Raw genomic sequence first — 144,179 nt, 5'->3', positions numbered from 1 at the left:
CAAAATGACAAATACAGACGCTAACGTATCAATATTAACTCTAAATGTAAATGGACTAAACTCTTCAATAAAAAGATGCAGAGTTGCAGGCTGGATTAAAAAACAAAACCCAATCTTTTGCTACCTCCAGGAAACACATTTAACTACAAAAGATAAAAATAGACTGAAAGCAAAAGGATGGAAAACAATCCTAGAAGCAAATCGACCAAAAAAAGAAGGCAGGAACAGTGATACTTATATCAGATAAAACAGATTTCAAACTCAAAAAGATAAAAGAGACCCCAACAGTCACTACATTATGATCAAGGGGACAATACATCCAGAAGACATAACACTCATTAACATATATTCACCAAATGAAGGAGCACCAAAATATATCAGACTACTATTATCATCTCTAAAAACAGATATCAGAGAAAATATGTATGTAGTAAGAGACTTCAACACAATGGATAGATCAACAAGACAAAAAATAAGTAAGGACACTAAAGCTCTAAATAAGGATCTAGACCTCATAGGCTTAGCAGACATCTTTAGAACACTGCACCCAAAAAAAATCTGAGTACACATTTTTCTCAAGTGCACACAGATCATTCTTTAGGATCGATCACATACTAGGACACAAGATCAACATCAACAGAAACAATAAGATTGAAATCATGCTAACCATATTCTCTTACCATGAAGGCATCAAACTAGAAATAAGCCATAAAAAGAGGCAAGGAACCCTCCCACCTCATGGAAATTATAACCCACACTACTGGAAGACCACTGGATTAATGAGGAAATCAAAGAAGAAATTTAAAAATACTTTGAGTTGAACAACAAGGAGGACACCAATTTCCTAAATGTATGGGATGCAGCAAAAGCAGTAATAAAAGGAAAATATATACCAATACAGGCTCATATCAAGAAACAAGAAAGAACTCAAAGAAACAACCTTATCTCACATCTCAAAGAAATAGAAAAAGAACAACAAAAAACCCCTAAAACCAGTAGAAGAAAGGAAATAATAAAAATCAAAGCAGAAATAAATGAAATTGAAACTAAAAAAAATCCAAAAGATCAATGAAACCAAAAGTTGGTTCTTCAAAAAAATAAATAAAATAGACAAACCCCTAGCCAGGCTCACAAAGGAAAAATGGGAGAAAGCACAAATAAATAGAATCACAAACAAAAGAGGAAAAATCACAACAGACACAGCAGAAATCAAAAGAATAATTAGAAACTACTATGAACAGTTATATGAAAACAAGTTCAACAATCTAGAAGAAATGGAAAAATTCATACAATTTTACAATCACCCAAAGCTAGATAAAGAAGAAATAGAACACCTAAACAGCCCAATTACAAGTAGTGAAATTGAAATGGCAATCACAACCCTCCCCAAAAACAAAAGCCCAGGACCAGATAGATTTACAAATGAATTGTACCAAACATTCAGAAATGAACTAGTGCCTATCCTTCACAAACTCTTTCAAAAAATTGAGAAGGAAGGGATAATACCAAACACATTCTATGAAGCCAACATTACACTAATACCAAAAATGAACAAGGACAACACACAAAAAGAAAACTACAGGCCAATCTCTCTAATGAACACTGATGCAAAAATCCTCCATAAAATTTTAACTAACAGAATCCACAAATAAGATAATTCACCACAACCAAGTAGGATTTATTCCTGGGACACAAAGATAGTTCAACATCTGAAAATCAATCAATGTAATCCAACACATCAACAAAAAGAAATATAAAAACCATATGGTAATATCAATAGATGCTGAGAAAGCTTTTGACAAAGTACAACACCCATTTGTGATAAAGGCCTTTGAAACTCTTGGGATACAAGGAACATACCTCAACATCATAAAGGCCATATGTGACAAGCCCATAACCAAAATCATTCTGAATGGTGAAAAGCTGAAAGCATTTCCATTAAGATCTAGAACAAGACAAGAGGTCCACTCTCACCACTACTACTTTTTTTTTTTTTTTTTTTTTTTTTTTAAATAGAGGCATGTTTTATTTATTTATTTTATTTGTTTGTTTTGTTTATACATGCACTGGGTACAGTCAGAAGCACGGGAGGGTGAGAGAATTCACCAGAGCCAGAGCAGGGAGCAGAGCAGGCAGAAGGACCGAAGTACACTGCTGAGGGGAGCAGCGGGCGGCAGGAGAGGTCTGCGCGCCATGTGGGACCCTCCTCCGGTGGCCGGAGAGCAGCCGGGGATCGAACCGGCGCCGCAGAGGCCGTGGGCAGCTTCACAACCCAGCGCTCAACCGCTGCGCCACCGGGGAGGCCCTCACCACTACTTTTCAATATAATACTGGAAGTCCTAGCCAGGGCAATAAGACAAGAGAAAGGCATACAAGGAATCCAAATAGGGAAGACAGCCATAAAACTATCACTATTTGCAAATGATACGATAATATACATAGAGAACCCCAAAGACTCCACAGAAAAACTAATCAAACTAATCAGTTTAGTAAAGTAGCAGGATACAAAATCAACACACAAAAATCAGTAGCCTTCCTATACACATACAATAAATCTGAAGAAGAAGAAATCAAGAAAACCATCCCTTTTATTATTGAAACAAAAAAAATCAAATACTTGAGAATAAACCTAAAAAAAGAGGTAAAGGACCTATACAAAGAAAACTATAAAACACTGTTAAAAGAAATAGAAGAAGACAAAAAAAAGACTTTTTTCCCTGCTCATGGATTGCAAGAATTAACACTATCAAAATGGCCATCCTACCAAAAGCAATTTACAGATTCAATGCTATTCCAATTAAAATTTCAATGTCATTCTTCAAAGAAATAAAACAAATATTGATGAAATTCATATGGAGCCACCAAAAATCCCGAATAGCCAAAACCCTCCTGAAAAAAAAAAGAAGGGAATGGAGGCATTACGCTCCCAGATTTCAAACTATACTACAAAGCCATAATAATCAAAACTGCATGGTATTGGAACAAGGACAGACACATGGACCAATGGAACCAAATAAAAAACCCAGAAATAAACCCATAGATTTATGGTCAACTAATCTTTGACAAAGGAGCAAAGAACATGCACTGGATCAAAGAAAGTTTGTTCAATAAATGGTGCTGGGAAAACTGGGTTGCTACATGCAAAAGAATGAAGCTTGACCACTACCTCACACCATACACAAAAATCAACTCAAAATGGATTAAAGAACTAGACATAAGACCTGAAACCATAAAATATATAGAAGGAAATATAGGCAAAACACATGACATGCACCTCAAAGACATCTTTACAGCACAGCACCCAAAGCAGTGATAGTGAAGGCAAAGATAAACAGCTGGGACTACATCAAATTAAAGAGCTTCTGCACAGCAAAAGAGACAATAACCAAAACAAAGAGACACCCCATGGATTGGGAGAAAAATTTTGCACACAACACTAATGATAAAGGACTGATCACAAAAATCTACAAAGAGCTGACAAGACTCAACAAAAACAAAGAAAATAATCCAGTCAAAAAATGGGCAGAAGAGCTAGAAAGGAACTTCTCCAAAGAGGAAATGCAAATGGCCAACAGGCATATGAAAAACCATTCATCACTTATAATCAAAGGGATATCAAAAGGGAAATGCAAATCAAAACTATAATGAAATACCATCTTACACCAGTGAGAATGGCACATACTAAAAAAACTAGCAACAACAAATGTTGGCAAGGATGTGGAGAAAAAGGAACTCTTCTGCACTGCTGGTGGGAGTGCAAACTGGTCCAACCACTATGGAAAGTTGTATGGAGATTCCTCATTCTGCTAAAGATGGAGCTTCCATTTCATCCAGCAATTCCACTCCTAGGTATTTACCCATAGGACACAGAAACATTATTCAAAAGGGCACCTGCACCCCTATGTTTACAGCATCACTATTTACAATAGGTAAGCTGTGGAAACAACCCAAATGCCCCCAAATAGATGACTGGATCAAGAAGATGTGGTACATATACATAATGGAATATTACTCAGCAATCACAAAAGATAAACTCATGTAATTTGCAGCAACATGGATAGCGCTAGAAGGGCTCATGCTCAGTGAAATAAGCTAGAAAGAAAAAGAAAAATACCAGATGGTCTCATTCATAGCAGGAATTTAGAAAAACTAAATAAGGGACCAGGAAAAAGACTAATTATAATAAAGTAAAAATCAAAATCAACAAGCAGCTATAAACCAGAGATACACTAGGGGACAGGCCGGGGAGGGAGTAGGATCAAAACAAGGGTGGTGGGAATTGTATGGGGACTATAACCAAAATGAAAATGCATACATTGTGCAAAAATGAAAAATGATGTAAAAAATATATAAAATAAAAAAATTATTAATAAAAAAATTTCAAAAAGCAAAAAAAAAAAAAATTAGCAACATATACCAACCTTCATATACAAGTTATCTCTTGAAATTCCTCAATTAGAACCTTCTTTAGTTACTTTAAAAGCATTTAATTAATTCCATAATTAGTTTCCAAATTCCAATAATTAGTTCTGATGGGAAATTCAGTGGATACAAATGCATATCTTACAATTCATCTTCCACCGGTTACCTCTGCTTGGTCCACACACAGCCTAGAAAACCACCTAAGAGTCAGCCAAGTAGAGTGTGATTCTGGGGGTAGAACAAGAGAACTTCCTTCTGTCCTCCCTAAATATCATTAGATCCCCGAAGCCTTAAATACCATCAGATTTATCTAGTAATAACTGAGCATCTACCATGAGCCAAGCACTGTGTTAGGCACTGGGGATACAACAATAAATAAGAGGGACCATTTTCTCACCTACACTAGGTTCCATCTAGCAAGTGAGACAATAGTTAAACTGGAGGTAAAATTCCATTTTCCCTTCAAGAAAGGGCTTGTTGCCCAGCTCTCTGGAATGTGGTTAGCTGACAGCCTCCTTGAGGAAAGCAACAGGCTCCTTATTGGTGGCCCCTTCTTCCCTGGAAGCACCAGTGGTTCCTTTACACAGGAATAATATCTATTCCATGTGGGGGTTTGCTTCTCCTGCTCACACAGCCCCACCGGCACCCCTCTCCAGGGATGACTGCATGGAAGGGTATGATGGGGACCGGCCCAGCACTGGGAGAGTGGGAGAGTTGGGGAGCGGGGAGAGCTTTCTGAAAGAAGTGACATCTCAAATGGTCTGAAGGATGGCTAGAAAGAGTGTTTTATACTCCAAGAATTAGAAATCACTCAGTGTGAGGGAAATGGCTAGTTCTGTGAGGTAAGGAGAGCAAGGTAAGCAAAGGCCACATAACTGGGCTTTGTAAGTGATCTTAGGTCTGTGTACTTAGTCCTCCAGGGATTTTGAATAGATGGCGCCATGATCAGCATTTCACTAATAAAAATTAATTCCTTTGGCTTAAAGGAATGGCCAGGATACAACTATTCCTGAGGAAAATTACCACAGTGAAGCTTCGCTCATAGGTGTTTGCCCCCATAGTTTGAAGAGATGTATCTAGTCCTACCCTGAGAATGTTTCACTGGGGAGATGGGGGCACTAGGAAGGTCTCAGGAAGCCCTCTCTGCAACGTATGATAAGGACAACCCAAAACCTTTTCTCAATCTGCCTGTAAAGTGCTGTGCAAAGGCAGTTTCCAGTCCTACTTTCTCCCATTCAGAGGAGCAACGCTAAATTCCTTCTGGAGCTGTCTTTGACCACAGCCTTCAGGACAAGACATGTTTTCAGCCCAAAGAGGAATAGAAAATGTTACAACCATCAACAGCCCTGGATTATTCCCCAGAGGCCCACTGGAGGGGAGGGGACAGCTGGGGTCCTAATCTCACAGAGCAGCTGTGAGATATGACCAGTGCCTGCAGGGAGAGATGTCAGCACCCACTCTAGGAAAAGCTCCACCCTCACAGGAAATTGTTATCTCACCTCCCTGGGGGAACAAAGAGGAAGCTGTGTTTGGTGCTGACATTAAAAAAAAAAAAAAGTCGCCTTAAGGCCACAATTGGTATATTTTCTTTGGTATATCCAGAGCTGCTGCTGTTGTTTGTAATGGAACCAACATTCAAATATTAAAAGAGCTCAGGTAACAATCCAGAATCTCAGGTTCTGTTGTCCAACCTGGGGGCCTGACTTCAATTTGCCCTCCCTCCTGCAGGCACCACAGAGCAGCGGCCAGCCCTGACCCCGGGACAAGCCTGCTGTGATCCACACTGTCCCCACCACAGGGGACTTTCTCCTCAACACAAAGCCAAGTGTTTTTCTAACGCAAAAGCGGGAAAAATGAGTGCTGAGAGGGTCAGGACATCCAGACAAACAGAAGGACTGTCCAGTGTTTGTGCCGACACCAGTCAGCTTCACTCATTTCATCTACACACCTGAGTTGTGACCCTGATTTTAGTGTCCCCAGGGCCTCTGTCCCCAGTTCATCTGTTTTGCCTGCGGTCGCCCCCCTCATCCTCTTGACTGTCTCCAGGCCTTGCTTCTATCCTAGTGGCCAGAGAAACCTGAGGGAGATGGTTCCTGGGAGCCTGCGGAACTCCAGAATTGTGGGGAGAAGTCTCAGACAGAAGTGTGGGGGACCTATGCCAGGAAGAGGGATCCTTGGCAGAGTGGTTCTGATCATGAAGAGGATTTAGTTTCAGATTCTCCTCCCTCCCCTTCCCTGACCGATGGACACACCTGCACACCCAGTCTAGACAATGCCTCACTGTTAAAGGTACCACCAAGAAATTGAAAAAGAACCTGCCCACAGATTACTCTTCCTTCTTGTTCAAAATCACGGGGTCTTTACAAAGAAGCCCTCTTACTGTGGCTGAGCGGTTAAATGGAAGATGAAGCAGAGGGTTTTGAACTTCTAAGACTACTGAATGTTCCACCAACGCAAGGCTGGTATACCAAAGTCAGGCCATGACACAGGGATTATTCAGAATCACTTTTTAAAACCAATGGTAATTGACGCAAGGAGCCTGGCGGTGAAGCTCCTGGCGGGAAAGTAGCAAAGCACTCACCTCTCCAAAGAGAAGCAGACAAGTGGGGGAGAGGTGAGAGCCCTGGGTGAGTTTCCTTTGCTGATTCTCCAGGCCAGAGTACAGCACAGGGGCCAGGACAGGGTGTGGAGGCGGCACAATCTCCCCAGTCAGGGGGAACCTTTTAGGACTGATGGGATTTGTAATTGGCAGCACAACTTAGTATGTGAAACTGTGGTATTGGCAACAGTGTTTTTTTGTTTATTTCATTTTGTCATTACTTTTTAATTCAGAAGGGACACCCTCTACTGCCTGCACCCAGGACAGCACATCCACAGTCTGCCCCACCCCTTGACATGTCTTTGCTCCTGCTCTGTCCCTCCTTTGCCTTTAAGCTCAAAGACAAGGGTAGGGCCACATAGCATGAGCCTATTACACCAGCCTCTCTAACCAGCATGTCTTATCTGATTGAAACCTCCCAAAACCCCTGTGAGGTTGTGTAATCACGCTCACTTTTCAGAGGACGAATCCAGGCTTAGGAAGGTCAGGTGACTTTCTCAAAAACACAACTAGGAAGTGGCAAAGGACAGATAAATCCAGGTCCTCCACACGCCGGTTCTTGGGAGGCACTGACCTGCACACCCACCTAGTTCTTTCTGGTCATGCTCCCAGTCTCACCCACTTCCAGCCTGACATCTATAGTTTCTGTTTCCATCTTGGCTTGGCCATGGACAGAATACTGAGGTACTTCTTCCTGGATTTCCAGTTTTCTTTTATTCTCAACCATGGTTGGGATTCTCCCTCTCTCCAGGTTGTCACTGGATTTCCCCTGGAAGATTCCCCCCATTCTAACCTAGCCAGGAGGAGGTCCTCATATTTTGGTGGATATGCCCCCTCTTCTATGAGTAGGATTTGAACATGAAAGACACGTGTGTGTGTGTGTGTGTGTGTGTGTGTGTGTGAATCTCTGTGTTCATGTTGTGAACATATTGTAAATGTCTTGGGAATTCCCCCATCTTTGCCCAAGCAGGCAGGAGAGCAAAGCTATCTGCTTAATTTTTGAACCTGGCTCAAGGAATCGTGCAGGAATCTACTGCCAGCAGGTGAGCTGGCCTTTCAACCCTCACTGATGACCGAAGAGCCAGATAAAGAAGATTTAAACAATGGGCACCCAGCCTTCACGGCTCCACAGTACATTCTTTAGAAATCAGGGAGGTGATTAAACCCCAGCATTTGCCCTCCTCTACACATAGATAATATCAAGATAGGTCAAGATAACTTAGGAAATCTTCAATCTAAGTTTATAGAAAACCAGAAGCCCCCACCCCCATCAAGAATAAATGCAATTTTAAATCAATGATTCACTGTTCCTGTCTATTTAAACTAAACTCAAACTTGTGATTGTTGAAACAGCACAGAATAAAATGTGAGATTGCTTCCTGGGTTCAAATCCTCACTTTGATTAGCTAACAAACTTTCAGTTTCTGAGATTTTTATTTCAGTCAGCAATATGGGGGTCTGGAGGTGTGGAGCAGCCTGGAGGTATGGGGGAAGTCCTGCTGGGACAGAGTAAGCAGGTAGAGATACAGGAGAAACCTAGGAGTGGCAGGCCCTGTTGACTGCCCTGCTCACTTCATAATCATTTCTTTCATATAGATTTTCTGCCTACATGCCCATTCCTGGAGCGTAGCTTCACCTTCCCTGCCTGATAGTCTTCAAAAACAATTCCTTGGTTTTGCTTCTTCAGCATTCCATTAATATCAATCCAGCAATTCCCCTCATTAGCATGATGATAAAGCGACACTTTTCTCTGGGCCTCTACTAGGTCCTCTTTCCCTTGTCTCTCAGGACCAGGAGCTTGCAACCCACATCTGGCCACCACACTGGGAGAACAGCTTCTAGAGCACCAGGGGGTGCCACTGGTTTAATGTAAAAGAAGGAACTGAGACAAAGGTATATTTAAATGAACAATGTCATTGAAGGGTAAGTGCTGTAGAATGATGTTAGACAGATTTTCTTTTAATAAGTAATGCATATTTGTTGAAGAAAATTTAGAAAATCTACTTGTGCGAAAAAATTTCACTGCAAAAACAGGGAACTACTGATAATCTCTTATTGAATATTTTTTAATCTGTTTCTCATTAGTATGAATACGTATGTGTGTTTTTATAACAAGCATGGGAAATACATGCAGCTTTAGAACCCGTTTTGCTAAGGAATTGATTATTATGGCTTTGGTACAGTTCAATAATTTTCTATAAATACAAGTTTCTGTATATTATGCTAACTTTCTGTAATTTAATGCATCACTTACCAAACAAGTGACTACTTGTGGGCCAGAAGCAAGAAGAATTAATTTTTTAAATGACTTTTCTGACATAAGGTTGACCTATTATGTACTGGATGTTATGAGTACATGGTCTCATTGAATCCTTTTGTAAGTTGATTTCATCAGTCTCATTGTTATAGATAAGGAAACATGAGCTAAGAAAGGTTAACTAACCCTCCTAAGGTCACACTGCAAGAAATCAACAGAGCCGCTCAGGTCTCTGACATCAACATCAAACTTCCAAATCACCGATCTGTCAATGAAATAGAACTTGGCTTGCTACACGCAGGAGAAGTGTGGGGCAATACTAATTGTGATGCAGCCACCACTCCCATGGGGTCTACCACCAGCATCCAGTGTCACTGTCTCCAGTGGAGGCCCACACGGAATCTTGGTCGCTAACGTTGAGCCTTCCTTTAAGCATCCCGGGGAAACTGAGGTAGTTGATCAGGCTCAGTCAGAGGCAAACCCATCTTTGTCCTCTAGGTACAGAGCAAAGTAGGCAGATGTTATCATCAACTTGGGCTCTGCTGCCTGGAACTGACTAGCGCCTACACCAGCCCTAGAATGGGCTCCAGGGAACCCTGGGGAGGCACACTCAGTGTCTATTAAATTCAACTGTTCCTTCTGTTTCTTGTAAACCTTCAGGATAAAACAGGCAAATTTCCCTGTGGTCACCTACGGGCATTGGATGACTGCATTCTGAGAGAGCAGATCAAACAATTGCTCCATATTATGAATCTTCTCTGCAGGGAATGAGACACAAGAATGTGTGCGCCTACTTGCAGATGATGGTATTGCTGGAAGGGCTGGAGCTTTAGGATCTCTGTGACTCTGCCTTTTGCCTGCAGTGCTCTGAGTTATTTGCTAGAACATCAGTTATTCACTTCTGTCAGTGCTCCAGTCATAACTCTAAACTATTTTAACATCTTTGAAAAGAATTAATTAACTCTTCTGTTGATACTTCTAAAGCACTTTAATGCAGGTCTGGTTTTTACTCAGCCTTTAAAAGAACTTCCATGGCAGTCACTTAACAGATAACAGACTTTTCAGCAAAGGCCCAGTGCTTTACAGCATTTGAAAGAAATCATGTTTGATGGACACTTGTGCAATTAAGAAATATAATTACTCAATGATAAAAGTGTTCAGTTGATAAAAAAAATCCTTTAAAAATGAAAGGTGTGTCTTATAATTGATTTTTTTCCTTAGAAAAGAATGTCATGGCCAGTTTCTTTGATTGTAAGGGAAGTTTGAAGTATAGGTCAGTGCTCAGGGCCAAGAAAATCACAAATTATTTTAAAATCTCCAGAGTGAAATTCATAATTTCCCCTGGTGGCACATGTCCTATGTCTGACAGACAATTTCATTTTAAAAGTTATTCTTGAGGAAAATGAATATAAGAAAGTGAAAATCAAAATCAACAAAAAACTATGAACCAGAGACACTTTTTGGGGGTGGGGGGCGGGAGGGGAAGGATTGGGGTCAGAATGGGGCGTTTGCAATTGTATGGGGGAATATAAAAATAAAATTTAATATTTAAAAAAAAAAAAAAATAAAATAAAATAAAAAAAAAAAAAAAAAAAAAAAAAATGTGAATAAAGTGTGTCATAGAAAAAAAAAAAAAAAAAAAAAATAAAAGTTATTCTTGGGTTAACCTTAAATCAGATGTATCAAGAGTCACTGAGCCCCTGTTGAGTGCCAGGATAATTTGGCAAGTATTATTTTAAAAGACTCCTCCAAACCAATTCCATGCAGCAGGTGGTAATAAAGTAGTAAAATGGCTCTATTTTCCAGATGATAAAATTTGGGAAAATCAGTTGGCAGGGCTAGGGTCCCACAACTGCGAACAGTGGTCAGAAACTGAATTTGAATCCACAGGCTTTGCTCATGGGCTGTTGTGAAAGGTACGTGCACACCTGTGCTTCCCTCATCCTTGTTTCTAGGACATGTTCTAGACCTGTTTAGAACCCTTGATTTGGAACATGGACACTTGTATTTTTTTCTGCTTTCCAGATCACCTTCAGGTAGGAAGGGTTGAGAAGCCTGCTTAAATCTATAAATTCATTTCCTTTGGCCTCTCCACACAAATCTCATTTCCTGCCAACCATCTTCATTTTGCCTTTGCTCCTCTGGGACTCATCCCTCATAATTAACGTGGAGCCCTGTAAGAAACTGCCAGCTCCAGGAGACAGAATGATAGAACTTGTGGCCTGTTTCCTTGCTATTAAACCTCCTCGATATTTTTTCACTCATTGAAGGTTTAGATAAAACATTCAAAAGTGAAGAGAGGTCTGTAGGTGTAGGTGTGAAGGCAAAACACATCAGGGGTGTAACTGAAACTGCTTCAAATCCTTGGGATGGGCTTTTGCTAAGTTGTTTACTTTCTCAGGCCCTCTAGATAGACAGAGTAGAATAGAATAGCTCCAATAGTGATCTCTTGTTGCTTCTGGGATATTGTGTGTGGCTTTCCCATTAAGCTGCTCCTTCTTCCTCCCACCCTGTTCAACCAGGGTGCCACACTCAAAGGAAACAGAAATCAGTTGTAACATAGGTTGGAAAGCAATGTGTCCGTATGGAGGGATCTTCAAAGGTGACAGCTGGGGCTTACAAACAGCAGTGCACACATGACTGAGCCACGGACTGCGGAGAGACCGCCTGAATTCAAGTCCTGCCTCTCTGCCTTCTAGGTGTCCTTGGGGATGTTATTGAGATCATCTCTATGCCTCATTGTCTTCACCTGTAAAAGGAAGGCACGTATGGGACCTATCTCGCAGAATTAGAAACTACTAGAGGTAGAACAGTCTAGATAGGATGAATCTGTTTTGAGGTTGGCTGCTCTATTTCTTAGAAATCTATTTTGACCCTGAGTAGGCGAAAGCTTGCAGAATTTAGATGCAGGGTCTGTGTCTGTGCCCTTTCTCCTTCCTACCATCCTGATCTCCCCTCCTGCCTCTGCCCTAACATCCTGTTCCAATGGTCTTGAACTTCTGGAGGTTCTGCTTCTCCCACAACTAAGGCTAGAGGCTGAGGATTAATGCATCACTACAATGTAAAGAACAATACTGGGACATATTCTAGAAAGTGTTTGCCCTGGTAGTTAGTATTCCAGCACATAAAACAGAGTAAAACATTCTTAAAACCCTTATGGCAGAGAAATCCCCAAAGCCCCACACCTGGTATCGTCTGCTCCTGTCTCTCATCTCTTTCTCCCAAACACTGCCCTCATCAGTGCCCTCTGCCTGCCCCTCAGGCATCTTCATAGACATGAGGTCTTTCATAGGCAATGTGGTGACCTCCTTCTTTTCTTATTTCTTCAAGTCAGCATTCCCAACCTTTATTCCTGTCAGTCTAGCTGATGCTCTCAAGGACCTGGGAAAATGAAAGGCTACAAGATATCTCTCTCTCCTCTCCCTATGTCTCTCTGTCTCTGTCTCTCTGTCTCTCTGTCTCTCTCTTTCTCTTTCTCTCTCATATACACACACACATAGTACATATGTGATGCTTGGCACCTAGTGGGTACTCAATAACTAAGGGTTTCCTGCTTACTTTAGAATCAATTACAGAACCATAAAGGCAAAGTGACCCATTCTGGATGTTTATGGAAAGTCTGATGCTACCAATTCCTTCTTATTCACCGTGTTCTATTTCCCTAGTATAGTGGTTCTCATTCTCCCGGCCATGTTAATATACCTGCTTGATGACTTGGGTTCTGCAAACTAACAGCATAATCTGATCCACAGACTTGGGGCAGATCAGAGGATCTAGAGCCGTGTTGTTCAACGTGAGCTGATTTCAACTTTAATTAATTAAAATTGAAAATCCAATTCCTCAGTTACACTAGCTGTATTTCAAGATGAGTGGCTATAGATTGGGCGGTATAGCTGCGGAGCATTTCCAACACAACAAGGAGCTGTACCAGACAGCACCTGTCTCTAGACCAGAGCAGAACCTGGGTACCCACTGAACCTCCTTTCAGTCCTTCCTGAGCCTCTAGGCCTCGCTTATAGGAGAAGCCGAGTCCCTGGGGGCTCAAAATCATTGGAACAGGATGTTAGGGCAGAGGCAGGGGTGGAGGTCAGGATGGGAGTAAGGAGAAAGGGACATACACAGGCCCTGCCTCTAAGTTCTGCATGCTCTCATCTGCTTCAGCGCACAGGAGCACCCAAGAAACAAGCAGCAGCCTCCACAAGGATTCATTCTACCTGAACTTGTCCACTAGTCGACCAGTCCTCGATTAGTAACTAAACCACTTGGAAAGGAACTTTGAGCTTAGTTCTTGCGTTTACAGCTGACATGGAAATTGGGAACAATGATGAGGACATCTCAAAGAGAAAAATCTCTGAAATAAGCTATCAACGTTAGTGCAAAATAAGTTTTCTGCCCTGAATTCTCTGGTTGGTGCTTGGATTCTTGTGTAGACAGTCTGAGAATGTGTTCCCCAGACTTGCTTGTGATCTCTTCACACTACGAAGTGAGAGCCCCGGAGGTGGGAAAGGCGGTGACAGCACAGAAGATGGGCTGACACCGTAAGCTGTAAGGCGGGCAGGTGCTGAGGCTGCTGAAGGGGCTCCTGGTTGTCTGCTGGTTCATTAGAGGGTTTCGAGGTGGCGGAAACTCTGCTTCTCAAAGACATTCTTTCTTTGCCAGGGCCCCCTGCCTGTGGGCCTTCCTATGCTATTGCCTCTCAAAGTTTCGCATGCAGAGATGCTGAGAGGGGATTTCCAGCTTTTTTTTTACAAGGTGTTTTTAATTAGATTTCTTTTCAGGGAGGCTCTGAGCTCTCGCTCAGTGGGTATAGGTGACATATCGGGGTACTTCTAAGTCAGGGTAGCAGGCTGAGGAAGGGTGAGGGGGTCGTAGTGCCAGGACCTCCAAGCAGGACTGTGAGGTTGTCCGTACAAGGCAGGCAGCAGCCTCGTGGGTACCTGAGCAGCTGAGGAGACTTGTGAAGACCCCTGCTCAGTCTGTCTCCTCTTTACTGCTTTTTTCTTTTTTTTTTTCTTTTTTCTTTTTTCCCTTTTCTTCTACTGCTCCCCAAGACTACACACAGAGACACATCCTCTTGCTTAAATAGTAAAGCACCTAAAGAAGGTGAGCCTATCTTTAGGAAAAAGGATTTGAAAAATGTGAACACAAATTGGGTTCAAAATCAAATATTTGTTTAGACTTCAAATTCCTGCTGTCATCGAAGTTCAGGCCTTTCCTCTGAGATTTTGTGAGGCAACTTAGCAGAAATGTTTATATGGAAATGCCTCCTGAAGCATCCTGGGTTTTCCTCCCTACCTTGAACATTCTATAGCTCCCTGCAACAGCCAGCACTCAGAATAGTCATGGAAGCAAGGAAGCAATCTTTTGGCCAAAGATTATAGAATTAGGAGTGGGATTGCAGAGTGACTGCTGTATTTTAGCTTTCCATTTTTTTTTTCTTTTACAAGTAAGAAAATGACCCTGAAAAGTCATTTCCCCAGGATCCCATAGTTTTTAACATTAGCAGTGAGAAGCAAGTCTCTGGCTTCCCAGCCTATGTCTTGGTCTCTCAAGCTCTTTCCCTGGTAAAAGGTGACTTCATGAAGTAGTTAGAGCCCAAAGTTAAAGTTAGAAGATTTGAGTTAAAAATCCTTGACCTGCATCTTACTGGCAGTGAGATCTTGGGCAAATCACACAGCTTCTTTGAACCTTAGTTTCTTTGTCAAATATGAGCCTCTTGGGTTTATTGTGTGCATTAAGTGAAATAATGTATGGGCAATCTATAAAGCATTGAAGGTGCTTAATAAACATTGATGACCTCTTTGTCTTGAATGCTACCCCTGGGACTAAGCCTTTCTGGTTTGGAAGAGGAGATATATGAAATTAAATGATAAAGCTAAAAATTTTTAATTGTTTTTTGCAAATCTAAATGAAAAGAAACCACACTCCTTATATCATTTTTGTAATTAAAACAATCCAGGTGTCAGGTTCCCATAGTAAAAAAAAAAAAAAAAAAAGGCTATAAAATTAGCTGTACTCATCAAGGAAAACAAAGTACAGAAGGGATTTATAATTAATATGTTCTCCATTTTACTTGTGATAGCGTCATAGCTAGTTTAATGCATTTAAAATATGAATTCAAACCAATATTTAAAATACAGGGTATTGATTCTATTTCCTCTTGCCTCATGACAAAAGGGATTTCATGCTGTCATATACACATTCAAGCAGAAAGCCATTTTGCTTTTTCCATTTGTTTTCATTACTTTTTTTCTATATTTGTTCTTTGACACTGTTTGTATTGAAGCCAGGGTTTGCCTTCTTTTCACTTTATCTCTCCATGGCAACAGATAGATTGCAATGCCACACACAAAAATGCAGAATTACAACCTCCCTGCCAGATCAAGCAGAAAGAACTGTATACAGTGTAACCAGTAATGGAAACTTGGGATAGTTAATGAATAAGCCAAATCTTTCTTTCTTTTTCAGATAGAATATAAGTCACAATCCTTTATTATCTTCTTTTTTCTCCCTCAGAAAGATCCCAAGTAGGCACTCAATAAATATTTGTAGAATGAATGACTGCTTGACTATTCCAAGTGCTTGCCATTCATCTGATTCATATATTTGAGAAATTATAATGATATTTATTGTAGTTTATTCTATCTACCACCTCCTGTACCAAATGCTTTACATGCATGAGTTCATTCCATTTTCACCCAGCCCTGTGAGGTGGTCATTATCACCTCCTGTTTGTAGATGAAAATCCCTAGACTCAGAGAGGTTAAATGACCTGCTCCTAGCTAAAAAGTAGAGATATTGAGATTTTCTCCTTTAAAATCTGTCTGATGCTTGGATTTTCAACTTCTCTGCTGGCATGCTAATCCATAATTTTGCTGAGAGATCAATATCAATTCTATAGATCTATTATTTCCATGAGCTACTGCCCCCAGATCTATTTTAAAAGGGGGCACCTTTGTTCATCTCTAATGTGTTCCTCATGCTTTCTCAGTTTTCTGATAGTAGCTCTCCATTAAACCCCAGTCTCCTTCTGTGTCTAGAATTTGTTCAAATTAGAAGGCAGAACTCATCTGAAAATAGCCACATGCCCTCTTTCCAGGATCAACTGAGAGTTCTTTGTGGAAGATGATTCTACAACATGATGACTAGTCATTTTCCTTAGGAGTACTTACACGGTATTGACATAAGCACATGCTTTAGGCTCATTGGGTTGAATCTTTCGTATCTTTAATCAGAGTCTCAGTTTTCCTTTTCTGTATAATGGGTATTAGTACTATGTACAAACCTCCTAATATTCTTAAATGCTCAACAAATGATACCTCTCTCGCTTGTTTCCTCTTAAGACAGAAAATAAGAAATTAGATTCATCCTTCAGTTTTAACACGTATCACCTAAATCAAAGGCTTCACTTCATCACACGTTCTAAGTAGACACTCTTCCTAGAAATCTCAGTCACTTCACACTATTTGTTCCTTTGATAGAAGTTACCTGAAACTTGGTTTTTTGGTTTGTTTGTTTTTTGTTTGTTTGTTTGCATTATATCTCTCTTTTCCTGGACCAATCTCCATGAGAAGAAAAAACAAAATCTGCTTTATTCATCATATAGTACAGTGCATAGTGTTTGCCCAATATATACTTGTCAAATGAATTTTTTAAATGAATGAATGAGTAAATATTCTTGCCTCTCTATCAGTTTCTTTTCAGAATCAGCATAGTACAACCTGGTGCCATATTTGATTTTCCTTCACTACTTATTCCAAAGCCCTATTGATTTTTTTCTGTGCAATCTCATTCAGACCTGCTCTCTGTTTTCCAGTTAGGTAGGCTCTAGCTAGTCAAGACTCATTATGTCACCCCTAAATTATTGCAGCAGCCTCTTGAACACTGTCCTTTAAGGTCTCTATCGAAAATGGAAGTAAAGAGGCCAAAGCAATTAGTGGAGAGGGGCATTTTCTCATCATCAGTATAACTGGGTAAGATGTCAATTAAAAATATAGTGGTATGCTTGATGTGGTATATAATGATGCACACCTGAAATTTATATAATATTGTTGCTTCAATAAAAAAATAAGAAAAAGTTAAAATTATAATTTGGAACAATAGTAAATATAATATTATAAAATTAAAAATGTCATACAAAAATTAAACAAGAAAAAAACTATCATACTCAATTCTCCCACAAAAGCATTTGGGACTCTTGTTTAAAATTTAATGCAACTTTGTACTTTTTCAAGAAAAGGTTCCAAATACCTCACTGTCCCTGAACTAACCCATTTTCACATTCATCCCAAGATCAGAACTAAGTTACCAAATTTATACATCTTTAACATAGGGCATACTCTTCTCCCTGTAAAATTCCTTAGTACAGCCTTTCCAAATGAAATTTCTTCTCTACTCTTTAAAACTTACCCTTTCCTTATAAATCCCTAGTTTGAAATTTACTTCCACTATTAGAGACCTAGTTTCTGTCTCAATTCTATTATTAACTAGTTTTGGATCATGGATAAATTACCCAAATTTCGATCACTTTAGGCAATTACTTATATAGAAATATGCCCCCAAAGGGTTGGCTATCTGGAGCTTTATGGGCTATCTGGGACTTCATTAAATGCGGGTATCCTTTTTGCTTGGTATTCAGGTGGTTTTATACCAAAGGCACCAAAGTAAGTAGGTGAATGAGGACCATGTCTTTTATAAAATGGAGAAGTGAGCCACTTCTTAGACAGTTCAAATTTAATTTCAAAATCATGTTTAATAATAATGTTGAAAGCTTAATAATAGTACAAACAATGAAGAGCTGATAGATTCCCTTCAAATACACATACTTAAATACCCCTTAAAAAATCTTCCACTAGAAATACAAATGCTCCAGGATGAAGGTTTCATGTCATTTGCATTTAAATTTCCATTTGGGCATCCTGTGACGTACAGATGCTTGAGCAAGTTGATGAACATTTGGATTCAAGTATGTTCAATCACTTACTACCTGTGTGATCTTGAACATGTTACTCACCTATGTTTGACTAAATGGAAACTATAATGGTACCTCGCTCATAAAAATAGTGTGAAGAGTAAATGAGCAAAGCTTGGAACAGTGTCTGGGACACATACATTAAGTATTTTGTAAATACTAGCTACTACTACTATAACTAGAAGGGTAGCTTAGAAAGAGTTTGAGAAGCCAGTCATATCCGTATGGTGGAGGAGGAACCTGCATACAGGTGGAAATATAACCTGTGGGCCATGATGCATCTAAGGAAATCCTTTCATTCGACAAATATCCATTAATCACCTTCTAGTTCTGTGTTAACTATTAAAGAACAGGTAAGTCAATGTTCTTGCCCTCCAGGAGCTAAAAGCTTGGAAGAGGAAGTTAAGTCAATGCAAGCTATTATGTAACAAAGGGAAAACTGACTGGTGGATAATATTTGCTACAGGGAGTCAGAAAAGTGGAGGTCAATAGGACTGAGGCCTAAATTTTGACTGTCCTCTCAAGCAGGATTTAATTTGCTTAGCTTCCCTGAGTGAAGGGGAGCTTTCATAATTTTTCCATGGCCAGATCATCAGGGAAAGAAGAAAATCAAATAGAAAACACTAGGTTGGTGGGAAAGAGGAAACAAGCTCAATTATCCAACACTTAATCTTCATGAGAAAGGGATAGTGGTCCGAACTAATAAGATGACAGTTGATAGCAATAAATGCAAAATCCTGTGTCCATGTCCAATATGTCAACTGTACAAGCTCAGATGTAGATGAAAATCCAAGAGGGAACTGAGGGACCAACTGATTGATTATGAGCTCAATATGAGTAAGCATTTTCCAGCTTGGGCTGAAATTCCTAACCCAACCTAGGAACCAATAATAATCTCCGTTCAATGTGAGATATTTTTGGTTGTCCTCAAAGTGACCTTTGAAAAGACTACTAGGGCATTGATTTTGTTTTAAATTTTAATATACAATTCTTGAAGACAAAAAATGTTAAATCTAGTTCTTAAGCTAAGTTAAAACTACAAAAGCTATCATTTAATTCTAGCAAATCATTTCATTGATTAAACAGGCTTTGAACAATGATTGACCCTAATTATAAACTTAAAAACCTAAAGCAGTGAAATTGTGTTTATAAGTTTAACATATTTTGTAATATTTTTTAAGTCCCTTTAATATTTGATTCCGTGGAAGACAAAACTTCTCAAGACTTCAGTAATTATAATAAAAATTATAAATTACATTTATAAATATAATGACTCAAATTCTCTTAGATGTTCCAATACTGTATATACTCAAATATAGTATGAGATTTTCACTTAAAATCTTGTCTGAGTCATGTCCAAAATGACACATTTTAATTTGGAAAAATAAGATCCCCTCAAAAAATCTTTCTCAAATATAACAAAATAGTAAATATGTGCCAATAACTTGATATCACAATTAGTACCTTGGTTTTGATCTTTCCAAGGGATGGGCATAATCCTTAACTCCTTTTTTTAATAATTAATTTTATTTTTTTTACATCTTGTTCATTTTTAAACAATATTTGTTTCCCCTCCATCCCTTCAGGTGTAGTCCCCATAGAGTTTCCTTAACTAATGCACCTGTGCACCATCACCTCAGTCCCCTGTGCTCCTCCCTCGCTCCCTCTGATCCCGCTTCCTCCTCCTTCCCTGCAGTATGTCTCTGATTTATAATTGTCCATTTTTGCTTTGTTGTGTTTTATACTGTTTTTTTTTTTTTTAAGATTTATTTATTTATTTATACAAGCACTGGGTACAGTCAGAAGCACGGGAGGGTGAGAGAATTCACCAGAGCCAGAGCAGGGAGCAGAGCAGGCAGACTGAAGTACACTGCTGAGGGGAGCAGCGGGCGGCAGGAGAGGTCTGCGCGCCATGTGGGACCCTCCTCTGGTGGCCGGGGAGCAGCCGGGGATCGAACCGGCGCTGCAAAGGCTGCGGGCAGCTTCGCAACCCAGCGCTCAACCGCTGCGCCACCGGGGAGGCCCTATACTGTTATTTTTTTACACTGATGTCTTATTTGGTTCCCCTATATTCCTGCTATAAGTGAAACCATCCGATATATTTTTTTTTTCTTTCTGGCTTATTTCACTAAGTGTAATTCCTTCTAGCTCCATCCAAGTTGCTGCAAATGGCATGGTTTTATCTTTTTTGATTGCTGAATAATATTCCATTGTGTATGTATATATATATTCACCATCTTCTCGATCCAGTCATCTATTTGGGGGCATTTGAGTTAACTCTTTTATTACACTGCACAATTTTGGGGATTACCTTCTTGTGTAATGTGAGGAATGAGGAATGGCCTTCTCAGCATGAGATTACAAAATGTTTAGAGATTTCAGTGAGGGCAATTGGTCATCTGCATTTTCTTCCTTGGAAAGCCTTATGGAATGATTTCAACCCAACTAGTTTTTATGGAAATAACATTGTAGCTTCAAAATGTTTATGAAATAGGTGAAGGGGGACAAAGAAAGACAAGTAACCTATTTCCCTGGACTCAAGCTTTATATGTTATCTAGTTTTTATTCTTCTCAAAGAGTCTGCCATTCCTGCCCAAATTAACCATTTAACTTTGGTTCATAGGAAGAATGTGTTATCTTCATCTAACTCTAAAAGTCATTGTTCTTAACGGAACATTCCATTCTTTTTAAAGTATTTGTGATTGCTTTAGAATCACACAACTAGTGATAAGATATATAATTTGAGTCAGGCTCTCTCTGGGTTTTGCCTTACCGTTCATTTCAACTTGCAAGGCTATTCTGCAAATAGTTCAAATTCACCATATTCAGTGCCGAGTAGACAATGTTAGGTGTCTTCTGTCCACAGCTGCCCCAAGAGAGTTAAAAGATCCTGACAGTGCAGTGAACACTTTCCAAGGATAGCTGTCTGGACAGCAATATCGACTGGGAGCCAACATTTATGTGGAGGGATAGGAGGATTTAGGAAGACATGATGACTAATTTCAAATGTGTGAATGACTAGCCCATAAAGGAGTAAACTTTTAAAATTTTACTTCCAGCACCCTGGATAGATGTAACAGAGTAGCAAACTCAGTTCAGCCATAAGAAAGAACTAACAACTGGGTTTCTCACAAGGGATAGATTCCCTTAAGAGATAGCCTCTAGTCACTGAATATATCCAAGTGATCCTAGGTACCCATCTGTCAAGGATGTACTAGAAGAGACTTTAACAATAGCCACAAAGTTGACTTAAATGATTTATAAGTGCTCTTCCCCCTTTAAGAGTCTCTGATTACAGAAGACAGAATTCTCAAAGATAGGCAGCTCATAGAAGACACCGAAATGTCAAAAACTTAATGGTATATTATACTGCCCACTTACTGGCGCCTGGCCATGTCAAACCTTCTTTTTTTCCTGGAACAGAAAGCCCTTTGAATTTTATGGAGAGATTAGTGTTAGAGATATATCAGGAAAGCGGTAGAGGAGAAGGAAGAGAAGCAGTTGCAGCAACAACAAATTAGAACTAAAACAGAAATCAAAAGAAAGAGAAATCCTGAGCAGAGAAACCAAACAGCAATAAGAATTTAACCTAGGGATAAATTAATGATTTATAGTTTATCAAGTCTGAATTAAAGTCATTGAAACACTTCAGTATTAATCATTTTATTGTATTTTCTTAATAATACTTAATATTTTTCAAACAGTTGCTCAGTGACAGGAGATACACATTTCTTGTGTTCTTTGCTGCTCCACACCAACGATAGGCTCAGCATGACACAGGAATGATAGGAGATCCCAAGGAACATTGCAGAAAACTGTCTGCCTACCACTCTCCAGCTCATGCAGCTAACCTTTCAGAGTCTCTGCTCAGATCCTTTGCTTTGACATTCCCCTTTTCCATCTTACCAGCTATGGACAGCTTAACTTCTTAAACCTCAGTATTCCTGGAGTTGAATGTGAATAAATGATATATCCACTATTTCATAGGAAGAGTTGTGAAGATGGAATGAGTAAATACCTGTAAAATTATTTCCACAGTACCTCACACACAGTCCGTGCTCAAGAAATGGAAGCCCTTCCTCTCTCACAGGGAGAAGCCCTTCTGAAAAGGGCCAGATAGTAAATATTTTAGGCTTTGTGGTCCAAAGGGTTGTGTAACTACTTAACTGCCCAATGACTTTTCTTAAATTTGAATTCATAAAATTTTCACAGATCACACAATATTCTTATATCTTTTTCAACTATGTAAAAATACCAAAACCATTCTATGCTGTACATATATCTTAATTTTGAAAACATGGGTAAAAAATGGGTATCTATGAATTATTCAGAAACTAAGTTATATATGAACATTTACTCAAAGCCTGCTTCTGAACAAATTCTTTTTTTAAAAGATTTTATTTGTTTATTTTTGCATAGAAGAACTGGGGTGCAGGTCAGAGATATGGGGGGCAAAGAGGGGTGAGAGGATTCACCAGAGACAGAATGGAGAGCAGAACAGGCAGATTGACTGAAATACACTGCTGAGGGGAGCAGCAGGTGAGACAAGAGAAGTCTGCTGTACCATGTGGGTTGGCTTCCTGGCTGGGGATAGAACTCAGGCCATCTCAGTGGGCCTTTGCAATGGTAGCACTGAGACTTAATGCCTGGGCCACCAGGGAGGCCCTGAAGGAATTCTTAAAGTTACTTCTCTATACATAGAAAAGTTTGGTCTGTGCCCCTCATGCCATCTGGGCCCATCATTTCTAGAGTCTAATTAATTCAAGTATATCGGCATTGGCATCTAAAATGACAATCAGACTTTACTCCTTCATTTCTTTAAGTTTCTCTGAAACTCCCCTTATCTGCCTTAAATCATATCTTCTAAAAGGAACTCAATTGTCATAGAACTGCTCCCCAAGAGTTTCATCAACCAATGAAGAAAGAATCATAGGACAAGAAATGGGCATCACACCCAGACCTTATCACAAACTATCATGCTGCCCAGTCATTCTCCTAAGGGCCTCTTCATTTTCCTAAAAATGATTTACTTTTCCCTAAGAGGTCTACATCACCCCCCTACTTTTTCCCCATTAAAATGGTGTTCAACCCTGAATTCTAAACCACCATGGGGAGTTAATCACTTTTCTCCAAATGACTCACATGTAACCACGATGTATACATGTTAATAAATGCCTGCTTATTTTCCTCTTGTTAATTTGTTTTGTATTACAAGGGTCTCAGTTTACAACTCAGAATGGTAGGAGAACTGTTTATCCTCCCCTTACAGTATTCTTTTAAAAGATTCTTTGATACTATACTATACTTACTCTTGTATGTGACACATACAAGAGTAAGTAATGACCACACCAGGCACCGCTCTGGAGGCATGTCCTCCCACCCCTACCCTGTCTGTTCCGTGTGGGAAGTAGAAGCTCCCTGTTGGAGGAAGACACACGGTCACACTGATCAGCCTAGAAATGTCCTCTGTGCTTATCCCTTCCATTTGCTTCTCCAGCTGGACTTGTAGTTTCTGTCTTTGTCCTTTCACCCTGGTAGTGATAAAGGCTCCCCACTATTATTGCTCTGGGTTTTTGCACTATATCTTGTCACATTCCCTAAAGGGTTGAAATCAACCTTATTAAATTCCCCTCACTACCCGCCTTCAGTGTGCCATTTCCTGCTGAGTCACTGGCTGATAATTACATTGCTCCTCACATCCTGGCTCCACTGTACCCTCACCTGCTTACATGCCCCTTCTCCCTCCCCAGGCCTCTCTCACAAGAGGGTCCTCATTCATAGCTGCATCCTGGACTTCTCATGTCCCCTTCAGATCTCTTCCCTTGGGATCAGGAATTCCAGTGGATGAGACCTCTAATGGCTTCATGGAAACAATCTCTTGTCACTGCCCCAATGCACGCCCTGTCCAGACTGCCATGACACCCCAGATATTCCACGGGCATCTTCTCCTTTCCTTTTCAGGATATTTTGTCCACTTTCATTTTTAAGACCAAAATCCATCATTTTCCAACTGTCAAGTCCTGAAGTTGAGGAAAAATCCCCAGTCCCCACTACTATGTCCAACTCCAGGCAGTTCAGTCTTGCCATCTGTACTCCTGGTTCCTCCTTTTAAACTCCAGGTTATTAGATCTCTTCTTATCAATGTCTCTACCGAAGTCTGGCCCAGATCCTAGGGGGTGGGAGTAGGAAGAAGAAGAGGGTGACAGGATAATACCAACCAAACATGCTGGAGTGTGATAACCAAATGCTCCTGACTCACATACAAGGAATGTCACATGTGCTGACTTTTTCCAAATATACTGAGGTCAGAGGTGTCTGCTCTAAGTGATTGGTGATCACTTCCATTTACTGGGATCACATAAGAACCCTTGTGCACCTCTGGCCCCTGGACAATGGCGACGATGCCTGGATCTCTTTCCATGTAGGTGCTGTTATTATCATTAGTCCTTCTAAAATGTGCTGCCTCTGTCCAGTGCTGATTCTCTTTTTTTTTGTTTGGCACTGGACATTTCTCTGATGGGCTGCTTTCATGTCCCATACAGGGAAATTCTCTACCAATCACAAGTTCTACCATAGAAACTATTGCCTATTGCTGTTTAATGAACCACTCCAAAACTTTATAGTTTAAATCAACCATGATTTATCATATCTCATCATTTTGAGAGTGATTGAATGGCTCTACTGTGTCTTACCTAGACTAATTTAAGTGTCTGAATTAAGTAGGTGCTTTGACTGGGCACTAGCTTAATGCAGAGATCTGGGAAGACTGGAAATCTCTTTGCCACATGGTCTTCTTTTCATATGTCTTCATGACAGGGTGGTCTCAGAAATCTCATGTCACTTCTGCCACATTCCGTTAGTCAAAGCAACTCAGAATCAAGCCAGATTCCAGAGGAGAAGAAATAGCTCTGCCTCCATTGGGAGGCATGGCCAAGTCACGTTGCAAGAAAATGTACAAGATAGAAGGGGCTGTACCATTGTTGAAAGCAATCTGCCAGAAAGAAGGGGAAAGAAAGTAAATGTCTCTCTAGTTTTCACAAGAAACCTTTAGCTGGGGCCTCCCAAGTGGCGCAAGGCATTAAGACGCAGCACTATGAAGCTATCCGCAGCCACTGCAGCACGAGTTCGATCCCTGGCCAGGGAGGTGACCCATATGGTATAGCAGACCTCTCCTGCCTTACCTGCTGCTCCCCTTAGCAGTGTATTTCAGTCCATTTGCCTATTCTGTACCCCACTGTCTCTGGTGAATCCTCTCATTCCCCGTGCCTCTGGCCTGCACCCCAGCTCTTGTATTCATAAATAAATCTTAAAAAAAAAAAGAAACCTTTAGCTAATGAAAAAAGATACTATTAATTTCTCAATCAGATTACTCTCCCAAATTATAATTTTATCATAACTTATGCATGCAAGGGTATATAGTATATAATAATAAAATAATCATAATAAAAATTAAACCCAGTCAGTTTAAGAACTATAAAATTTCCAATACTTTGGAAGTTCCCTAAATGCTTTCTCACATTAAGTTTCCTGCTCTTGAAAAAAGGAACCCTCTTACTCTCTTGGTAGGAATGTGGACTAGTCAAGTTGCTATAAAAAACAATACAAAAATTTCTCAAAATATTGAAAATAGATCTATCATATGATGCAGCAATTCCACTCCTATGTATCTGCAAAAGACTGCAAAAACACTAATTTGAAGGGCTATATGGACTCCTGTGCTCATTCCGTAGTCAAATGTGGAAACAACCTAAATTCCCAAAGATAGATGAGTGGATTAGACCCATGAGTTCTATTTGTGCTGAGTTCTCTTTCTTGGGAAATATCCCTTTCCCCAAACTAGAGACTGTCATGTAAATAGATTCCTGGTAGCTCATCCATTTCCAAACATGCCCTGAAAAATCTGAATCCTAGTTTTTTGAAAAGACCCTTGATTTTTCAAGCTATGCTTCAAACAAGCCACTAATGGAGTTAGTGACTCAAATCAGCCAATAAATGGGAAGGCTTTGCAGCTCCACAGTGGTGACAATAAAGGCGCACAGTCTGCACAGTGCTGGGAAGATAGAGTGAAAGATTGGATTCGGTTTCACTTTTGCAGACACGCTAGAAGACCACCTCTCTCACCCTTCAGTCTCAGTTATTTTTTCTACTCTCTCATTCCCCCCCCACACCCTCATGCTCTCTCATCTCTTCCCATTAATACGGTCCTGTTTACAGGAAGTGCTTCCTCCCACCTGCTTTGGCTTCTTCCTTCGGTAGCTGTCTTAGTCTAATTCACTATATTACATAAGTTATACATGCTTTAAATTTTAAAAAATTTAAAGTGTGAGGTAAACGAATGGATTTGAACATAACAGAACATGCAGAGGTGATTAATGTGGATTCAGAGCTTACCTGTAAAATACTACCCCTTGTGAGTTTTAGTATAGTATCAAAGAAGAATATTCACAATTACCAAAAAAAGGTTAAGAAAAAACATTGCTTTTCCAGTTATATGTCCATGTGAGACCAGATTGTCTTCATCTGCTTCAATCAACACAACATGGTAACAGTTTGAATGCAAAGCAAATATAATCATCCCTATACTTACACATTAAAGAGGTTTGTGAAAATATGAAAACAATTCCATTTATCTCAGATTTTTTTAATTTAGAAAATATAGTCAATTAAAATTATTTTACTTATGTTAACACGAATGGGTTTATTGTATTTCTAAAAATGAACTAATAAATACCTTTTTGGAGCCCTTACTAAATCTTAGGTTTTTGGTGCCAAGATCAAAAGATTGAGAACGACTGATCTAGGATAACTCAACTACTTGTGAGTCTTTTTCTTTGATCACAACTTACTGGCAGAAAGTTAACATCTTTAAAGTCTAAATCCAATGTCTTTAAAATATAAAACAGTGATTTTTTTTTTTAATCTGTGTGTCTGTCTCACCCTTGCCCACACCGAGGCTCCTGGGTAGTGTTAGTGGTGGCTCTTGTGACATGATTGAAGAACTGTATATTTCACTTCTCAGCGAGACTTAGAGTTACTTGAAAATGTGGAGGTTTTGCCTTTTCAGGTCTTTCATTGGATGTTGAGTAGGATTGTCCCCTGTGCTTATTATCCTAGAAGGCAACTGTTTAGCTTTTTATGCTTTCTGACTTAAAAGCAAGTATCTATCCTTGACAGAATGTTGCCCTTGGAATCATGGAGTAGAAACATTGAAATGGTCTCTAGTGTGCAATCTGGTGAAAAGTTGATAATAGTCAAAACTGACTTTGGTATTTTTTCCTTCTCTACAGACATATGTAACACCCTGAGGAATCCCAGGGGATTTTGATTTCTCCTTACAGAACAATTTCCCACATAAGTTATGCTTCCTTCAGTGTGCCTTGATGCCGCAGGATAAGTGACGTATTCCATTGAGTCCTCGTCACTCAGCGATAGTCTGTATCAAAATGGCATTCCCTGTTCTATGTGACACTTGAATGTCTGCCTGATTTCTGATGTGAACTTGATCTTTGCTGCAGTTTGTGGAATGTCTCCCTTATCTATGAAACCCTTTGACCTCCAGTGACTTCATTTACTGCTCTAGTGAACAATACAGGATTTTCCCTCCAGCACCTAATTTGTAAAATGGTGACATTTATTTTTCCTGAAGGTATTTTTAAAGTCTTTGCATTTTTTTAATGAACTGCAGGTATTTATTTCAACATAGTGATTTCCTTTTATTTCTTTTTTTAATTAAGCATCTTAATAGAATTTTTTCCTTACTTTTCCTCTCCCTCTAGATTCTGAATTCAATCATGTTGTCACTATTATGTAACAGTTCACTCACAGCTACTTTCTGTAGCTATTCTTGATCACCACTCAGGACAAAATACAATATAGTTCTTTTCTTGTGGATTTAAAAGCTAAATTTTTAAATAAATAATTTCTGCAATCTCAAATTCCTTATTTTCTGTATCTAATCCTGATTCAAGAACTGCTACAATTTGTACAAATCCTCCTTTAGGTCTAAGTCACTGGCTATCAACATTTGTTCTAATTTTAATGGATTTCCTCCTTATTGTAAATTGTTGGCTCAGACTCATCATTCGTTTCAATACATATGTTGACCACACACCAGCGAAAGTAATATGGGGAGGCAATCATGAAAGACAATATAAAAGACTAGATACACCGTGGTCTCTGACCTTCCAGGAGTCAACCTGATAAGGGAGACAGGCTGACATGAGCAACACTGATTGGCACTAACAACATGTTGTAGGAACACAAGGGAGGGCAGTGGGAGCTCCTGTTGCCATAGCTGCATTATTGACTGTGCCTTAAGATTCCCTGAGCTATACCAGTCTTGGCATCTAGGAGCTTAGGTAAAAAGTTCAAGGGCTTTTGTGTATATGTACCACATCTTCTTTATCCAGTCATCTGTCAGTGGGCACTTAGGCACTTAGGTAGTTTCCATAGTTTAGCTATTGTAAACAGTGCTGCAATGAACAAAGGGGTGCATGTGTCTTTTTGAATTACTGTTGTTATGTTCTTCAGATACCTAGCAGTATTGGGTTGTTGGAAGTCATGATGTATTTTTCTGTTTTTCAAGCAAAAATGCATCATGACTTTTCTGGAAACCTAATAGAATTGTTGCATTGTATGGTAGATCCATTTTTAATTTTTTGAGGCATCTCCATGCAATTTCCCATAAAGGATGCACCAATTTATATTTTCACCAACGGTGTTTAAGGGTTCCTTTTCTCCATAATCCTGCCAACACTTGTTATTTCTGGTCTTTTTTATATGGACCATTCTCATGGGTATGAGATGATATCTCATTATGGTTTTGATTTTCATTTCCCTAGTAAAAAGTGATGATGAGCGTTTTTTTTTTTTTTTTCAGTATATCTGTTGGCTATCTCAGCAGTGATTTCAAATAGAATTTGTAGCAAGTAACAATAGAAGGAATCTCTAACCTAATAATTGTTATCTTCCAAAAATGACATCAAATATCATAGTTAATGATAAACTAAACAAGTTTCTCCTCAACATGAGGAACAAGATTAGAATGCTCACTGTGACTCTGGTATTCAATAATATTCTGGAAGTCCTAGAGATTGCAACAAGATAATAAGATATCAAGGAATTAGCAGAAAAAATAATGTCATCCATAGATAATATAATTGCATAATATAGAAAATGCAAGAACATCTAAAAGCTGTTTGCTCAAGTCTATACCATGTTGGAAGGATGAAAACTAATATATAGAAATCAATAGGATCTTCCTGCATAACAGCAGTAACCAAGTAGAAAATGAAAACTTTTAAAATAATAATCACCACCATCAAAGCTCAATCTGCCTCTGGTCTGCTTATTCATCTTGTTTGTATTTCCATGTGATGGGAATGAATTAGTTGCAGATTTCTAAGTTTTATAAGGGTTAGTTAGGATAGTGTATATTTTGCTCATTGCTGTAACTCTAATTCCTGGCTCAATTAATATTTTTGACCAACAAGCCTATTAGCGTGTCCAGCTGTCTTCATTTTTCCAAGACTAAGAAACTTTCTAGGACATGGAACTTTCAGTACTAGAACTGGGACAGTCCTGAGCAAAACCAGGACAGTTGGTCACCCTCCCCAACAATAAAGCTAAATGGAAGACAGTGTTCGAGTACCTGGGGGTAACCAAGGAATAAGCTGTTGCTTTCAGGGTTAAAGAAGAAAGAGAATGTGTTTTCACTGAGTATGTTTCACTAAGTTATTAACCAAATCAGGCTAAGCAAATGGAACAGTGCCTTTCCATAATAAAAATTATACAACAATATTTTAGAATCTATGACAACATTAAAACCACCAAGATTTTGTAGAACTTAAAAATATCAAATTCTTCCCTCACCTTGCCAACACAATCTAACAGCATCCCAAAGTGAAAAGCCATAAAAGATATGTCTTCATTAGATTGTAAGTAACAGCTATGTCTTTTCTCCCAAAGTAATCTGAAAAAAATCAAAAGGCCCTGTTGCTCTGAAAAGGAAATAAGAGTGAAAGAATACTCATCTGATAGCACAACGACTTCTTGTGAAAAATAAAAGTAATGAATGTGCATTATATTCAGCACTTGACAATTATTTTTCTAAAATACCCTGCATAGCCACACTGATTTTCTACTTCAAATTAATATTCATTACATTAAAAAGGTAGGGAAAGGAAACAGTACGATAGATTTTTCAGTAAGTAAATAATATAATTTTCAACAAAAGTCTTGTCATTTGCCATGATTTACCTATCCAAAAATAAACACAATCCCTTCAGCATTCCACCATAACTCATCACTGCCAACTGAACTCTTAGTCTCATGGGTGGTCACTGGCAACAGAAGGAAAATGGTGGAAACATAAAGAAGGGTGGGGTTTGCTGTCTTATTGGTGGGTGGAATTGGAGAGTGGGCTCGAAACATCAAAGAGCCAATATAGCTTCTAGGTTTGAGGAGTGAGCTATGAATGACAGTATTTTCTGAAATGGATAGTAAAGGAGGAGCAGGATGCTTCCTTGCTGCAAGGAGGGTGAGTGTATGTGTGTGTGAATTGCCCCCTAATTGCCCCCTAAGTGATTTTCCAACTGAGGCAAACAGACTCTGGGTTAGTCCTCATGATCCCAACTTCCTTGCACTCACACCTGTGTGATCACCTCCCCTGGAGTGTTGATGGGCCTTGTGACTTGTCTCTAACCAATGGAAAATGGCAAATGTGACAGATGTGCATAAATGTATGTACATAATCATATTGTATAGTCTTGGACCCCATTTTGCTAGGGGGCTCTCTACCTTACTGGCTTTGGAAAAGCAAACTGTCATGCTGGGCAAATTGGCAAACCACTAAAGGCAGCTCAGCGCTCAGTGAAATGACCTGATATAGTTAAATACTGCCAACAACTCTGTGAACTTGAAAATAGACCCTTCCCCACTAGAGCCTAAGATAAGGCAGAAGCCCCTGCCCAGACCCAGATTATGACCTTTTGACACTGACATAGCTAAGCTCTACTAAGAGACGCATGATCCCCTGAAGCTATGCGATGACAACACTGTGTTGTTTTATGTCATACATTTGTGGTAGTATTATTAAGCAGAAATAATGAATATGCCAATTCTCTTAAAACTTTTCTTAAGTAAAAGTATTATCATAAAAAAAAAGAAGAAAAGGGCCTCCCCTTGTGGCGCCGGCAGTTGAGCGCAGCGCTGTGAAGCTGTCAGCAGCCTCTGCAACGCCAGTTCGATCCCAGCTGGCCGGTGAGGGTCCCACATGGCGCAGCAGACCTCTCCTGTCTCACCCACTGCTTCCTTCAGCACTGTATTTCCATCCAGCTGCCTAGTCTGTTCCCCACCAGTCTCTGGTGAATCCTCGCACCCTCTTGCGCATCTGGCCTGTACCCCGGTTCTTGTATAAACAAATAAATCTTAAAAAAAAGTATTATAACAAGATTCAAATTTCTCACATATATAAATCCTTATTTCTGTTTTGAAAGGTTGCTTCTTATAAATGTACATTTATAAATGTGCAAGTCCATGTACTCTGTCCAATAACATACATATGGAAGTCTCCAATAACATACATACCTGCCAGTGTAATACTTTTAGAAGTATAAGTTACAAGGAAGTATGGATAGGTGAAGCTATTTCCCCACAGATCCTACAGCTAACTGGTGACAAGTCCAGGAGCAAATTGTACCACACTGAAATGTGATTTCAGCATTCATCTAATATATGCCCCTAAGGAAAGTCTTGACAATCTTCCATTTTTAAAGTGTATACTATCAAAACCTCTCGAGAACTCCCAAAAGGCAAATTTTTTTTCCATCTAGAAAGTATACTGCCATGTGTAAACTTCAGCATTATAAAACTTACCGGAGCTGAATAAAATGACTTTTCTTTGTATTTGAGTCCTTATTTCACCCTAAACGATTTAATGATAAAGGAGAAAATGTTTCCAGCTTTTAGATTTCTTTCAGGTTTTTATTAAATATGTATCATGCTATCAGAGCAGATGCTGAAAAAGAAGGAAAACATGGTATCTGGTCTCACCAAACTGCTAGTGTGAAGTAGCATAGACGGATTCACCTTGGCTGGACAAAAGGCTGTCTTAGAATTTCTCATTTAGTTCTGATAAGCAAGCACTGAGGATAATGCAAACACAGCACCTGGCACAGAGTAAATGCACCCATTGCTGTTATTAGACAGGAAAAGGAAGGGACTCAGGGATAGAGTATATCAAACTTTAAGGAATGAAGTAAAACATACAGTAACCCTATCACTGCAATTCCCTATAATTTTAGCTGCATCAGTTTGTCATCCTATTTGATAAAGATCCTAATGAAAAGAAAAGAAACTGTTCAACATCACCCTGAGGGTAACTGGAAATGCTGTATCAAAATGAACAATTGTCTGACCAGAGAAAGGCATAGAAAGTTACACCAATGTAAACATATATTTTTGGACTTAGGCAAAATGTTAATAGGTGAACTTCAGTGCTGAGCAAGCAAAACTTATTACTCTTTAATTCTTTTTGGCAGACATTCATTGAGCGCTTACTATAGAGCAGGCACAGTGCTAGCCACCGGGAAGGTAAAACTGAGTAAGATAGCACCTCAGACTTCAATATAAATAAATTATAATAGAGTCCCACAACGGGAAAATGTGCAAGACCACACAGAGGAATAAATGATTAACTCTACCGTAGGCATTAGAGAAAGCTTCTTAGAGTAAAGGTATGAGGTTTCTTTATGAGGAAAATGTTCTAAAAGTGATTGCAGAGATGGTTGCAAAACCCTGTGAATAAAGCAAAACCGTTGGATTGTGCACTTTAAATGGGTGAACTATTTGGTGTGTGAATTATATGTCCATGAAACTGTTAGGGATAAAAATGGCAGGAATAGGTATGGGATTATTGAGTACAAATGGCCCTAATTCTTCATACCTCTCCATATCTTTGTCCTTTATCATGTGATTCTCCCCTTCTCACTAGAGAGATAGAGCTGTTTCACCACCCATCAAATCTGGGTTGACCTTATGACATGAACTGTCTAATAAAACGCAGAGAAATGAGTTGGTGCCAATTCTGAGCATGGACTCAAGAAGCCCTGCATGTTTTCATTTGATCCTCTGCCATTGCCGTGAGAACATGCCTGGATTAGTTTGACAGAGGATGAAAGACATGTGGTGCAGAGCAGATTCTCCCCAGTCATCCCATCTGAGGTCATCCTAGATTAGCCAAAAGCCAGCCATCCCACAAAGGAGCCAAGTCATGACTGGGAAAACCACCCCGTCTAAACCAGTGCTGTCAACTTTTAAACTTACAAGATTTTTTAAGTCGCTATGTTTGGGGATGATATACAGGATTTGTGTGTGTGTGGAAATAGGTAAACCCACATAGTGGGATAACACAGCATTCCAGGTCATCTCATGAAGGAAGAGGATAGGGAGCCTAGTGAGTGAAATTTAGAGTTTTCTGGTTACCTCTTAGAAGGAGTGGAAAGAGTAGAATGTTCACATGTGTGTAAAAATATTAAAATGCTGGTAAAAATAGTACAAGGTGGTTAGAAATTCCACAGTGACATTTTAAATATAGTCACTGTACATTTGCTGTCTTAGTGATTGCCTTGAAAATTTTACCTTAAGTTTTGTAAAACTTTTGTGAATGTTTGTTAGCAAATATCATCACATCTGTGGTATTCTTTTTAAATATGTATAGCCTCAATCTATTCTTGAGAAACTCACAGAGTAATCCAAATTGTGGAACATTCTAGTAAAAAGTTGGCCAGTACCCTGAAAAATGTCAAAGTCTTGAAAGACAAGATGTCAAGGAACTTCCCAGGTTGGAGAAAATACGAGACATAGCAATTACATGAAAAGAGGAATCCTTGGATTCTAGAACCAAAAAAAGGACATTTGTCGGCATGATTGGCAAATTTTGAATAAAATCTATAGATTAGTTAATAGTAAAAAATACTCTATCAGTTTTAATTTTCAGGTTTCAATCACTATACTTTGTAAATGCTCAACATTTGGGGAAGCTGAGTGAAGGATTATTTGGGAATTCTGTACAATTTTGCAACTTTTTTGTAAGTCTAAAAATGTTTCAAGATAAAAAGTCTTTTAAATAAAAAAGGCCCAGGAGAATATGATCACATTGACAATTTTGTAAGAAAGAGGATAGAGCATATAGAAACCTGTTAACAGTTATTTTCCACAATTAATCTGACATGCCAGACACCTTTGTAGTACTGGAAATATGGTCAAGTAAATCAAGAATACAGAAAAATCCCTAGTCTCTTTTTTATAAATTGACAAAAATATATAGAAGGATTTCAACTGGTGCTAAATACTATGTGGAAAATAAAACAGGGTAGGGGGTAGATATGGGGGTAGAAAAGGGTAGGGTAGATTAGTGGCATGGAAACCCTCTTCGAGAACTGACTGACCCAAGATGGCAACTTTGTGAAGATATGGAATGGATATTTGGGGTAGGGAAAAGCAAAACAAAGATTCTGGGGCAGAAAAAATATGAAGTGTGTTAAGCGAAAGGTTAGACTAACACAGATGAAGTGTAACCAAATCAGACTGGAGAAGTAGGCTTCATCCAGAACAGGGAGGACTGGGCAGCAAGTTTGTTTTATCTCATGTATAAGAAGCCATTGGGTGTTTTAGGAGGCATTGGGCATGATACAATGGCCATTCTTAAATGTGTCTTTAATTTTCTGTGGAGAAAAACCTGCAGAAGGACAGGAGTGGAGGTGGAAAAGGGAGAAGCAATAGTAGAAGCTCAGAGAATGGATGGTGGCTTGACTAGGAGGCCAGTGAAGGAGCAAAGCAGTGAGTGATTCTGGATGTGCTTTGTTGGAGGTGGAGCTCACTAAATTTTGCAGATGGGTTGGGTCTGGGAGGTGAAAGGAAGCAAGGAATCCAGGGAATTCCAAGTTTTCTTATGAAACATGGGTGGCTTTTGTGCCAATTATCAGGGGAAAGTGATGGAGGAACAGTTTTCTGGGGGGAAATAATCAAGAATTTTGTTCTGAAGAACAGACATACAGACCAATGGAATCGAATAGAAAATCCAGAAATAAACCCACAGATTTATGGTCAACTAATCTTTGACAAAGGAGCAAAGACTATGCATTGGAGCAAAGAAAGTTTGTTCAATAAATGGCGCTGGGAAAACTGGGTCGCTACATGCAAAAGAATGAAGCTTGACCACTACCTCACACCATACACAAAAATCAACTCAAAATGGATTAAAGAACTAGACATAAGACCTGAAACCATAAAATACATGGAAGGAAATATAGGCGAAACACTACGTGATATTCACATCAAAGACATCTTTACAGACACATCACCCAAAGCAGTGATAGTGAAGGCAAAGATAAACAGATGGGCTACATAAAATTAAAGAGCTTCTGCACAGCAAAAGAGACAATAACAATAACAAAGAGAAACCCCACCAACTGGGAGAACATTTTTGCACACAACACTCATGATAAAGGACTGATCACAAAAATCTGCAAAGAGCTGATGAGACTCAACAACAACAAAGAAAATAATCCAGTCAAAAAATGGGCAGAAGAGCTAAAAAGAAACTTCTCTGAAGAGGAAATGCAAATGGCCAACAGGCATATGAAAAAATGTTCAACATCACTTGTAATCAGGGAAATGCAAATCAAAACTACCATGAGATACCATCTTACACCAGTGAGAATGGCACATATTAAAAAAACTAGCAACAACAAATGTTGGCGAGGGTGTGGAGAAAAAGGAACTCTTCTGCACTGTTGGTGGGAGTGCAAACTGGTCCAACCACTATGGAGAGCTGTGTGGAGATTTCTGGACCTACTAAACATAGAGCTTCCATATGATCCAGCAATTCCACTCCTAGGTATTTACCCAAAGGACACAGAAACATCCATTCCGAAGAGCACCTGCACCCCTATGTTTATAGCAGCACTGTTTACAATAGCTAAGCTTTGGAAACAACCCAAATGCCCAAAAATAGATGACTGGATCAAGAAGATGTGGTACATATATACCATGGAATATTACTCAGCATTCAAAAAAGATAAACACATGCAGTTTGCAGCAACATGGATGGCGCTGGAAGGGATCATGCTCAGTGAAATAAGCCAGAAAGAAAAAGAAAAATACCGGATGGTCTCACTCATAGCAGGAATCTAGAAAACTTAAATAAGGGACCAGGAAAATGAATAACTATAAGAAAGTGAAAATCAAAATCAACAAAAAACTATGAACCAGAGACACTCTATGGGGGGTAGGGGGTGGGAGGGGAGGGATTGGGGTCAAAATAAGGGGGTTGCAATTGTATGGGGAATATAAAAATAAAATTTATTATAAAAAAAAGAATTTTGTTCTGTACATAGTAAGTGAGACATTTATAAGAACTTTGTTATTTGAGGATTTTGCCATAGTTGTTTTGTGGGTGTATACATGTGTCTCTCTCTATATATAATATGTTAGGAGCTTTATTTTGAAAAATAAAATAAAGTGTGCTTAGGGACATTCAAAATCTGTTAGGCCAACCTGGATTTTCAATTATTCAAATAAAGACAAGGGTCCTATCTCACCTGAAGAAGTTACTGAGGTGAGACTAATATATAACACCCATAGCTCCTTCCTAAAAATAAGAATTTAGAGTGTTCGTAAAGAAATAATGTATTAAATTTGGTACTGGGTGTGAACAACTATGGGCATCCACAGGTGAACCTTTCACAATTGCCATCACCCGTATAAATACATTTCTCAAGAGAAAAACCAATGAAACCGTGCAAACTTCCTTCAGGTTTGAAAAAGGGAACTCTGGCCAAATATGCATGTAGGGAGGGGTAGTAGGGTAATTTCTTTCCTTTTTTTTTTTTTTAAAGGAACATTGCATAGGAAACTGGAAGGTAACAACTGGAGCGGCCAGCGTGTAGTGGTCAAGGGCACAGAGGGTGGAACCCTAGTACCCATGTTCCCATCTCACCTCCATTACCACGTACTGGCTGTGTGACTTGGTTCAAGTTCCTAACCTCTGGGCCTCAATTGTGCCATCTGCAAAACAGAGCTAACTGTATGTGGTAAGTCTTGTAATGTGTGCTCCCTCCTCTCCCCCAGATTCCCCTTCTCAGCTTATGGAGATGTTACAGGCCCTCAGCAGTCAACCCTAGATGGGAGTTGCCTTGCTGAGGAAATTGTCTCTCCCGAGGTCATGCCTCTTTCTAGGGGCTGCTCACATTCAGTGACTGGTCAGTAGAGGGTATAAGGGCCTGAACCCCTGAGCCCAAAGCAGAGCTGCTAGAAGGACCTTTTCAATTCCAGAGCTGAACACCAGGTTAACTGAGCCACCACTTAATTTCAAACTCAACATCTCACTTTGGCCAACCCTTTTTCTTCTCGTCCTTTCCTCAGGCACTGATCCCAAGACTGTCCCTAAGAAACACCCAACCTGAAACATACAAGACTTTCCTCTTAGGGTGACCCTAAGAATAAAGAAGCCACGTACAAGAGTGTGTGCACACAGTAAGTGGGATATAAATATTGGCTGCTATTACGGAAGGATTCTCTTATATGAAGTTAACTCTTACAGTAGTCTTTGCCCCTTAGTCATGAAAGGCCTGTAGTAGTGGTGTGGGTTAATTTTCCATATGTTATGTTACATACAAATAAAGGTAACTGGCTTGTTTTAGGTGATAAGTGAAAGAAATATATTTCTGAACGTACTTGTTGCTGTTGGTATGCCCTCATTCTAGATTGCCAGGGTGTTTTCTCTGTGTTTGCAAACTGACTAGACACCTTCTCTATTTGTATATTGGTTTTTTTTTTTAACTGAGAAAAGAAGGTGAATCATATTTTATTTGGCTGGGGTTACATCCATGTGTTGATGAAGTCTTATTCTTGACAGCATCTGGGCTCTTCTAAGATTAGAGGAAACAAATGCCAGAGTTTAGTTTACTGATCAGACAGGAACAGTTCTGGTAACCAGAGGAATGGGATATTAAACTCCTTTTCTTGCTGCATTTTTTTCTGGTTCTAAAGTAATTGATCCTTATGTGGATCCACATAAGGATCATAAGGATCACATGGACTAAAATATTGAACTTTTTCCCAAAAAACTGAAGGTTTTAAAACCAAGAATAACAAAGACACTTCCATACTTGAAAACAATGAAGATAAAACCATATCAGATGAAACTTGTAAAACAAATGACAAAAAGAAATTCAGGTTATGTATTAAAACAGAATTTAACAGATCTAGAGGAAGAATTGGCAAGCAAGCTAAAAATGTAGAAGCCAAAGTTTGTTTTACCTACAATTCTTCAAGGAGCATTCATTGTATAATTTGGTTAAAGCCATGCATACAACATACACAATAGGTAACTATGTTCTTCTTCTTACAATTGGAAGGCAAGAAAGTTGTGATTTTTATTCCCCCCATGTTTGTCTGATATTATTCCCTTATACTGAACCTTCACACTAAGAACAAAGGAGGTTGCCCTCCCTGCCCTGTCTGGTAGGACTTCTGTACTATTTGCTTTTTATCTACCCTGGTTCATTTGAAGGTCTTTGACCCTAATCTACTATCCATGGCAGTTGGGGCACACATCTTCACTCCAGTGGGCACCTCGTTTTTCAGCCACAAGTTGAATAGATTGGGAGTGGCTGGCATGAAGCTTGAGTTTATCATCAGTGTCCACATACCTCACTTTCTTGGCATCATCACCGGCTTCCAGAGAAGACAAGCCATGATCTCGCCTATTTTATCCTGGTAGTTCACAGCCTGTCTCTATCCACACATTATCTGTCTTCTGGGGATCATCAAAATGGCCTTTATAGACCACAGAATGCCACTGACTGAATAGTTTGTGCAGTTATTTCTCCAACTCTCACATTTCTGCCCTGGATTTCTGCAAGGAGTTCAGGGTCTCCTCACCAAACTCCCTCTTCAGGGTAGTGCTAATCTTCTCTTCTCTTCTGGAGCCACTCTTCCTCCTGGGATGGCCCATTCTCCACAGTCCTTCCTTTTGATGACTACAAACCGCAGGATGTTTTTCCCGACACAGCATGGGTAACTTTATTTCCCTTGCTATCCTCTTCCATCTGGTTATGGTGGGATCTGCAGCATGATACAGTTGCATTTTTATTTTAAGTCAAGTGATTTTGATATCAAAATGCGAAATGCTGGGCTTGAGAACATCCAGCCAACAAACACCAACAAAATTAACACAACAACTAGAGGACTTTCTTTCTTAGGAGCCTATTTGCCTTTCTAGGAGGAGTTCATTTACTAGGTCCAGGACTGCTGTTCAGGAGAGGCAGAATGAATGTGTTGGGGGCCCAGAAGATAAACTTCCTTACTTGGAATGCTCAGAAGTAGAGCAAGAGTGACTGCAAAGGCAAAAAGAGCTCACTTTGTGCACTGAACATGGTCCTGATGAGAGGTTTATGAGATGTGATGTGTGTGGTGTGAGCAATGCTGTCAAATCTTGGCTTCCTCATTGACTCACTGAATGGCTTGAGCAAGTTGCTTAATCTTCCCTTCAAAGGAGTATTACTGGCTACAGCATGCCAGGGGCTATGTCAGGCACAGATGATTGTGCTGGGAGCTGGGCCTCAAGGGTTCTGCTCTTAGAGGATGAGGGTTGGGGAGGAAGCACATAGATTTAAAAAAAAAAATAGAACTAACACTAGAAGAGCATGAGAATTGGACAAAATCAGTTTTGAATCCCAGCTTCTCCTCCTTCTTCTGGGCCTTCTCAGGTAAAGTTACTTAAATTCATTTCAGTTTCCTTATGTGTGAAATGGAAACAGTAATAGCTACCTGCAGGGTTGTGTGACAGTTAAGTGCGATGTTACATATAGAGCTGTTTACAAAATGTCTGGTTCCACTGTACACACTCAAAAGTATTCATTAGAATACTTATCACAACCTTTTTGACCCTGCACCTTGAAAAACTGCATGGATAGAACACGATGGTTGAAATGGTTATGGGAATTGAAGACCTCACCTATGGGGTCAAAGTTAAACAATATACAATTTCTCCATCTGGGAAAATTCAGTCTCAGAAGTAATAGCATCTAGTTCTAAAATGATAAATAATGAGGTAAGAGGCACAAGCTAAGTCATTATATCAAATAAAACAAACCCTATGGACAGATATCAACACTTGAAACAGATAGTTTTAGAACAAATGGAATCCTCTATAATCTTATCAAGACTCAAAGGATATTTAACATTTCCCAGTTTGTTCGATGCTATACCAGTCCCATGAGACAGACATGTAAAGAATAAATGATTTGATGGCCAAATATGTTTGGATAATTCTACATATTCCATCACCCCCTTAGAAATTCACATTTTTAAAAGACTCGGTGAATTCCAGTAAAATGAAATAAATCACCCCTAAATGTTTTAATTCTGTGTCACCCAGTAATTTCTAACTACCTGACCAGAGAATGCTTCTTTTATGCAAAACCTGGCATTATTTTAGGAACACATTCCTCAGGTTTAGAAAGGTTTCAAAATGCCTGTATGTGTTTGGGGGTAGATCTCTAACCATTTGAAGTTATCACTATCACCATTTCTATGGAAGGCAGGTACGAAATACCCACCCATCACCCCATAAGCACTCTAAACTCAATGAGCCAAGCTTCAGGCTTAAAGAAATACCTCTAGCTACAAGGAACAGAATAAGTAGGAAAGGACTAAGAGTGGAGAAACTTGAGACCTGGTCATCATTAGCCATCATCATTATCATTGTTTGGGATTCACTGTGCGCAGGGCACACACATAAAGACCATCAATAAGGGGCACGTTTCCCATTCTGTAACTCTTGTCTTCTTAAGCCTGCATATTTTTAGTCATCAAATTTCTGTTCCTCTGAGCTCCTGGAAATGGGAAAAATATGAAAATGTAAACATTTGGGGAAGAAGATGCATGTTATTCCCTCGTTAGTATTTTAATTATCATAATCTAACTCACAAGAAACAAATGAATCAGAAGTCTCAAGACTGGATCTAGCTTCCCCCTTCCAGTAGCTTTGCATCTAATACTTGGTTTCTCTGGCTCTTGGTTCCAAACTATAAAAGGCATCAGTTGCCTCTGTTAGCTTCAAAAGTCCTTCTGGCTTTGTCATTTTATGATTCAAAATCTATGAAAATCTCATTATTCGAAGGCCAATGTCAATGCTTGCTATGAATCAAAAAGACCAGATGTTCAAATATAAACAACCAGATGCTCAAAGGACAACACACACTTGAGGACAGCAAGGGAATAGGGGGGCTGCTGTGTCAAGTACAATGAAGATATACAGTGCGCCCAAGAATTCAAGGAACACCTGGAAAAGGACTTCAAAACCACTAATGAGCAGTTGTTTAGTTTTTAGCATCATCAAAGGGAAGAAGACAGTTAAGTCAGACCATTTGATGATCCTGGTATAAAAGGTAGCCTAAGGGAAGGAAATAAAATACCATTGTCGAGACCAAAAGAACTATTTGCTGGAAAGCCGTTGGGGACATTCTTTCCTAAATTGTCTTCTGAGGCAGAAAAACAAGCAGAGCTAGACATTGAGAATGTTCTGATCCCCATCCATGAGAAAGACCTAAAGGACCTGTGAGTACAGGGAACAAATCCTTGGCCTGGCAGAGAGTGCCTCTGTGATTCCCATTTTATCAAGAATATTATGGAAGGCAGAGCGATGAACACAGGGCCAAAGCTGTGCAAGACCCCCAAACTATGCTATAGCCTTTGTCAGGGAAGCAGAAATTAGTGGTGTTCAGCAAATTGAAAAATCATGAATTTATCCATTTTTTCCTAATGATGTTCAGACTCAAAGTTCTGAAAAAAAAAACTGAAAGGAAAGAGGAGAAAAGGTTTGCTCCTTTCCTTAGATGTTAATACTGGTGATAAATAAAATAACTACCATTTACTAATTGTTTCCTGTGTACAGTCTATGGTATACTAGGTGGGACTGCTTAATTTTGAACCTTGGTTCAAAACTTCTTAGCTGGTTGATATGGCAAAGTTTTTTAACCTCAGTTTTTTTTTGCCAAGGAATAATAATGTGGTCAGTATGAGATAATTAGTTAGAATAATACCTGGTCATAGTAGGAGCTCAACAAATATTGGCTATACAAAAATTAATATCAAGAAGTTTATATTTAGGGCCTCCCTTGGTGGTGCAGCGGTTGAGTGCTGGGCTGCAAAGATGCCCGCAGCCTCTGCAGCACCGGTTCGATCCTCGGCCTCCGGCGACGGTCCCACATGGCGCACAGACCTCTGCTGCTGCCCACTGCTCCCCTCAGCAGTGTACTTAATCAGTCTGCCTGTTCTGTTCCCCGCTCTGGCTCTGGTGAATTCTCTCACCCTCCTGCGCTTCTGACTGTACCCAGTGCTTGTATAAATAAATAAATAAATCTTTTTAAAAAGGGGGGGGGGCAAAGTAATCTCACCAAAATATCTTTAAAAAAAAAAGAGTTTATATTTATTACTCTAATTCTCAGTCAATACTATGAGTTAAGCACATAAACTAATAGTATTGCCAATTAACAGACTGGAGACATTGCAGTTCATAAAAGTGAAATAACTTACCCTGGTCACACAGCTAGTTACTAATATGTATTTCAGAATTGAAAAGACTTGACAATAATAAACTTGTATTTTATTAATACTCTAAATGCATGTTGGATTTGATTTTATAAGGCAAAATGACACCACTGTGTTTTAACTATAAAAAGTTTGAGTTTATTATGATGGATCTATTATGTTCACTCTGCATAAGAGGAAGAGGTAAGAGAGATACAATGAAACATTAGCAATATAGTATGTAGAACACAGTTGTAAAAAATGCCTTGAATAATGGGCCAGTTCTGACTAGAAAGATAACCCAGAAATACATCCTGCATTAAAAGAGGGGGTCTGGGGCCTGCCCATGGCACAGCGGGTTGAGCTTCAGCACTGTGAAGCTGTCCACAGCCTCTGCAGCGCCAATTCAATTCCCGGCCAGCCAGGGAGAAACCCACATGGCACGGCAGACCTCTCCTGTCTCACTCGCTGCTCCCCTCAGCGGTGTATTTTGGTTGTCTGCCTGTTCTGCTCCCCACTCTGTCTCTGGTGAATCCTCTCACCCTCCTGCACCTCTGGTCTGTACCCTAGCTCTTGTATAAAAATAAATAAATCTTTAAAAAATGAGGGGGTCTGAAGAGAAGGGAGAGTCAAAAATCACCCATTTTAATACTAAAAAGTCCAACAGGTGGTTAACAGGCAGAAATAGGAAAGTCAACAAGGGAGTTGACAATGGGGAGTTCATTTTAGGGGTGTTTTTAAAATGTGCCCTTCCACAGGTGGACAGAACCTGGGATTAGTACTTTGGTAACTGGAGATTCGGCAAGGAATATCCTTGTGCCTCCATTTTCTCTTCTATAAAATGATTAGCTGATCTATAATTAATCCTTTGGATTCCTTGCAGCTTTCTAGAAGCAGCATATATATGAAATAGAGGAAACAGAAGGAAGATTTCAGGGATTAAAAAGTCAATGAATGATCAAGATACTTGGTCATTTGTCTGGTTTGGAAGTTAAAGAGAAAAAAAATGGGACAATGATTGATTTTTTTTTTTTTAGGATTACAGAAAACTGTGCCTTTTAAGAAATTACTTAGGCAAAATAATTATGTAGAATGGAGGCCACCTACAAATTAACCTAAGAAATCTAAAGTACAATGTGTAACAATGCAAGTCAAATAGCCTTTATTTATAGGACAGACACACTTCAGTTTTGTAGTATGATATGAAGGTGTTAGGGAAGTCCAGCTGCCCGAAATGTGGCTTCCTGACCCTCTTAAAATTCTGCCTGGATTTACACTATTAAAATAAACCCCTTTGAATATACTTTGTATTGTAAAATGTGCATTTATTTCATATTCAGCTGTTGTCATGCTTTCTGGTAAATTAGTGCAGCAGGCTGACAACTAGCTAAGGATAGTCAACTGAGGAGACAAAGATTGGAAGGGAGAGAAGGAGGGATCTCTTTGGTATGTATGGCATTGCTCAAGCCAGTACAGCAGCATATGGGTGCCTGCTAGGCTCCAGATACTCAGCTGGGTTCTAGAGACAAAAAAGGTAAGCAAATTGTGGTCCATTGTCTCCAGATGCTTATAGTCCGGAGAACACACTGCATGAAGAGCATGGGGCTGGGGTGTTTTAAATATTACCTCAATTAAAAATAATTTTTTTTTTAAAAGTAAAACCAGGGACTCAGAAAGGGAAGATGGAGGGACAGAGAAGATTCTCTTCCATCTCAATCGAAGGATTGGACATTAAAGAAAGGCTTTTTCCTGTAGCCAGTGAATTCTCCTAAGGAAGTACTAAAATTTGAGTTGGTACGTTTGACACTCTGTAGGCTGTGGAATGACAGATAATTCAAACCTCCTTTAATTCAATGATTTTTTTGATCTTTTGAAATTTAAATTAGTAAGATTTGACTGTATGAGAAATAACATCGCTGACTATGAAATACAAGTCCATTGCCCATTTTTCTTATACCCCCACCTTTTCCAGATGGTATTTCAGGATTGCTGAAGCTGGTGGCAGAAAAGGCAGCAGGAATTGGAGAAAAAGAGGAACTAGAAGGATAACTGACAAATTCTTTAAACAGCAGGCCAGAGGGGTATCATGTTTTCACAGGTGGCTTTCAACACATACTCCAACTTCCAGTAATGGAGAGAATACTCCATTGGGACTTAAAAGACTTGGGGGAATCAGTTCTGACCCTGGTATTTATTAGCTAACTAGCCATGGGAAATCATAATAATATTCACCTATATTATGGAAAACTTACTATATGTTAGCCACTGCTACAGGTTTTACTTGCAGAAATATTTCTCACAACACCCACTAATGTAGATTCTATATCATTTTCCTATTTTACAGGTAAGGAATCTCAAACACTCAAGTTCAAGTTCATATAATCTGTCACTTGTCAAAGCAGAGATTTGAATACCGGCAATATTCATGTTTAACTAACAGTTAACTGATACTCCAGTTACCAAAGTTGGCTAGGCCTCACTCGTCTCACTTAAAAATGCAAATGTGAGACCAGACACTATGCAGATATTTTTACAGCTTTAAAATATTATTTTTATGACATTAGTTATATGAATTGCTATACTTAATATACTTAGAGTTAATCTGTGCCTCTGAGTAGTCTGGCTTAGAGAAATGAGCGCTAATGAGAACTTTCTGAAATATGGTCTCATATTCTAACTTCAGTCAAGTTAGACCGTATTATTCACTGGTCTATCAAGAATGTTTCTCCTCAATCTCCGTCTATTGAAATTCTACCCATCCTTTAAAGGCCAGCTGGAATGCCATCTCCTCCAAGTAACCATTCTCCATCTTGGGAAATTTAGAATGGAAATGTATTAAACTGTTGAGGGTTGGGATTTGGGAGAAAAATCTGTGCTGTGAAAGGAAAAGATGTTTAAGAAGAAATAGAAAGTAGGAGAGATGCCCTTCCTGATGAGGAATGGTCACAGAACCTCAGTAATGGCGCTGATCTGCACCAGCAAAGTCTTCCCTGTGAGGGGCCATAGTGAAGCCACCTGAGTTTTATCCAGTGGTTCCTGGTGAGTAGATGTGAGATGAAGATGAATGGAGATATATGAAATGTCTAGCAGTGTCTAAAAAATCAATGACCATAGTATTTTCCAATCTCTGGGAACCTGTCGTAGGAACCTGATCATCTCCTGCATGGTGAGGAAGGCTGCCATCCTGCCCAGGAAGGGGTAGGACAAATAGGCAAGAAGAGACTCAGTGGGGAAAAGAGAACTCAGGAGCAGACATATGGCAACACAAAGAAAAACATGAGCCAGAGATAGAAAAGATAAGAGAGAAAAAAGCAGAGAAAAAGAAATGAAAGCAAAAGGACACAGAAGGAAAAGAAAGAGGATTAGAACTTGGAAATTTTTTTTTCCCCATTTCTTTTGCAAGATATGACCCAGAGGAGAAGTCCCAGAGGTAACCGAGTATAGCACTCAAACCTGGAGTGCCAGGCACTTGCCACTGTGCTTCATATGGGGTGCTGACCCCTGTCCCCAGTAACCCTGTCCATTGGCTTATCATGCTTTCTACCACTAGGTAGCCCAGAGGGTTGGAGGAAGGGAGAAGCCAGGAGATTGCTCCCGTTCTCTGCTTCGCAGGCATCTCCAGAAGTAGTCAGGCACTCACTGAGGAGCCCTTCACAGTTCTGGCAGCCTCCTTTCTATCCCTCCAGCTCTAAGGGATAAGATGCATCCAGGAGTCGCTACTCTCGGGATGGCCTTGCCTTCCCTTGGTCCTACTTCCAGTTCTTTCAATACCTTTGTAAAGTATTCACTGCATGAAACTATCACAATTGAATTATCTTGGCAAGAAAACTTTACTTTCACTTGGATTCATCCTCGGAGGTTCAAAAACAACTTTGCCAGTAGAACTGAAAGAAAGAAATCCCAGTCGTCCCAAGAGTCAGGACAGGTCTGGGCTCACTTCTCCAGTGCTTGATTGGGGAGCGACAAATTCACAGTACGTCACAGAGCTGAGAGAGACTCAGTCTAGGAACTATCCGTAAAATGACTAGGTTCCTGTCTATTTATGTCTGTTCCTTCATGATTAACTATATTCACTTTGATCATCCTGAGCCTTTAAGCAATATCTCAGTTATATTCCTCCAAGGTTATTAAATGTTCACTAAAATGTTCACTATGAGTATAGAGGGCACAGAGTTAGGCGTGGTGGCCATGGGGTAAGCCACAAACATACAGGAGAAATGGAGGGCATTCTCAGTTTTCAGAAGTGTTTGCTTTTTGCAAGATGAAATATGTGTATGGTCTTTCAGGAGATCCCCTTGATGGGGATTCCCTTGAGTTTTTCCAGTCCTAGGAGAACTGTGGACACTGAGAAACTATTTTATTACAACTTCCATCTCTCCTAACCCCAGAGCTTTGTTAAAACCAGGCTCCTGTTCCTAGGGAATCCATAGACCAATTGGGGCACAAAGTAAGCACAGAATTGACCCTCAAGTCAGACTGATGCCCACAGAAGAGAATTCTGCAGGAGTTTCAGAGAGACTGTGCAGAGATCATAGGAGATGATAATTAAGCCAAGTCTATGAGGTTGTGACAGGTGGAAGGAACAAAGGGACTTTCTCGTTTTCTGGCAACGATTACAGCAGAATCAAAATGACTTGTGAATGGACAGAGGCTGCTGAGGTGTCCTCTTTAACAGGCGTGGGAGGGCTGATGGGTGAAGACTGGAGAGATGGAAAGGTGGTGGCCCAGCTTTGGGGTACTCTAAGACATTGGGACTGGAGGCCATGGGGTGTCGTCTAAGGATCTTGATCATCCTGTGGCAAGGTCACTTCTAAAGGTGGCAACTTTGAGTGCCCTGCAGTGGGTGGATTAGAGGGGGAGCAGCAGGAGGCAGGGGGAGGAACTGCGAGTTGGGGAGTGGCGGTAGGGTGGGGGCTGGTTTACACAGGAAGCCTTATTGACCATCTCTGACCGGGGCGTATTAAATGAACAGATGAGCTGCTTCTCTATCCATTCAGGGGCAAGTTTTCTCCGTCGGGGGAGAGGAGGGGATGTGGGGGCGGGGCGGGGGCTCGAAGAGGTGCCCCCTCTGCAGCTGGGCGGTAGGAAGGAAGTCTCCAACCTCAGAAGTTTCCAATTTCCCCTTGCCAAGGTCGGACAACTACAGGTGGACAACAGCGAGCCCCGAGGCGTCGTGGGGTTCCACGGCAGCCCGGGGCAGCCGCCGCGGCTCGTCCCCCCTCCAGGCCCGGGCGCCGCCGCGGGCCGTGCCGGGCCGGGCGCTCCCGAAGCTGCGCGGCGGAGGCTCGAGGAGGCCTGGCGGGCGGCGGCGAGAGGCTGTGCCCCAGTTTGTGTCCAATCAGGGAGTGCGGGCTGTGCCCGGAGCCGGGCAGCAACGCGTAAACAAACCCACGGCAACTCCTCCGCCCCCTCGGCGCGCTCGCCCCGAGCCCGCCGCCGCCGCCGGCTCGGCTCTCGCGCCCGCCCGCCCGGCCGGCCCAGCCCCCAGCCCCGCGCCGCCCGCACCCCCCGCTGCCCTGCCCCGCCCCGCCCCCGCCCGCGCGGGCTCCCTCACCTACCGCCCCACGCGCGCGCGCTCGCGCACCACGCGCCCCGCGCGGCCCGCCCGGATCGTGGCCTCCCGAGAGCAAGGTAAGGGCGGTGCGCCGGGACCGGCGGCTCCCCCGCCCGGCGCGGCCCGAGGAAGTTTCTGGCGTCTCCGTTTTCCGCCGGGCCGGGGGCGGGCGCGCGGGCGGCGGGGAGCTCCGGGCGCCGGGCGAGCGCGCGGGCGGGGGCGCGGGGGGCGCCGGCGCCCCGGGGCCCCAAGTTGCCCCAGCTGACATGGTGCGGGGGGCGGGCGGCGCGCGGAGGGGGCGGGCGGCGCGGCGGGGCCGGCGCGGGGAGGGCCCCGAGGAACTTTCTCCTTCCCAGAGGGGCTCCCGCCAGCCCCGGCCGCGGCCCCGCCGCGGGAGCGGCCGGCCCCGGGGCCGCAGGGAGCCCGTGAAATGTGTTTGAAGAAGCTGACGCAGTTGGTGACGCTCGCGGCTTCCTGACGGGCACCGGCCGCGCAGCGCCTTCTCCGCGGCGGGGCCGGCCGGGTCGGCGCGCGGGCCCTGCCCCCGCCCGGGAGCCGCGCGCGGGCGCCTGTGGGGGCCGCGGGCTCGGGGCGCGAGCCTCTGGTCCCGGCCGGGAGACCGGCCCCGGCCGCGCGCGCCGCCCGCGTCTGGAGGAGCGCGGGCTATTATATAAGATGTCACGGCGAGCGGGGAGCGGCGGCCGCGAGGCGCGTCGGCGGGGGCGCGGGCGAGGGCGCGGCGGCCTTCCGCGCGGGCGGGAGGGGCGGGCGCCGGGCCGCGCGGACCCACCTGTGCGCCCTCCGCGCCCCCTGTGGGCGCCGCCCGCGCGCGCGCCGGGGGCCGGGGGTGCCGGAGGCGGGCCGTGGTGCCCGCCGGGCCGCGGCCGGAACGTGCCATTTGCTCCCCGCCGCCTCGCCTGGGTCTCCACGCCCCTGACTCCGGGCGTTTGTACTTTGAAACATTTGTTTGATATGAAGGAAACTGCGTGTGCGGCCGTCAGGGTACGTCCGGCCGTGTGGCGGGGAGCTCCGGGGCGGGGAGTGAATCATCGCCCCGCGGATCCGGCGCCGATGATTCATGCGGGGTCCACGCGCGCCGCGTGCTCCGGGGCCGCCGGCCCGGGCCGAGCCTTCTGCGGCGAGGACGCCTGGAGGAGGAGGAGGGAGTGCAAAGGGGCGAGGGTTTGTTCCTCTCCCCTCCACAATTTTGGGGGTGTCGGGGTGTCGAGTTCTCCAGATTTCCCGAGACTTGTGTCGCGTCGTTGAGAGGGTGAGGAGCGTCCACCTGGCTGCATGCGGGAGTCGATGGGGAAACGCTGATTCGCTGCCGGGCTCGGGCCTGTCTCATTCACAATTTGGATGGTGTGAAGTGAACTATCGGGCTCTGAAGGGATCCTTCTAGTAATTGCCTCTACTTAAGTACAGCTAAAGTAATTAGTAAAAACTTAGTAAGTGGGTTTTTTTTTTTTTTAATAAGTGAGTCCTAAGTAGGGAGTCCTGCTTATTAAAGACTTAGGTTTGGTTTTTTTAAAAAAATCCTAAAAGGAACCTGGTTTGCCATTAAGACAGAACTTTTCCCCACTGTCGCCACCCTTCGAGGCTTGCTTGACTCATTCCTACCCCCACACCACACTGGTGGGACCAGGAATGAAGCTTTATCATCACTTAGGAGTCACCTCAGGCATCTACCCAGCAAGGCCTTCTTGATGGCATTAAGGAGCTTTCCACCACTCCCTCCAGGAACTACTCCTTAGTCATGTTTTATTTTCTTAGTACTTAATGACTATCTTGAAATGATTTTGTTTCAGGAGTCTGAAAGTTGTGTCTCCTAAGCTATTCTTTGGCAGGTGGTTTTCCCTGTTTTGTTTACCTCTATAACTCTAGCACTGGAGCAGTGTCTGGCATATATTGGCACTCAGTGTCTATTGACTAGTGAATCAATTCCTTTTCTCTGATTTCTCGGTAGGACTGTCTTCGAAAGTGGTAATGCCCTGCCTTTTGTAAGCAAGGCTCTAAAATGGTACAGTTCTAATTCTCTTTCTCTTTTTTTCTTCGAATTTTCTTTTGATTGATTTATTTCCACTTCCGTGCTGTTAACTTACAGCACAAGATGGATTTGAAGATCATATCGGGAGACAATGAGCATGTAGAAATATAAGGGATGTGGACCCTTCTCGATGGAAAGTATGTTGCTATGTAAGTCAGTGAATCATTAAAAAAATCTTAAAAATAAAAAAATTGAAAAAAGTATGTTGAAGTAGAATCAGCAAAGTCAAAATTTCATGACACTGTATGTTTCCACATATCTTAGGTATGATATTTCTATATTTCTTCCTCCCCACTGCCTGTATACCAACCTCAAATTTAATTGCAGTTTGTAAAGGTCCATAGTATGTAGCACTTAATATGAAGTATGGATTTAACTAAATGAATTCAAGATTTACTTCTTTACAGAGGCCTTAACTTTGATTTGTTGTTAATGGTCATAACTCCACAGAAGAGTAGATAGGAGTTATTTAAAATTATATTTTCATCTTCTTAAATGAATGGCAAAGAATTAAAACTATAGTAAATCAATGATATAATGAAATATATATTTGAATGCAGTATTTTAATACTATCTCCTAGAGGAAAAGTTTTAATAAACTTTTTTATTGTTGTAAATAGTAAACTTTGGAGGCACATTAGCTGGGTTTAGTCTTGTAGCAATGTTTATAGAATTTACGCATCCAGAGTCACTGTTCATGAAGAATGGGCATCCAGCAGATCTCTTTCCATAACAGTAGTGTGACCCCTTTCAGAAACATAATCTCAAGAGTGAGCTCAGAGTTGATAGAATTTTAAAGCTAAAAGGGGCCTTCAAATTCCTTGGTACAGTTCACTGCTTATTATTAATTCCTTTACTGAGGAAACTAAGGCACAGAGAGATGATTTGCCCAAGATACAGGGCAGGGATTAGAACCAGGAGTCCTGGCTTTTTTGAGGAACGTCCGCAAATTAGCCATAGCTCCTGTGGTAGGGAGAGAAGTGGTTCCATTATAGTCAATTGTCTGTCTCTTGCTTTTTGAACTCTCAGAAAGTAAAATGATGTCATTCGACTTTGTACCCTTCCACATACCTTGGATATCTAAGGCCTCAACAAATAGTTGTTGAATGTGGCTGGAGAAATGTATTTTAAGTTGAAAATATATTTAAGAATTGAAAAAGCAGGAAAACATCTCTTTTCCAGATTGAAGAAGTTTTTTTGACAAGAGTTAGAATGTTGTCAGTAGTTAACGTTAGAAATTTCCTGATAAACTACTGTTTGATTTTCATGCCTCGAAATTTTCACTCCTGCCTCCAAAATGTCAGGTAAAATGGCTCATAACTTATTAGTGTGTGCTTGTTTAGTATGCATAATTATTCACTGGAGAAACAGTAGGAGACAGGAGTTAGGACATCTGGTAGGTCTTGCCTTTGCCACAATGTCCAATTAGAAAAGCCTAGAGTTTACAGCCAGACAGAATTTTGATTGAAGTTCAGCTCTGCCTCTAACAAGCAGGTTTTTCTGTAGCAAGTTACTTAGCATTTTTTTTTGAGCATTCTTTCAGCTCTGGGATGGGGGTAAGATCACCTGCCCCTCAGGGCTGTTCTGAGATGGGGCTGATGTATGTAACATTCTTGTTGAACTTTAGGCACTTGAGACAGGTGCACTGTGACTTCTGATGGCACTACATTCCAATGAATCCATCATAAATTGAAAGTATCTTAAGTCAAGAATGCACTTAACACCTACCGAACATCACAGCTTAGCTTTAACCGACCTTAAATGTGCTCAGAACTTGAGTTTCATTTCAAAAGAAATTGCTCAGCACAAGCAGGACATGTGGTCATTTTATCGAGATGATAGGATATAAAAACACAAAGCACAATATCCGAAAGTGCTGGCAACACACTTCCTTGAGAGCATCCTTCTTACCCTGATGATTGCCTGGCTGGCTGGGGAACTGTAGCTCAGCCGCTGTCCAGCATCCTACGAGGGAGTCTGACCATGTATCATTAGTCCAGGAAGAGATCAAAATTCAGACTTCCAAGGAACTTTCCATGGATGCCTGTGGCACTTGTACCATCGTGTAGTTGAAAAATCTTAAACCATCTTCAGTTTCCTTGAAGGACTGTAAATGGTAATGGCTATAATATGATGTGACTTAGTGACCGTGGAAGCTGCTTAATTTCTCAAAGCTTCAGTTTTCTCAATTGGAGAAATGATGGGTAGGGAGGGAGGAAGGGAATTAATTGATCTCTAAGATCTCGATCAACTGTATAGTTCAAGAAACTCATCAAGAACACACAATTCTGCAACTTTAGGTTTTTTTTTTTAATTCAGTTTTAGTTTAAATAAAATGATCCATATAAACTTTGCCTAACAAGAGCATTTGTAAAAATGTCCATATCTAGGCCTTCCTCAGAATTTGGCATAATTAACTTTGATAATCATAAGTGTATTTACATTATTTCATATATTATGTGATGGATACAAAGTTATCTTGAACATTTGACCCTCTTATTCAGCTTACTAAATATCAGGTAGTAAAAGGAGCATATTTTTCTTTGAGATACTTAAGAATCATGCAGGGCACATAGGAGAGAAAACCAAAGGTAATATTACATGGAAGAACTGTTACAGACACAAAGAAAGTACTTTGTGATTTCAGAGAAGGAAATACTTTTTCTAGACAGAAAAATTTAGGAAATCTTAATTAAGGAGCAAGACCTTCAAGAATTGGTAGAACTTCAGCTGGTAGAGATGTGGGGACCAGCCTGTACTTATTCTTGAAGGAAGGGATATCTGAACATATCTGGGAATGGAGCGGAATGTGGTTAAGCTGGGGGTGAGGAACCTGGAGGTAGGATAGTGGGACAGAAAGCTGCATGGCAGAATTGGGACCATTTTAAACATTGGGCTAAAGAGCCTGTCTCATAGGCAGCAGCTCACCATCAGAGGCATTTCTAAATGAGGAAATGGTGTGATTATGGCTTTTCTCTAAGAACGTTAATCACAGTAGAGGAGCCACAGGTAGCCCCAGTTAGGAAGCTCCTAAAATAAAGTGTCTGTGACTTTCAGTGGTTTACTAATAATTTTTTGACTTGATGATGCTGCAAAAGCAATATGTGTTCAGCAGAAACCAGCACGGTGTTTTCCTGTGATGCTGGGCAGTAGCAGTGAACTGCTCTCGCAGTCAGCCATGCAATCATGAGGGTAAACAATTGATACGCCACAGTGTGCTATGTGGTCAGCATTTTCAGCTTAGATACTTTCTGCTTACAGTGTGTTTATCAGAAGGAAACCCCATTGTAAGTAGAGGAAGATGTGTATTCGTCTCCAGAAAAGAAGCCATGAGAACCTAAATTAAGGTGGGGGCAGGCCTGTTGTGTGCAACAATGGAGAAGTAAAAGCAACAGTTCTTGCTCTTGTTGGCTAATCAGATGTGGGAAGTGAGGGTGAAGATGGAAGCTAAGTGACTGGGTGGTGATAGCAGAAATTGAAATAGGAAGGGCACCTAAAAAGGCACCTGCAAGTAAGGAGTGTGCAATCATAAATATTTTTCTAATTAATGAAAGTTATTTTAAGTGTGGGATTGGGATTTTGTGTGTGTGTGCCTCATCTAAATGAGTGAATGGGAGCTATTAGAAATAGAGAAAGATTCGGAAGCATTCTTGTAAAGGGGATAATGGAGCTGTGAGAAGTACTCATAGTGTGAGTAAAGAGTAAAAGGCTAGGGCAGAGCCTTGGAAAATCCAATATTTATGGGCTTGGAGGGAGGCAGAAAGGCTTGGTGAAATGTTGAGAAGAAGCAGAAGGAGAATGAAGGAAATAGAGGGCAAAGAAAGGTGAAGAAGAATTTGGAGGTGACTGAAAGGGTAGAGAGACTGAGTTTAAAGACTGGGAAAGATCATTAGATTTGTCAATGAGACCATTGTCAGTCGCCTTGGAGGGTCAGGGTCATTTGGACACTGGGGACAAAAGTCAACCACGCCCTGAGGGTTCCTGAATGAGAAGGGCATGTAGAGAGGAAGTGTAAGTTCTGGTTGGACTGTGAAAACCCAGAGAACAATAGCTTGTGGCAATGAGAGCCTGTGCAACTGTCGTAAACACAAAACCATGTGTTGTGAGTAGTGTCTGTCAGTGGGGAGAAGGGACTGAAGCTCAGGCATGGGGGGTAGAGGGTAATGACTGTGCCAGACTCTCCTCGGGTAGGAAGGATGGGAGAAAGTTAGGGTGCCAGTACACAAGATTGCCCAGGACAGCCTCAGTTCACACCTGTACCCCACATTAACTGTGGGATACCATTTAGACAAAGATCATAAATATTTGTACATAGAATGCCTATTCTTAAGTCTAAAAGAAAGTCCCATCTTAAATAGTAAATGATTTGCTCATAACACAGGTAGTTTATTCATGGAAAAACAGAGGTGACATGGAGGAGAAAAGAGGTTCAATGAAGGCAAAAAGAAAGAGACTTCGGGAGGAAAGTTGGAAGCTGGGCAGGAGGGTGGCTGCTTTTGAAGTGGATTATTTCTCTTCTATTGGGAGAAGAAAACAGGGACAGCAGGTTGATTTGCTCAAAGTAAGTTGGGAGTGAGAGGTACAGTAGGGAGGTGGTGGAGTGTGGGAATGGCTGAAACTGACTGTAGATCTCAGCATGGTAGGGAGCCAAAGGTGATGAGGCCTGGCGAGTTGTTGAAAAGCCTTTCTTGGCTTTTCTCTTTGTGGTAGAATTAATGTATTCATGACTTTCTCCAGCAATGCTCAGAAAACTGGAAGTAAAGATGGTATGAGCATCACTGAATCTGCCTACTCTATATGAGTCCTCCGTTGAGTAGAAAGGCAAGTGAAACCAGAAGGTTGATGAGCTGGGAGAATGATCCCGAGATCTGAGATTGTGTCGTGCAATGGCTGATTGAGTAAGATTGAAGGAAAAGGAGAAATGGAGATATTGAGGGGTGGTTCTGGGGCGGCGGGAGGGGGATGAGGAGCTTTCAGCATATCTTATCTTTATGGAGGGATTAATTATGGGCGATGATGTAAATTCCAAGTATGACTGAGTTTGAAGATGGTAAAGTGACACAAGCATGGATAGAAGGTCTATAGGATCTATGAAGCCAAGGTGTTAAAATGATTATATGTCAATATCTTTTAAAATTCTGGAATACATTTAATAAAGCCTTTCTGAGATTTTAGTTCATGGAGTTGGAACTTACCTTAAGGATAGATAATTTATTTTTTCATTTAAAAGAAGAAAAAGCTTAAGTCTTTCAAAAACTTTCTAGAAAGAGCTTGACTTGCCCCCTATCACTGATATGTGTGGTAGAACTGCCTTTGGGAAGATCCACAATCCCCAAATCACTGTTCAGTGTTGCTTCATAGGACAGAAGTGCCCACTGAGTAAAATGTTAGAAAACCTTAGAAAGCTTCCTTACCATATAGCTTGCTCACAGCTTTTAGGAGACCAGTGTTTGTGGGCCCAGAAATCCACTCAGGAGAGCTTTGGAATCTAATCCATGTGCTCTGCCTTCTACCTGAAAAGCAGATGACAAAAGCACCTCTTCTTCCCCACTACAGGAAAGTGTCAGGTGATAGTGTGGTTTTCCTCAGTTTTTCCTAGGGAGCAAGACTAGATGAAGCCAGAAATGGCTTTGTCCACTCCCTACACCCTAGTCTAGACTTTGCAACAACCTACTGGATATAATGTTGAAGCTGAAGAGCAGAATTACTCAGGCTTTTGCCTTTCACTGTCTCGAAAGAGGCTAAATCTCTCATACTTAATAACTTTGAAAGAAAAGCACCATTCATTTGAGAGCTGATTACCCAGGGCTGACTCATTACCGAAAAAAAAAAAAAAGTTCCACCTCTGATGGGAAGAATATGGTATAAGGGGAGAAGCTAGTAGTGAATATAGAATTTCCTTCCTTTGGAGACCCTTATGAGTGGAAAAGAGGTGTTCAGTCCCCTTGAACATAAGGCTGTTGGCCACTTATAACTTTCTTGCTTGCATTTGAGTAAAACTAAATTCTGAAGCAGCAGATTCATCATTATGTTAATTGAAATGAATGAAATGACTAAGGATGCTTGCCAACAGGTCCTTCCTTCACCCGTTTCACAGTCATAGTTAGAGTATCCTTTCTGCGTAGGGAACAGAGGAAAATCACAGATGTCATAGCAAAGACTGCCAACTTTGATAACCTGCTTTTGTGTTCAGAACTTTAGAAAAGTAGAAAGTTCTTTCTCCTCATAAAATGTTGATTAAATATATGGCACTTGGAATTAATCCTGATTTCATCACTGTTAGTGATCTTACTCATTATTAAGTGCCCTACTTTTCTGTAGCGTGGGAAAAAATAATACCTATTCTATTTCCCAGGTATACTTGTAAAAAGCTCTTTACAAATAATGCTATCAAATAAATATAAGGCATCATTATTGTCATAGGAGATGCCAAAGTACTGAAGTATAAGAACTTTTAAAAAAAAGTGTTTTGAATAAACCAACAAAGATGACTATTGAAATTTGGTGGGACTGCGGGACTCTGTTTTAAATACTCAAAATACTAAAACATGATAACATTCTCCCTTTATCCATGTCAGCAAGTAGAATAGTTCTGGCCAAATGAGATTAAGCAATGTGTTTTATGACAAATGAAATTCCTGCCTTTTCATGTTTCTCTTCTAATTATTACAAGGTATTTTACTGTAGAATATATCATGTAAAGGACTTTTGAAACAAATGTACAGTTTAATGAATTATTAAAAAGTGAAATATGTCTACCTCCCAGTTCAAGAAATATAACAATTTAATTTTTCCCCCATAGAAATTTTATTGTCTTCTATTAGATGCTTGGGGTTTTTGTATTTGGGGGAAGCGGGGGGTGAGGGAGGGAAATTCTGAGTAACAGGTCCAAAATAATGCTCCTCTTGAATGGAATTAGATCAAAAAAATAATATCAGTGTTTTTACTCTGTAGCTATTTCTATAACTATGAATTAAGTGTTTTAGGACAAGTCCTGGATTTACAGCCTTAAAGATCAAACTCTTCAGGCTAAGCATCTTCAGATTTGAGTCCTGTAGATAGGAGTGGATTTCCACCAACTCTGAATGTCAGGAAAGTCTTCATGCTTAATTATTTTTTAAATATTCTAATCATCCCTCCTTTGCCTTCTTTAGAAGCAAAAACAGCTAAGACTTTAAAGTTGAAAATGACTTTGTGCAGTAGTCAAGTACATGGCGGAAGGTTATCAAGGCAAATATAGTTCAACTCAGGCTGCAGTGGGCTAGACTTTAAGTGGCAAGGAGGAGTCAGTGAAACAGAAAACCTTAAGTTTTTCTTAGTTATACTTTAATGTATTAAGCTGTAACATCTGTTAAAACTAAAGTCAGTAAATCAAAAGTCTTATAGTATACAGAAAGGGATTCTCTTGAATACTTTTTTTATGATTAAAGGAGAAAATGATGACAAACATTAAGATAATTGAGGAAATAATGTTAGCTCACCAGGTGTGTGTAAAAACAAAGCAGCAATGAGTAGGAAAAATTGACAAAGTAAGACTCATCTTTTGGGGAAGTTTCTATGGCTGTAAGATTTAGTTATTTGGAGGACTGAACGTGTGCCTATTCTCAGTCCCTCCTGCAGCGCCACTTTTGTAATGGCGAACATGAGAAGAGGCTGCAGCAGATGGAAGACACCACACATTTTTGGAGGATGAAAAGGAGACAGACCTGTGATAACTGACAGTACAGTGAAGAAAGTCGATATTTAAGTGCTCTTAGAGGAGGTCGGGAATGGATACTGGGAAGAAACAGCCAATTCCCCCTCATTATCCCAAATAGACTCTTTGGGATTAGAGGCTTTGGAGTGGGGCAAGGGATAAAATTAAAGGATTGAGTGAAAGTCTGTAAAAGGAAATAGACCCTTACTTCACTTCCTCCACCCTATGTAGCAATACGAAATCTTTGCCAGAGATTGGACATTTTTCCTTTGGAGAAACTAGTGAGTCTGCATTTAAGACTATCAGGCAAAAAAGAGGGTGAAAGTGACATGCTCAGCTGAAAACAAAAGGATTTAATGAAAGTGTGCATACCAAACCTAGGAGTCCTTACGCTCTTATGATTCCTGCACCTACATCCTAGGCTAGCCAGGTACTTACCAACATGACAGGATGTTGAAGGACTCTTCTCTGCATAAAGTGAGCAGCCTTAGAGAAGACAATTGGTACTTGAGGTCCCACAGTGAAAAAGCTGACGTACTACCCATTCTTCCTACAGTGAACTCACTAGTCAACTTACTCTCTAAATTCTATGAACATGGAATTTAAATCAGCATTGTAGTGCCTCATTCTTAAATACAAATAGACAAAGGAATATGATACGTTCAAAGAAGCCTTCACAAAAAACCAGCACAGACTAAAAAAAAAAAAAACAAACAGAGAAAACAGACATGCTAGGAGAAAATGAAAATAATCAAAACTAAACTATCTGAAATTAATATGTAAAGAGATGAGAAGATACAATATCCATAAAAAAAGAATAGGGCCTATAAAAAAGTGATAAGCAGATAAGATGGCAAGATCAAACTCACTGGAATAATTGGAAGATAAAGTAAAAATAAAAGCAAAGGGGTGGGAAAATGGAGGACGGAAATGCCAGTTCAGCAGGCATTCTATCATATGAAGGAGAATTCCAGAAAGAAACTACCCACAGAGAAAAGTAAGGAGGGGAAATTAGCAAAGAAATAAATAAGACATAGTCCCAGAACTGGAGAACATACATTTGTAGATTAAAGGGTTCACCAAACTGTCAGGGAATTAATTAAAAAAAAAACCCACACAGTCAATGTATAAGACACATCAAAATGCTAAGGAAAATGGAAATATCCTCAACTCTGCAGGGTCAAATGCATAAAAAAGATTGGGAATTGGAATGGCACCAGAGTTTTTAACAGCAGTACTGAAAACAAAATGGACAATGGATTAATCCCTTCAGAATTCTGAGAGAAATTATTTTCAGTCTAAATTTTAAATACGGACTGTCAAGTGGGGTGTAGAATAGATATTTGCTGGATATTAAGGTCTCAAACTATTTTCTACGCATTATTTTACAGGAAACTACTGGGTGGCATGTTTTACCAAAAGGTTGACATAAAGTAAGAGTATTTATGGGATTCTGGAAACAGAGAGTCAAACCCAGGAGAAATGCAGATTCTATGAGAGCAGTTTCAAGATGGCAGTGTGCCGCAGCCTGGAGAGATGTGATCCAGATTGGAGTCAGAGGAGGAGCTGCTCCAGGAGGGAGTTTCCAAATGAAAACAAAAACAAAACTGGTAGATAATTTGTCACGTTGGGCCAAGTGTAAAATATTCTCCAGCAGGACTTTCCAATTCCTATAGAGCATTTGGGATGAATTAAGAAAATCCTAGTAAATGACAAAAAGGGCATCTGTAAACTCCAGAAAAATAAATAGTTGTACAAAAAGGATACCTGGGAATGAAACCAGCTCAGCACTAATAATATTTGCCTAGGTCAAAATAATGTAAATCACTAACATACGAGAGTATTCACATAAGCTGTTATAGTAGAGATTCTGCAGGACTGACTTAAAGAACAAAGAAATTTATCTTAACCATGAGTGACGGTTTAAGGATGAGCACTTTAGTGGCTTCATATCTCTGCCCCATGCAGCTAGCTATTCGGGAACACAGATTTCTTCTGTCTTGTTACTCTACCGTTCTCTAAAGCATGGACATGATCTGTGTGTTTAAATCGTGGTGGTAACACATCTCTGCTCCCAGAATGGGTAAGGGCAATGAGAGGCAAAGGTTTAAAGCCCAGCCTGTAAGTGATACACATTACTTTCTCTCATAGCCCAGTGGCAAAATTTTAATCATATGGCTTTATCTGCGGACAGTATTCAAAAATACTTAACAACTGGCAGCCCAACCACTGGTCACTCAGAACATGGATCTACAGAGTGGGGATGCTGTGGAAGGCGGGTCCCTGCTGGATCACATCTTAACTGTTGGTCTGGACTATGGAGACTGGGAGAAGGGGAGTGTCCCAAGAAGGGATTGAGAGAAGCTCACGTAGCCACCATTTACTAGTCTGTGAGGAAGTATTTTAATAACGATTAGCATTAAAACATATAGCCTTAGGGCCTCCCCGGTTGCGAAGCTGCCCACAGCCTCTGCAGCGCAGGTTCGATCCCCGGCTGCTCCCCGGCCACCAGAGGAGGGTCCCACATGGCGCGCAGACCTCTCCTGCCGCCCGCTGCTCCCCGCAGCAGTGTACTTCAGTCCTTCTGCCTGCTCTGCTCCCTGCTCTGGCTCTGGTGAATTCTCTCACCCTCCCGCGCTTCTGACTGTACCCACTGCTTGTATAAATAAATAAATAAATCTTTAAAAAAACAAACAAACATATAGCCTTAGTGTTAAACCCTGACTGATGTATAACTGTAAGAGAGGGTGGAAAAAATGGTGACATAACTGTATTAGAAAGCTGGAAAAGAATAAGCTGGCGCCTGATAGGATATTCATCCTATTAATTAAGAGATAAAACCTGAAAAGTAGTAATTCAAGAACTATCAGAAATATGTATTACAGCAAGATGGATAGAGCGGGAAGGGATTATGCTAAGGGAAATTAGAGGGAAAAAGAAAAATATTGAATGGTTTCACTTACAGGTGGAATATAGGGAAACCGAATGAAGGGTCAGGAAAAAGACAAAACTTAAAGGGAAACCATAAATCTAGGCATATGGGGGTTGGGAGGGAAGATGGGTCAAAAGAGGGGAGGGAGAAGCACAAGGGACTATGATGATGGTGCATGGGTGTTGTGGTAGTGGGAATATTATGGGGACTAAGCCTGAGGGGGAGGAGTCAAATATTGCACAAAAATGAACACCAATGTAAGAAAATAAAATAAAACAATCCAAAACTTCTAACTGTCCAAGACAGTCATTACTAAATAACATTGAAAAAGTGGTTAAAAAAAAAAAAATGGCGCTGGAAGGGATCATGCTCAGTGAAATAAGCCAAAAAGAAAAAGAAAAATACCGGATGGTCTCACTCATAGCAGGAATCTAGAAAACTTAAATAAGGGACCAGGAAAATGAATAACTATAAGAAAGTGAAAATCAAAATCAACAAAAAACTATGAACCAGAGACACTTTTTGGGGGGTGAGGGGCGGGAGGGGAGGGATTGGGGTCAGAATGCGGGGGTTGCAATTGTATGGGGAATATAAAAATAAAATTTATTATTTAAAAAAAAAATTCTACTTGCCCTTGTTGGGCCATCTATACTGCTGAGTAGACAGTCTCCCTGTGTGTGACATGAATCATTTTATTGCTTTAATATTTAATCTGATCTACTGCACCAAATTTACAAGATTTTTCCAAATGTATACACATATGTACATGTCTATGTGTGTGTACATATGTACATACATATTTACCTGAATGAATATGGAGGAAAGCTAAAGAGACCAAAGAATATAGATAAATGTTAAATATCTGGGATAACAAATTTGGAAGCATGCACAAAGCACATGGTTTATCTGTATTGTGGGTCTCTAGCTAGTAGGAAACAGATTGAATGCATAAGAAACATATAAGCCAGTATTGAACACATCTGTATTTTTAAGTAGTATTGGTGTTAGGAATATATACATGGAGTTTTGAAAAGGTTTTCCTCAACCCTGTAGAAATATATGGATATTTTTAACTGCCAAAACAATTTCATGTAGTTTACAAATGAATAACACCCACAGAGAATTGAAGAGTGCTCTTTTTTCCTGAGGTAATGATTTCATGTTTTTCCTTATAAGTGAGGGGACTTAAGTTCTGCTGTGATGTGTCAGACAACCTCTCCCACCTCTTCTACACTTTAGTTTCCCCATGGATAAAATACAGTTGGTCTAAATGATTACCAAGGTCATTTTGAATCGTCTATGATTCTGGAAAGTTATGAAACACAGGCTGTAACCATGGTGAGGAAAGTTGATTGGTGACTCCAAAAATAGACTTATTTTCTCCTTCTGCATAACATTGATGCTCTCCCATTGAGTAAATCACTCTGTGTCTATTGCCTTAATAAACCAATTTTTTTTCTTAATGCCAAATGCTCAAAAGTGAATGAAAGATTGTCTCAAGAAATTTCAAAAGAACAAGCTCTTGCCTCTTGTTTTAAATATAGATCTGAATTATTGTGCTCTTTTGCATTCGTGTTGTAGGTATTCAGAAAGCAGAAGGTGGTGATTTGGTAAATTTAGAAACTATTTCACATCGGTTCCTGCTGTCTTTTGTGTATGTGTGAGAACCCCATTCAAAATATGTCTTATTTATTCTTTCCTTAAAATATGCTTCCCTTCATTTTTGCCTTTCTACTGGCAACAAGTCTATATCTATAAATACTTAAGAGATTTTGTCAGGATCCTTAGGTAACAGTTATTTTTCTCTGCTATCATAGAGGTAATCTAGTCAGTCATCATATTTTACCCCTTCATTCCTGTAGTTTCTTGGTATGTTGCATCATGAGCTTGTCCTCAGTACAGTGATGTCCTCAGGGTCACTGTAAACCTCTCTGAGGTTGCAGGGTGCATGGCCATTCCATGGCCTTGGGAACTGATCCCTGTCTGGACCCTGTCTTCAGCACTATGCCTGAACTGTGACATCTCGCCCTTGTGTGGCCAAGCATAGTGCTGGGGAGGTAGAAGCTCCCTTCCTATTATATGTACACAATGGAATACTACTTAGCGATCAAAAAAGACAACTCATGCCATTTGCAGCAACATGGCTGGAGGGAGGCGGGATTATGCTAAGAGAAATAACTCAGAAGGAAAAAGAAAAATACCACTTACAGATGGAACTGAGGAAAACCCAACAAAGGGTCAGGAAAAAGACAAAACTTGCAAGTTGACCATAGACTTGAGGCAAACAGCTGGGTAGAGGGTTGGAAAAGTCAAAAGAGTGGCCGGAAGAGCACAGGGGACTCTGGTGATGGCTCACAGGTGCTATGGTGGTGGGAGAACTTAACGGGGACTACACCTGAATGGAGAACAATGATGTAAGAAAATAAATAAAAAAGAAATTAAAAAAGAAAAAGAACCACCCTGTCTGTGAGCATCCATACTTGATCCTGCCCTTTGATGCAGCAAATCAGTTCATTACATACATATTTTAAAGACCTAGAGAAATACCAGAAATTAAGTTTTCAAACTCCTTATTATATAAGAATATATACCCAAAGTATTACAGCTCTGAGTTGCTGTGTGAGATTAGACAAATCATTTTATCTGAGCCTCAGTTTTCTCTGTAAAGTTTGAATTTGATTTCTGAAATGCCTTTGGTTCCAAAATTCTTTTACATTTTTCTGTAGAGCTTTGTCATCCTCTCTCCAGCTCTCAATGACTGATGGCATCAGTAGTTGTAAACTTCAGCAAGTCTCAGTCATTTCTCATGGCATTTCCTCAGCCCAGGATTGTTCATTTTCCCACCCCGTAGGCATTTCTAGAAATGTTTAAAATGCACTTATTATGATTTTAGACCATTTATTTTTCTGTATATCTTGAGACCAAATTAGCTGAACAACTCAATTTGTTTTGCTTGTGTCCCTGGACAATAGCATAAAATAAATAAATCATTCTCTTTTTTTTGTAGAAATAACAAACATTTTTTTTTTTTTCGGCAACCATTGCTGTGAGTCTTTATTAATGAGAACTAAGCAAGTTAGACATTATTTACCTCAGTTTTTGGGCAATAGTAAGAGGGCAGGGTAGACACATACCCATGTTCTTCATCGCCAACCATGATGCTACTTCTAATAGTCTATCCAAACTGTTGAAACTAAAAACAATCTTTAGAAATGGAATTAGAGAGTGTTCTAAGACAGGATAAGTTTATTCATTCGAGAATAAATTGAGTGCCTACCAGGTTGTCTTTGGGTTATCACTGACAAAACAAAGACCCCCTCGATGTAATGGAGTTTTTCTAGTAGAGGAAGACAGATAACAATTAATAAGCATGATAAATATTTGTGGTATGGTTTGCTAGACAGTGATAAAAGTTATGGAAAAGTGCAAAAGACAAGCAGGAAAGGGGAATAGAAGCTGGTAGGGAGTGGGGAGCTAATTTGCAATATAAATAAATGGTCAGGCAAGGTGGTGTGGTGGATGGAATGTGCCTGCAGATTCTGTGCCCACTCTAGTCCCTTCTTCCTTCTAGTATCAGTATATTTTAATTTTGTTCAATTATTTTCCAGTGATCTCTTATACCCTACTTCCCCTCACCACCTGCCAAAAACATGTAAATCATTTTAGTAGTTATGTATTAAAGTCTATGGATTGATATGGAAACATAAGTAATTTGAAAAGACACCCAAGCTTATTTTTAAAAAGCTTTCTGGATCATAAACTAATGGTATGTTGGAAACTTTTATATCTCTCTAAAAGGACAAATTCCCTTATACTGGTGAATCTCAAACATGTTTGCATCCAGAAGGCACTCCCGAGAATCATCTAAGTCTGTGGCTTTCAAAGGAGATTCTCCATCCTGACGTGGAGAGACTGGTGTGTTGTAAATGTTGCCTTACTCCCCTCCTGTCGCGAGAAGGACCAGCCTCTCACATCCAGAAAGGCAATAGCTCTGAAATCCTATTCATGTAAAACTTCATTGAGTGTCTGGTAGTGCTCAGTATGCATGAGTAAATGAATCCCACAAATATAAAGCCTCCCAAACTGCTGATGCTTCTGGGGTTTTCCTCTGCATCTAGGCATCCAGTTCTTAAAAATTAGAGGCATATTTGGTTTTAGGTATTTTGGTGCCTAAAAGAGATAAGTAAATTGTTTTTTTACCCTCATAGCACCAACTTTAAACAGACTTTCTGGGGAAGTAGAAACTTTATTCTCTTTACCTGGGTACATACTGCCATTTAGAAAAGAATTTTTCAGTTTCTTCTGAAGATGACCCATCCATCTATTCATTCAGTAAATGTTGCTTATCTGCTAAGCTCCACACACTGAGGGGATCTATAGCAGTAAACAGAGCAGTCAGAACTCCCACATGGACCAAATATTCTAAAAGGTTGGGACAGTCACAAACTATATAACCTGTACAATTTGGCAGTGGTGAAGAGTGCTGTGGAGAAAAATCAGTCCATAGAAGACTAGACATCATTTCCAGCTGGAAGCCAGAGTCCGTGCAATGTATGAGGGGTCCCTCCAACTCCCAGATCCCAGTGCCCTCTCAGGTCTCAGCCACAGTGACCTCCTTGCTTTTCCCTGGTGTCAGCATCATTCCTGTTCATGGCACTTTGTTCTCTCTCTCTATCCTCTCTTCCTTTAGTTAAGACTTACTCCTCATCCCAGTGGTCTTGGCCTAGATATCACCTCATTGGTGATGCCTTTCTGACCAGGTACCCTCCTTGTCCACCCCTGGCATCCTTACCCTGCAGGGACTCACAGCCCAGCAAAGGTGACCATATGCCACCTGCTAGGAACATTCAGTGGCAGAGCAGCATCACTGACTTTCTCACCAGGACCAGGCTGCCTGCAGGTTGCAGAGCCTTCTCTACCTCTTGCTGTTGCTGGGACAGTTCTCAGTAGAGGCTCTGTCTAGAGGCAGCACCATGAGAAGTTGTCTGGCCTCTTCAGTAGTATGATCCAACCCTGAGCTTAATTAATGGGAGCTCCCAGTATGGCATTTGTGCATGTCATGCCATGAGATAGCACCTCCTATGGATTGCACGAGGTCCTTTGAAATAGAGGGTCCTCTTTCAGATGGGTTATTTCTGCCCTGTGACTTTTGACTGGGTGTGTTTGGTGTGTTTAGTCTGCTTCTCCTCCTTGGCAAGGTCTCTTCTGAGATATTTCTCCCTTTCATCGCCCTCTGCTCCTGCCTCATCTGAGTTCTCAGCTTTCAGTTTCACTGACTATGCTGACCTTTTATATACTTACTGCTTTTGTTCAGAAACTGAAACTGCATCTCATACATCACTGGTATCTGTCTCATTCCCATTTTATTAAAAACTTCGCTCCCCACCCCCTCGTCTCTACCACTTCCTGGTCTTAGAGCATTTAACTGAACATCCTTGCTTCTGTAGGCAAAGTTCCAGAGTCTGTGATTTTCGTGACATAATAAACATTTTAAATGTGATTGTTACAGGTTGGTTTCCCTGGAAGCAGACTCTGGGGTCAGGTGTCCAGGATATTTATTAGAGAGTACCCTTTGAAGAGGGGGAAGGAAGCAAGGGGACAGAAGATAGTGGAGCTGTGGTGCAGAAACAGTGACGACCTCGGTCAGCCCCACGGGAGCTGTTCTGACATTGCCTGCTCAGAGCTGCCTTGACTTGGCCCATCATGGCCAGGCCTTTGCACTCCAGCAGCCCCCAGTCATTGTGTGCTGGCCACCCCATTGGGGAAGTGCATGGCCTTGGCAGAGAGAACCTCTGAGCTGAGGCCATCCCTGCAGAGTCCAGCGCTCCCCAGCAAGACTGCAAGGGGTTTCAGTGAGGCGGGGGGGAGGGGGGCGGGGGGCAAGGCGGCGGGGTCTGGGCTGTGCCTCCCTGTCCCTTCCACATCATTGATGCACGTGAAATTAAGTTATGGTTTCATGATGCGACACTGTGTTGTGGTTAAGATGCAACCTCCAGGGCCTCCCTGGTGGCACAGCGGGTTGAGTGCCGCGCTGTGAAGTTGTCCACAGCCTCTGCAGCATGGGTTCAATCCCAGCCAGCCGGCGAGAATCCCACATGGCAAAGCAGACCTCTCCTGTCTTGCCCGCTGCTCCCCTCAGCAGTGCCTTCAGTACATCTGCCTGTTCTGCTCCCCACTCTGTCTCTGGTGAATCCTCTCACCCTCCTGCGCCTCTGACTGTACCCCAGTTCTTGTATAAATAAATTAAAAAAAAAAAAGATGCAACCTCCACTGTCAGTTTCAGTTTGATATTGAAAGTTCTCATTTCATGGGAAGCATAGGCTGTTAGAGCCCAAAGAGGCCATAGAGACTCAATCTTGTTTAACAAATGGAAAAATGGGATAGTAAAGGAGGAGTCTTAGTTTGGCCTGCTCAGGCACAGACTCCAAGACCAGGATTTGTGGTAAAGGGTTGTATTCGAGAGTTCTCCCTTGCAAGTGAGACAGGGCACAACAGGGAGCTGACAAAGGGCCATTTTCAAGAGACTGGCTGCTGTGGACACAGGCGCTCACTCCCTTGAGGGAATTCAGGGGAAAAAGCCACGTGCTTTAGAGGTACCCTACCCAAAGGGCAAGGAAACTGGGAGATTTGCCCATCAGCTTACTCCTTAATAGGAGCTGTTTCCTTAAAGGCATTTCCCTCTCGTTTTGTAAGTGGGTCCCACCTGCTCTCAGGGTTGGGGGCAAAGCCACAGGCATTCACTGAAAGCAGCTGCAGCTTGCACAGGGTGAGCCTTGGGGGAGCGGAAGGAGGGCAAGGCAGTGCATTCTTCTACAGGCATGGCCCTGAATTAGAACTCCGGAATCCTGACCAAAGGCCAGGGCTCTTTATACTGATGACTGAACATCTTCCTACTCTGTACCCAAACCTGTTCTAAGGAACCTGCTGCGGAGAGTGAGGGTGCAGGAGGAGCAGGGGATAGTCACGGTTTGGGGAACCGGTCGAGTCTGAGGGTCAAGCATATGCGTCTGCAAGATGAAAAGACTTAGTCATTCACATCAACACATGGAGAAGATACTTAAGTAAGAGCATGTCACATCAGTGCTATAAAGGGCTTCTCCAGAAGGAAATGTGATGCTTTGTTTTATCTTTTAGGAGATTGAGTCGACAGCAGCCTCAGTGAAAGTTTTGACTGTGGATTGATGTGGACTGAGAGGCAGAATAGCACACTGGTTAAGAATTGCTGGGGGGCGGGGGGGCCTCCCCTGGTGGTGACTCTCCTGGTGGCGCAGGCACTTGAGTGCAGCACTGTGAAGCTGTCTGCAGCCTCTGCAGCGCCGGTTCAATCCCGCTGGCCTGGCGAGAATCCCACATGGCGCAGCAGACCTCTCCTGTCTCGCCCGCTGCTCCCTCAGCAGTGTATTTTGTCAGTCTGCCTGTTCTGTTCCCTGCTATGGCTCTGGTGAATCCTCTCACCCTCCCACACATCTGGCCCATACTACCCAGTTCTTGTATAAATAAATAAATAAATCTTAAAAAAAAAATGGGAGGGGGCATTTTGTGTGGGCCAGCTTTCATTCTCCTTCCTTCTCTCAGTGGTCATTGGACAGTGGGCAAATTAACCTTGGTTTTCTCCTTATAAAATAGGGCCAGTAAGAACCGAATTCACTGGGGATGTTGAGAGTATTTATGAAGTAATGATGTAAAAATATTCAACTGGGAGCCTGCCATGTAGAAAGAACTTGATAAACATTAGCAGTGGTTGTGATTATTGTTGGCAGAGGAGAATGATGAGGTTAGATCAAGTGGGAGGATGATTAGGGTACGAGATTAGGGGAGCAAGGGGAGAAATGCTGTGAAGTACAACTTCTGGGATACTGGAGAAGTGGTGGGGAAGGCCACACTAAGTCAACAGGAGCTCCCCACTCGGACCAAGTTCTCATGGGAACCTCGGTCCCATCAAAGTGAAAGTTTATGGGGAAACCCAATATGTAAAAAAATATAAACAGAGTTACTTCTTTGAAGGTGGAGTGGGGAACTGGGGTCTTTCTCTCCTCTTTCCTCAACCACCCACGGGCCCTGAGGGAATTTTGAGAAACCCCAAAGCTACAAGCACAACAATTTCTATGGAAGGATTTTCAAAAGTTACTGTAATACCTCATTTGTTCTGTAATGAGTTAGTTTTCCAGAAAAACATTTTTTTTTTTTTTATAAACTCACCTTTGGTGAAACTTTTCCTTACGTGTGTTACCATTTGCCTTCTTAACAAAACTGAATGGATACCATTTAATCTGTCCTTGATGACTTTTGATTATAGTAATGAACATTTATATATTGATCTATGTTTTAATGTGGTGATTTCCAGCCTCACGGGTTCTGAAGAGTTAGGAATGTTTACTCGTACTATGCTTTTTTAAAGATTGATTGATTGATTGATAGATACAAGAAGTGGGGTGTAAGCCAGAGGTGTCAGGGATGAGAGGATTCATCAGAGACAGAGTGGGGAGCAGAACAGGCAGATCTACTGAAACACACTGCTGAGGGGAGCAGGGGGCGAGATAGGAGAGGTCTGCTGTGCCGTGTGGGTAGCTCCCTGTCCAGGATTGAACTCGTATTGCCTGTGGTTAGCTTGATAGTGCTGAGACTTAATAACCCCTGTGCCACCAGGGAGGCCCCATACCATGCTCTTTTTTTTTTTTTTTTTGGCACTGTGCTTTTTAAATGGTTACAAGCAGTGGCCTGGCATCAGGGGGAATGTCCTGTGCTTTGGAGGCAGACTGTCCAGGTCTGTATCCCATACTTGCATCTTATTAGCACTGTGACTTGGGCAAGTACTTAACCTCTCTTTGCCTCAGTTTCTTTTTCTATAAATTGGGAATAATAATCATCCTTACCCCATTGGGTTTTGGTGAGAAATAATTTTTTAACATTATTGCTTAGAATAATGCCTGCATATAAGAAGTGTCATACAAATACTGTTGTTTTTTTTACTACTACTACTACTACTACTACTACTACTACTACTACTACTATTGCTACTGCTAATATATCTGTTTTTATAAATCCTGTCTTCTTAGATAAAGCTAAGTGTTAAATGTGAACTCTGAAGCTAAAAAATCTGGATTTGAATCCCACTACCATTATGATCTTGGGACATTTAATTTTCTATGATTCAGTTTATTTGTCAAAAAAATGGGACTAATAATACAAATGTTCGCAGGATGGTTGTGAGTATTAAATAGGATAAAATCTGGAAAACCTTTAGCACAAGAGTTGGCACATTGTATCTAGCCATCATTATTATTATGAGACTCCAAATGAGGGATACTGTAACTATAACGTGCTATAGAGACAAAAGTTGTTAATATATTGACCTCTCAGAAACCTTTAGAAAGTTTCTCTTGTTAATGAATTGTTTTTCTCTCAGGATTCCTTTGGCTATTTAGTCTTTTGTGGTTCCATTCATATTTTAGAATCATTTGTTCTATTTCTTTGATGAATGTCATTGGAATTTTGATAGGTATTGCATTGAATCTGTTACTTGCTTTCAGTATGGCTATTTGAACAATGTTTATTCCAATCCATGAACGTAGTGTATAGTTTTCATTTTATTTTATTTCTTTAGGACAGTGTATTATAGTTTTCTTTGTGTAGGTCCCTTACCTCCCTTGTTGTTTACTTCCAGGTAATTCATTCTTTTTGGTCCAATTATAAATGGAATTATTTTCTCAATTTCTCTTTCCTCTGATTGATTTCTTGCATGTAGAAATACAAAATATTTTTGCATATTGGTTTTATATCCTGCCATTTTAATGTATTCATTTGTTATTTGCACCTAAATCATTTCTAGTATATTTACTGTTAATAGAAATGAAAGCCATGTCGGCAACCCCCATCAGCCTAACAATAATTAGCTTTTGAATATTTAATCTATAAAATATTTCCACAAACATTTATTGAACTATATGCCAGACCCTGTGTTGGTCACTAGTAGTAAAAAGAAACATGATGATCCTGCCTTCAGGAAGTTTAACAGCAGAACTTGAAAAAAATGGCTTTGATTAAAGGACAGTGAGAGGTAGGTACAGACATTTTCTGAAGAACCTTCTGGGCATTTTCAAAGATTTTAAATGCTAATTGCTCTAATGCATTTTTCTACTTCAATCCCCATGAAAAGTTAATATCCAGGAAGAGATGATAACTTCTGTGAAAACCAATACTGGATGTTATAAATATAACTCTTAAGCTTGTCAGCTATGTTAGGGGTTATATATATGACTTGTATATATATTTGGACTTTAAGTCAAAGAGAATATTTTTGAGACCTTTGAAGGAGGATTAAAAAGGGAGAAAAGGGGTTAAGCAAGTTTCCTACTCTCAGGAAGAAACAAGCTGAGAAGGAAGCAGCAGGAAGGGCAAGCCTGCACAGAACCTCACACGCTGTACTCTCTCCGCCTTCTCTAGCCTGAGCAGCATTCTGCCTCTGTGCCTTTGCATATGCTCTGCCCTCTGCTGGGTATATTCTTCCCCAGTTATCTGCAGTTTAGTGTTTCACCTCATTTAGGTTTCTACCCAGTCATCTGACAAGTTGTCTCCTTTGACCACCTAGAACGTAAGCTCCCTAAGAAGGGGGTCTTGACTTGACGGCTCTATTTCCTGAGCTGATAGCATGCAGTGGCTCACTGTAGAACATATTAATAGGAACATTTTCTTTTTTTTAAGATTTATTTATTTATGCATACAAGAGCTGGGGTACAGGCCAGAGGTGTGGGGGGCGAGAGGATTCACCAGAGACAGAGTGGGGAGCAGAACAGACAGATCCACTGAAATATACTGCTGAGCAGCAGGTGAGTCAGGAGAGGTCTGCTGCGCCATGTGGGTTGCTCCCTGGCCGGCTGGGGATTGAATTTGTGCTGCAGAGGCTGTAGATTGCTCAATAGTGTGGTGCTTAATCCCATGCGCCACCAGGGAGGCCCCAGTAGGAACATTTTCAAGGAACAAGCTTTTATCCCAGAAAGTGTTAATGCCTAAAATTCTTTTAAAGAGGAAAATTTTCAGCCTGTAATCTACTAATACTCAATTTCAAAACTTCTTTGGGTAGAGAGAGGGTGCAGTTAGCGATAGTATTCTGTATTCTACTAGAAGATTATGGGGAGTGGACCATCTATTATTGCATTATTTTTTGATCTTTTACTTTTTTTCTATTTGCAACATTTATTTTGTCAAATTAAAAATCTACAGAAAAGTTGCCAGAGTAGACTCACCATTTATTTCCATTTTGCCCCATTTGCTTCATATCTCTATATCACCTTATTATTACAAATCCCTGAGTAAGTTGCACATATGCCCCTCCACCACTAAATAGTTTGTATCACTTAAGAACAAGATACAATTACTATATTCAGGCAGTACAACATTGAGACAAGTGTTATCAAATGTGCAGACCTTTATTGATGATGTACTTCAGCATTGATATTCATGTAACAACAGAAAGGAAACCTCAACCCAGGAAACAGCCCAGAATCACACATTCTGTTTAATTATCAAATCTATTACTTCTCAATTTTTCTTTGTCTTTCATGACATTAATATTTTTAAAGAAGACATTTGTTTTACAAAATGTTCCTCAATGTGGACCTCTTTTATGTTTTCTCATGATTATAGTCAGGTTATGCTTTTTAGCAGAAATTTTACATAGGTGCTGTTGTATCCTAAGTGCATCACCTCAGAAGGTACTAGATGTCAGGTGGTCTCATCACTAGTGATGTTAAATTTGACCACTGGGGGCGTTTTTTTTTTGGCCACTCTAAAGGTATCTTTTCCCCTTTGTAATGAATAATCTGTCCAAAGAAACTTCAAAACTCTGTAAATATCCTACTTGTCAATAAAGTTTCATCTAATGGTTTTAGGATCCCTAGAGATTCTTACTTGAGTCCATTATAATGATGGTGGTTACAAATGGTGATTTTCTAATTCTTTCATTCCTTATGTATTTATGATTTGTCATTCTATTATAAAGAAAAGCTTATGACCTCCTAATTTGTTTGCTCTTTATAAATATGGACTCATGAATATTTTTCTTTACATTCAGTGTATTATAATCCATTGATGTGATTCATCTTATGCCCAAGTTGTCCTGAACTTGCCCTATCTAACTGTACCGAACCCTAGTGTTTAGGGAGAGAAACAGCTAATCCCAGGAGTAAGAAATATCTTTAGAATGTTCACAGTGCTTCTGAAATTTTAATTGCATACAAATCACCTGGGACACCCCCACCACCACCACCAAATTCTGCATTCCTAACAAGCTCCCTTGTGATGTTGATGCTGGTAGTCTGTGGGCTGTAGTTAAAGTAGCAAAGTTATAGAGCAGTCTATAGGCTGATCTGGAAGACTTAAACCAAGTCTTGCTCTCTCTGCATTATAGGAAAAATTTACCTCATTGACATGGCAGAAACTGATCTTTGGAAGAGCATGTGGACTCCATTAGTTATGGTAGAGAGGGGAACCACACCTTAGCCACTGAATCCCAGAAATCAAGATAATGAAGAATTCTGTATTCCATTCACTCTTGCTTGCTTTGGCATTTCCCTAGAAATCCTGATCATTCAGCTCCCAGACCCTAGGATCAGGGGAAATAGTGATGCCAGTAGAAGATGTGTCTCTACCAGCGTTCTCCATTAATCAGACCAAACTTTATTGATACCAGGGAAGTTAGGCAATTTGAACTTTCCTCATCAAAAAATAAATGTCCTTTTTTTTTTCCCTCTGGCATTATGAGCTTCAGAAACTTTTGGTAAGATAATTTGTATTTCCCTTTAAAGGTCATTTCCAGACTGATTTTTGTTGGCACTCTGGCCATCTGCAGTTTGTTTGCAACCCACTCCATAAAAATTCCAAATATACATGGTATTTTGTATTGCTTAAGTAATCCTGTTTAATCTGTTTACATTTTTACCAGTAATCCTTTTTTCCCCTGACATAATTTCATTTACCCATCTGTCATCTGACTTATATTTCCTCTGAATTCATTCTATGAAGAGTTGATGGGATCATCCCCATAGAAGAAGAGAATTGAACAAGTAAGGTAACCCTCCATGGAGGTCTTAGAAGATGCATTAGAAATAAGAGGACTGGATGTTTGTGTGTCCCTTCTCCCTTCCCTAAATCTATATGTTGAAATCCTACTCCCCAGAGTGATATTAGAAGATAGGCCTCTGGGAGGAGATTAGGATTAGAATAGGTGGTAAGGGTAGAACCCTTTTGAATGGGATTAGTGCCCTTCTATGAAGGATGAAAGCTTCCTTTCCATGCTCTGCTCTTTCCTTTTGTAGACTACAACAGTAGATTACATCTGCAGACCATAAAAGGGCTCTCACTAGAACCAAACTCTGCTGGCACCCTGATTACAGACTACCAACCTCCAGAATTATGAGAATAAATTTAGTTGTTTTTAAGCCATACAATTTATGGTATTTTGTTATAGCAGCCTGAACTAAGACACTTGCTGACATAAAATATGTCATCCTAGTTTAGCAGCTACTAATCAGCATTGGGAAATGAATGAGTTTGGAACCAGTGTGCACATGCCAGCTCATTTAGCAGGACTGGAGTATTTCCAAAATTAGTGTTTTGTTTTTGCTTGTTGTTTGTTTTAATCTCAACCATTTGTATCTGTTTTGGCATGTAGAGAGATAGCTGATAATCATATTAGACTTCAATAAAACTTAGGCAGTTTCTGATTTATAAATGATTTATAACTTCATAGGTACCAGTAGACTCTCCTAGCTCACCCTTTCTGGGAGGCTGACCCCCACCTTCCTCCTTAGGGATGCTGGATCCTTACTTTAAAGAATCTACCTGCTGCTAGACCCCTCTTCTCTGCCCAGAAATGCTATAGCTCTTGTGATCTCTGTGAGTCACAGCACATACTTACATGCTTGTTGAACTAAGTGGCATTAGGGGATTTTATTCTTCCTTTCTGAGTAACATGTGTTACAGAAGGATGTTTAATATTGTGAAAACATTACCTCTAAAAGATAACCTGGAAATCGCCTAGTGAGATACATAAATAACTAGTTACCTTTTAAGTCTTCTTTGTTAGAAGATCCCTCCTGAAGGTTCCTAATATCAGATTGTATAATTGGCTTAGCCTGGTAAGAGATGCACAGCGGTTCAGTGGTTGCCATAGAAGCACAGGGCCCACAGAACTAGTGGTCTGTGCAGGCTACTATCAGGGTGTTCAGGGGCTTGGTCCTGGCTGGGTGCCAGGGCCCTGTGGCAAGCAGAAAGGCTGCTCCACTGTACCAAGTGCTAGACACCTGCTAACAATTAGACCACACCTGCGCTCTGCTGTTTGGTCTCTCCTTTCCTCCTGTGAACTACTCCTTGAAAAATCACTGAAAATCTGAAATGTTTAAGATTCTGACCCAGATCTCTCTGTATCTTTATACCTTCTGAAAACTATGTATGAATTGTAGGAGAGCAAGTTTCAGCTATTCTTCCATTCAAACAAATATCTCATTTGTAGACAAATATCTCATTGTGAAGCAGGTGAGCTGCTTCACAAAAACAAAAACAACCAGGAGGATTATGGTAGCATCCTCCACAAATCGTGCTTTAACATGTAGGCACTAACAAGTGTTTGCTAAATAAATGCAAAATGCAAAAAAAGCAACAACAAAAAAAGCAAAGCGAAAAGGAATGATGACTGAGTACATTTTGTTTTCATTCCCCATCTTATCAGCTTTTTCAAGGCATCATTTTAATTTCAACAAACTTGGATCCTTATTATATTTCCCAAACTGTATTTGAACGTTGCTCAAATGTCAGGCCCTGGCTGTTTTACACACACACACACACACACACACACACACACACACACACACACACACACGCATGGACTGACTGGCTGTGTCCAAACACGGAAACACATACTTAGTTGATGTGATTAGATGTGGGAATTGGATGTTTGTTGAAGAAATTATGTGAGCCCTTAATCTGGAAATTATGTGTGCCCTTAATCTTACCCAAAAAAAGTCTTGAGATTATTTCTTAATACACATGACAATGTACTGCATTAATTTTCTTACTATATTGCTATAGGGATTATTATAAATCTAGCCAGCAATTATTGAGCATCTGACAGATCTGTGCTGGACCCTACCTGTCCCTGTCTTCAGGTGGCTTACCATATGACATGATCGACTGCATAAATATGAAACATCAATACTAAAACTAAACTAGTTCAATATCAGGTGTTTGGGTCTCCAGGAGCTCTCAAAGTAAAAGAGACTTAAATGAGGTGTAAAGGCAGAAGAAGGGACAGTTTGCCAAGATTTGGACTTGCACTTGGGCTTAATGGATGAAGAAGAGAAGATAGGAGAAAGGGAAAGGTCTTTCTATTTAGTGGGGAGCAGTATAAGAAAATGCTAGTGGTCTGCATTCAGGTTGTGTTTGAATGGGATTAGTGCCCACACTGTATTCAGTGTGAAGCCTGGCACAGCTGTAGAGGTTCTTCATTGGAAAGGGTGGCTATAAGGTAGTGAAGCTTGTCTGGTACCAGGCCCAGGGGTGCTACACTGCTGCAGAGCGAAGTGATCTGGGAAGTGCTTGACCAGGACAGTTCTTGAGCTGCTCTGCTGGGTTCCACTTCTGCCTCCATGCATTATGAGCTGTCATCCTGTTTGTAACACATGCCCTTTGTGCCATGGTTTCCTCATTTATCAATGAGGACAGTGGTTGTATTTATCTCTTAAGTTTGCTAAAAGGAATAAAACAAATAATAATCACATAAAGTGCTCATCACAGTGCCGGGTACTTGCTGGAGCTCATTACATTATTAGTTATTAGGCAAGAGAGAGCAGTAGTGGTAGCTGCGCTTTAGAAAGCTACTTGGATAGGCAGAACAAGTTGATTGAAGCTTGAGACTTTGTGGATGCCTTTTACCTGAATGGAACTGAAGACAATTTTATAGGTGTTCCCACAATTTCCATCTTTTCCAGGAAGGCTCCGGAAAGTATAAGGATCACACATTGAGCACAACCATCCTGTTTATACCAGATCTCCATTTCACAGATTTTAGGAATGATCATGCTTGACAGTCATTCAGAAATAATTTGGTCAGAGTAACTAGCAGTGTCACTTATAGCTATAGTTAGAGGAAGTGTATTATTGAACCAGAAGTAACTGGAAATTTGTTTGCTTTTTTTTTAATCTTGGTTAATATTTTATATTGTGTACCTGGAGGCTGGTATACTGAGGGATGAGATAGAGAATTGAATCTGAATACATCAAAATGGAAAATAACTATGAGTATCCCTACAGAATTGTAGTGCCTGACTTTGATAACTCACACGTGCCAATTTCTGTGTGCTGTACTTACAGTTTGGGTAGAAAAGAAAATGGAGGGTGGCTCTCTATAAAAAACAAAATTCTAGGGCCTCCCTGGTGGTGCAGGCGGTTGAGCGCCACACTGTGAAGCTGTCTGCAGCCTCTGCCACGCAGGTTCAATCCCAGCCGACTTGGGAGAAACCCACAGGCACAGCAGACTTCTCCTGTCTTGCCCACTGCTCCCCTCAGCAGTGTATTTCATCAGTCTGCCTGTTCTGTTCCCCACTTTGTCTCTGGTGAATCCTCTCACCCTCCCACACATCTGGCCTGTACCCTGGTTCTTGTATAAATAATCTTTAAAAAAAAATTCTATTTGATCCTTCAGTGATAAACCATTTTTTAATTAAGATATATACATTTTTTTGACATAATGTTATTACACACTTTAATAGACTACTACATAGTGTAAACATAACTTCTGTATGTGCTGGAAAGCCAAAGAATTTGTATGACTTGCTTTATTACAATATTTGCTTGATTGCAATGGTCTGGAACCAAACCTGCAGTATTTCCAAAGAATACCTGTACGGAAGTGTGACGTATTCACATTGTTGTTGAGGGTGGATATTATAAATGTCAACTTTTAGAAGTTCAATTCTATTTATCCAGCTTTATTAATAATAGTTTATTGTTGGATTACATTCTATGACAAAGATTTCCTACAAATATTTTTGCCTGTGCTTGTAAATTCAGGTTTTAATTACAGAAATTCTTTCCTTTTCCAGTAGAAATGAACACTCCACTTAAAACTTCAGACTTCACTAGTGAAAAGGATTATAGAATAAATTGTTCAGGAAATACTGCAAAGGAATGGTAATCTACCTATTTATAATCATCAAGTTTCAATTAACTTCCTTGTCAGTATTTGTGATGAGCATCAGCCTTCTAAAATATTTAGGAAGTGAAGTATCATTGTAAGTTGTTCAAATCAAGAACAATTATTGACAAAACTTAGCATTTTTAAAGCATGTGAATACATGTAATCATTCACTTCTGTGGTTTTTTTCTTACAGTTTTCTTAGTTTTGTAAACTAAAATGCCCGTATTTAAATGACCTAATATCAAAGCCCCCTCTTTTGTAATTTGACAATATAGGTACTGAACAGACCTCAGTCTTGATGACTTGTGTGAAAAATACTTTGAAACTCTTTTACCCTGCTCACAGATTCTTCCTGATCAGCAATAGAACCATTATCCAAAAAGCTAGAAAGGTAGAATATCATCCATACCTGACAGCTACATAGATTTTTCTGTTTAGTATCTTAGAAATAGATGCATCCCTCCTTTCCCATAGGCCATCAGGCCAGATCTGGTTCCCACAGCGGCAGTATCCTTTTCAAATGTGCCCTCTCTCTTTGTAACTGCTGTCCTTCAGAAGAGATGGACTGGTGAATTGTCACCACCCAGTCCTTCAAGGCCTCTTCTCAGATCAGAATCCAGGCTGCTGAAGTTGGCCACAGTGCAGCTGGTTGGCATATACACACACTCCACTTCTCTGAGTCAGGTCCTTGCAGTACCACCTGTATATGTAAGCAGGTAGCTTACTGGGCCTCCCCTGGTGGCGCAGCGGTTGAGCACTGGGCTGCAAGGCTGCCGGCAGCCTCTGCAGCACCTGTTCGTTCCCCAGCCACCAGCGAGGGTCCCACAAAAAAAAAAAAAAAAAAAAAAAGGCAGGTAGCTTACCAATCAAAGCCCTGTGCTTTCTCTGAGATCAGCACTCTAGACTCCCAAGTAGAATGGGAACATTCATTTCATTTTCTGTCTCTCGCTCTCCCCTCTCTCCATCTCTCCACCTCTTCTACCACTACCATTGTTTGGTGTCTTGACTCACAGGTGAGAGACTAACCCTGCTTTTTGGCAAACAGAATAGAATGTTTTTGTTTAGTATTCCTTTTCTCTTTGTTGGCAGACTTTCTCCACCTTCACTAAGAAGAATAAAAGATAGTCCCTAACTCTGAGCTGTTTGATGATGATGATGATGATGATGATGATACCACCATCTTTTGGTAGTTAAGCTGCAATATTCTTCTGCTCATCGCCTGGAAAAAGAAATCATAAAGTAAAAATGTTACACTAAGAGTGTTCTGGTTTGAACATGTCATCAAGAGCTTATTGGGATTGTAGAAGTTACCAACCCTGTAAGTACAGGAAAGTTTTTCATTGTGATTGTATACATATACATGTTCATAAAGCTGTTCTTTATGCCAGGGATTGGCAAACTGTAGCCCAAGGGCCTAATCTGGTTTGCCCTCTATTTCTTAAAGTTTTATGGGAATACATCTATATCCATTTGTTTACATATTGTTTGGGCCAGCTTTACCCTATATGGTCAGTGTTCAGTGATTGGGAGAGAAACCAGAAGGCCCACAAAGACTAAAATGCTTACCATCAAGCCTGTTACAGTTAAAATTTGCTTACCCCTGCTCTAGGAAGGCTTCCAAATTGTGCCACCATATAACTGAGGATCTGCAAGGACCATTAGAGAGTATGTCCTCCAAGTCTGAAGTGATTTCATAAATCAAAGCTCAATGAAGTAATTTTCCAAGTATCTTTATTATTTGATGATTTCTTTTAAGGAGGAAATTCTTTTCCCAAAAGCTTTTCTTATTGTGGAACACAAATTTTGCCGTCTTAACCATTTTTAAGTATATAGTTCAGTGGCATTAAATACATTAATATTTTTATACAATCATTACCATCATCCAACTCTAGAATTTTTTCATTTTCCCAAACTGAAAATCTCTACCCATTAAACAATAACTGCCCCCTCATCCCCTGATCCCTGGCAACCACTTTTATACTTTATGTCTCTATGAATTTGACTACTCCAGGTACCTCATATAAATGGAATCATGCGATAGTTATCTATAACTTTATTCAATTGAAGAAAATATGCTTTACAGTAACAGAAAAAAATCTAACCTTTTCCCTGACTTACTGACCACTTGACTTCGCCCAGGGTAGGCTGATAATTTTTCTTAATGTCCTCAGCTCAATATGGCACATTTTAGTGTCTTTCTCTGAAGAATATAACAGTGTCATGATATTAGTCAAGTAAAGTAAAAAAGGGAAAATTTAAAATAATACAGTGGAGTGGAGCCACAAAATATTAATTTTACAGTTCAGGCATTTGTTTCTAGTATTTAGAAACAGGAGAACACAAATTAATACTCACAAAGTAAATTAGTAGGCCCTGGAGTCAGAGCCAAAGACGAAGGGTGATAATTCAGATCAAGTGAATCACTGCTGGAAAGGCTCAGAGCACACTACTCCTGTGACTGGCACAGTTTGCCATGTCCAGTGTCTCCCTGTCTTAGTGGATATCACCTCTACACTGCCTGTGTCTTGCCCTTTATACTTCCTTTCTTGCTCCTTGCTCATCATTCTTTTTTTATTTACATAAACTTATTCCAGACAGGATAGAATAAATTGGTTGTATTTTAGTATACTAAATAGGTTGCATTTCAAACCTACCTCCCTACTATTATACCTAGGTCATCTAATTAGGGTTTTGAATATGTATAAAACTCCTTTGGCTTCTATATATACTCTATTTCTTGATTTCATCCTGCGATGAGTAATCCAAGCCATGATTTTTATATTTTACTTATTTACAATTTAGAGAGTAACCTGATTTAGAAATTCTTGTAGGGGAAAGGATACCTGGCAGGAAAGTTAGGTGACTATTGCCTCCATGTACATTCTAAAATCAAATAAATTGTCCCAAGGCATTTGTTCTAAATGTTTGTCTTTAGGCCTTAAGTTATGTTCTATGTTTCATTATTATTTTGTCCAAATAGCAGTCTGGATATAGATATAACATTCTTAAGATTAATTCAGCAATCATTTGTTTGCTAACTATGTACTAAATGCATTAATTGTATTACTTCCTATAACCCTCTTCAAATCTCCTATATGTACTTTCATTATATCTATTCAAGTGATGAGAAAACGGAGGAACTAAATAGTTCTTTTTCCTAGGATACACAGTAAGAGGTTGTGTCAGAATTGAACTTGGGCAGTTTTGATTGCAGTCATTTTCATTTATTTTATTATTTCTGTATTACATACTGTCCTTTTTTAAAATTAATGGGTCAGTCATTGACAAGTCTCTATAACTTTGAGGTTACATTTTCACTCCCCCATATGTGCACATGCTTCACCAGACCTCCTGTGCCAATACCCTACCCCCTTTTTTCCTCTTTGCTTTCCTCCCCTCTGTTCTCTGGTAACCAGTATATTCTTCACACAGTTTGTGCCATGCTTTTCTAGTATATGTTTTTTTTGCTATTTATATTCCATTATAAGTGAAACTATCCTATGTCTGTCTTATATTTTCTGACATATTTCACTTACATAATCACTTCAAGGTCCATACATTGTGTCCCAAATGGCACTATTTCATCCTTTTTAATAACTAGTAGTATCCCATTGGTATATATTCCACAATTTCTTTATCTAGTCATCTGCTATTGGGCACTTAAGTTGATTCCATGACTTAGCTATTGTGGACAGTGCTGCTCTGAACATACAGGAGTACATAAGTCTTTTCATAATAGTGTTTTCATGTTATTTTGGTAAATATCTAGCAGAGGTATTGCTGGATCATATAGGGTTTTCATTTTCATTTTTTTTAAGGTATATCTATACCATTTGCTATAGAGGCGGCACTAGCTTGCATTCCCACCTACAGAGGATGAGTGTTCCTTTTTCTCCTCATCCTCCTCATCCTCACATATGTTGTTCCCATTCTTTTTTATATTAGCCAATGTCACAGGGGAGACATGATATCTCATTGTGATTTTCATTTGCATTATGAATTAATTTTTTGTATGGGGTTAAGTGTGGATCTAGTTTCACTTTTTTTTTAAAGATTTATTTATTTTTATACAAGAACTGTGATACAGGCCAAAGGCATGGGAGGGTGAGAGGAGTCACCAGAGATAGAGTGGGGAGCAGAACAGTCAGGCGGACTGAAGTACACTGCTGAGGAGCAGTGGGCACGACAGGAGAGGTCTGCCACACCATGTGGGTATCTCCCTGGCCGGCAGGGAATCGAACCCATGCTGCAGAGGCTGTGGACAGCTTCACCACGCTGCACTCAACCTGCTGTGCCACTGGGGAGACCCTAGTTTCACTTTTTTTGTTTGACCCAACCCATATTTCCCAACACCATTTATTTAAAAGGCTTCCTTTTCTCCATTGTACGATCATTAGGAACAAGTGATCACAGCTCCTAAAACTACTATAGGATTTATTACCCTGAAGGAAGGTCAAAAATTAAGCATGTCTATCTTATATTATCAATAATGCCCTATCCCCACCTTAATTTAGATTTTTTTTTTTAGTTTCTCTGCAAACATGAGCAAAATTTTAATCAGTTCTTAGTCTTTTGAATAGTTGAAGATAGTATAAACACAATAATTTTCCTTTTTAAAAAGAAGTTCTTTATTTGTTTTTGCTTTGGGTCAAAGATGGAATTGTAAAGTATGAGAGAAGATGGTCTTCTATGTTTTTTCATCTCCTCTTTCAGATATCCTTTCCTTCCTTCTGCTAGCTTACCACCCTCCCAGCTAACAAAGAGTTATTACAGTTAATACCCTGCTAAAGCATTAACTCACAACTAAAGTCTTATGTCCTGCCTTGGCCTTTCTCCCTTCCTAGGGACTAAGAAGTCTACTAGTCCTGGTGAGCTGGGAACAGATAGCTCAAGTGATGGCTCATAAGGGCTTAATTAAGACCCAGCCTGGATAATTTGCATTTTAATGAAAAACATTTCTGCTACCCACTCATTTGAAGGAAGCAAATAGAAATTTCACACACCACATATACAATGTTGATCTAACCCAAATTGTTCAGCATTTCTGGAAAAATAGTTTTCTTTGTATGTCTTTGAATTGCTTTGTGAAATATTTAGATTTCCCCATCTTGTTTTTAAAAGTTAGGTATGGTGAATATTGCTGAGTTGAGAGAAAGAAGTACTTTCTGACCATTGCATATCTGTACATTATGTCCCAGATCCATTTTCCACATCTTGGGTGTCTCTTTCATTCTACAAACATTCTTTGTATATATCTTGGTATCAGTATATTTGCAGGTTAAAAAAATAAATAAATAAGTAAAAAGTGGACACAGAAAAAAAAAGATTACTAAGTACTATTCAACTGCTGATGGTCTACAAAATTACTACTTATACTTTATATTTTTACAGTCCTCCACAGTTTACATTTTAAAAATGTATTTCTCACTTATTTATTCTTGCATATGTTCACTATAACAACACCCAAGTATATAAAGAGAATCTTCCTTGTAGATCAATGATTAAGATAATTTTAATCTGTTTTCATAGAAAATTAATTTGAAAGAATTGACTTTGCCCTATCTAAAATCTACATTCTTTTGATTTCTGAGTCCACTGTCCTTTTCTCTAAATCACAGTTCCCAGTAAGATCAGAACTTCTTAAATTTATGTTCCCAGTCTCCTCTGATATCTGAATGTTTATGTCACTAAGTTTCAGTATTTCATTTGTCCCAGTTGAATTTCCTATCTTTTTTTGAAGGATTTTTTCTGTAATTATTCGTAACTTAGAATCATCTACATTAAGATTTGCTGGAGTAGTCTGAGTTTTTACATTTAAGTAATTTTTTCATTTATGATGTTTAAGGGATCTAATCTGATCTCTCAAAATAACAGTTGTGGTTCTGTAATGAGGTCTTTAAAATATCATGGTCCTGATGCCTGGAGTAAGTTCGTTTTTTGTTGTTTTTTTTTTTTTGTGTGTGTGGGGGGGGTTTTTTTTTTTTTTTTTTTTTTTTTTGTATAGCCTGTACCTATTTTAGTTATTTTCTTCTTCCAGTACAGCTGGAATTTTATCCATCCAACTGTTGACATAACAATAAATAAAATACTGCTAGTTTTTTTTCCTCCCTCTCAAATTTGTTATTCTCTTTAGCATAATGTATTTAAAGGACTTCAGATATTTATTTAGCTGCTTGCACAGGCTTTTGCAGGCTAATCTTGTCCCTATATCAATGCTTTTTTCTGTACTCACTTTTAGTGTATATTGACTTAAGTTCTCTTTCTTTCTGACTTTTCCATTTCACATTGAGAGCATCTGGTATTTTTCCTTGCTGTTCTTAATTTCTTCACCATCTATAGTATTCCTTCTTTCTACTGAGTTTTTGTTATTTGCTCATGTTCCACTTAACAGTTCACTAATAAGTTTGTTCTATTGCTCCATAATTGTGTCTTATGGATAAGTTTTTGTTCCCTGGTATGAATATAGGATTATTCCTTAACACATCTTTTATAAAGATCTCTCCAAGAAGATGACCAAGCAAGAATATACAGAATATCTAGAGTATGTGCATTTACTCAGTTTTCCACTCAACAGTTACTTGAATGCTTACCATTGATTACACTCCAGTAGGAGGTTGAGACAAGTAAACCGATCATCTAAGACATTGTGATATGTGAGTTGAAAGAATAAGTGTGTGTGTGTGTGTGTGTGTGTGTGAAGATTTCTCAGTGCTTGCTTTAAAGTATCAGAAATGGTATCAGAAAAGGACCTACTACTAGGTCTGTTGTCTGATACCAATGAACAAATAGGGTTGGCTAGACTTAGCAAGGCAAGGAGAATTGGGGCAGGGTACTCATTTACACAAAGCTCTCAGGTTGGAAGGTTAAATAGTTCATTGTGACTGCATCATGGAGTTCAAGAGAGAAGCTGTAGAAGGGATACGGATGGACTGATAACATGTTAGGGTGTTCCCTAAGTACAAGGATTTTTAAGGCCATGGAGCATCATGATCAAATGGGTAGTTAGAAAGAATCATCAAACTGTACCGTGAAGAATGATTTGGCAGAAAAGAGCTGTAAGGAGACCACTTAAGTGTTCATTGAAGTGATGGAGGGTAAAGATAATAGTGATCTGTACCAAGGTAGGGTAAGTAGAAGGATTTAAGAGACATTTAGCAGGGAGTCCTTCAGAATTATTGACTACAGGGGAGGTGTACATTAAGAGAGAAAGAGATATGGTCAAGGGTGATTGGAAGTCCTTCAGTTCCCTCTTCCCCTCCCAGTCCTCTGTCATTGATTTTAGACACTGATAGATTTTAAGCTATCATACCCATGGTCATAAAATAAATACATTTGGGCCTAGTAGGAAACTTACATTAAATTTTAGTATTTTCTGAATTCTCTATAGAAAGACTTTTAGGTTATGGAGCATAGTTTGCATTAACAATATTCTGTTAAAAGATTAAACAGCATGTACTTAGGTATATAAAATAATTTTACAATAATGAAAAAAATAAATTTAGTTAATATGTCAAGGAAATGTAAAGTTACAGCCCCATTTTTAAAACAAGTTATACCATCAAAAATCCATTCATTAATGATAGATTTATTAAGCAAAGAAAGAATATAAACTTTTCCATTTATTATAGATTTACCCATCCATTGCCCAACCTTCATTAAAATAAAATCTAGATATAATATGTAAAGTAATCAAAATATATGTTAAGGGTGTATACACACACACATATTTAACACCAAGTAGTTCCAAGGGTTCCTAGGAGCCATTTCTGATTCCCTAGAAGAGTCTCAATCAGTGATCAAGTTATGCCTGTGCAACCATACCACTGTACTAGCAAGTTGTCAGTCGCCAGTTTACTCCTCACTGTCATCTAAGCAGTCATTTCTCTCCCTCCGTTTCCTTCCTTTGCTTTCGTTTAAGTTACTCTGTTTTGTTTTGTTTTTACCAGACCTCCCTTAAATTCCTGGATTTGAGAAGTTATCTTAAGACCTGTGAAAGAAAATGGAACTGGCACCTTTGTTTTGGTCTTAGCGCTACCAAAATCATCTCTGTGATGATGAATTCTCTGCTTCTTTAGGATCTTGGTTCCTACATCTGTAAAATGAGAAAGCTGAAGCTGATTATTGATAAGGGGCCTCCCAGCTATGATTCTTTCTTCTGCCTTTTCTTTCTCTGGTCCTGTATATCCAGTTGCTTCCAGGTCTTTGTTTACTTGAGGGCCCCACCGGTGCTTGAGATTTGTTATCAGATCCACCTCTTAAATGAAGGCTTCTGTAGTTTGTTCAGCCCCACTACCAGCATCAAGGAATTTTAAAGAGTGGGTTACTAGAAAGCAGTCCCAGGAGAAGGCAAGGCAGCACAGCAGGTGAAAGTCCTATGTTTAAATGCCAGGAATGCAGCTAGTTGGGAAACTTGCCCCTTTGTAACATTCCCTTGCCATTTCTTTTGTAATTATTCTTTAACCAGACAAATGTTTGACGTTTTTATTTGCTTGTTTTGTGTTGCCTTTTGTGTGTATGTATGGTGCATGTGCAGGCACTTTTTCTTGGGATGTGAAAAGTGGGAAGGTTGAAAAGGAGGGAGAAACCACAGAACATTTTTTACCAGGAACCATGCTGTCTCTAGAAAATTCTAAGATTTTCTTAGGAAGGTTGTAACTCTCTCCCCTGCCCACAAGTGTACTATTTGCAATTTTGTTAGGGCAATCCCAGCTCCACTTCTCTCTTCAGGTTCTGCTCTACAGCATATTCCTGAGCCCTCCTTCCATTGCTAATGTAAGTCCTCCTAGTGTTGATCACCAATTACATTTAAGCTCCTTAGACTTCATTAAATGTTATTCTTTAAAATACATATTTAGGGCCTCCCTGGTGGCGCAGGCAATTGAACACCGCACTGTGAAGCTGTCTGCAGCCTCTGCTGCGTGGGTTCAATCCCAGCCAATCGGGGAGATACCCACATGGCACAGCAGACCTCTCCTGACTCGCCTGCTGCTCCCTCAGCAGTGTATTTCGGTCAGTCTGCCTGTTCTGTTCCCCACTCTGTCTCTGATAAATCCTTTCACCCTCCTGCCCATCTGGCCTGTACCCCAGTTCTTGTATAAATAAATAAATCTTTAAAAAATAATAAAATATATATTTAAATTAGGCTCATGTGCAAAATAGGAAAATACCAAGTCAGTTTCCTGGTGTTGTAGAATATACAGTAATGTCTTCTATTACACATTTTAAGTACACTAAAAATAAGGTGGCTTTTCACGTACAGGTCTGTTTAGTTGCTGAGATAAAAAATCTAAAATGTAATCCTTTATAAAGGATTATAAAGTCATTGGGCCTAACTTACTTTCTGTGCTCATTGTGATTGCTATGACTTGTTGAAGTTGATCCCAACTTGCAAAATTGTCATGCATACTTTGGCAAAGTGGTTTTTGCAAGGATTGAAAACATGTGGTCATTAAAAGCTGTTTCACAAAATATATTGTTACTACTATGAAAAATAGTAATGTTTAAATGTTATATCCACTCTAGATAAGCTTAATTAGAAGCAGGATATTTTTTAAGCTATCTTGGTCTATGTCTAAGTGTATTTTAAATTGAAATGGATCTTTGAACAGCTGTACGTTTGTGGAACCAGTTGTCCTTGGGGTTGTTAGTTTGCTACTAGAGCCATTTCCAAAACCTATCACTGTGGTAAGGAAGGTGACACCTGTTAACCAAAGATAAGCAGATAATTCCATTAAGCCCCCCGTTTTACTTCAACTTCCTAGTTGCTACTGTTCTCACATCTTCCAAAAAGCAAAGATGATGAAATTGCAACATCTCTTCATTTTTCTAATACGCAAGATTAAAAGTTGCCCTTTGCTGATTCCTTGTTTTACGGGTGGAGAACACATTGATTTTCCTGCTTTCCTAGGACTGTTCAGATGTCTGGATGGCAAGTCTTCTGAGAAGCAAAGGACTATCTGTAATTTATGTTTAGCAAAATAGCGGTTGTAGTAGAAATGTGTGTTTGTGGAATGCAGCAGAAAGGGAATTGAATCACTTGGAGGAATCCTTTAAGGCACACCTTAGGGGGAAAAAAAATATATATATATATATATAGTGTAATGAAGTCTTTCGTACATTTCAAAGTCCACTGGAAAGTACTGGTTTTTCCCCATCTTAAACCTGTAACGCTTAGTGATCAAGGTCTCTGGACCCACCTACAGTAATATAATAAGTTGGTGCTGTTTAAGTAAGATGTAAATCACGGACTGCGTTGTCCAGCGGCATCCCAGGTGGGCCTGGCAGGGAGGACTCTGCAGAGCAGACTTTCACCAGGTGGCTCCGCCTCAACAGGGACCAGGGACCTTTGCTTTGAAACCCACCAGAAAAAAATACACCATACATTGTTATGATGAAACTGACCGGGAGGGCTTGGCGGTAAGGTCGAAAAACCAAGATAAATTGTAGCCAGCGCTGCAGGTAGAACCGGTGCTGGCGCGGCGGCCGCGCGGGCGGGGCGGCCGCGGCACCTGCGAGGAGCGCGGTGGGTGGGCGTGGCCGGCGGGCGGGCGGGGGCGGGGCGGGGCGGGGGCGGGGCCGGCCGGCGGCGCCGGCGGTTGAAAGGGGGTGGAGTTGCCCTTGGAGGCGGCACCGGCCCAGGGCCCCGAGGCCCGACGCGCCCTATCGGGCCCGAGCCCAGTGGCCCCGCGGAGCCGGCGCGCTCCCGCCTGCAGGGGGAGGGCGGACAGGGCGCGGGGACCGGCCAGGCCGCGGCGGGCGCTGTTTCTCTTTCACTTTCCTTCGCTGGGAGGCCGGCGCGCTGGCGGGCGAGGAGCGGCGGCGGCCGCAGCCGCGGGTAGGTACCGGGAGGTCCTCGCGCCCCGGGGGCCGGGCCCGGCCGCGCCCCGCTCCGAGCCCAAGTTCGCGCCGGGAGCGGGAGCGGCACCCCCGGGCACCTGCCGCGGCCGGGGCCGAGCGCCCGGGGCCGGCCGGCGGGGCTGGGACTGGGGCGCGGAGCCCTCGGCGGGGCGGCGGGCGCGGGCCCCGGGGAGGCGGCGCGCTCCGGCGCCCCCCGGCGCTCCCCGGCGCTGCCCGGCCTGAGCGGCGAGTGCCGGCCGGGCCGCGCACCTGCGGGCGGGCGGGGCGCTCTGGCGCAGGGACCGCCCAGGGCCGGGCCGCCGGGTCCCGCGGGCGGACGCGGAAAAGTTCCCTCCCGCCGCCGCCCGCCCCCCCACCCGCCCGCGCGCGCCTCCCGGGCCCCCGGCGCCGGGCTCCGCGGCCGGCTCCCTCCACCCCGCCAGGTCCGCCCGGGGTGTGCGCTCTCCGAGGACTTTGTCTTCCTCTGGAGTTGCAGGGCAAACCTGCGGGGAAGGCAGGGCTCCTAACTCCGGCGGATGCAGGATTAAGCCGAGGCCCCTGCACGGGTATTCCATGCCTTGCGGTCACGCCGGCTGAGGCCCCGAACCCCCACCCGCTGTTTGTGTTTGCGACCGCCTTCTGCTGCTCGCCCTGCGCGAATTCCGAGCCATGCCTAGGAGGGTTGCACCCGGCACTGACTCTGTGCGCCTTCTCAGTGACAGACAGTGTCGTACTGCTTGGTGCTTGCCTGTGAGTTAACAGCTATGATAGGAGAAAAGTTCCTGTTCATGGGGTGCACTTAGGATTCAGCACCTTCTCTCATGCTGTATTTTCTAAGAGGACGTATTTGTAGATAAGAACCCTTTAAAAAAATTTTTTTAAGGGTTATCTACAAGCTAACCTTTTCTAAATATTTTTGGGGAAAACGTAATGACGTTCAGTTTCTGCAGTGTGCCACCATTGTGTGTATGCTCTCATTTAATTCTCACCATACTGTGAGGCTGGTACTTTTATTTTCATTTTAGGGCTAAGAAACAGTGGGAAGAGGATAACTAACATTGCCCATTTCACCCATCTACTAAAAGTTACCTGTTGCTGTCAAAGATTTTGAGGTCTAATAGAAGAGTTAGTGAGTAACTATAAATCAGAGGAAAAGGAAACTGTATCAGGGGACAAGAAAGGGTTAAAAACCATTGTAAAGATTACACTGAGGATAGCCCTGGAGAAGGATGTAGAAGTATAGGTAGGATCTAGACTGAGAAGCTGAGAAGCGGGAGGGCTTGTTGGATAGAGGACTAGAGAAGACTGCAGGAGAGAGCTACTTTCCCTTGGCAGGAAGGGAAGAGTTAAAGATGTCAAGGCCAGCCTGTGGAGGGTCTCATGTGACAGGCTGAGAAAATCAAACATTTTTCTGTTTTTAAGGAGGAGACACTGACATTCTTTTAGAAGAGAACCCCAAAGTCATAGAATAAAGTAAATCTGTTAGCAGAACGTAAGATGGATTGCAGGTGGGAAGGCAATATACAAGTAGTGTGGCAGTGGGTGAAATGGAAAAAGACATCAAACTTGATCTGACTAGATGTGGGGTACAAAGTAGAGAAAAGGAGTGCGTTGATAGGACAGATAATGACTTCACTTTTTGAATCTCTCAACTTGTATTTGGCAGGAACTCCTAATAGCAGTCAAGCAGATAGTTAAAATGCATTCCTGAAGATGATGTCAAAACAGGTAGATAGCCTTCTGTGCCATTTGTATAGAGGTGATAGTTGAAGCACCAGATTTGGATGAACTTGTTGTTACTCTGAATTAAATTCTAGGTTTACAAAGTTAATATTACAGTGAGGGAAATGTTCTGTTCATCTGTTCACCCAATTTGGAATGTAACATACTAATATAATGATATTTATACAGTATGAGGAATTTAACACTTTATCTATTTTAAATGATCATGGAAACAGATATGGGAAAACAGATCAACCAAAAGGAGTGATGACCATCAATCTCGTGATAAATCCGGATGATAGTTCCCATGCCTCAGGACGTCCAGTTGGGTACTTCACACCAACTCCTGGGATCAGACTTTCATCCACTTAATACCCCTCTTTGCCTGTACTGCTAAAGCCTTCCTAGCTCATCACGAATGGCTACTCAAAGGAAACACTTGGTGAAAGATTTCAATCCTTACATCACCTGCTATATCTGCAAAGGGTATCTTATCAAGCCAACCACAGTGACAGAATGCCTCCACACCTGTAAGTATTCTTTTATGTCATCTATCAGAAATTATCGATAATACTTGTTCTTTTTTAAACCACCACATTTTGGTTTTTACTAGATTTTAACTTTTAAAAACAATGCATATTCTAGAAATTATCTTGACTTTGAATTTATTGTCATTGGGCTATTAGTGGCATGGAAATTTTCTTCTGTTAAATCATGATCGTTGACTTATCTGTTCTAAAATGTTCTGAAAATCATAAGCATGTTTGTCGGTCGTGTTTTTTAAAAATATATTTTAGTTTTTATTTTTAAAAATTACACTGAAGGAATTAATCTGCTCAGAGGTTTTGTTAGATGAGGATATGCATAATTGTTTTTTATCAAGAAATCACTTTATTAAGGTATGATTGACATAGAAAAAGCTGTACTATTTAAATGTATTCAGTTTTTTGAGTTTGGAAGTATACACCTGTAAATCCATGGCCACAACTCTGCCATAAGTGTCATTCATCCCCAAAAAATTTCCTCCCACCTTCTCATTTGTTACTTGTGTGATGAGAATACTTAATGTAAATCTACCTTCTATGTGGTAGAGTAGAGCTGTGGGACCCATTCATTTTATGCAACTGAAACTTTGTACTCTTTGTACAGCATTGGCATCACCTGAAACTTGTTACAAATGCAAATCATCAGGCCCTACCCCAGAACTGCTGAATTAGAAACTAGGGGTGGGCCCAGCAATCTGTGTTTAACAAGCTCTCCAGGTAGTTCTAAAGCATGCTCAAGTTTGAGAATCACTGTTGTAATATTGTGTCTATGGAAATCCTAAAATGTTTCTTATCTGTCCCATCAGAAGAAAAAACATTTTCTAGCATTTATACCAGGATTTCACATGCTTTTGTGTTTTAGCCTGTATGAATTTATTTTCCTATTTCAGTGAAAGTGATTCTAGTAATTAATGCCTGTTACATGCACCAAAGTGGTTATTTTATATACTTTATTTCCCAGCTTTACAGTAGTCTTGAAGTAGTTTGGAGTGGTTGTGGGGAGAGAGAGGGTTTAAGATTGTTTTCATTTTGTGGGAACTAATAGTTAAGTAACTTCTCCAGTCTCACAGCTAATGAGTTAGTTACCTGTATTCAGTTCTAAAGCTCATGCCCTTTCTAAGATAATATGGTGTCTTTTTTTTAATGCTGCCTTCCAGTTCTTCTCCTTTTGTTGAACTGACATAATTTTATTCCAGTAGTTTTAAACAGGGTACACAATAGAATCACCTGGAAATGGGTAAAATGGCAAATTTTTTGTTATGTGTATTTCACCACAAAAAATAGAATCACCTAGAAAGCTATTTAAACATACCCAATGTTAAGAACTCCAGCTTGAGAGATTTGGTGGATCCTTTGATGGGCTTCTGTATTTTCAAAAATCTCTTCAAGTGATGTTGGATATTAACTGACTTGCGCTATTTAGTCAGCAAAACTGTGAACTTCCTTGTAGTATTAACTTACTGTTGCCTGGTGTGGTTATTTAACTTGGACAATTATCAGTTAAATGTCATTGAACAGATATGTATTGAATACTGACTATGTCTGGCACCATTCTAGGCACAAAGGATACTGCAGTGACCAAGGGAGTAAAAAAATCTCAACTCTCAATAAGTTTATATTCTGGTAGTGGAAATTAATAATACTAACTATGTTGGGTAATAATAAATGCCACTATGAAGAGTAGTAAAGAATGGTAGATGAGAGAGGTGGGGTCTGAGTCAGCCTCAATGTGCTGATATTTGAACAAAAACTTGAGGAGATTAAACTCTGTGGATATATGAGAAAAGCATGCTGGCCAGAGGTATAAGCCAGCACAAGGCCTTGAGGAGGAGATGTGCTTGTCAGATTTTGGGAATAACAAATCATTTAGAAGCCTATTCCTGCAGGTCAACGGAAAGATTATGGGCCCACAGCAGGGTAATGGGATGTGAGACAAGGCTAGGAGGAGTGTGACTAATTGTGGATGTTGATTGGAGGTAGAACCAATAGGATGTGGCTACTCTAGAGTGGGGACCTTATCTTCTATTTCCATCTTTCCCACTATTCTAAACATAATACCTGGATATAGTTCACACTGTTTTTATTTTGCATTGTTTATATATTTGGGTTTCTCCAGCAAAATACTGCCATATCTGGAAGATGTGATGAAAGCACAGATTCTCCAATTTCTATTTGTATACTGTAGGTTTTATACCTTCTGAAACAACAGTTTCTTTGAGGTATAATCCCAAATTAGATGTTACTTTTTGGAGGAAAATTGAAAGATTCTAGAACTATAAAAATTTCTGTTTATAGGTCTGAGACAACAGGCATGTAGGCAATGTCCGTTAGGAATTAAGAATTTTTAAAAACATTTTTAGAATATAGGAAAGAGACTTGTAGGTCTTAGATTGGGAGAGAGAGAGGAAGACATGCTCTGCTGGGACTATAAATTAAGGGATGTTCTAACTCTTACATCAGAGTCCTGGAAAATTTTTTGAAGTTGCTTACAGTATATTTGCTGGTGTTTTGTATAGGTTTTTGACTTGAAATGAAAGATTTTTCACTAATTTAAGAACAAAGGACCGTTGTTCCAGCAGCTAAAATGTAAAGAATACAGTACATTTGTTCTTTACTCTTTTGTGGTTAGAAGCCACTTAAAGAATCTAATGATTCTTTCCTCAGAAAAAAGCCGAGTTTATGGACATATAAGACAGGAAAGCTTTCTTCTCCCTCCCCATTTGGAGATAAGTCAGTAATCGCTTAACTAAGAATGAATTCTTTGGAAGAGCACATTCTTGTACTTAACATTTAACTATACAGAGAAAGGGCTAGCTGATAGTTTAATGTTTTCGATGTGATGGTTAAGGGACTTGGTGATTTTATGTGGTAATCTGTCAGAGTGAAGGAAAAACTTGTTCAAAAACAAATTTTACCATGTTATAACTAAGTATAAATATAAGTTAAGATACAGAGAACACTTGATGTATTGATGCTCAATATTTTAAAAGTCATTGTGACATACACTTGTTATTCAAGTGTTATTCAAAATGCAGTCTGTAGACTACCAGCATCTACAACAATACCGTCTAGGAACTTGTTAGAAGTTCAGGTTATTTGACTTTGCCATAGACCTATTGAATCAGAATCTCTGTGGAGGAGGCCTGAAGTCTCTGTACTAACAAGCTCTTTAGGTGATTATTTGGTGCATTAAAATTTGAGAAGCACTGCTGTGGACTAGATATTTTAATACTAACATCTTTTGGATAATTTGTACTTTCAACCATACAGTCATTAAAATAACTGCTAATATAAGTTTAAAATAATAGTTGTTATTCATTGAATGTCATATTTGGGGCCCTGATCTTAACACTTGTTGTCTTCCAAAGAATCCTTCTAGTTTTGTAATATTTTTTAATCATTCAACAAATGTTTATTAGTACTTCCATTGTGCCAGTCATTGGTAGGAATAGTCTGTGCATTCCTAGAATTTATGTTCTAATAGGAAAGACAGACAGTAAGCAACTGATATAATTTCAGATTCTGTATATAATAAATGCTATAAGGAAAAATAAAATAGAATAGTCTTTTAAGAAGTTACCATTTGAGCAGAGACCAAAATAACAGGAAGGGGTATGTTATGAGAGAATGTTTGAAGCATGAGAACTTGAGATTCTTATTCATATTTTCTCAGAAATAAGACTCAGAAAAGGTCAAGTAACATAGCTAACATGCTAGAGGTAGGTTCTGATTCCTGAATATCTGACCCAGGCACAGGAGGTCCTGGATAATCTTATGGAACTGTTTCAGCGGAGTGAGTGATAAGGAGTAAAAGTCTGGACAGGTGTGACAGGATAGAAATGTCTTTATTTCCTGGTGATCATTGTACTTTATGTAATTATTTCACTTTACAAAGGGTAAAAGATGAGAAGAAATAAATTAAAGAGAGTATGTGTAGAGAAGTCTAAAATGGAAAAATAGCTGACAGTAGGGCAATAGGAGCAACAGCAATTTGGGTATTTTTGTCACGGGGTAACATGTTGGAATATTAGTGAGACTGGTAAATAGCAAAAAATGAGTGTAGTCCTGGAGCAAGGGGATCTAGTGCACAGAATAGAGATTGACTTCAGATAGGTACTCAGAAGTTCTGAAAACATGCAAGAGTACAAAATATGGGTGCTAGCTAGGGGGTAGGTGTGGCAGTATAAATTCACTGAAGAATGAGTGTTTGGGTGAGGGTGTGTTTGGGGGGTTTTGAGGAGAGAGGAGAAGGATGAAGTATTGGTGAGACGCATATAATGAACTTGGGGCTTTGAGTATGACTCCCTAGCAGATGAAAGACCCACTTGCCATGGATTTAAGTTAAGAGATCTATCAGCATGGTGCACATTTTCCTCCCACAATGTTCAGCTGAGGAAGCAGAATATATCGAGTTGGATTTAGCCAGAATTAATAGTTTAACTGAGCAAGTATGAAGCAAGAAGACAGAGAGAGAGAGCAAAGTAACTCCTGGACCCAGTGAGGTGATGCTGAAATTGTAGTAAATGTACAAAATTAAGAAGGGAACTTGTAATACAAAAATGTTACTCAATCTTGGACCCTCCACCCCAGAAAAAGAACTATCAAATGTGAAAAGATAGGCAGTTCCCATTTAGATGAAGTAGTGTATGTAAATATACTTGAATTGCAAGGCTATCTGTAAGGTAGACATGGTTACAGAGAATTAATACCACCAATAATGGACATTTCAAGTTCCATTAGCAAGGTGATCTGTTTTTTAAAAATGGTTGTATCAAACTAATCATAGTCTGATGTCATTCAATACTTGATTACTGTGATTTTCCTTGTGATTTAATGCTTATCCAGTGATCTGATTTATAGTGATAGCTCACATTTATTGAATATTTACAATTATCAGACACTTAGTTATACATTTTGCATGTTATCTCATTTAATCCTCATAAGAACCATGTGAGATAAGTACTCTTATCTCCCTTGAACCATAAAATCATTTTGCCTAATGGAATACCTAGGATTCAGATTTAGGCAGTCTGCCTCAAGGTTATCTTTTGTCTTGAACAACTATGTTGTTTTATCTTGGCTTTTCATGTATATCTGCATTATAGGAAAAGTATGCTAACCTCAAACTATTTTGATTATGTTTTATCCTATGACAGTGATGTCCTAATGGTGAATAATAAAGTGACTTCTTATAATTTGGCAGAGGGCCAAACCTAGATTGGGGCAACCTAACAGAAGTACTGACCAGTAAGGATTTTGTGGCCAGCTCCTGGCCTCTGTTGCCTGATTTCCTAGTAATCTTTTGACTGCATCAGTGAGAGAGCTTTGCAAAGTTAATAGTCTTGGTGCTAATCTCCTACAGATTCAGCATTTCCTCTCCTAAATATCTAGAATACAGAGAATACAAAAACACTAATTTAAAGGAATATGTGCATGGCTATGTTTGTTGCAACACTATTTACAATAGCTAAGTTATGGAAACAACCCAAGTGCCCACACAGGTGAATGGGTAAAGATGTGGTATAGCCGCATGATGTACTAGCCTGCTATAAAATAAAGATGAAATCTTGCCATTTATGACATGGATGGATGATATTGAAGGGATTATGCTAAATGAAATAAGTTAGATGGAGAAAGACAAAAAAACTAGATGATTTCACTTATACGGAATATAAAGAAACAAAGCAAGGGGACAGCAAAACCAAACCAAACAAACCCTTGCAGTCTAACTGTAGAACTGGGGCTACCAAAAGGGGAGGATGGAGGGTGAGCAGCAAAGGGGGTAGGAGGCCCAATGGATTATGGTGGAGGTAATTTTGGTGCTTTGGTGGTAGATGTGGTATAATTAAATACATTTAAGTAATTTTGAACTTGCAACCCTAAAACATATACGGTGTTTTAAACCGAAATTACTGCAATAAAAATAATTTAAAAAGAGAATAGAGCCCATGAATCTTTTTTAAAAATCTCATTGGTGATTGTGTTCCCTATCTAAATTTGAGAATCCCTGCTTTCGATAGCACAATAACTATTTTCTTATAATAACCTAGCTCAAGTCTAGGAAATGGTAAAAGGATTTTACTTGGTCAGCTTTAAGGCAGAAGTTTGTGTTTGTGATTAAATATAAAGATCAGTTATAAATATGAAATCTTGAGGGCCTCCCTGGTGGTGCAGCAGTTGAGAGCTGGGTTGCGAGGCTGCCTGCAGCCTCTGCAGCGCCGGTTCGATCCCCGGCTACTGGGCGAGGGTCCCACTTGGCGCGCAGACCTCTCCTGCCGCCCGCTGCTCCCCTCAGCAGTGTACTTCGGTCCTTCTGCCTGTTCTGCTCCCTGCTCTGGCTCTGGTGAATTCGCTCACCCACCCGCGCTTCTGACTGTGCCCAGTGCTTATATAAATAAATAAATAAATCTTTTAAAAAGAAAAAAAACCTCACTAAATGTGAAATCTTGATGTGAGAGACCATATGTCACTGGGTTTTAAGATGCTTTGTGTAGTGGTTTGGATTTTAGTCCTGGAGCTTCACAGAGATGGAAGCCCTCTTTGCTGCACAGTTAAGGGCTGCCTACCCCTGCACTACCTCTACCTTTATTTTTGCCAGGGGGTAGTAACAGTCCATGTTATAATCCTGACAGAGCCCTCATATTTGGTAATGCTCCCTAAATGTTAGTACTTGTTGCTATTTAAGTTTTTTTCCAACTGGAATATATGTAGTGATCCTAACATCCTCTTTGATCCAAGTGTTTTGCATCTGTCTATAGAGTGGTTGGTGAGAATAGACTACTTCGTCTCCATCCCCAGGCCTAACTGCACACCGGGATCTTTTTAACGTTCTTGAATGAGTTAACTAGTATAGCTTTTAAACAGAGAGCTTGGCATTAAATGTTTAAGATACTTTAAAAAGTGTGTTTTATAGTAAATATAAACCAAATCATAACTTTTGTAGTGACAAAAAGCTTTCTGAGCATCTACGAGTAAAAAAATCATTTCACTTTTTTCAGTTTTACTGACCTTCTAACCTGAACTTATTCAAGTTCAAATATATATATATATGGTTGTGCCTCATTAAATAGCTTTTTTAATCATGTGGGAGATGTATTTTCTAGAGGTTTTTTTTTTTTTTTTAGAAATAAATAAGTCGCTTAAAAGGACTATTTTGTACAAAATATTTTAAAAGGAGATTCTATAAAATACTGATATTTATATGATTCTATAAATACTGATATATTTAAGCCTCCCAAATCAAGGGGAATGTCATTCTTCTTCATTATGTGTGTGTGTGTGTGTGTGTGTGTGTGTGTGTGTGTGTGTGTATGTGGGGCAGGGAACATGGACCCTCCCCTTTTTAATGGAAGTCACACTAACAATATTAAAAAAAAAAAACAAAAAACGAAATTAATATATTAACCCAGAATAAAAAAAATACTATAATTTCCATGTGTAATATAAAACAGTATTAATGAGATGACTTTTTCATGCTGTTTTTGAAATCTGGTGTATATTTTATATTTACAACACATCTCAGCTTAAATTGGGGACATTTTGAGTGCTCAGGAGTCATATTTTACTAATAGTTACCATATTGAACTCATTGCGTGTAGAACATAGATTGTAACTTCTCATCAGGACCTTGGGCACCAGTGCTGTCTTGAAACTACATCTTTGATGGATGAGCTTTGTATTTCTTTCTTCACCAAGACTTATATCTTTGCCCTTGTTTAGGGTCCTACCTACCCTTAGTATTTTCCTGAGCTAGGTGAGGATGTGCTCCAAGCATATCATGTGCCTCTCTGTTTGGCCAAGGTTGGCAGACAAGTAGGAATGCCTGAGCCCCTTTTGAACTGCAAGGATCAGGGCTCCAGGGCAAGGTCAGAGTCTTAGGACAGGATCAGCATTTGTAATACCCCTTCATTCTTGCTCTTCTCTCCTCTTTTGCCTTCCCCACATTTCAGAGGCTTATTTAGTATCCCTGAGGAAAGAGCAAATACCAGCAGTCTTCTAATGGAATTCGGTTTCTTTGTTCTCCACTTCAGTTTGGTTTAACAAGGCATCACTCTCTTTCCAAACATTATTTTGGACTATCCCTCTGGATCTGGTCCAAACATTATTTTGATCTTTAAAAAGACATTTGGAGCCTTTTCGGGGCCAAGAAATTGTATGTATATGTATGTTTTTAAGTTTTCTGATACTATCTTTCATCCAAATTTTGGAAAAATTACAGTAACTAGTTAACCCTAATAGCTGTGTAATGGTAAGAAAGAGGTAGAAAGTGTGGCACTCATTCAAAAAACACCTGATCACTCTGTCTAAAAGAGCTGGCAGCTCCCAGCACACAACTCTCCACTTTTTTGTGTTTTTTAATTATCTCTACTCTCTAAAATTGTTTGTTTGCCTTTCCAAATAGAGTATACATTCCATATGGGTGTGGACTTTGTTCACCCCTGTATCCCCACCTCCTAGTTGCTTTATGTAAATACATCAGCTTATATGAATAAACTGTGGTTTGTGAATATATCTAAGAAAAAACAGTAAACAAAATAGTATACACTTTTCATTTTGTGGCAGTAGGTTTGAGTTAGGTTTTTTTTGACTTATAATTTTAAGATTTTATAAAGTGTGATTAAAAACAGTACTCTACCTGTAGTAATTTTATTTCTAATTGCATTTTGTTTAAATGATAGTTCAATTAACCCTACATCTTTCTTCTTAGTCTGTAAGACTTGTATTGTACAGCACTTTGAAGATAGCAATGACTGTCCAAGGTGTGGCAACCAAGTGCATGAGACAAATCCATTAGAAATGCTGAGGTAAGTGAAAATATTTAATAGTTCAACTAATTCAAGTAAATTATATAAGCTATTAATAATTTTTATTACACATCATAATACTTGTTGGCACCTTTACTCAGTTAACACAGGTTTAATGAATTTTATGATTTTCATTTTAAGGCAATATGAGAGGAATTAAATAGGAAATACATTTCCAAAGTAAAGGTGGTAGCTTTAGCTCAGACTCACAGAATTACTTGTAGTTATTTTCAGTGTTAATATTCTACTGTACTTTTTACTGAGCTACTGTGCGTTTTATTGAGCTACGTGGTAGTGGGAAGAGGGCAGACCTAGTAAAAAGACTAATCTTTTTTAATTTATCATATATTTGAAAAAGTTTGTACATTTGGGGCCTCCCTGGTGGCGCAGTGGTTGAGAGCTGGGTTGCGAGGCTGCCCGCAGCCTCTGCAGCGCTGGTTCGATCCCTGGCCACCAGGCGAGGGTCCCACATGGCGCGCAGATCTCTCCTGCCACCCACTGCTCCCTTCAGCAGTGTATCATCAGTCTGCCTGTACCGTTCTCTGCTCTGGCTCTGGTGATTTCTCTCACCCTCCCGTGCTTCTGACTGTTCCCAGTGCTTGTATAAATAAATAAATCTTTAAAAAAAAAAAAGTTTGTATATTCAGTAAAACTTCAGGAATGGTTTTAAATAACTGGCATTTACTTAAGAAGTATCATTTATTTTTAAAACTGGAGATGGCCTATCAGATCCTAATCCAAACCCATATTTCCAAATTAGAAAATTGAAATTTATAGAAATGACATGATTTGCCTAAAGTCTCAGTAAACTCTCTTTTTTTGTTTTTAAAGATTTATTTTTATTTATTTATACAAGCACTAGGTACAGTCAGAAGCGCGGGAGGGTGAGAGAATTCACCAGAGCCAGAACAGGGAGCAGAGCAGGCAGAAGGACTGAAGTACACTGCTGAGGGGAGCAGTGGGCGGCAGGAGAGGTCTGCACAATATGCAGGACCCTCCTCCGGTGGCCGGGGAACAGCTGGGAATCCAGCCGGCACTGCAAAGGCTGCGGGCAGCTTTGGAACCCAGCGCTCAACCGCTGTGCCACCGGAGAGGCCCCTCAGTAAACTCTTGATGTCACTTCCTAGCTATAAGCCAGGCATTATATTCCCTGCCTAAGCCTCTAAACCTCTTTTCTTCTCACCGTTCCTACCATTGCTTTACTATAGCTCAACTGTGTGATTTTTAGGGAAGAGTACATCTAAAAACAGAAGCAGATACTTTCTCAATAACAGTTTTATAATACTCATGTGCATGTGATATTTGCCATCATTTTATAAATTTTGGTTTGCAAGTCTTACATTTCAGACATCCTTCATTAACTTTAATGCCTGGAGTTGAAGTAATTTGTCTGCAGGTAAATGTCTAGCCCAGTGATTTTCAATGTGTGGTCCTCAAAACATTAGTGTCTTGTTAGAAATGACAGTTCTCAGGCTCCACTTCAGAATCAGAAATTGAGAGTGAAGCTGCCCTTACTTAGCCAGTTCCCCAGGTGATTCTGACATGTGCTAACCTTTGAGAACCATTGGTCTACTTAGTTGGCAGTCTTGAGCATGACTACTTCTAAGTGGATTTACATTGGTGTTTCTTAACCAGGAGTGCTTTTGCCCCCATGTGTACCTAAATGTTGCCAGAGAGCTGGTTTTCAGGACTGGATGGGTGCTGCTGAGCATCCTACAACTCATAAGACAGCCTTTCCCAGCCTCATCCCCAAATCACCTAGCCCATAATGGAAACCCTGATTTGAATAATTCAAAGAAGAACAAACTTTCCTTCTCAAGTTTTCTCCTAATACTTTTATCAGAAATTAATAACAGTTAATAATTGTCATCTCCTTTTTAAAGTGCTGTTCGTACAGACAAACTATCTTAAATTTTGGTTTTGACTGTCTGATAACCTGAAGGAATCCAGTCACTATTTAATCAAATCTGATCCCTTGACTAAAAGTATGATATATATTTTTTAGCTTTTTATTTGGAAATAGTTTAAAACTTACCAAGTCACAAAAATAAAAGTAGTACAAGGAGCACACTTGTATTCTCTTTACCCAGATGCAGCAATTAACATCAACATTTATCATGTATATATGTACTTGCTCACCCTTTTTTTAACCATTTGAGGGTAAGTTATTTATATCATTGGTCTCTTACTCTTAAAATATTGATAATCATATATCAATAAGGATATATGATATCAAATAAAGATGTATATAAAGATATGATATCAAATAAAGATATTCATATTTCCTAAGAATAGAGATATTCTATGAGTATTGCATGATTAGATTACATCGGTATATAATACTTTATTCTCTATATTCCTATTATATCATTTTTCCTAAAGAACACTAGGAGTGACAGGCAAATCTTTACCACAGGATCCCTCCAGCTGGCTTTCTCTTACTGGCCCAACTATTAGGTAAAGTAGTAGTGTGGAGTTTTGAAATGCCTTAGCAAATCATAATTTATCCCCCAGACTGGACACATTGCTCCTGAACATAAAATGGATTAAGGCTTTTTTCAGTAGATAACTGTCTGTTACACAAATATCAACGGGTTTACTCCTGTGTACCCTTTCTCAGGCTATTGGAGGGTGTACTGAAGCGTAAATCAAGAAAGAGGAAGGGAATGTAACATGGGAGAGAGGTGAAGGAGTAGGAAGATTGTGCAGCAGGCTCCAGAACAGAGTCTGTGCAGGCGCTGTCTGTCACAGCAGCCATCAGCCGCATAGCTGCTGCACACGTGGGGTGTTGCTTGTGCTCCTGAGGAATGGAATTTCAGATTTTATTTAAATTGAAACTTGAAAGCGTATTAATATTTTCCCAGTAAATAGCAATTTCTTATCAAATAAAAATTACTATATGTGTTGCTCTATACGTTTTAATACATAAACAAGACAATTTTAAAATTAATTATACACAAAACAAAATTTTTTTGTTACCTTGCCACGGGTATATTTTGAATTATATATTTGACATTACATCCATATTGTACATCACTGATAGAATGGTAGGAGGAGGATGGAGAACTCTGAGGGGGAACCTCTCATTCAACAAATATGTACTGAGTGCCTGCGATGTTCAGGCACCATTCCAAGTGCTTGATGTCAGTTAGGGGACAAAGTTGGTAAAGATTTTTGCCCTCATAAGGTTAATATTTTTGTAGGGAGAGACATACAATAATCCATATAACAACTAACGTGGTATGTTACAAAGGGGGCGAGGAAGTGCTACAGATGAGGAGTGATCAGAAGTGGGAGGGGAGGGATAGATTGCAGTTTTAAATGGAGTGATGAGTATAGACCTCACTGAGAAGGGAGATTTGATCAAAGAATTTTAGGGAGCTAGCCATGGATAAAATTGGGGAAAGCGTGCTTATACCAGGTAGCAACCAATAGAAAGGGCCTAGGCCAGGAGTATACACACAGCTTGGAGGAACAGCAGAGAGAGAGAGGTGGATGATGAAGTTGGAGAAATTATTGGGAATCCAGGGACATTGTAGGCCACTGTGGGGGAAAAAAACTGTCATTTATTCTGTCTGAGTGAAATGGGGAGCTACTGCAAGGTTCTGATTAGAGGAGACACAATCTGACTTAGCTTTTAAATAAAACAGTCATTTTGATGTCTGTGTTGAGAATATGCAGTGCATGAGCAATGCAAGGGTAGAAGCAGGAAGAGCAATTAGAAGGTAGTCACAGTGGTCCAAGTAAGAGATGGTAAGAGTAAAAGGGGCAAAAAATGGTCATATCTTGCATATATTTTGTAGAAGGATAGCCAGTTACATTTGATGATTCTTTTTTGAGAATGTGGTAAATGAAGAAAGCAATCACTAATTCCAAGGAAAGAAAACAAAGTCGAATGAGGGGATATCTATGCTCTGATTAGACTGTATATATATTACATAATAATAACAATAAGTGCTGGTTATTAATGAGACTATGTGGAGAAGATGAGATTAGGGGGACGGTGTATGTTGGGAAGAAAGGGAATAGCAGGACAGTATCAGAAATCTGTATTTTACATAAAGAAGTCAGAAATATCCAGACAGCAGAAAAAACATGGTTCTGTTGTGTTTTATAGAAATATGAAAGAAAATACTACTAGAATAAATAGGTTGAATTTGAAAGTGGTTGTCTTCGGTTGTAGGAATAGGGAAGGTAGACCATGAGAATTGTATTTTTATGAGTTTAATTTCTATAAATCAAAATTTTTATATACATGTATTTTGATAAAAGCAAATATTAGGAAGAGAAATACTATTTTTTAAAGTACTATTATTAGTTTGTGAAAACTGTGAATGACTTAGTATTTTAAGTCTTGAACATTGATTTAGTTGGAGAGTAGAAAAAGAATATTTGAGCCAGAATGAAGAGCATGAGGAAGAAAAGCAGACTGGAGAAAATAAGGCGTTCTTAGTGATAAGTGAATAAACCAGTAGATGAAAGAAGAGAGGATCTAACAGAACAACACCAGATGTGGCTAGTAGGTTAGACTCAAGTTATATAAACTTATAGCCAGGTGGTGGGGAGAAACTAGTTCTTAAGCAAGCAAGAAATGATCAAATAAGGCTTAAGGAAGATTCATTATGATCATGTTAAATTAAAGGAAAATAACTGTATGCTGTCCTTCAAATAGCGATAATTGAAGGAATGGAAGGATGGAGGTGTGGAAAAACTAGGGAAGAAAAATTGAGAATGAAACGTCAGTGGGACTTGGTAAGAAAATAGACTATCAGAGAGTTGCAAAATTAAGATACTTCATGCATTTTGAGGTTATTTGGGAGAGATGTATCATTTCTAAATTTAATTTTATATAAAATAATGAGAGGTATTATTTTGTTGACGCTTATAGATGAGCCAGTCTTAAACAAAGGGAGATCCTTAAGATGTTGGAACTTGAGCTCAGCAGAGAAATATAGAGTGTGTTGGATAAATTATTTACTTATATGTTAATTTTAAAGTCACAAAAAAGAAAATCCATGAATATTAGAAAAATTTTAAGAAGGAAGTTTTAGACTACTCTTAAACTGCTGCAGAGCAATATAGGAGAAAAATGACTTTAAAAATACTTCTAAAAATTTCAAATCTAGTCACTTGGAAGTTATGAATGATTTCGGCAGTAGGTCCATAGGCAAAATCCACACTATATGACAGAAATAATGTAGATTATACTTTCAAAGTTCTTCTAGTTGGAAGACAGTAAATTTCTTAAAATAATTGAGTGAAAGCCATGAAGAGTTTCACTCTTATATAATAGAAAAACTGTCAAGATACCTACATTTTAAAATATTTTTCGATTCTTTTTTTTTAATCAAATTTTATTGATTCACCATTCATTTACAAAATTATTTCAGGAGCTCTGCTTCACACCTCGATATGTGTGTATGTTTCACCCATCACGTTGACCACTACTGTATCCTTTTCTCCCACCCCGTTCCCTTCCTTCAGTATCTGCCATATTTTTCACAGAAACTGAGTTATTTTTGTTCTAGAAAGGTAAAATGACTGAATGTTCTATATTTCTCAGAAGAGAGGAATGGAGATTATTTCCTATATAGGAAAGAGTGTGGTAGAAATTTTGAGAGTTGGTATATCAGCTATTGCTGCATAGCAAACCACCCCAAATGTTCATGCTTAAAATGATAGATAAGCATCTATCTTTCATTATTTTGGATGGTTCATAAATCTGGATGGCTTTGGTCTTAGATAGGGTCACTAGACTCCAGCTGGTCAGGTAGGCTATCCTGCTGATCTTGGTTGGGTCTTGTCAGATGCTGAGGGATGGACTGTCAATGGACTAGTGTAAGATGATCTCAGCAAGACAGCTTGACTTTCCTCTTCATGGGGTCTCATCCTCCAGACTTGTTCTCATGGTGGCAGGATTCTGAGAGAGAAAGAGCAAGAGCACAGACGCTTGTAATGCCTCTAAAAACTTAGGCTGTGAACTAAGCACAGTGTCACTTGTGCCACATCCTATTGGTCTAAGCATACTTCAGGGCCAACCCATATTATCAGGGAGGGAATAGAGTCGGAATCTTACTCAGTGGAGGAATTTCAAAGTTATGTTCGTAGGATATACATATGGAGAGGACTGGACACTGGACCATTTTGTAATCTGCAGTTGGAAAGGCTTAAAATAGGTAAGCACCATGTGCAGCAAAGTTTGGTACAGTAGATGTGTTTGTATGTTCTGTGCTTTATCACATTCATAAAAATGATGCAGATCTCAAATGTTATATTGGATTTTTGATGTTTTCATTGTTAGTATATTCTCTTTTTTTACCCCTTTTCAAAGGTTGGACAATACATTAGAAGAAATTATATTTAAGCTGGTCCCTGGACTGCGAGAACGTAAGTTGCTCTGTGGTCTCTTAGAGATTTCTATTAAAGATTTCATGATTGCTTCACTATTTTATACTTTTTTTTTTCTTTCAAATTAGAAGAACTTGAGCGTGAATCTGAATTTTGGAAGAAAAATAAGCCTCAGGAAAATGGACAAGGTAACTTTTCATCTGTATCTGATAATCTCTCTCAAATTGGTCAGTTTTTGGTAAATCAATCTCAAGTTCAGATTTCTCTTGCACAAAATTCATGTACCCCTTTTTTTATATTATGAACCAAGCTTTCCTTATTTATGAAACTTCTATGTGAACTATGATACTTTATATAAGTGTATGTAAATCTCGAGTCACTCCAGTTGAGAGTAATTGAAAATACAAGAAATCTGACTTTGGGAAGAGAAAAAGGAGATAAAACATGACTGCCGATCATAGCAGTATTTACTGGAAAGCTAAAGGAAACTGAAGAAAGAAATAGCTATTTTAGTTAAATAGCTTTTAACTAAATAGTGAGAGGTTCTTCTGTCTTATTTTATATATTTATCTAAATAAAAAAGAAAATGAGGGCCTCCCCGGTGGCGCGGTGGTTGAGCGCTGGGTTGCGAAGCTGCTCGCGGCCTCTGCAGCGCCGGTTCGATCCCCGGCTGCTCCCCTGCCACCGGAGGAGGGTCCCACATGGCGCGCAGACCTCTCCTGCCGCCCGCTGCTCCCCTCAGCAGTGTACTTCGGTCCTTCTGCCTGCTCTGCTCCCCGCTCTGGCTCTGGTGAATTCTCTCACCCTCCCGCGCTTCTGACTGTACCCAGTGCATGTATGGACAAAACAGACAAACAAACAAACAAATGAGTGAATAAAGCATGCCTCTATTAAAAAAAAAAAAAAAAAAAAAAAGAAAATGAGACTTGACTGAGAGCCAGGAGAAGGGGACCTTGTTTTGCATTGATAATCTGGGATGAGGTTTTCGTAGATGGAGCTCAGATGATACATATCCTGAATTTTGAAACCAATTTCTAGGTGCTCATGGGGATTTTCCCTTTACCCAGCTTTCTCTTCTGGGTCACAGAACACTCAGCAATCAATAATTTTTAATAATTTCAGCAAAGTGGCGGTAAGCATTACTGGGCAGAGAAAAGGCTTTTATTTATGTAAGTCACATATAGGGGAAAAAAGTACAACACACCTGAAGTTATAAGAAAGTAGTATCCTTTTATTATTTAATATGATTTATTTCAAGACGGGCTAAATACCAATGACATCTTTCAAGGATGTATTTGTTTTTATAGGCTCACTTGTTAGCTCGATCTTCCACCTCTGATTTTCCTCTGAGATCATTGGATTATCAATTATACATCATTAAGATGGTTGAAAATTCTTTTTAAATCTGTAAAATGGGGTTCATACTTTTATTAGTTCAACTTAACTATAAGGGCTGACTTTCTCTAGCAGGGTGGTTTGAGAATAGTTTTGAACTACTGAAATAGAGTACCAAGGATTTTTTTTTTTTAATCGGAAAAATAAAATGGACAAAGACGCTAGCCTACCAAAAAAAAAAAAAAACTGAAAAGGCTTGTTTTACCAAAGTATAAATTTCAGTTTAGACAGTAGTGCTATAATATACAGATAAGTTGCTAAGCGTCCCTACTTTTGGCTGCTGTTCAAGAAGACAGGAGCCCAGGGATCACCATAACGTAGATTTAGTCCATGACTCTCTGTAGCTTACAGATTGTGAAGAACTGCAGCCTACTTTGTGTTTATCTCTTTTTTCCATTATTCCTCCCTTTTTATTTTATAATATTTGATCTTTAGTTTGGGTGGAGAATTTGAATTTTCCTTGGTGTTTGGTTCATAGGCCACCTCTGCCAATATATCCATTCCATACAAATATGTAAAAGAATGCAGGAGAGAGAACCCACCTACCCTTTGTGATACAACTGTAAGGCTTTTAGTACAGTCACTGATGAGGAGCTAACATTACATTTTTTTCCTGGGCTTTTCTACACTAATGTTTTGTTGGCTCACTGTTTCAAGTGTCACTTTAGACATATTTTATCTGGAAGTCTTCCCTGAATCTCTGCTTCACCCCAAAGTTTGGATTTATTGCCTCTCTTATATGTCCCCCACACAATTCATTTTACCTCTTCTGTCAATTTCTTACCACACCTCTCCATCTGTCTTCTTGTCTACCTCCTCCTGTATCCTCACCACTATGAGAATGGTCACTATAGTTTCTAGTTTCAATATTCCCTCAGGCCTAGTACAAAGAATATCTAGCATAGAGACATAAAGACTTAATAAAAAGTATGCAATTCAGATTGCTTTAGTGGAATTTTTTTTTTCTAGGTCATACTTTCTTTTAATTATGCATACAAATTCTGGTGTTTCTTTATCTCAGAGAAATTGTATATGCCCAGAAACAATCTTGGATTATTTGTCTTAATTTTCTTTTAAGCTTTTTTTTTTTTTATTTTATACATTTTTTACATCATTTTTCAAAATACCGGATGATCTTACTCATAACAGGAATTTAGAAAACCTAAATAAGGGACCAGGAAAAAACCTAATTATAATAAAGTAAAAATCAAAATCAACAAGCAACTATAAACCAGACACACACTACAGTAGGGAGGAGGGAATAGGATCAAAACAAAGCAGGTGGGAATTATATGGGGTCTTTAGTGGAATTTAACTTGTAACAAAGCTACATATGTGTCAAAAGCTAACACATTCTACTCATTTAGAATATTTGAGGACTTGGTTTTTATTGGAATATATATAAATTTATATCTTGTCTGTAGTTAGTGTAGTAGTTTTTTTTTTTAGATTTTTATTTTAACATTTATCATTTTTCACATTTTTTAGACAATATTTGCTTCCCCCACCTCCTCAGATTGAGTCCCCATAGTTTCCTTCCCCAAGGCACCCGTGCACCATCACCTTAGTCACCTGTGCTCCTCCCGCCATCCCTCTCACCCCCTCCCTTCTCCTCCCCTTCAGTATGTCTCTGGTTTATAATTTGTATGTATGTCTCTGTTTTTGCTTTGTTGTGTTTTGTACTGTTATTTTTTTTACACTGATGTCTTATTTGGTTCTCCTATATTCCTGTTATAAGTGAAACCATCCGATATTTTTCTTTTTCCTTCTGGCTTATTTCACTGAGCATAATTCCTTTAGAAGGTAATTCTTTTGTGTTAATAAGTCGCTGACTTTTTAATCTTTGCATTGTTGAACTAGTTGGAACATTTTGAAGGTATTGAGTTGTTTTATCTGTTAAATACTTGTTGATTTTTGTTTCGATGATTACTGTATTGTCACTTAACTTTAAAATCAACTTAGTTACAGCTTAGTTTTCTTTAAATTATACAGATGATACTTCAAAAGTTGACAAGCCTAAAGTAGATGAAGAAGGTGATGAAAATCAAGATGATAAAGATTATCACAGAAGTGACCCACAAATTGCTATATGTCTAGATTGTTTACGAAATAACGGACAGTCAGGGGACAATGTAGTAAAGGTGAGTGGAAAAATACAGTTGTATTTTTTATTTTACAGTAAAGTAAGCCTTTGATATTTTTTGATGATTTTCCTTATGTTTCAAAATATTTGCTTTCAAAGTTTTTATTAAGATTATCAAGTACAATAAATGCCTTTGTCTTGACAGTTCCAAAGGCCAAGCATTGTTTACCCCAGGCACCTAGTTTTCGACCCCTGCAACTGAATTGTTCTGGGCCAATGCCACCACCTAGTGGCTTATGCGGAGAATTACACCTCTGTTCTCTTTCTTGCCTCCTTTTATACCTTTGTTGGGAGTTCATAAACATTGCTTCTCCAACTTGTGTGTGGCACCCAGCTCCAGTACCTTCATGTCAGGCAGGGCTATGACCCTTTTATTCATGCTCTTTACCTTTCTCCTTTATTTCACTCACAATTCAGAAAGGTATCCATGTCATAGGTTAATACATTTTATGAATAATGTAAATAATTAGTTTTGTGGTAAAATTGGATGTTGTAAGTACCTTGGAACTTTTAAAGGCCTTGAAGGCTTCTTAATATTTCCTTTAGGATCTCCATTTTCTAATCCTGCTTCCCTCTGTATCTGTCTGCTAATTAGACCTTTATGTAAAGGATCGCTGTACTACTTACAACCATTGATTTTCTTTGGTTTTAAATGGTGTTATTTAAATGTTTTCTACTTTTTAATTGACAGCAACTTTAATTTTCATTATAAATGTTCAGTACCTAAGCTCTTACATTTTTGTCATTTTGTCCTGGCAAATGTCAGCCATTGAGATTATTTCCTTGTATTCCATGTTTTATTCAAAAAGCTTATATTCAGAATCTTTTTTTTCACTTCATCTGTGTAATCTGTAAACCAGTGATTTAAAAAATTTTTATCAATATATTTAATGACCTTATATAACTCTTCAACTCAGATTACATTTTTCCTAACATTTCTTGCTTGCTGGAACATGAGCATATTGATTCAATGAATACCTTTCTACTATGTAGATATTAGGCAAGATATTAAGAAAATATTGATATTCAAAAAGCTTTGGTTATATCTGGCTTATATAATCAATTATAATAGGGTAATTGATTTAAAAGGGATTGGTTGGACAAAGCATGTAATAACATATAACAGTCTTTAGAGGTAGCCTCTGTACACATTAATCCTTCCAGACTTCTCTGTAGTTTTTTCTGCTAAACATAAACAGAAACCTATCCTTTTTAAGTCTTCATCAGACTTTTTAATAACCCTACATTTCTCTATCATTGCTAGCCCTCTTTTGGAAGGGGTTCTTCAGAGATTGTGATCATACTTGAGCTCTGAAATATATGAATTGTTATCTTGTAATGAAAGTTAAGTCAATGGAAGGGCTTAATAGCTTTTATAAATAAAGGTTATGTCTACTCTGTAGGATTTCTAGTAAGTTAGTCATTGAATTTTAGAAAATCATCTAAAAATTACTTTGTCTTTGGTACTCTTTTTTGACATCTTTGCCATTTTGCTGTTCCAGTTGATCTTTTATCCATTCACTCTTTTCTTTATAGACTTCCTTCATCCTTGCGCCATCATTCTTAAAACAACTTTCATAGCTTATATGACTCCTACTATGCTACCCTGATTCTCACCTTTCTCTCTGGCCATTTCTCCACTGTCTCTACTTCTTCCTGTCTTCTACTTGATATATGTGAGTATATCCTAATACCTATTCTCTACTCAATTACTCTTTCTCTGTATTCATCCTAGGAACTCGCTTCCACTTTTTGTGGATTCAGCTATGCAAAGAACATTTCGATTCCCTTTTCAACTCTGCCATCTCGCCCAAGTTGAAGTAGTATATTTACCTTTAAATGTTCCAGATGAGAGTTGCACTAACAACTGAAACTTAACATATTTAAAGGAAACTTCATTATACTTCACTCAACTATTATTTTCCTCAGTCTAGTGCTACTCACTTTATATACACATTTTTGAAAGAGGTATCTTGAATGTTTTCTGTGCCCTTAATTTTTCTTTAATTACCCAGGGCTGAGACCCATAACCTGAAATGTGTACTAGGGTAAGGACCAAATTCATGGCTGTTATCAGGGACAAATAGTAAAGATTTTAGACTTTGTGGTCCATAGGGGCTCTGTTGCAACTACTTAGTCTTGTAAAAATTTGTGCATTGTGGCACTAAAGCAGTCATAGAAAATAGAAAACAACAGATATTGTTGTATTCCAATAAAAGTTTACTTATAAGAATAGATGGCCAGCCAGACTTGGCTTGAGAGTCCTAGCCATAGTTTGCCAACTTCTGGCCCAGAGAATGTCAAATCTTAACTCCACTCCTTATGTTAGTATATGAGGCCTCTCACTAACTTCCCTGTCTTAGTAAGTTTATTTCTTATTTACTCAGTGAATCCTCCTCTCAAGACAAATGATTATTGCTTTATATATGAGCTGGTATATGTGTTAGCACTCATATATAACAAAGGATTTGGATCCAGAACATATAAAGGCTTGTATTAGTATTTAAGTATTTAAAACCCTCTAAAACATAAGTTGTTATTTTGCCATATCCGTCCCTCTTTCACCACTATCCTATACTGCTATCAAGATTCAACATGAAAACTCTATTCCTTGTGATTTTTTTTTTTTTTTTTTTTTTGCCACCCTAGTGAATTCCTTCTCTGAACTTTGGTAGGACTTGCATTAGTCACTTAATTAGGGTTTAGTTTACTATCTTCTAAATCAGCATTTATGGTGTGTGTATTATCATTAAAGCTAGATTATAGCCCGTTTAAAGGTAGAGAATCAATGTCTATGCTGCTTTGTAGTTCTTCCAATCATTTCCCTGCAGTAGGATGGGATTCTCAAATGTGTTGTATGTATAGTTTATACAGTGAAACTACTACTGTTGTAATTCAAAAGTCAATGTCAAGAACAGTAAGCCAGTGGAAATAGTACAGTAAGGTCCTCTAAAAATTCACCATAAGAGCAGTGAAAACACTTTCAGAATCAAGTTTTACAGAAATCTGATAATTAACCAAAGGCTTTTAGCAACCAGTGGAACATTTAATTAAGAAAAATAGCTTACTCTTGGTGAGAAAAGTGAGCTTTGTGGCATTTTAACTTGCCTTAGTCCTTTGGAGTAGCCTTGAAAAACAACAGCATCCCACTGAAGCTTCTCGAGCACCAGAAGGATAGAACAGAGATAGAGTTCTTTCAAAACCTAACTGCCAGATAATTGTCATTATTTGACCTCTCTGGTAGTTCCTGCAATATCCTACTTATAAGAAGGCTGTTTATCTTTGACATTACTTGGAGCTTGCCCATTGGGGAAAAACCTTCTCTGTAGGCCAGAGGGAGGGTGGAGGGTGGGGAAATAGTTGTCAAAACCAATTACAGATGAATAGTTTGACTTCATGACTGCTGAAGTATAAATTATGTTTGGTACAAACAATAAACTTAACCAAAAAGCTTAAAAGGAAAATACGCAGAATGAGATGTCTATCAACAAAAAATCTTTTGGGACTTTGAAAAGCTCTGACTTATTCCTGGGATCTTAGAAAATCAAGCACATAATAGGATTGTATATGTGCTCAGGAAATTTATGAGGAGGCCTTAAGCTCTCACCTTTCACTGACCTTGAGGGTCAGTACAGCAGGAATTGAGGATAAGACAGAGTCAACAGCCTGGTGACTGGAATGTTGGAGGCATGTCCCCAAACACATACAGGTTCCCTCCTGAAGATAAAGTTAATAGTTCTCTGTTTAATTATTGACCTATAATGTTTATACAGCATTATTCATAGCAAGCAAAAAGTAAAAGCAACATGTCCATCAAGTGGGAAATGGATAAACAAGATGTGATATATCTACCTGTTGGAATATTATTCAGCAGTAAACTGGAATGAAATACTGATAAATGCTATGACATATATGTAGTGTATAAGAATTAGAATTTGTTGAATTGTTTCCCATCTAACTTGTATATGGGATACTATTTGATTTCACATCTAGCCTTGTAACTCTTCTAAAACAATGTGATAAAGGGTTAAAAGTCCTATAGGTTAACCACTTTAGAAGCAGAAAGGAACCTTTTTGGACTGTTTCTGACTCTGGGTTGCTTTGGAAGGAACAGGTTAGAAAGCAAGCAGCTTGTTCTGTGAAAGAGAAATATAACATTCTTTAAACACAAAACATACCTTTTTATATACCTTTTTATTACTTCAAATGTGTGAGTATACCTGAAATGTTAATCCCAGGGCCTGGACTACATCTGTATAGCACTTCTCAAGAAACTCTAAGATTAATTTGATATAAAGTGTTTCTACGGAGAAGAAAAAAATCAATTATTAGAAAATATAAGTATTTACAAATCAATTATTAAATAATCCATACTGGAATTTTAATAGAAACATCAAATTTTAAGAAATTATAAATTCCAGAAACAGGCTTCTGCCTAATTTTTAAAATCTCTTAATTCTTCTGACATCTCAATAATTATTAATTTCTGAGGGCCTCCCTGGTGGCACAAGGAGTTAAGCACAACACTATGAAACTATCCGTAGCCTTGGCTGGCTGGCCTTGGAGCGGCCCACATGGCGCAGCAGACCTCTCCTGTCTCACCTGCTGCTTCTCTCAGCAGTGTATTTCAGTCAGTCTGCCTGTTCTGTTCCCCACTCTGTCTCTGGTGAATCCTCTCTCGCATACACCCCACACTTTGTACCCCGGTTCTTATATGGATAAAGATTATGACTAGTGATACCATAGTCATTTTTGCAGATTCCTCCAACCTGAAAACTTTCTGTAGATGAGAATAGACTTAAGAGGGTCTTCCAGTATCACATATTCTCTAACTTAACTGGAACCTATAAAAAGGGCTAACAATTCTATATAAGTAGTTTGAAGCAAGAAAATGGATAGGAAACTTTGGTATAGTTGAGATAACATGAACAGAAAACATAAAACCTATGGGTATAGCCTTTTGTTTTCATGTTGTAAAAATCAAAAGCATTGTCTAGAATGTCAGCCTTCCCATTTGAATTGGGTAGAATACGGTTTGCTTTAGATGTAACTTTTAAATACTGTTTTCTTTTGATGGATACTTTAGCATCTGAACTGTGGCCAGCTATCATATATAGATTATTTATGTTGGTATTTGCTAGGAAATATATTTTGCTGGGAATGCATTTTTTAGGGAATACATGATGACTAGATTGTTCTACTTTTGACTTAGTGATTTTAAGAATATTTCCAAATTGTTGGCCTAATTCCTTACAGATATAATTAGAAGTAATGCCTTATTTTTTTAATGGGATTTTTTTTTAAAGATTTATTTATTTGTACAAGCCAGAGGCGGGGGAGGGTGAGAGAATTCACCAGAGACAGAGCAGGGAACAGAACAGGCAGAGGGACCAAAATACACCGTCGAGGGGAGCAGTGGGCGAGACAGGAATGGTCTGCCACGCCATGTGGGGTTCTTTCTGGCCTGCCGGGAATCAAACTGGCACTGCAGAGACTACAGACAGCTTCATAGTGCTGCGCTCAACCCGCTGCGCCACTGGGGAGGCCCTAGAACTAATGCTTTAGAGCTTTAAAAAAAATTCAACTGCTGTTTTATGGTTTTGTTTTAGTATTGCTAGCTTTTCAGTGTTTGGGATATGATTTTGTTTTACAGATTGGTTCATGGTTATCAAGTCTGCAATCTTATTTTGCCTTATCTTCAGTTTGGGTGTCCATTCTGGATTGGCTCTTATTTTAGCTATGTTCAAGTGTGAATTAGTATTGCTAATTAAATGGGTAAAATCAAGGCACATAGTACATTGTTTTTTTCTATTCAGCACTGCCACAACCCTTCAGACACTGGCTTAGGTGTGTTTTTCCCTAACAAAAGTCCCTGCTATGTGACTTACTTGCTTGGGCCTACCTGGCCTCTCGTTATTGAAACCGTTGCCCTTTTAAAAAGTGTTTTGAAGTTATAAAACTTCTTTAAATGTTCCTGATGCTTTCGGAAGTCTTATAATAAATATTTTATGGTTTTTAGGACCTTTATTTTCAATAAAACTCAATGTATTCTTTACCAAAAGTCTAGAGAAATGCATGTTGTTTGTTTGCAAGAATTTTCCTAGTACATATGGTAGTATATTCATGAAGAAATGTCATGTAAATATCCAAGAATTAGGTTCATTTTTACTCACAAGTACTAGCGAGCTTATCAATTGAAACATTTTCAGACTGTGTTTTGAAAATATGCAAAACAATAGTAGAAATTACATCTGTGGTTTCATTTTAAAAGAGCAATATGAACAATATAATTAGCAATTTTTATTTCCTTTAGGGTTTAATGAAGAAATTCATCCGATGTTCTACACGTGTAACTGTGGGAACTATTAAAAAATTTCTAAGTTTAAAACTAAAACTACCAAGTTCTTATGAGGTAAGTTTATAATATATCTTCATCATTCTGATAATTCTGATCTGAAGTAAAATCCTAACAAACGAGTAACTCAGAATACATTTAAATTAATTTTTATGGACTCATTTGTTATTTTCATCTTGTTTTTAATTTTTAAAATGTAATACTCTATAATTACCGTAGTAATTATATAGTATATTGATGTAATAATCTGTATTTTCTGATTTAAACACTCACTAAAACATGATTTAAACACGCTGGTGAAAACATTAATGTTTTATAAATACAGCATGTGTTAAGAACATTCAGTATTTTCAAAATAATGTCACAATGCTTTATGATTTGCTGTTTTTATCTGAAACCTTTGAAATCTACTTTTACCAATCCTTTATAGATTTATTTGTCATAATGTAAAATTGTCTTTCACCAGAGGGTATTTAGCAAGTAATCTTCCTTTAGTTGTATCACATGTAAAACTGACATTGCATCTATATAAATTCAGTCTACCTGTTTCTTTACAGGAGCTATAAATTACCCTATTTGATCACAGCACAGCTTGTAATGTGTTCAGTGTTTACAGATGTTTATGATCCTAGGAGTGGGGCATAACATAGTGAGGAACATGGCTACTGTTCTCACCTGCCCAGATCTCAATCTTATAACTTGGGTTCTGAAAGTTGTGTTGAAAAAACTAGAGACCAAGACTAGTTTCCTATATAAACAGAGGTTTAAAAGGCAACATAGTTTCTCAGGCTTATTTTAATTTGATCAGTCATAGCAGTAATAAAATAGGATTTGAACATAGGCCTTAACAGGTGTTAAATCTGCATTTTGAAGAAATCTCTGATCCTGAGCTCAGTTTCTCAGATAACTAATCTATGGATTAAAAATTCTTATTATGTGGGCCTCCCCGGTGGCGCAGCAGTTGAGCGCTGGGTTGCGAAGCTGCCCGCAGCCTCTGCAGCGCCAGTTCGATCCCCGGCTGCTCCCCGGCCACCGGAGGAGGGTCCCACATGGCGCGCAGACCTCTCCTGCCGCCCGCTGCTCCCCTCAGCAGTGTACTTCGGTTCTTCTGGCTGTTCTGCTCCCTGCTCTGGCTCTGGCTCATTCTCTCACCCTCCCGCGCTTCTGACTGTACCCAGTGCTTGTATAAATAAATAAATCTTTAAAAAAAAAAATTCAAAAAAAAAATAATAATAATTTTAAAAAAAAATTCTTATTATGCTTTGGTCCTACACGTATTAAAAGAAATCTTAGAGACATTACCTTTAATTGTGAAAGTTAAATCCTATATACTTGGTAAAAGTAAAAGATAATAAATTAATAGAAACAGCAGTGCAAACAAAATGAAATTGTTTTTATGATTTGGCCTTGCACTTTATTCTTCCACTGCAAAATTCCACATGCAGTTTTATTTCCTTACTTCTAAGTGTGACTCAGTGTTACATTTTCAAGTTTTTAGGAAGTTGTTATAGCTGAGAGAACCATTACTCACATAAGGTCTGTACTGCTGTCATATACTTCTCTATAGAAAAAAAATACAGAATGGGAAGAGGCTCAGCCCACTCACAGTTCCTTATCTATCCAGTGCAAAGGACTTTTCATATGATTTTTAGGTGTATGTACTGTTTCCCCTTATTTTGCTACCCAATTTAAAAGGGAATGATTTCATGAAATACCTGACAGCTAAAGATTTTGTAACAACTTTACCAATCTTCCCCCTTCTACACATTTCAGTAAGTTTACTTTTAATAGCTAGAAAACCAAAATGTTTTATTTATAGGGATCTATGATAAACATTTAAGTATGCCTTGTTAAATTAGTAAGTCATATCCACAGTTCTTGTGGTCTTATGGATTTGAGCAAGGAGCGGGGGAGTTGTTGGTTACTAAAACTTTATAGCAAAAACAAGCATTGGTAAGTACAATCCTTGAAGTTTCATGCAAGATGAAAAAATGGTTCTATGAATACAGTATTTGTAGTAAACATAGGCCTATGGCATGGTCCTAACTGTTCTGTAAACTTGGCTATTGGTAGTTACTAGAAATTGTCAAAAAAATACCCTGTAAGTCCTGTATCCACATTCATTAATTTACCCTATCAAATATAAACTAATGAGAGGAAAATAATTCCTTTAAATCTTGGTAAGGTACAGAAAAAAAGTCTAAGACCAGATGGCTTCACTGGTGAATTCTACTAAACATTCAAATAAGATCTAATACCTGTCTTTCTCATCCTCTTCAAAAAAAATGAAAAATGGGGAGAATATGCCTAAATCTTAGAGAGGTAAAAGGATTTTTAAGGTGCTTTGATGGGCTTATCAGCTTTCTATAGTTTATTCCCAGTTAGCAGGAGGCCATGTCCGAAGTATACTAAAACCTCAAAAGTTACACAGAAAGGTTTTGTGTATGAACTTGAGATACAGGTGTGTGGGACAAGATGAACAGTGCTTCCTTCTGATTATTGATACCCATGAGATGGACCAGTGTTTTTAATAAAAAGATGTCAGCATTTTTTCTAAATAATGAATAATACTTCTACTTTTTAATTACTTGAATCTTTTTTTGACGTTTGAAAAAAAAATGTGTAAACACTTATGTTAATGGATCTATAACTATTCTTTTTAAAGTTGGATGTGCTGTGCAATGGTGAAATTATGGGAAAGGATCATACTATGGAATTCATCTACATGACAAGATGGCGACTAAGAGGCGAAAATGTAAATTGTTTTTATATTTACTTATGTGTATATTTAGTTATATAACATTGCTATTCAAACTTAACAATATTACTTAGAAACACAACAACAAAAGAAACTAGCTTGGGGAAGACAAGAAACTGGTTCGTCATACTGTTTCTCTCAACTACTCCATGACAGCTGGTCCCAATATAACACAAAGGTCTGTGTTAAATGTGGTTTTGTTATATTTAAGGTGAGTTTGAGACCTGATCTAACATGTCAAAACTCTGCTAATCTCAAGACAGAGAAGACAGCACTTACATGGTTTTATAAAGCCCAATAAAATTATTGAAACTTTGAAGTATATGGAGTAGGGGTGGGGAAGACTAAGTTCTGCTTTCACTAATACACCTAGTGGTTAAAAGATATTTTTGATGTGGTAGTGGTGATAGAATAGAATCTAGATCTTTTTTTCAGGTACTGTCTTTAAATTGAGAGTATAAAGTTGCATTGAAGGGTAAGTGAGTTTGCAGTGGTTTCTGATGCCATAATAATTATGCCTTAACCCATAGGAAATATGGGAAAAATGATTAAATGGGAAAAAACTAACAAAGTTCAAAAACACAAAAGGAGAATTTTATATTTTAAACTACATCTTCAAGTAGGATCAAAGAGAAATAGAATCTAAGTTATAAGTAACATGATATTAGGGAAATTGGAAGGGCTAGGGCATTACAAGGCTGATAAATAGCAATAAGGGTATAGTAGCAATGTTACCAGAAATTATAGACTGATTACATGACTAAATGAACATTAAGGCTGACTAGAAGGTTGCAATAAATGACCTCCAACATCCTTTTCAGACATTAATATTCTGTCATGTTTATGGTACAGTGTTATACATTTAAACTCATAAGTTATTTTATTACATTTTCTTATAAAAAATAACACAATTAAGAGATACAACCACATAAGGATAAGTAATACAGAATGTATACTCAGGGTTGCCATGTTACAGTGATTCACAAGCATACTGAATGTAAAATCTGTGGAATTATGAAACAAACCTAAAAAAAAAAACATTTTTGTGCTACTCCTTGGGTAGGTTATTTGGCTCTTTTTTAGAAGAAATGTCTTCATATGATAATAATTGAAGTACCTAACTTAAGTCACACTTATTTTTTTCTATTTGAGTTCCTCTTAGGTAAAGCCTTCCTTGTAAGGAAGAAAAAAGATGTTTTTGTAATAGTCACGAATCAGTTGCATGCCCTTGAAGAACTCATTAAACCTCTCTGGGCTCATTTTAAAATACATAAACTATGTATCTAATATATATATATATAAATCTAATTGTCTTTGTATTTGGTAAATTACTACTTGGATTTCTATGACATTTTATAGGGTTGGTTTGGTTTTCTGGGGTTTTTTGATGGTTGTACATAGCCTCATTTAATACGCAGAACCAAAATGTTTCAGATACAGGTTAGAGATTGTCAATTCTCTTACCCAGTGCTGGTATTACACCTAATGTTAATATTGTATTGACTGTAACGTTAGCTTTCTTGAACCTTTTATTGGGTATTTCAGTATGCATTAGTGCTTGAAATCGTCATTATTAATAGATTTGCCTGCAGGTAGGAGTGCTAAGTGTTCATCCACTACAGGGCCTCAGCTAGCATTCTTGTCCTTCACAAGAGTTTACGCACACTGCCAGTTATTTTAATCTCAAAGCATGAAAGAACTATGCCATAGAAAGGATTAATAAAATATCCATTAAATCCATCTTCAATACAATTTTGTTCGAGTACACATTTCTGAGCAGTTTCATGTTCCTTGGCTGTTTAAGGCATACTTTAATAGAAATGGTTCAGGACATTATGATATTTCATTCAAGTAAAAACTAACAAGTAAGTAATTTGGTGTAGTAGTTCTTTTTTTAGGCATGGCAACCTGGGTTTTGTTCTCTGGGGAACGTATTAACTCCCTCAGCCTTTACAACCACAATAATTATGAGATTAGTAGTTTCATTTCTCAATTGCTCAAAAATTCATGAAGTCAGTCCTGGTTAGTTTTTCCTTCATCCATTGTTAGCAAACTCTGTGACCTTTACCCTCCATATCCGAATCCATTTATGTCTTAACCACCTCCATTCCTACTACTCTGGTCCAAGTCACTATAACCATCATGTGGAATTTCTATAAAAGTCTCCTACCAGATTCCATACTTCTACTGTCATCACCACCGACCCTCCTTCCATCTTCACCAGCACAGCAGCCAGACTGACTCTAAACAATTTAGAACATATCACTCCTCTGATAAGAAATCTCCACAACCATCTGACATCATTTAGTAAAATCCAGAGTCCTTCCAGGGACCGATAGGAACAGCCCCCACATCATTTTCTCCAGACACCACTCTGATCTGTATATTCTCTTCCTCTGGCTCTCTGGCCTCTGTGCTTCCTCAGATACAGCAGGCTTGCTCTGCTTCCTAGAGCACTGACCACTTTCACTCCAAGAATTTTGTGTTACCTCAGTGAGGCCTCTGACTTCAATATTACAACCCCTCTTCTAATCTGACATCCCTTTTCATGCCTCGCTGTTTTCATAATACTTTTTATATCATCTGGCATACTAAGCCTCTTACTTAAATGTTTGTTGGTTCCCCAACTAAAATGTAACCTCATGGCAGGAATTTTATTTACAGCCAAATTTCTAGCACCTCAAGCGGTGCCTAGTACAGAACTATTTGTTTAAAGAGTAAACTGAATGAAAAAAATCATTTTCATTTATTTGAATCCCAGTTTCTATTTTTCTGTTAAACACATTTTAAATTTTTGCTCATCTTCCAATTAATTATGAATTATAATAGTAACTGACAAGTTTTGACAGTTGGAGTAAATGAATACATTAGCAGTAAAGCAATCATTTCTTGATTAAGCCCCTACTAGCATATTTGTTATAGTCACATCCCTTCCTATTTCTGCCTTCCATTGCCAATAAGATGCTAGAATGTCTGAAAACCTCTCTACCTACAGGCATTTTAACTACCTCTGCCTTAGACAGAGGTCAGCTTATTTCCTGAACAGATGACTACCTTATAGTTTCCACTTGTTTCTAGTACTTCTGTATATTAAATATTTTAATCTACCTGGGATTTATCTACACACACACCTACAATAAGGCTAAAACCATAACTTCTTATAAAGATTTTTTTTTGGTCAGGGACACAATTTATTGAATAATTCATACTTCAGTCTTTTGATATGTCACTATTATCTATGCATATGTATGTATACCAATATATACGCACAGATATGTATATGTAGGTTACTAAACATTTTTTTCTTCTGAGTTTTATTCTTGTACCAGCATCACGTATTATATAGCTTTTATAAACACTGACCACCTTACAGCCCTAACTAAAATCCCTCAGTTGTCTATTTTGTTTGGGATACATCTGAATAAAATCCAAGCTAACATGTCTTATAAGACAAATACAATAATTAGGTCACTTTATAGTGTTAGGTCAAAACCTTTTTTTACATTGTATTTGCTAGTTTCATTTTTTTCAGATGAACTTGAGGATGGAACTGTGATTAGCAACAGGTTAAATTTCTAGGTTGATTTGGCACCTTTGCAATTTTTCATCTTGGTGGTGTGGGCTGTCTTCTATGTTCGACTCTCCCCTTCATGTCTGGGTAGTCTATGGCTTTCTTTTTAGAGGATGCCACCTCTGCCCCTCTAGGTCTTTTGCTTCAGATTGGGCTTCTCTATGTTCAGGTCAGCTCTTGACTTTGTACTATTTCTAGACTTTTAGGAAGAATTTCAGGGAAATAGATTTGCCTCCATTTCTCAAGGCCATCTGTCCCTCACCACACAGCATCTGTGCCCCTCTCCCCTTATCCTGGGGCAGTTCTGCTTCAGGCTCACCCTGTCTTCCGTGGTCTGCACTTTCTGGATCCTTGTCTTCAGTGTGATGCATTTTTGGAAATTTCTGTCTTTAGAATTAAATTTCTGGTGAAACTTAGTTTAACTCAAGAATTTTTAAGTTCATGACAATTTTGCTGCCTCCAGATTATTAAACTGATAGGATTATTATTTCAAGGTTGGTATTTACCTTTCAGTTATTAGTGGGAGAAAGTGTACTTCTAAAAAAAACCAGCCTTCTTAAACTTGAATGTAAATACAAATTGTGTTTTGTCTGAAGTGGGGCCCAGGATCCTATATTTCTAACTGGCTACCAGGAGGAGCCAGTACATCTAATCTTTGGATATTCCTTTGAGTAATAGGATTTTGGGTGATATGTTCTGTAGTCACTGACTTGCCTTGTGGTTTTCACATCTATCAATTGAGGGTATGGAAATTATAAAATTAGATCTCAGTTTGGAAGGGACTTAGTAATCAAGACTGATCACCAGCCTAGTACATGGATCTATCCATGCATTTATTTTTTAGAAACATAAATGGAATTATAAGGTTTTGTACAAGTTTTTTCTTTCGGTAATATAATTGTGAAGAATCAGTAAACTTTGATGAAATAATTCTTTTTAACAAGTTGACAGTCAATTTGTGTGGCTGTAGCATAATTTAATGTACTCCTTTATTGGACGTACAGATTTTTCAAAATTTTTGACATTACAAGTAATATATAAGTTATATTTCAGTACATGTTTTTTACTGCAAATGTAAAGTATCTCCTTTGGTTAGATTCCTAGGAATGAATTTACAGCAAAATATGCACATTTTTCATTTTGGTAAATACTGACATACTGCCCTCTAAAAAGGTTTTAGCCACTTATGATGATGTAATGTAATGTACAATGGTGCCTATTTTCTGACATCCTCATTGCATTTGTCAATTTTGTATTTCTTCTACAAAATTTATTTTCCTTGTGTGTTTTTTCCATTGCAACACTTTTTTTTAATTGACTTCTAGGAGCTCTTTTATGTATTTTGGCTATTAATCTTCTATTACACGTGTTGTAGCTATTACTTCCCAATTGTGTCCTGCTCCCTAGTTTTGCTGAGAGATTTTTTATTAAAATTTGAGTAGTGATACCTATCTTGAAAACTTTTAATAAGAATTATTATATAACGAAGTACTTAATAGAATACCTGACATAATGTTTTTATTAATAGCTTATGTATGTTAGCTTTTCTTATAATTCTCTCCTCCTACACTTAGTCTCATCCCAGAGAGCTTACTGTTAATATCTCTTTCTATCCAGCCTCTGCTTTCATCATGGACTCATGTTCTTCCTGCTCACCTTTTCTTGGGTAGGTTGAATACCCACTCTCAGTACAGCCCCTCTTTCTCAGATGATCCTGGTTGGATTCATCTCTGCCAATATATACCTAAAGTTAATGCACCATGTTTGTCTTGAATTGCCTTATTTACAGTACCAAATAGTTTTAGGAAAAGCAAATACCTATTTTGTCTGATACCAACTAGATTAATAGGGGGAAAAAAAACACCTAGTGAAATACCTCTTTACTCTAGTTAAGTGCTATTTGGGATTCACTTCATTAGGCAAAGTCTGATAGGCCAAGCTTAGGGTCTCTTCACAGAGAAAGGGAGGCCTTGTCAAGGATAGCAGTTCTGGCCATATCTTACAGCATGTCTACGAACGCTGTGCAGAAAATCAAGGACTAACTTGCAGGGAAAAAATTGAAGTTTTGGGGGAAGTGGAAAATTAATTTTTTTTTTCCAATAATTGCTTATTCTTCTTTCAAAGTATATCTTTTAAAAAGCTACTTTGGAACGTTAGGTTTTTCCTGGTGAATTTACACCTCACATATTTTTATCTTTTCCATTTTGAAGTCATGCAATGTTAAATTCATACTTGCATAATTTTAAAGTATACATTTTGTTTTATAATCCCATTATAATTAAAATTATGTATAATAAGCACTTATCATAATATTGAAAAACCAAGATTTGGGAACAATTTTCAATGAGTGGTTAAACTGTTCAGAGTGAGTGAATTTGTAAGTGAATCTACTCAATAGTCTTAAAATATGTTCACCCATTGATTTACTCATAAAACATTTATTGAGAGGTTGCTGTGTGCCAGTTCTGGGCCTAAGCTATTAAAGACTACAAATATGAATAAAATATAGCTTCAAGGAGCTCACAGTATAGTAGTGTTGAACTGGATATGGAGATAAAGAATCTGATATAAAATAGAAAGTTAATCTTACAGGTTGAACCATGTTCTGTGCCCCTCTCAGAGCTGATATCCCTAAATGCTTTTACTTTCAGGAGTAGTTGAAAAGGATTTGTAGGAAACTGATCACAGGAAGAGATGAAAGAAAGGGGGTGACCCTCATGAACTGAAGGTTTGAAGGTTTCCTCAGGAATTAACATTAAAAAGGAAATGGAAAATATAGGCCACCATTTTGGTAAATGTCTGCAGAATATTAACAAAACTCATTTAGATACTAAAATTCTTAAAAGCTAAAGTTTACCAGTCACCAAGTTATTAAAATCTATTTTTTTTTAAAAATTACCATATTTTGCAAAGTGTTTATTTAAAATTAATCATGTTGAATCATGTTTGATGTTAAAATATTTTAAATAATCAGTTTTAAATATGTATCCAGTTGTGGATGCCTCTTATCTGATGAGTTCATCTCCTCCGCAGTTTCGGTGTCTGAACTGCTCAGCTTCGCAAGTCTGCTCTCAGGATGGCCCTTTGTATCAGGTAAGAGGCACTCACGACTGTACATATGACCCTACTGATGCCCAGACTCATCTTCCTAAAACATGTACCTTGGCAAAACTAGTATTTATTTGAGCAACAAAACTTTATTCAACTTATGTCCCCAATGTTCCCTATCATTTTCATTCTCGTGAATTATCTGTTTTATCAACTAAAAAAAAATAAATATTAAGGTCATATTTTACAAATCAGAAATTTTTAATAATTGCCAATTTCAGCCCTTGAAAATTCCTCTGCCTATATTGGATCTCCCCTCCATACTGTGTGTGTGTGTGTGTATGTGTGAATCATTCACCCAAAAATGAAAGATAAAATGTATGATTAGATGAAGCTAAATAATAGCAGCAGCTAAATAATAGCAGCAGCTAAATTAATTGTGAACTTGCTTACTAGGCACTACCCTCAAATACTTTACTTATCTCTTTTAATAAGGGAATGATAGTGAGCTAAGTTAATTATGCACTAAAAAATCTTGAACCATGGATCTGAGGAAAGCTTATCTAATAAAAATAAAAGCACATTTAAAAATTTTTAAAACAGAAGACACTTAGTATAAGGATTACTATTGAGTACAGATATGGTCCATGTTCAGCCTTAGACTTTGGAATATAGTCATAACATTTCTTAAAAATCTTCATTGTTCATTTCCCCCAGAAATTAATCTTTATCCTTATTTCCTTGTAGTCAAGAAAGGATAAATTACATAACAAACGTGTCTCTTATCTTGCAGTTTTAGGGTTGGGGCAAATGTTTAGTACTAAAAGAACATCTAAATCACTAAGCAAAAATGCTAACTAGCAGTTTTCTAGAATTTCCCCCAGTCTTATTGTCAGTACTGTAATAGAAAATCTCCCTGCTGTCATTATGCATTTAAAGGTAAGGGGTAAATAATTTAACTAATATGGTAAGATTTGTTAAATTCTTACACATATACACCACACAGACAAACTATATAGATGTTTCAGCTGCTTTTAGCTTCACAGATGATTTGGGGATGATAAATTATAGTGATACTTTGCCTATAGCAGTTAACTAATACCTATATGTCATCTTGCTTTCATTCTTGGCACTGATGTCTAGTTCCTTAGAAATAAACATGTTCTTAAAGTCTGATAATAAAGTATCAAAAAACTGAATAAGACCAGATTTTTAAAACTCCAACCAAGTTTTTTCTTCAACATGTTAGAAAATTAAACTTGTAACTAACAGGATATGAACCTTTAGCCAAAAGTCAGGCTAGAAAACTTCAAAGAAAATATCATGTGTTTAGTTTTATACTATTAAATTTTATAAAAATTTCCTGAAATGGAAAATATTCTAGGAAAATACTAGTGGACTGAAATTTATCCAAGAAGAAAACAAATCACAAATCACTAATTCATGAAAGACCTAAAAAAAAAATTAAAGATACCTAAATAGTTTTTATGGTCATATTCTCACAAATATTCAAGGAATAGACCATTCCCATTCTAAATTGTTTAAATATGAAGAAAGATGAAATTCTTCAAACTCACTTTATAAAGGTAACAATCATGACAACAAAAACTGACAACCTCCAATCAGAAAACTAGTATCAAATATAATTTTGAATATAAATATAAAAATGATAATGTACTAAATATGCTAGAATAATATGCTACAAGAGTAAACCAAAATTAGTTTCATCATAGATGCTAGATTGGCTTTACACTGGTGAAGGGAAGTATATATAACAAATATTTGTTGTACACACAATCAGAAATCAATAGATATTGAAAAGGCATTTGATGAAATTCACTGCTAATCTTTCCTACCAATTTATTTTGAAATTTTTCAAAACAACCAGGAAATTGAAATAACATAAGGAATATTTATTAGATTTTTCTATACCCCCCTCTTTCCCTGTCTTTTTCTTCCTTTCTGTCTCTTATTAATGTCTTTATAAATATAGCTATTGTTTCTTTGTGGAAACTTTTAAAAGTAAATTGCAAGTACCAGTACAGTTGACCACTAACTGCTTCAGCAAATATTTCCTAAGATCAAAGACATTCTCATATATAACAAATTCTTCATGAACAAGAAATAGTAAATGAGAGTATTTGCCTGAACATAGACATATGAATCAAAATAACTCAGGAACAGACTCTAATATATATAAGTCTATCCAAAAAATAGTATTTCAATTTAGTGGATGGAAAAAATTTTAACATTTATTGAGCACTCAACCATGTACTGGGCACATTTTTAGGCCCAGGAACACAGAAGTGAAAATGAACACTATTCTCCCTCTTAATGATGGTAACAGATGAAAAATAAATGAGTAAACATTATAATGGTAGAAGAAAAGTTAAAGTGGATACTTTCTTTAGATTGGAAAAGGACTTTTTTTGAGGTTAAAATTTTTTATAAAAAATAGGTGAAAAAAATAGCCATGTGAATATATAGTTGGGCACACCAGGCTAAGGACACACAGTGCACAAGCCCCAAGGAGCAGTCCTGTCAGGTGGTTTGAGGGTGGCAAGTAGGCCAGTGATGCTGGAGCAAAGAAAGTGGTTGGTAGAGGTAATGGTGATAATTGAACTTGGAGATGTAGATGTCAGAGGTGGGATGTGATATAGTAGGGCTTGTTTTCAATGAATTACACTGACACTGTTAGCAGCAGTGATGGGGGAATTTAATCCATACCTCATATTACATGAGTTACTCATGGTTTAAAGTGGTAAATATTAAAAATGATGACCATCAAGGATCAAGAGGAAAATATACTTAATCTCAGTAGAGTTGGCCTTTCTCATTGTACTTAAAAAAGGAACATAATAAACTAAGTTGACAATATTGAAAAATATATAGCAAAAATACCATAACTAAGAAAATATTGCAATATGTGACAGGTTTAATGTCCTTAATACATTAGGAACTCAAATCTGTAAGACAAAGTTCAACTGTCCAAATGTTCCATGAATAAATATGACTAAGCAAGTCAAAAAAGGAGGAAACAAAACTAAGACAAAAATTAATTTAGACATCAAGAAATAAAATACCATTTTATGATTATTAAATCGTCAAATTAAGAAGCAAGGCAAGAAAGGGTAGTACTCAGTATTGATGAGGCTATGGAAGAATGAGCATTCAATTTCTTTTGAAAATGTAAAAATAGAACAACTTTCTTAAAGTCTTAATGTGACAATACTTATCAGAGAGCTTTTTAAACTGAATGCTGGTTGAGTCAGTTTTTCCATTTCTAGGACTCAGTGTTGGAAGTAGCATGGAATTGGGTGATAGCATGGAGAGTGGAGAATAGACTAATGGGTCAAGATTAATTTATAGTAGTGAAAATGTGAAATAAACTAAAATGTACAGCAAAAGATTTTTTGATTTCTTACAGTTCATTTTTATAAAGCATTATATGCAGCCTTGAAAAACCAACATAGGACCATATTGAATTACGCAGAAATAAGTTTGTGGAATTTCTTGACACAAGGTAGTTCAACATCAGGAAATCAATCATCATATTTCACCACATCAACAAAAAGAGAAAAACCAGATGATCATATTAATAGATGCCAAGAATACATTTGGTGAGATCCAACATACATTTATGATAAGAACCCTCAGAAAACTGAAGAGAAATGGTATATAATAAAACCCATATATGAGACACTCACTGCTAACATCATTCTCAATGTTTGTAAAAACCTTACAGGCCAGAATTCTTAAATGAACAAGACTAAAAAGGATATACACTAAAATTAGTATCTTTGGATAGTGGAATTTAAATGGTTTTCCTTTTTTTCCTTGGTGCTTTTTTGTATTTCCAAATCTACATTAAAACCAAGTTACTTTTACAATTAAGAATTTATTTTTTAAGAAAACAAGATACAAAATCTTTTTTTATCATTTTCTAAAATTTATCACATTTGAAATATATACTTTGGCAGTATCTATTCTGTTTTAATGTAATGAGATGGAAGACTAGAAACTCTACAAAATACACTCAGTGCTTTCACTTACTACATGAGGCAGTGATAGGCCATATTTTATTTCTGTAAATGTGATGCCATTTTACTTCAGAAGGCAAACACAAAGAGAAGTTAATCTTAACAGGGCCTCCCCGGTGGCACAGTGGTTGAGCGCTGGGTTGCGAAGCTGCCCGCAGCCTCCGCAGCGCCAGTTCGATCCCCAGCTGCTCCTCGGACACCGGAGGAGGGTCCCACATGGCGCGCAGACCTCTCCTGCCTCCCGCTGCTCCCCTCAGCAGTGTGCTTTGGTCTTTCTGCCTGTGTACCCAGTGCTTGTATAAATAAATAAATAAATCTTTAAAAAAAAAAAATTTAACAATTTTCAGTATTGTAACATATTTGAATAAAATTATTCACCTTCATATGTTGTCATAGAACAAATCATTACTTGAAAGGTAAAACAATACCATTTTTAGCTAAAAATGGAGAAAATTCCAGCCAGTGACAACCAAACCATTTTATTTCCCTCTCTATCTTCATCCTAGTGGAATTAGTAATGCAGTCTTCTGTATATTAAGAATGAATTCTAGAACAAGTGACTCAATTATTTGCAGAAAATATACTTATTCAAGAGTCAAGAATGGAAAGTAAAACTGGAAAGATGATTATAATGAAGGGTACACCGTGGGCTGGGTGATAGAATGGGTTTAAGTAAAGTTAGGATAGGATGTCTTGGTAACAGTCTCAAAATCCGAGCTTCAGGAAATCCGCAGAGTGTAAAATGCACATTTCTGTGCCTCACTCCTAGCTACTGTGATATAGCAGAACAGAGTAAAGTTTAAAATAAAAGCAAGTTAACAAAATTTAAACCAAAATAGATTTAGGCCATGGAAACCCTAAGAAACACTATACTCCAGCACTGAGCACTAGCAATGACCTCAGCATACCTCAGCCTGGAAGAGCAAGACCAAGGTATTTGCATTCCTGCCCTCCAGTCCCATCCCCAGACTCCAACACTGAATAGCTCTAATAAGTGCTGAAACAGTCATTTTTCAGGATTCTAGAATCTCAGGTACATTCCCTTTCACCCATATGTAAGAAAACAAGTTCTCTTCGCTGGATCTTAGCATTCTCCTACCCTAAGATGAAAGGGAAACAGGCAGTGGCCAACTCAGCCTTTGTTTGGTTTCATAGAAGCATCCTCTCAAATTTTCATTTTAAAAAAGGAGAAATCTGCAGCTTTAAGAAAGGAAAACACATCTGTGGATCCCTTCTGAATTTGTGATGTTTGGGCTTATATATACAATATGATAAACTAGAAGGTAAAATAGACATAGAAATAGTGTGGCGTATGCCTATTTTACGCAGGAAAATCCCTTTCTAGTATTGTATATTGATATATAACAACTTTCTACATGATCAGAGTAACATCAAGGACAATGTGAACCTCTCATTTATGTCATATTCAAATTCAAATATTTAATAGTAACTATTGAAAGGAGGCAATAACCTAAATGTTCATGTAGCAATTAGCCTTGTTTTTCAACATTTTTACAGGATCTTTAAAATAAACTTTAAATGCTAAAACGTGTCAACCTTAAAAATGTGATTTGTAAAAACTGCCCTAGTGTCATAGTTAATGACTGAATGGCTTTAAGCAGGTGCTATAGCTTCCAGTCCTCCACAGACCCTGCCTCTCCCTAAGTGTTACATTAACACAAGTCATACAACATTTGTGGGGCTCTAAATTTCACCTTTGTTGCCTACTGTGGGAATAGAAAAGGGCCAATTTTAAAAAATAGAGTTTTAACGGTGATAGCATCTTAACTGTCATAATCACTACTGCCATGATATACTGTAAACTACAATGCTGCATTTCTTAAAATGATTTTAAAAAATGTCTATATAAAACAGTCTTATTCATCATCTCTTTTTATTTTTAGTCCTACCCCATGGTATTGCAGTATCGACCAAGAATTGATTTCGGTTAGACCAAAGGGCCTAGATCCCACCGAGATGAATCCTGCCCTATTTGTTTACTCATCGACAGATTGCACAGTGAACGAATGGTGTGTGGACTAGAGGGACACAATCAGATTTTCAGCATGCAAATAAGGCCACTATCTGTCTCTCAATTGTCGGTTGCATTTATGTTGTTTTTATTAAGAGCAAACCAAGTGCCATTCTCCTACTGAACCATCTGCATAAGGTATTTGTGCTGTCTCACAGTGTATAGTATGTCATGGTTACAATCAGGTATGCAGCCATGATGCAGCCATCTGAATATTTTGCTTGCTTGTTCTAAGATTCTTCTAATGTTTGACTACACTAGTAATATGGCTCAATCTTTGTGGTGTTGTAGTTTTCACATACTGTTTTATTCTTGTTTAAATAGAGTACTGTACAAGAAACTAATAATTATATCTTGAAATTATTTTGTATGGAAAATATACTTAGACAACTGGTTTTTGAGCCACTGTCCTGTTCTCGGTAAGCTTTTTGTGTACAAAAATAGTTTACTCGAGTGTGCAAATCCTTTTGGCAAGAATTCATTATTCTTTAACATTAATGCATGTTTTAATTGTAGACATTTTCAGTCATTTGTCTGTGTAGTCTACCATTTGCACAAGGAAGGCATAGTAGCCCTCTAGATTGAAAATGTATGACTTCTTAGAGAACTGAAATTAGATTAACAAGCATTTGAAATGTTGGCAGCTGATCACATTTACTTCTAACAAAATTAATGTGTGTAAGGTTAATTTTTCATAATGCCTTATGACAAGCAGGTGCTGCTTCATGAAACATTGTATAGTCCATTTTACGTGCATCGTTTATATTGTTGCTCTTGTTTAATTGAGTACATTCTCTTTTTAAGTTAGTTGGCCTTAGGTGTGTGTCATTGTGGCATGCAGAGGATTTTGATGATTTTAAATATTAGGATTTTTAGAACAGATAGCATTAGCTATTTTATGGATTTCAAAAGTCTCAAAGCAACTGTAGATTAAGAACTTATCACATTTCCAAACCATATTCATAAAATAGAATAAATGCATTGTAGTAGATAAATATGCTAACCAAGAGTAATGGTTTAAGGATATTTTAGCTGCTGTCGTAATCAGGACACAATGGGATTACTGTTTTATACACAAGTTCAATAAGATCAGAGCTGTGATAATATCCTTGATTTTAAATTTTGTTAAGTCTTCCATTCATTTTGAGATTAGTCTGCAAGTCCAAGAAAGCCTTGTTATCGTAAATGAAGAACTTGATTTTAAACTTTTTACATTTTACAGTTGGTTTCAAAAAACTTCTTTGGAAATTAAGTTTTACTAATTGCTTCAAAACAAGTTAACCTCTCAGATTTAGGGAAAAAATCTCAAAAGTTAGGAAAAATACTTATTTTAGAAATCAGATGTGAGCACAAACTGTGTGTTACACACACAGTTTTTGTACTGTATAAGGTAGATGTGCTACATTTTCCAGTAAAATGTATCACAAATTAATGCCTTCTGAAGCCCAAGATGCTTAGAAATAAAGCATAGTACAACTCTAAAAAACACAAAATACAACTAAACCTTGATGCATTTCACAAAAGGCTGAAACTTCATAATTATCTTTTCCATATATCTTTGTTTCAAGTCAAAAGTCTGTATTAAAATCTTTTGTTGTTTTTTGTTCTGGCTTTTGTGAAAAAGGTTATGGCAATACTTTATTAATTTTATTTTGTTAAATTGTGTTTATTTTTAGAAAGGCTCACATGCAGAACTTAAAAGGCAGACTTTTTAACTCTTTAAATGGTTGGAACAGACGTTTGTACTCAACCAAAAACTAATTTATTCTCTAGCTACAGAAGTTTTGCTCTGCTGTGAAATCTAGTGCCCTGAAAATTTTCCTAACATTTAAATTCATTATAAATTTTTCACATCTAAGTCAATGATTTTCATATATGAGAGTTAGTTTTATTATAGTTAATTTAACTCAAAATGAAGTGAGAATGCATTTTAAAAACCACAACTGAGACCTGTTTGGGCCCGTGGCCAAAACTTACAGCCTTCCACGAGTTTTATATACAACATCTCTGCAAAATTCATGTTACCTTCATCATATGTAATTTCACTACCTTCCAAGGAAGTACATAGAAAGCAGTTATAGAATTGAAAATAGTTATATATAAAACTCCTTTATTTAATGTTAATGCATTATTGTTTTGTTGAAAAATAATGGAATATGTGCCAAAATATGTGAAAACCTTAAAGAAGGGCATTGACTGTCATTTATGAAAAGGTACACATTATGTAATGGTTCTCAGTAAGGCAGGTATTATTGTTAGAACCATAGACCTCTTAAACTGACCTCCTTGGGTATCTTCAACATAACTTTCTAAGTATGGGAGTTGGGACTTACATCTATGTCTAGTAACACACTAAATCCATAATTATCTTCTAAGTCAGGTTGCAGATTTAGCAGGAAACCAGGTATAGAAGAAATTCAGGAACTGTTGTGGTTAGCTTTATAAATTTAGGGTGCTAATGAAACAGACTTTATATAAGCTTATAGGAATAGTCATCTGAATCTGCAAATCAGAGAATAAAACTAAATTAAGTTCTCTTTAATCTGTTGTTTCTTAAGCAATAAATGGAAAGAACTTTACTTCCATAAAAGATTCTGTAATGTTTTCTCTGCCTTAGATATCATAGATGTAAAAAGGTCAAGAAACTATGGCTATAAAGAAGGCATGTGGTTACAGCCACTACTTTAATTGACGTAATCAATCATCATCAGCTAATAGGAAAATCAGAATATGGCCTTTTCTCTAGATTAACAAAACGTGTGTAAGAAGTGTGAAAAATAAACTGAAACACTTGTTAATGAGGTAATATTAGATCATGCAGTCTGCGGTGCAGTTACCTTGGGTAATGTCTTTCCCTTTAGAAAAGTATATTTCTTTATTCATTGAAAATCTGTCCTATACTAATATGCCACACTTTATAAAAGTAATGCATTTGCTAAACTATATTATATACTCAAATGTAATCTAAATGATTCTTTAAGGGAAGAAAAAGTGAGTTAAATCTTGCGAACTTTTTAGCTTTATTAAAATATTTCAGAGAAAGTGCCTCATTGCTAAAGTGCATTTCTGTTTTAGATTTACTGCATGAATTTTGACTTCTCTGTTCCTATCTCTTTTGAATGGCTGCATATCTAAGTACTCACTAGTCAATTATAGTGATCACTAAGAAAGTAGATACCACCAAAGACATTTTACTATTAATAATCATGTTGGAGAGACAGTTTTAATAGTTTGGAGGTTGGAAACTTTCAGATTAAAATTTAATTTTATAGTTTGGCAATAACCTTGATTAACTGCTAAGATATCACCAAAGAAAGGCTTTCAACTAAATTTTCATAGTGAGATCAATCAAATGCAGGTTTTTCTTGCTATACTCAAAGTATACTTCCTTTTAAAGGCAACTCGTTGTTTTTAAGCACCCTCTGACAAATCTTAGGAAGTCTTCAAAGGTGAAAAAAAGAAACACAACAAACAGACTGGATGAAAATGGGAGAAATACATACTTTGAAGGTGAAATTGACATTTTAAATTTTAATATGAAAAATATTTTATTCCATGGAGGCAGTAAAATCTAAAATTACATTTAGTTTCTGGGTTCTTAGTACTATGAGAAGTTGTATTGAAGACAGACTTTGATAAAAGTGATGTGCTTACTTGTACAGAAAATAGTACATTCTGTTGGACTTATATAAGTGCTATTTCTATATTCCAAAGCAAATTTTTCTAGAGCCTATTATTTTTTTTCTTAAAAGGTAACTCTTCTCTTACTTCTCAGCAATTACTTTATCATTAGAATTTAGCCATACAGCCAAACTTGGCAAAATGGTTGTAGATCAAGAGCACATACACAGAGTTAAACACTCTCCTTAGCCCATTCTCCTTGGGAACTCATGCTGTGGACCACCGTTAAGGCAATAAAGTCAGTTAGGTCACCAGGTAAACCTCCTCAAATAGAATAAAAATGACTCACACTCTGCTACATATTCTGGTTTATCATGAGAAGTTTTGTTGGTTGTAGCATTTGCCAAAATGAGTGAGACTGCCATAACTTTAATTTCCTGGATGAGAAATACAGAAATGTGAAAGGCTGTTGTAGATGTACATCCCCACAGTACAGACCACAGCATAGCTGTTAGTGCTGGTTTGCAAAAGAATCGAAACATGTACATTGTACTAGAGACTTCGAAACCTTTCAAAGCACAAAGTAATTCTTTCTTGATTTACTTGATGTACCTAGTTCAGTAGTATTTTGATGGAAAAGCAGACTGAAAATTCCTTAAATACTCAAATAGACATCACAGGGTTTTTATAGTTTTCTTTTTCTTAAAATGGTGGCATCTTCCCCAATGATTTAAAAGTTACTCTCTTCCTAGTGTGAGGTATGTAGTCTTCAGAAATAGTGTGTTCACTTGCTGTCCCTGCATTTCCAAATAGAATGTAAACACTTGAGCACTCCCTTCTCAGACAGTTAAGAAGTTAAACTTAGATATACTTTACTTATTTGAAATGCTCATTAAAATGTATCTGTATACTTGTTATGCCCCTTTTCCTAGGGCTCAAAGGAGACATTTTTCAGAAATGCCTTTAATTTTAACTATCTTTAAATCTCGAATCAAGTGAAAACAGATGTATGTTAAATCCTGGGTTGCATTTTCTTCCATTTTTTCAGAGCTGCATGGAGTAAGAAAACTAATCTAGTACAATGAAGATTAAATATTTCTGGGCAATGTAGAGATCGTAAACAGATAATTTATCCATAGACGTCACATCAGTTCACTGGAGCAGGAGTTCTACACAATAAAAATGTCCTGAGTTCAGCTTAATGTTATTTGGGGTCGGTTTTCTTTCACTGTATATTTTAGAATGGGATGGGGGCCCAAGTGTCCTTATGAAGCTGTGGTCCATGACACGAGCTTGTGGGAGCACCGGTCATGCTGCGTTCCTGCATCTGGCACCACAACAGCAAGCGTCAGCTTTTAATAGAGTAGCCCTCATGTGAAGTAACACCATCATAGAATCTATTGTACAGTTATGTTGCTAATTTTCCTTTGAAATATAAAATATTTTAAGCTTTTTTTGTCAAAAGTGGTAACATCTTAATACGAATAAAAACCTTTTTGTGGTTGTAAGATTTAGCTTATAAATCATTCAAATTGAAGTGAAAGAATTACCAGGTCATTGTTAATGACTTAGTCTATTAAGAATATATGTATTTTTGTAAAGGAAAAGCACTTGTAGATATTTAATCAGTACAAGATATATGTCTGTTTTGCAGAAATAAAATGCTGCTTAGAGTCTCTTTAAATATTTTTTATTTTTGTGCTCAAATGTATTTTCTGTCAATCTATGGAATGTTCTGTACAAAGCTGTTATCGTTGTACTGTTGGGCTAGATACTTTTGTTTTTTAAAATCTGGACTTAGCCAAGTACATTTGACCATGTTAAAAATAGTATCTTTGTTATTAAAATTTTGATTGCATAACTGACTGTTGCCTGTCATCCTTAAACATTGGTAATTGTATATTGCAACCCCCATTATAAAGTCCATGAAGTACTACCTTAGCAAATCTTAGTGAAATTTGCCGAGTATTTAAGAGTAAAATATTTTCTAAAGATTCTTGAGCTGTTTAGTTTTAAGATGCCAGATGTCCCTCAAAGGGATATTTAAGGTGTGCCTAAGCATGTACACTTTTTTTTTTTTTAAGATTGATTGATTTATACAAGAACTGGGGTATAGGTCAGAGGTGCTGGAGGGTGAGAGAATTCACCAGAGAGCATAGGGAGCAGAACAGGCAGACGGACCGAAGACATTGCTGAGGGGAGCAGCAGGTGAGACAGTTAAGGTCTGCTGCACCATATGGCTATCCCCTCGGCCTGCCAGGAATCGAACCTGCGCTGCAAGGCTGCAGACAGCATCACAGTGCAGCGTTCAACCCGCTGCGCCACCTGGGAGGCCCAGCATGTACACTTTAGAACAATTCATTTTGTTAATCAAGTTCAAATAACCTTTTGAAATTAATTGGGAATCAAAGAAAAGCCCGAGTGAATTGAAAGACTGCTTCCTTCAACCAGTTAATAGCAGCTTTGTTTTATTAATACCTTCCTGTATTTTTGCCTCAGGAATTCTAGTTAGGCCAAAGACAGACATCCAAGTCTGGAAGACTGCAGAGATTCTTATCTCTGCCCCACTGTTATTTTGATTCTCCACCTGTGTTTCTTACCATTGTGATGCCAGGGAAGGAACCCAGGCCTTCAGTGGGGTATGGAAAGCAGCACCCTCACCCGCTGTAGATTGCTGCAGAATGGAAAAGAACAGGAAGGACTGTGCGGGAAGTGCTCAGAAATGTAGTGCACATACTTTTATCATGTCTTTGGCCAGAATTCACATGGCCACACCTAACCGAGGCCTCAGGGAAGGTGGGAGGACATAGTCAAACGGACTATGTCCCAAGCAGAAAAGTTTTGTGACCTGCTGCTCAGTCCCTGCCACACCTCCACTTGAGAAAAGGAGTCAGTTTACTCCATTCTTAAAAGAATTTGTCAGCACAGGCTCAGCTCTGATCTGTTCACTGGTTTATTAGGAAGGAGTGTTGTACTCCAGCTAGACCTAAGTAACTGAGGCTCCAGCCTGTGCTTTTTAGGTAGCAGAGGAATTTGTAGGGAATATTTTGCAGGTAGCCAGTTGGACCCTGCTTGACACCCAAGCCCCTGCCATGGATTTTGAAGTGCCAAGATTCCTACTGTCATAATCTACTGGAGAATCATTCACAGAAAGGAGAAACGAGGCAACAAATTATCACCACCAGCTTCCAGCAACCAAAGTCCTTTTCTTCCTACTAAGCCCAGTTCAGAGGGCCTAGGTAGATGACTTCTTACACAACAGCACTTGTGTCACAACCAGAAACTGGTGTTTGTCCTCCCATGATTGTGTCCCCACCCTCATACATGCACATTTTCCCATAGTAACTGGCACCCAGTAGACAAAATGTGGACACTCATCTGGTGGTGGTCCTCTTACAAGGACATCACTCATTTTGGATTAGCACGCTATCCTTACAACCTAATTTAATCATTATTACCTCTTTAAAAGCCCTGTCTCAAAGACAGTCACATTCTAAACTATTGGTGGTTAGGACTTCCACATACAAATTTGAGAGGCCTCTACAGACAGTTGTCAACTACATTCTGAATAATGTCCTTCCATTCATCTTTGAAGGAAGCCCAACCCAGTTATTTGAGGAACTGCTTTTGCTTAAAGACCAAGAACAGACATTAAGTAGAGTTCCTGCACTCTGCTCATGACAGAGCCACATGATGCCCTATACACCGGGGATCAAATGCAGGATCCTTCTGTTGTGCAACTTTGCTCAACTGACTGAGGCTCAGTTTCTTGGTTGGCCAAGTGAAACAATAAGATCCCATTGGTCTGTGGAGGAATGAAATGCCATAAAAGCGCTTGGAGCAATGCTGGCAGACACTAAGGACAACTCGGCATTTTCCATCTTGAGCAGGTCATCGCGGATTCGCAATGTACTGTTGATCCGTGTTCTTTGATTTGCTGTGCGCTAAAATGATGTCAACTAAATCTTGCTGACCCAGAGCTAGCCCAATCTCACAGTAGCTTGCAAAAATCTCTGAAGATGCTAGTGCACGCAGGACCAGCACAGACCGGAGCACATACACAAATGTCTTTCCTGTCACATCCATTTAATCATCAGACAGGCCTGTGAGGTAGCCATTCTTGGCATAAATTTAATGATGTAAACTCACAATCACCAGAGATGTATTCCAGGCCTCCAACACAGGCCTTTGACTTTCCAAGGGTGAGTCTGTTCTCAGGGGCACTGGCTCTGAGCTGAGAGAACAAGAGATCATGCTCAGGCCCTCCTGGCCACTCCATGATGAGTCATCTGGAGGATACACACTAAGATGACTCAGCTTACATGTCACCCCTGCAGTCAACACATCACTCTGAGCACCCCTGTATACCAGGCACTGTGGTAGGCTCTTGGGATATGGTGCTGAGCCAGATTCCACCCTCATGCTAATAGTTTCCAGGATGGGGGAGAAAAAGCCATTAAGCAAAATGACAAGAAAGAGTGACAAATGTTCTTAAGAAAATTCTATGAGAAAGAACAGGAGGTCCGGACCTTTCTAAGAAAATGACATGTCTATGGAGGCCTGAAAGATAAGCTATAGTGGATCAGGCAAAGAACAGGGAACGAGTATACCTGATAAAAGTAATAGTAAGAGCTCCATGCGGTGTAGCTACCTGCAGAAGGCCAGGTGTGCAGGCAGGGTGGGTGACAAGAGCAAGGGGAGAGGATTCTGGAGAAGACAGAGGCCAGGTAATGTAGATGCTTTCAGGTTCCGCTTAAAAGCTTGCATTTTGTTCTGAGCATATAGGATTTTAAACAGATGACTGATACCCTCTTATTTCTCTTTATAAACTGTCACTCTAGGAGCTTTGTGCACTGTTAAGGGGTAGGGACTAAAATAGAAATAGGAACAGGTTAAAAATTGAGAGCAATAATCCAGATAAGAAACAAAAGGACCCCAGACCAGTGCCAGTGGTACTCGAGATGAAAAAGTGACCACGGAGAAAAGTGGGTGTCTTTGTACATATCCACCCCCCATCCCAACCGCAGTACGTCTAAATTCAACGTAACCTATCTTTTGCCATCACACATGAAGTTCTAGATGGACCTGGGAAACTCAGACCAAGAGGGTGGGAGGAAGCCTTGAAACAGCCACACCCAAACTCCTAGTACTTCTTTAGGGAATCTGGAGCAGGGAGGATGCTGGTACAGGGCCAGGGAGATGGGTTCTTTTTGGAGTGGGTTGAGACCTCCCAAAAGGGTGGTCCACCAGCCACATCCAGGCCTGCTATCAGGGCTCCCACAGAGCCAGCTGTGAGCAGGCTGTCCTGCCAAGCCAACCCTGCCCCTAAAAAGGCCTCTGGTCATCCCTGGAGGCCCAGCCCCCAGCACCTGCTCTCCTCCCTCCCTGCCTTGGTCCTGACCTGCTCTCCCCAAAGCCCTCACCCACCCCTGTCCTGTCACAGGCACTGGAGCCAGAGAGCCCTGGGTGCCACCAATGAGTATCTGAGGGCTGGGTAAATTACATAATCTGTGCTCAATAGCGAATGAGACACTCATGTAAATGTGACATTAAATGAAAACTCATGAAATATAATTAAAACACCTACTTATTTAATTTGTGTCTCTCACAGTCCCCTTCCCCTGGATGGAATCGTCAGCAGTCCCAGGGACTTTCCAGCATATTTTAAATCACAAAACAGTCTCAATTCAGAAATGAGAATGTCCAATTCAACATTTTAATTAACACTTCACTATTCATTGCAGAGTTACACTTCCTCCCTGCTCCTAATTGGGGCTTGGAAAAGCTTCACCTTCCTTCCCAAAAGAGGGGGTCCATTTCCTTCTTCCTCCTTCCCTTCCCGGTTAGCAGGTAGTAAGTTGCCTCCAAGCAGTTGGGATCTCAGGGATCACTTAAAGCTCCCCTCTCTCAGCAATCTTTCTGGGCCCTTGGGCAGTAACACCTGCCAAGCCCTCCTGGGTGCTGTTGAAGCCCCACCCCCACTAGGTGAGGCAGGCCTCTCCGCCTCTGGCTTGAGGAATGGTTTTCACTCACTCCACAGAAAGCCTCTGCATAAATCCTCGCCCCTTAATTCCTGCAGGATTTCTTTGAAAATGTGAAGGGGAGTCCACCAGGAAGCCGGACACCCATTTATGATCACTGGGTAGGAGTGGGTTCCTCCCTCTGCCTTTCCCTCTATATCACGTCCCATTGAATAAAGTCCCCCAGCAAACATGCCTCCCACTCCAAGGTTGCCCCGCCAGTGGCCAGAGGACACAGTCCTTCAGCCACCCTACAGCAGGTGAAGAGAGACACGCCCACGCCCTGCCTTGTAGCGTCCGGTCCAGACTGATGGACCAAGGGCCTGGCGCCAGCCCAACCAGACTCTTTCAAAACACCTGCCTCCCTGGAAGCCAGGCTAGATGGAAGGGAGGGAAGTGCAGTCCTTTTAAACCAGCAGGGGCCAAAGCCACTGCTGTGTCTCAGCACACTGAGCTAGAGCAGAGTGGACTAGACAGGAAGCAAAACCAGGCTTCGAAGACCCCGACAATGCAGAGGGCTCCGACCCCCGACTATGGAGTTGGTGCCACCTGTTCTGGGCTGGTCAGTGCAACCTACTAGCATAAAACTGTTTTTATTTCTCAAGCTTCCTATGTGGAAGCAGTTGGGTGAACAGCTGCTAGAGGGGTGGAGGTGTGGGGGTGTTCTGGGAAGTTTTCCCATTTGGGCTGACCAACAAGTAAGATGGAAATGGCCCAAGAACAGAGTCTCGTACTGTTCTTAAACATGTGCTCCCAGAAGAGTGCCTTGAAGGAAGCTGTTTCCATCCCAGGCAACCTCGGAGATCTGACTGAGTGGTGTGGTGATGGGAGAAGGAGTTGAACCGAGAAGGGCATCAGTGTAGTTCAGCCGGGCACAGCTGTGTGACCTTGGGTAAGTCACTTCCCTCTCTGCTACCTGCTCTGCTACTTCACCCTGGACCTCCTTTCTTGTGTGACTCATCCTAATTGCAATGACTTGTGTGGCATGTCCTCCCAGCAGGCCGCAAGCAACCTGGCCACAGGCGAGGCTAAGAGGTCCAGGCCTGCGACCCCACCCCTCACATGCGGCCTGGCCCCTGGCAGCGCACAAGAGACAAAGGTCAGAATGGATATATGGGCAGTCAGACCCCTGCAGGCGACTCACAGAGGCTGCTCTTAATTGAGAAGCAGTTGCACTATCACTGTGATCCTAGACTGGAGCGAGAGGGGCCACTGGCCTGGGCTGGATTCTCAGAAAGCCCCGCAGAGCGCAAGCTTCATAACAAGGACATTTTTTTTTTTCTTTTTCATCTTTCAAGAAACTTTTTTGAAAGCTCAATGACCAGTTTAGTGGAAGAAGAATACATCATCTAGTGGGCTCCTCAGGATGTTGGGGGGGGAGGAAGTAGAAGGTCATGGTCTCTGCCCTGGGAAGCCAGAGAAGGGGATGTTGCTTGGCTGAAGTCACATACCCCAGGTCACCCCAAGTGAGTGTCCGGAAGGCAGAGTTGTCCCCCTTCCTTATCTCTGCTCGAGTGGGTTAGTTTTGAAAGGTTCTGGCTCTCTGGGGATCTTGACAAGTCAGTCGCCATCCTGAGGTCAGGTGAAGGCACTAGGGTTCAAGTGAAGTACTGCCCGAACCATCAGAGTCCAAGGCAGCTACTGACTCCTGGGCCCTGAGCAAGGGACGATAGCTGATGACTAATGAAGTCTGAGTGTTGAACAACCATGCAGACACACCCCTAAATTTGCAGGGCTTGAAGCAAGAATATAGATGAAGGCCACACAGAGTGTGCCTAAATATTTAGAGCTATTTATAAAGCTCCACACACAGTCACCCTCTGTTCTCACCCAGGGCGGTATAGCCTGATCTCCAGAGAACAGAAAATGGCTTTCTTCCCCTGGACAACCCTGCTACCTGTGAGCTTCAGTGATTTCATAGGCATGCTGGGGGTGGGGGGCGTGCTTGGGAGAGGGGGCAGAGCTGGGCACTGGCCCAACTTCCCATATTATTTGAACTCATGGGTCCCACAGGACTGTAACCAATGGAAAAATAGTTCTCAACCAGCTGTCACCCCCAAGGCACAGCAACAGGCAACAGACTGAGGCCCTCAGTCTTTCTGTGAAAGAGGCCTAATAGCTTGTCTTCATTTCTGTGCCTCTGTATCTGAGGCCTGTTTCTAGCTAAACACACACTAAGAAATACTCTTTTCACACACCTACCAACCCCTACCCTCTTACACTGCTCCCCCCACCAGAGTGGAGCTCTTACACATGACTGGTGCTCCAGTTTTTTTAGAATGTTCCCCGGTATTTGTGACACCCCTTGATTGCTTGACTCAGGTAGCCTACAGAGCTTCATTTCTAGGTCAAAAATCAATAAACATAATACATCACATCAACAAAAGGATGGACAAATTTATGTGACCATCTCAACAGATGCAGAAAAAGCATTTGACAAGATTCAACATTCTCTTATGCTAGAACCCTCCATAAAATGGGAATAGATGAAACATAGCCCAACATATAAAAGCCATAGATAAACCTACAGCCAACATCATGTTCAGTAGTGAAAAACTGAAAGCATTCATCTAATATCAGGAGCAAGACAAACTTGTATTCTATTCAGTACAATTTTGGATATCTTAGGGAAAGCAATAAAACAAGAAAAGGATGTCCAAAATGAAAAGGGAGAA

The 144,179-nt window shown here is 39.2% G+C and overlaps 1 protein-coding gene and 1 pseudogene across 10 annotated transcripts; one reads left to right on the top strand and one right to left on the bottom strand.

The window, feature by feature from the left end:
- Positions 1-38,837: 38,837 nt before the first annotated feature.
- LOC119234224 (ADP-ribose pyrophosphatase, mitochondrial-like) lies at positions 38,838-39,400 on the bottom strand (annotated as a pseudogene).
- A 9,056-nt stretch (positions 39,401-48,456) lies between these two features.
- PCGF5 (polycomb group ring finger 5) lies at positions 48,457-137,356 on the top strand. 10 transcript variants are annotated; one of them, XR_008549991.1, is made up of 13 exons: positions 48,458-48,477; positions 79,356-79,584; positions 91,061-91,354; positions 100,077-100,173; positions 106,505-106,560; positions 106,650-106,709; positions 109,909-110,057; positions 116,373-116,471; positions 119,080-119,169; positions 124,361-124,409; positions 125,777-125,836; positions 131,736-131,861; positions 136,533-137,356. XR_008549991.1 is itself a non-coding variant. In XM_037497974.2 (12 exons), the coding sequence occupies exons 3-12, from the start codon at positions 91,243-91,245 to the stop codon at positions 131,771-131,773; spliced, it is 810 nt and encodes a 269-aa protein (XP_037353871.1). In that variant the 5' UTR covers positions 48,458-48,477; positions 79,356-79,584; positions 91,061-91,242; the 3' UTR covers positions 131,774-137,356. The 10 variants fall into 10 exon arrangements, 5 of the variants coding, with proteins under 5 accessions (XP_054546353.1, XP_037353871.1, XP_054546352.1 ...); XR_008549990.1 differs by having other exon boundaries at positions 135,261-137,356; XR_005122698.2 differs by having other exon boundaries at positions 131,736-132,001.
- Positions 137,357-144,179: the final 6,823 nt, after the last annotated feature.

Source organism: Talpa occidentalis, unplaced genomic scaffold, assembly GCF_014898055.3.
Source record: "Talpa occidentalis isolate TD23 unplaced genomic scaffold, MPIMG_talOcc4v2.1 talOcc4.8, whole genome shotgun sequence".
Classification (NCBI taxonomy): Eukaryota; Metazoa; Chordata; class Mammalia; order Eulipotyphla; family Talpidae; genus Talpa; species Talpa occidentalis.
Note: the sequence above shows the minus strand (reverse complement) of the source record. Positions and strands in the feature narration are given on the sequence as shown.

Excerpts from the sequence above, each read along its gene's own strand:
- PCGF5 (XM_054690377.1), top strand. The coding sequence starts at position 91,243 with ATGGCTACTCAAAGGAAACACTTGGTGAAAGATTTCAATCCTTACATC. Across the intron at positions 100,174-106,504 it reads AATCCATTAGAAATGCTGAG|GTTGGACAATACATTAGAAG; the intron begins GTAAGTGAAAAT and ends CCCTTTTCAAAG. Across the intron at positions 106,710-109,908 it reads GCCTCAGGAAAATGGACAAG|ATGATACTTCAAAAGTTGAC; the intron begins GTAACTTTTCAT and ends TAAATTATACAG.